Source organism: Momordica charantia (genome assembly GCF_013281855.1).
Source record: "Momordica charantia cultivar OHB3-1 chromosome 8 unlocalized genomic scaffold, Mcharantia_2.0 BLBB01000008.1, whole genome shotgun sequence".
In the NCBI taxonomy this organism is placed as follows: domain Eukaryota; kingdom Viridiplantae; phylum Streptophyta; class Magnoliopsida; order Cucurbitales; family Cucurbitaceae; genus Momordica; species Momordica charantia.
In genome coordinates this window covers 28,906,476-29,050,654 of record NW_028275166.1, presented here as the reverse complement: position 1 = coordinate 29,050,654, position 144,179 = coordinate 28,906,476, and the positions used below count along the sequence as shown (strand labels likewise).

The window sequence follows — 144,179 nt, the reverse complement described above, 5'->3', positions numbered from 1 at the left end:
TAACAAAAACTTTTAAAAATTAACATTTAGCCTATAATTTTTTGGGAAGAGAGATATCTAATATGTAAAAAACATACCATAGAAGGAGGTTTATAAAAAGCTCTCCAATTGAGAAAAATGATAGCTATATTGTAATTACAAAAAAGGGAGATTTTAATGTCTATATAGAAGTAGTAATTTTTGATATCCTCCCAAAGGAATTTCAAAGCCATGACTTGCTAGCAAAAGTGCTATTGTTTCTTCCCAACTAAACATGCAGATTGAACCGATCGCATTACTCCATAAGACATTGTACCTCCTTGAGAGCTTTCTGTAGAGACTTTTTTGGATGAAATTGTTATTGTGACAAGGAAAGACAAGTTAAAAGCATCCAAGTGGAGGACCTATATGACCTCCGTGGATTTGCAATGGAGAAACAAATGATCTAGAGTTTCACCTTGGCCGTATTGCATTGAACACTCCAGTCGGGACTAATGCAAGATGTTGAACGACTTTGGAGCTTTTTTCGGTGTATTGAGGGCAACATTTAGCTTATAAATTAGATTTGTATAACTTAAGATTGTAAAGTTATGATCCAATTCATGTTTGATATGTATGAGTTTATTTATATAAACCGAGATTTGTTGGAAAGGTTAGAAAAACCAAGTTATTTATCAAATTTCCAAAGTTTACAATGGAAGAAGCTAGCGTTTATGCAAGTTTAAGCTAGGGTTTCGGGAAAGAGGATTAAATATGGGTTAAACCAATAAACTTAAAAGGAACTAATACACATACTCAAACCTTATTTAAAGTTATTTAACCTTATTTAAAGTTATTTATTATTATTTTTGAATACCCAGGAGTCGGTGGCCCTTAGTATAACATGTGGAGTTAGGGATCGAACTCACAACCTCTTGATTGGAGATATATGTCAATTATCGTTGAACTATACTCGCTTTGACATCAATTTGACCGACTTAAATAATTATATATATTATAACCAATATAAACTTAGTTTAGCGATAATTAACATCTATTTCTAACCAGTTCATGAGTTTGAATTCGTCTCCTTTGTGTAAAAAAGAAAAGAAAAAAATATATGATAATTCTTTTTAAGAAAAACAATGTTATATCGCATTTATTAGTTAGATTTTTATTTAAGATCTTCGAAAATGAAAAAAACAAAACGATAGAGGATGAGAAAAAAGAAAAAAAAGGAAAAAAAGAATATAAAATCTCTCTCGAGTGTGAGAGCTCACATAATATAATATACTTGATCTCTGTTGCTAATTTGAATTTCTCTTTTATCTGAAAAATTCGAACGGTGTGCTTATCTAAAAAAATTTAAATTACTGAAAAGATATCTATTGACCTTATGTTATCCATTCCATAAATGTGTAAAAGAGTCGTAATCGAGTCATTCTACAAAACTCTATTTTTTACTATGCTTCACATAAATCTCGTATGATTTAAGTGTGTGGCTAACACTGTACTAATGTGTAATTCTGATAAAAGATCTAATAAAGATTTATAACAGACATGAACTATTCCTCTTATTATCAATTAGTTTTGAGATGAAACCGATAAATATTGATATGATATCAGAGTCCAAATCCAACAACTTTATCCCATGTTTTATAAATATAATTGAATTCTCAGTGAACCGTCGATGAACCACTTTTTATTTTTAATGTATCAATCAGTTTGTCATTTAGTTTACACAAAAAATATTTAAAAAACCCCAATTAGATAGTTCACCTAAGATTCCCACTCAATTAATTAAACTTAATTACCTTTTTTAATTATTATTTTTTCTTAATGGTATCTTTTTTTTTTGAAAAAAATTTCATTGTAGGGCTCACATGTACGTAGCCAAGTATATTTTTTCCCCTTTTTACTTATATATATATACACATAAACTTAATCACAATGACTCCCACTTTTTACAAGTTCTTCATTTAACTTATCTTTCTCTCTCCTCTTCTTCTTCTTCCCCTAAAACTCTCTTCCTAATCCATATTTCCATAGCTCGAGACAAAGATGCAGGACTATAATCGATGTATCGTCGAGAATTCGGTACTAAAAATTAGTCTGGAGTTCGAGCCATGGCTTGAAATCAAACGAAGAAGAAGGTGACACATGTATGTGTAATTACTACTATGGCGAGGATAATAATCCTCATGGCAAGTCTAACGCTTGGCTAAAACGTTTATATATATACATCTACATATCTTTTTTTCTCTTCTTCTTCCTTTTCTCTCCTTTTGTTTCTTTTTCATGTGTATCCATATATCCCTTGTTAATTATCCTTTTTTTTTTCAAGATGTTGAAGGCAATATTTATGGAATATGGGGAATTTTACTTTTGTAAGTCTTTCAAATTTTGAGCAATATTTCTTCTAGTTAATTAGCTAAACCAATAATTCTTCCTTTTTTCTATATATCTTTCTTCTTTTTAAGAGAATTCATATGAGGCTGTGTGTATAATTTTCTGTTTGGCTTCTGAGAAAATCTAACCCTCATTAGTCTTTGTCAAATTTGTTGGAAAAAACATACATTAATAAAGCAATAGTTTCTCTTTTCAAATTTTCTGTTTCAATATCATCTTTAAATTTGCAGTGGAAGCTATTATTTCTTTTTTTGTTTTTTTTTTAAATTATTTATTTGTAATTGCCTTTTGTTATGTAATATACTTCTAAAACAACGTTTCAAAAAGCTTAATCATGTTTCAAAAATTTAAAATGTAAATTTGCAGATTTAGCGAAAGATTTCGAATTGTTTTTAGAAATGTCAAGACTAAAATAAAGAAGTTAAGAATAAATAAGTCAATGTAAAAAAAAAACGAACAAAATCATTATATGAAATGAATCATTATTTATTTAGGACTTGTTTGGTAACGTTCCGTTTCTTTAAAGAAAGAAAAATGAATTGCATGGTCCCAAGATCCATGAATTCAAGTATTATAAAACAATATTTTTATTCATGTTTTCGAGTAAATTAGGAGTGAGAACAAGAAAGAAGAAACTTGTTTTAGTCGTTTACAATGTTTATATATAATTTTCGGAATGTTTCCAAAAGTAGAGAAACAATAAACCTGTTTATTGCAAAGTGATTCCATTTCTTAAGGAAGTTAGAACTAAAAACAAAAAACGAAAGAGGCCTTCGTTGCATTTAAGTTATAACCAGTATTAGAATACTGACATATTAAGAAAGAGACAAAATTCAGTAAAAATGAAATAAAATTGATTTTCTTCTCGATAACAATGTATATAATAAACCCTTGTTTTACTTAAATTTTAGGTTAGATACAATTTTAGTCCCTACAATTTGTGATTGGTTTAAATCTCCAAAAACATCCATGCTATTTTCTAATGAATTGACATTCAATATATATAAGGTAGGTGCCGAAGCGAGCATAGTTCAGTAGTGATTGACATATATCTCCAACTAAGAAGTTGTGAGTTCAATTCCCCACTCCACGTGTTGTACTAAAATAAATAATAATAATATATATATATATATATATATATATATATATATATATAGGACGTAGGTGTGAAAATTAAGTTGGTTAATTGTAATAGATTTCATATTAGAGTTCAAAGTAAATTTAACTCACCGGTCTCTCTTTAGTTTTAACCTAATTCAAACCCTAATTATTAATTTTTTATTATAATCAACCATGAGGTCTTGTGTTGCCAATTCAAGTTCGTTAGAGGATGACGTTGTGGAAAAAATATGGAGCTTTGTGGTATCACCTACCATGAGATCTTGTGTTAAGTCCTACGCTAGTCATTGTGTTACTAAGCCCAGACAATGAGCCATGGTTATAAAGATCTACTAGCGTAAGTCGGACGAGAGATAGATTCAAGGAAAACCGAATTTCTACTAGTTAAAAAAAAAAAAAAATCCCACCTTAAGACATGTCGTCGAACTCCGAAAAGAAATCGAACAAAAAATAGCCTTGTTTTCAACCACACTAGAAGAACCCAAGCTAACCGTAAATCTTTTTAAGTTTTTTTAGAAAATGAAACTAATTAATCAACGAGAGTATTACTCACTCTTTCAACTTTAAATCTCATTGAAAAGATCAATGGGATTAAATGGAAAAAATGGAAAATTTTACTTACCAAACATAGCACAAAATAATTATAAATAGTAATTAGGTTTTAGTGTCTTATACTTTATTGAATTTTAAATATTAAATCCAAATTACTCTTTATCTATCTGGTTGAAAATTTGTATTGACTAGCTCCGGTATTACATGTTTGAAATTTGATAATTCTGTAGTTTGATCTTTTAAATGTCTTGTTAGTTTGACTTTTATAGGATTTGTTGGTTGATTTGTGAATAATTTTATGATTTTTGTTTTGAGAAAACATATTTAATTATACAACTTACTCAAATTTAGGGTTTAATTATAAAATTGAGAAATTTATGGAAACAAAGGGGCTAACTAAGTCAACTAACAGGTTAAAAGTGAAAATTTTCCAAAATAAGATTTGTAAATTTGTTATTTTTTAGAAGTAAAGTACAAAGTTACTCGGTGCTAGAATTTATATAGATCAGATCTTTACCTAAAATAAATACGTATTTTCAAATGTAGTAGAAATGTTAAAATGTTACACCAAGAAAAAAGGTATAATCGAAATAAAATTCAAACTTAAATATGAGGTAAAATAAATTCAGATAAGCATTCGCTTATGTATATGTGGAAAAAATTTGTGGTAGAGGAAAATATCTGAAAATATCTGAAAATATCTTAAATTTATGTCATAGAGGAAAATATCTCTTATAATATGTCTCTCCCTACTTTTCTTCATTCCCAATTCTTCAAAGTTTTTCTAATTTTTTTTTCTTTTTCAATAATACTAATTAATATAATGCTGGAAGGAAATATATATATATCTCCCCCATACTAATAAAATTTTGGCTAAATTATACAAAATTCATCAACCATTCAACCAATGTAATTAGTATTAATTTATTTCCTAACACGCATTAAAAGTTTCAATTTTATCCTAAACCTTTTAATATGTTTTTTTAAACAAAAATTATTTGCATCATTAGAATGCCAAATGGAATAATAGATTGAGAAATACAATGAAACTTTTAAAACATATCAAAGATAGAAATCTTATTTTCTTTTAATATTCGCAAGAATTAAGGTCTAGTTATGGGGACATCCAGGTAGAATTAATATTAATTATGCACAAAATAGGAGTAAAATTGAAATCAACTAAATTATACAAATTAGAGTGCTCCTAAGACATGTATTTGGTTTCCATTTTTCCATAATATTTTGAAAAATTTCAATTCTACACTCAACTTTTTGTGTTCGACTAAAAATTTGAATGAAAATTGATAATAGAAGGCTTTTAAAGAACAAATTAAAGGATGTAGGTTATAAACTAAACTTTTGAAATATTAAAAGTAAAATTGAAGCCAGGGGACATTTTGTATAGTTCAACATAAACTTTGATGCATAAGTTATATTGAAACGAAGAAAACATTGAATATTTGTATGACTAAATTAAAAAGAGAAATACAAAATAAAACTCAAGAATTTACATGCAATAAGTTACCAAATATTAGTTAAAGCGAGAATAGCTTAAAGGTAATTGATATAGATGTCTAACCAATAGGTTGTAAGTTCAATCTCCCACTTGTACTAAAAAAAAGTTACGAAATATTAAATGGGAGAAAAACCAAAAGTAAATATTTCCATATGCGCAATAATTATCCAAAATAAATAAATAAATAAATATAAATATATATATATTCGTAATACGAGGGATATATATATATTAGTGGATTGTACTTTAGATGATCAATTAAGCTATGTTTACCGTTTAGGTTCGAAAATATATTTTATATATAATTTATAATAAATAATAATTTGGCAAAGAACTAAAAGTTAATATTTTATTTAATATATCGATATAAGTAGTGAAATCAATATATATAAAAAAAATTTAATAAATCCGGTACACAAAAAATTGAGCATTTAACGATGAATAATTATATATTGTTCCTCAAAATCTACTTTAGTGATGTAGCATTCAAACATCACTAAAAGAGACTACTACACACATTTTAAAAAACGTTGCTCGTACTAAACGAGCCGTTGAAAGTTTAGGTTTTAAACCTAAAAAGAACACACCCTTCCTCTTATCTCAAATATCTTTCAAATATCTCTGTCGTCCCTCCTTCTATTGTATTCATATGTTCTTACTTGCCATTTTTCAATCAACCAAGAAAATACTCAAAATCGATTCACAAAATTGGCCATACCTAATCATGAAAATACCTATATTTAGCCACAAATTTAGGCCATTAGAAGATAAAAAACTCAAGCTAAAAGCAACAAAATTCCAAAACCTACTAAAATCATCAAACAACACTATAAAAAATAATATCAATGAATTAACATGCCCACAAAAATATCATCATCGAACTCATATAGTGGACTTTAAATATTAGAATTCAATCTTTAAAAAGAAAATTATTCGGATAAGTTTAGGTTGAATTTAATATTTTAAAGTTAAAATTGATACCTATATGAATCATTTCAACCATTCAAATCAGATTGATTCTTTTCAATTTCTATTTTATTTAATGGAGCAAATATTCCCAAAAAAAAAAAAGAAGAAAGAAATAAAAAACTTGGATTAGTAGTTAATTATTGAACAAGAACCAGTGAGAAAATGGTCAAACACTAAAAGCCAGTCTTTCTTCTATATGGATACATACTAATTGTAGCTTCCAAGAAAATAAAAAATGCAATATGTATTTTTTTTCTATTATTATTATTTTGCCTCGTTGAGAAAGCCAATAGTTCTTGTGTCCAAAAAAAAAAAAAAAAAGAGCCAACGGTTCTTGTTCTTTGATCTGTGCATTTCTGTTTGTTAATGTGATGAAATTTAAAAAAGTTTTAAACTTTTTTTTTTTTCATTTTCAAAACATAATTAATACATCATAGGATAAGGATGATGATTCGATGATTCGATAAAGTATTTTGCTTTCAAAAATTGCTTTTTCTTTTTACTATTTTGTATCACTTGTCACCATGTGTGTCTCATTGCGGTGGGAAAAGACTTCCAACTTCAAAAGAAATAATATTAAATAATATTAAAAAAAAAAAAGAGATGTGAGCCAACTCATTACCATTTTTCTATTGGTTTGTGACTCGTCAAGGAGTGATAGTGAGCGTTATAATAATTACAAATCACACTTATATTGCTTCTATTTTATTTTTTTAAATACATTTTTTTTATTACTGAGATCTAGAGTAGTATTTATTTGGTCTTTGAAGTTTCAAAAAGAATGCTCTTGATCATTGAAGTTTAGTTTGTAGTTGTGTCTATTTGGTCTCTAAAATTTCAAAATGAACACTTTTGGTCTCTCAGATTTGAGAAATGATTCTAAATGGTCTATGAGAGCTTTTTCTCGTTGTTAGTTGACTGACGTTAAAATGACATGACGATTAAATTGTTGATTTGACAAATTATATTAATTTAATTTATATTTGTGGGTTCTATTTTTCTCATTCTATCTATCATTCTGGACTATTTAGAGCTATTTTTCAAACCTCCGGGGACAAAAAGTATCCATCTTGAAATTTGAGGGACCAAATAAATCCATACTCCAAACTTCAAGGACCAACCATATTCATTTTGAAGTGAAAATTCAAGGACGAAATAGAGACGTACTTTGAAGTTCAGGGACAAAAAATGTATTTTTCTATATTTCTTTTATAATTATTTTAAATTTTGATTTAAACATCTCTATAATTTTGTAAATGTGTGAATAACAATACGTTTTCTTTTCTAATTAGAACAATAATTTTTTCAAGATTTAGTACACATGACACAACTTACTATAAAAAAATTTTAAACCATATTTTTGAAGATGTGTATGCTTCACAAATTTTATCGGGTGCGTTTTTGTAATTATTCTTTAGCCATGCAAGAAAGAAGATTTCGGTATCTAGAAGCCAAAATACTATAAAGAGTTAGAATATAAAAAAGAAATAAATCAAAAGAGAGATTTTTATTTTTATTTTTATTTGAATTTGGGTTACTTGTCATATCATTGAAGGTGGGTAACGGTTATATTCTTCTGGTTTTATTTTTCCCTTTGGTATATATTTATATAAAATTGGCAGATTTGAACCCCAACTTTTTATTTGTTCTAAATTTACCCTTCAAATGGTTGTGGGTTTCAAATGGAGGCTGCCTTTTAAGTGGTTTATTGGTTCATTTTAGGTTGGTCCTACCACGTAACTTTCACTTTACCAACCCTAAAACTTGATGGGTGCACTTGCGATAGGTAGGGCTGAACATTCGGTTAAGTCGGTTTTTGGTCGACGCCAAAAATAATCGATACGATCTGTTTTAAATTTGGAAACCAGTACTAAACCAACGATTTACTTGTAAGAATTGGTGTCGATCAAATTGACTGTCGATTCAGTCGATCGATTTATTGAAAAACCGACCATGCTATTTTTTTGGTGCTATTTTTTTTAATTTATTCCCATCTTTTTTATTATTTCTATTCAATTTTTCTTGTATATATTGTTTTTCATTATTTTTTACATAAGACCATGTAATGAGAGTGGAGGATTTCACACCTAATGTTTAAAAACATAAAAATAAAACTAAAAAAATAATTTAATAGGTATATTATTATTGGTCGATCGGTCGGAATTTGGGGGTGCATGACCACCGACTAACCGACTTTTAGACCAACAGGCCAAAGAACCAACTGACCAATTAATGTCAATTCGGTCGGATCCATTTTTTGGATCCGACCGAAAAGCCTACGATATATGCGTAATGTGTGTCTGATTTCCAATAAAATTATTGATACAACTTTGTAAAAGTACAAGAATCTAAATTGTACATGTGAACAGATGCGATTAAAGATATCATATTCCATGAGTTTATATAAAATTGCACCGCAAGAAAACATGTATATTACAACCAATAATTTGCAACTTTTTTACAAACTATTGGAAGCTTGTTTTATAGAATTGTTGTGGTTTTATGGAAACATTTTGATAAACATCTATAATTGTATCTTTCTCTTTCCTTTTTAGAAATATGATTACATCTATTACTATGGTTAACTTGCAACATTTTTGTTAGATGAGTTGTAAAATTGTTGCAAGAGTACAATTGTAGCCGTTATACCAACATGAACATAATTCAACGATAATTGATACATGTAATATTTTTCTCAAGGTTGGAGATTCAACCCTCATATTCCCACATTATTGTACTAAAAAAGAAAAAAGAATTGTAGTCGTTATACTATAGTATTGTTGTAGCAGCAGAGTGTATTGCAGTTTCAAAGACTAGAGAATATTTATTTTTTCTTTATACATTTTGTTAAAAGAAAGATTAACATATTATCATGTTGATTCAGTTTTAATTTTGAGTGAATTATGAAATTCTACCCATGTATATATTTAACTAGGTGAGAATAGTGTAAATAGTTTTTTCAATATTCCTACTATCTTAGAACACGACTGAATATGAACTGGGAACATAATTTCACAAAGACAGAGTTTACTTATTCCCGGTACAACAGTATACATTTAAGAAATTATCTTAAATGTTGGTTCGAGAATTGAACAATATAATAGGATTTCACTCTTTTCTTATTGGTTAAAGAGGAACTTGGTTTGTAATTGGATTGTAAACAGTAGTTCATTAAAGGGGATCACGGTACTTAATTAGAAAGAAGATGTAATTCCTGCATGTTACGAGAGGAGGAAGTAAAAACTAGTTCCTAAGAATGGTTTCATTTGAGGAGCAACAAATATCCTTTGTCTAGTGCTCTAATTTCTAGGTTCAACATGTGAAAATGCATATTTTGATGCTAATCACTAACGAAAAGAATTCATTTAAGTGGCGTTTGTTTCGTGGAGAATCTGCCATGAGATGGACATCTAGATTCTCGTGTTTGTTTGATAGGAATGTTGGATACCTGGACATTCTTAGATGTCTGAGCATCCTAGGATGTCTATACGGGAGGCATGTGAGTAATCTTAGATGTCCTCATGTAACGGGTTTTTAAGATTCCCGTGTTAAGAGCATCTTCTTTTGACAACTTTGTTCCTCATCATTTTTGTTCAATAATATTTTTTCATCACTGAGCGAGAACGGTAAGGGGCGCACAAACCAATAATATTTATTTCTCTTTTATTTTAAAATAAATGTATGCACTAATTCATTGATAAATGTCTAAATACAATTTTATTTATATGCGACATTTAGATATAAAATAAACATTAGTCAATGGTATAATATCTTAATTTATTTTTAATTCAAATCTAGAGTGCAATCTTTCGTTTATTTTACTCTTTCAATAGTCACCAAATATAAACTAAAATTGACATAAAATATAATATTAAATTAATAGAAGTAAAATTTTTATATGAATTCAAATAATATTAAATTTAATAATAACATTACATAAATTTACAATATTCCCACGAATAAATCTTGTAAAATAAACGTGGTTACGGACATCTAAAATTCTAGGCATATGAAGATGTCGGACATCTACATTCTCAAAAACCAAACGGCCCCTAAGAATAATATTTAAGCACTTACTAGTTGTAAAGTATTTCTTGACTTACTACCGTTAAAAATTGATAACTATTTTTTTTTTGAAAAAATAAAAATGTCTGTCTTCTCCCTTTTTTTTTATGCATTCATCTATTTTAGTTGTCAATTTTTTAATGGTGGTCGGTAGGAAATACCTTGCGACACGTTCATAAGCACTAAAATATTATTCTTAATTTAAAGCCAATAGGAGCTATTATTGAGAAAGCACAAACAATGTATTGCCAATATGAATTCTTTTACTTTATTACATGTGAGGATGAGAGATGTCAATTTGTAGATTGGGTGATAGACAAAGATGGTTAAGAGATGGAAGGCAGAGTGTAAGGGTGGGCATGATGGCTTATATGTTAGTAAACTTTGTGATTTGTGAACATTTTATTGAATATGAATAGAAATAATTATTTGTTTATTTTTTTGGTAAAATATTTTATTTGAAAAATATAAAGTTGTTAGAAGTCATTAGGAATAATATATAGTCGACAAACAAGAAAATTATATTCCAGAAGTAACATAAGAAATATAGTTTAATTTATAATAGGTAAATTAAGGTTGCTGAGTGTCTCAGACTAGTAAACACGAGCACTATTGAACTTCACGAGCTGAGTTAATTTGAAGCAAGATATGAAGAGAAAGAAACCTGAAAATACTTGTGAGGACAAAACTAAATAATGTTATAGTGGTTATGTAACACATTTCAATGCTTAAGTTAGAGCTAAGCATAACAAAGTTGAGATGGGTTCTTAGTGTACCTCAATGTTGAATATTGAGACAATCCTATTTATACAGAGGGGATAAATTGTGACTTCGTCGCATTCACAAACTAGCTTGTCACTTGTGCCGTTGCTAGCCACCTAGCCTGTCAGTCGACAATAACTTCTGTCAGAATACATGCCTCTCACTCACTTGATAAGTTATCCCTTCTAGACCGGGTTTTCTAGACTGCAATATATCGAGACGAGTTGTATCACACTAAGATAAGTTTGCTCATCTAATATTTAAGTATGACCTACCTATCTCCTGTGGATATCCCTGCGAGGTAGGTTTTACAGGTTACAACACACCAGAATAAGTTGTCTTAAGAGCCATTCGATAATGTTCCTATTTATTTTCTCATTCTTAATAAAGAAAAATAGAATTGCATGACCCCAACACTCATAGATTCAATAATGATAAGCAAGATTTTTATTTATGTTGGAATAAATTGGAAATGAGAACAGGGAAATAAGAAACTTGATTTTGTTGTTTTCAAAATTTACATACAATTTTGAGAATGTTTATAAAAAAAAGAGAAGCAATAAACATAAAAAGTTGTCAAATGCTTAAGTTTTTTAATAACTTGGAAATGAGAACATTACCAAACGGGCACTAAGGCTCGTTTGGTAACGTTCTCGTTTCTTATTTCCAATTTTCTTAAGAAATCTAAGCATTTTACAACAAACTTTGTTTATTGTTTTTTTTTTTTTGGGAGTATTTTTAGAAATTTTAGAAACAACCAAAACAAGTTTATTCTTTCTCGTTCCAATTTCCAATTTGTTCCAAAACATAAATAAAAAAAGTTGTTTTATCGTACTTGAATTCTTGGAGGTTGGAACCATACATTACATTTTTCTTCATTAAAAATAAATAAACAGAACAAGAAATAGGGAAGTTATGAAACGGATCCTTAGTAAACAAATAGGTAAATGTGCTCATCTCATTCTTTTTCGAGATATGTGGGAGGTAGGTCTCGTTAATTGGTCTGACTCACCTACTTCAAGGAGGAGAGAATTTCTAATACCACGGGAGTACCATACTCCATTCTCTTTACAAAATAAATAGAAGAAATGGATTCCACATCTTTTTTTTATACATTGTTGATATGACACGTAGTAAATGAAAGGAAATATGATACTCTCATAGTATTAGAAATTTTCTCCCTCAACCAGGTATGTATTGTTTGTTGGTTTTCTATATGACCTTAGCATAGGCGCCACTGCAAAGTGGGAGGATTTTAGCCAATAACAATATGCAATGAATTTGCATAATATTTGATTACTTTCTTCTATGTAAATTTTTGTTAAAAGAGAACCTATTACAGAAAAATCATACCCAATTCTATATTAATCATAAAGGAAATTATTAACGCTTATTTATGAAATCGTGTCTTTCAAATTACGTAATGTGGGAATGACTCAAATAATATAATCTATTTAATAATTCCATAAGGACATGATTAAATGAGAAGTTAACATGTCACAGAAAATAGGGTTCACACTTTCGCACAATAAGAAAGAAAATAGATGAAAAGTTCTCTAAACGCTAATTCAAGATTTTAATAACAAGATCTCACCCACTCACTAGCTTGAAAAAAAATTTATAAAAGCAAATTATAAAACAAACTATTCTTTAGAAGTAAAAATAACTTTCAATCTAGCTAATTACAAACAACTAGTAAATGGTTTACTTTCATGTACGAAATTATCATGAACTTAAACAAGTTCGGAATCAATTTAAAAAAAAATGCAAACCAAATATGAAATGAGTGCATGATCGTGATTTAACCATCCATGTTTGATCAAATTTTTGACCAATGACCTTTTTTTTCTTCTTTTTCTTTTTTTTTTCTTTTAAGTACAACAAATAAGAGTGGAGATTCAAACTTATAATCTTTTGATCAAAGATATATATCAATTTGATCAGAAACATATATCAATTGCTACTTAGTTAATCTCTTTTTGACTGTGTTGTTCATGTTGTGTGATAAATATAGATAATTCATACATTAAAGAAATAAATATTTGAGTAAAATTCAACTATGGGTAAAAGAGTGACCATAAGCTAAGAACCACCAAATAAATTGTGGGCATGGTGCAGAAAATTTACATAAATTCAAATAAAATGTAACAAATTTAGAGAATTGTTTTGGACAACAGAGGCTTATCAAACACTAAATGAATTAAATTAGCAAATTACTTAAACTACCAAAAAAAAAAAAAGAACCATTCTGAAAGTAGAATGTTCTCTCACTGGTCAAAAAAAAAAAAAAGGGAAAAAGGAGACCTCAAAATAGTTTGAGTATTGTACAATGAATGATTGGGAGGTGGAAGTTAGTACAAGAAAAATTTGCCTATTTTACAGCACTGATTTTCTACTTTACCAAATCAATCATCAACACAAGAAACATAAACTCCTGCTGCCTCTTCCACCATCTCTGCTATCTAGACCTCTCAAGAATGATCTAATTGCAAGGTGTTCAGAAGCATATGTCATAAAAGATACCAAAATTAGCCCTCCTACAACCATCAACCCTAACCTGTCAAAGCAGAATAAAGAAAGGTACATGAGACAACATTCGAGTGTTGACGGGACAATGGCACGAGAAATATTATTGTTTTATATTTTCGTAAAGTAAAGATCTAGAAACAGCATCGATATCTATTAGAAGAGATCAACACTATTTTAGAAGTAAATATAGAAGTTGTGGACAAGAAAGGATAGTACAATCAACGTATCGACGTGCCATGTGACACCAGGTATACATTAGACACAAAACTAAAAGTTTAGGATCCTATTAGAATAAGTGCACAAGTGCAGGACAAAAGTTTAGGGACCTATTGAAAACTCTTTGAGGTGGACAATTGTTCATGTATCTCATGTTTCTTAACAGTCTTACCCAAGTTTCTCCTGCATTATGGGAAAAACGAAAATATCTATGATACGAAAGGCAAACTTTATGAGTTAAATTTTCAAAGATCAGCTGATTCTGAAAATTGTTACCGTTGGTGAAAATAGAGAACACAAGTAAATTACCTCAAAAACAGAGCAGTAATACCCAAAATACAAGGCAAAGTTGGAGCAACAACAGCTAAGAACGCCATTCCTAGACCATAAAACCACGTCGTAACATCACAGCTGGATGCCTGCCACTGATGATCTAATAAAGAAGAGAAACTGTCAAAACTTAGTAACAACGTCTCGACAACATCCGGTCAGTTGCAAACTATCAACTATGGAAAGCAAACCTTTTGCAGAATAATCAAAAGACTCAGAATCAGTGAAGGATCCAGCTTGTGTTGCCATTGATTTTCCCCACTTGTAAATAAAATGGATATATCCCCCAAATAATAGAATGAAAATTGTGAATATCCACTCATACATCAACAGCAAGCCAGTCCATGGCATTACTTGCCTTGGCACGATTGCAAATGAAAGTGCAAGGGCGATTACGGCAGCGATAAAACAGATGAAGATGGAAATTCCACCCAAATAAACAGGTACCTTAGACTGCACACCATCACAGGAACTCATTAACAAAAGAAGACAAACTTCAACAAAAATGTAAAATGCTATAAATACTATTACTATATTAGAGGGCAAAGAGAGGAAACTCACCAAGTGGTTCAAATTAACAGTATTTAATGTAGAAAGACTGGTATAGTTAATTGTTCCAACAGACTTTATTTTGTAATAAAGATGCCTGGCTTGATCGCAAAACAAGCTTCTACATGATGTATTAGAGTACCACCGTATCTGTGTAAAAATAAGATCATTTATATCCAAAATATGACTAATCCTAGTAATAATAGTTTGAGGATAATTTACCCTATTGTTTACCTGGAGACAAGATCTATAATAACAGAAGAATAATGCAACAAGAGGGAGGAGGACAAGAATTTTGACAATAAGATCATCATTAGGACTTCTACCCCCACCAGTTCCTGGGAGGGAGTCTTCTAGCTTTTCCCGGACATTCTACAACATCAGGGAAAAAGAAAGGAAGAAAGAAAAAAAATAAGGTTACCAGTAGCACAAAATATTTCACTCCTAGATAAGACGAAAATGCATAATAAAATACAATTATATGAATAGTAAAACTTGGGTGACCAAAATCACCCATTATTAATACGGGAAATAGAATTTTGAAGTGTAAGCTCGCAAATGAGCGATGTGTGCTACACGTACACACAAGCAAGAAACTAATAGAAGAAACTAGCAATAAAATTTGAGCGGAATACCTGCCAGACATCAACAGGTTTTAAGAGCCAAGATGTCCACCAGTCCCAAGGTTTGAGGGGGCCTAGCGTATAATGGATAACACGAAGCTCGCTCTCGTCTACCATCCACTGCAAAAATGTGCATAATGCTCAAATAATATTGCAGGAACTGACAGAGAAATTGAAGGAAAAATAGAATAATGACCGTTACTTCAATCTTGAGTTTTTCTTCCAACCTTAAATATAAATTTTAAGAGTTCACTTTTTTTTTTACAGATTGGATCAATCCACTATTCTTAAATACACGTCATGTAAAAATTTTATGAGGGAATTAACTCAAGAGTTTAGGCTTGAAGGTGTTTTCCAACCAAAAAAATGAAAGAAAGAAAAAAAAGCTTCATTAACAATTTATTCAGTAGGGCAACACTCTCTTCATCAATAATTAGCTGAAAGCAAGAATAAAAGGAATAAATTATTTCAAGTTCCAACAGAAAGTATTAGCAGACTCGTAATACTAAAAAAAAAATTAGGTAATGTATTACGAAAAAACCTGTTAGCTACAACTCCAAACTAGTATAAAATAAAATCACAACAATTTCCTTACGATTTTTTCTTTCTTTTAGAAATAAAAATATGATATTTGGAACAGAAAAAATTTAAAGTTTTATTCTATCTCCATCAATAACCATGGGCATCCAGGCCATACACAAAGGAAGGAGAGACCACTCTCTCGGTGAATTTGTTTAGTTTTTATTTTTTGAGGACTAAAATGAAAATGAAGAAACAGGGTAAATAGAAAATTCTACAATCACCAAAGCTCAGACTTACCTGGGAGCCATAATATAAAACTCCCAATAAACTATGTAAATCCCCCTCCTCATGGTTACTTGTTGAATGGATTACTCCTTGAATTAGTTTCCCGCGTAGCCAAGATTAGCCTATTGAAGAGGGAGCTCCATTTGAATTTTCCATCTGATTTCCTTCCTTTTTCTGTGATAAACCGCTGGACGTTTAACCTCTTTAATGCATTGAATGTTGGGAATAACTCATTGAATTCTAAGTTGGGAAGTGAAACATCAACCCATTTGATAGCTGGAGAAGTACTATCCAGCCTGTCTTCAGTTAATTTGTCTCCTGAAATTACTATTATCGAGCTTCGAAGGACATATTTTTGATTTCTGAAGAGGCATGCATTACCAATAATACTTTTCTTCATTAATTTTGACAGCTTCAACTTTTTATGAAACTTCAAAAAAGAACCATTACTTCCTTCCACATTTTGGAGTCTGTCATACCGCCATGCAACCATCCCGGAAAACCTACCAGCTCTATCGCTGCCGGACAAAGGTCCAGTTGGGTCATTAATCACACTCTAGCTGCGGAGCAGTGGTTCATCCACTAGACTTCAATTCTTGTCCTTTTAGAACTCAAGGATATAGTTGTACAGCCTATAGAACAGATCCTGTTCAAGTAAGGTCGTTACTTACACATCATCGCGCTCTTTTTCAAACTTTTAATCTTCAGCAAAACTAATATTTTTTTCCTTTAATTCTACTAATTCAAATGCCCTTGTCTTCCCCAATTGGGAAATATCAACAGGATTCTTTATTCCCAAAGAATTGCCTAGGAACCTTAGAACGTTGAAGCAATTCCGCCCATGGTAGTTAGCAAAGGATTAACAACCACCAAAGCCAAAAAATTGTGAATTTTGATTTCAATCACCTGGAATGAAACTATAAGAAATTTTCTTAACTTCTACATAAGCTTCAAAACAAGTCTTTGAAGCACCTTGAACTAAGACACCCTAGCTTCAAAAATCTCCTTCTTCCAAAGAGCCAAAGGTATTTCCTGTTAACCTCGTTGACCAAAGTAAGGAACAAAATCTATTTTCCATGCATTTTTTCTTTTAACCCTTCAAATTTTAGAAGAAAGGCCGTCACTTTAACCCAACCATTCAATCATATTCTTGTTGATCCTTGCATTGGAACAAAGCTTCATCCATGTGGAAGAGATTAAGCATGTCTTTATTTGAGAATTCACTCCTTAAAACTTCTGCGACCCCAAACCAATCATCATGGAAAGTATGCCTAGTAACCACCATGGTGTGATCCCAATCTATTTCAACAAAACCCACTTCTTAGGCCATTGTTAGTAATAAAACCCTGGCCTTATTAACCATTTGAGAAAAGAATAATCCTCAACTCCTTCCTAAAGGGAACAATGTTCTGAGAACCCTAGCAACTTCTTTCCTTCCAACACGAACTCTCAATTTCCTTTGAAAGTCACGGATCATATCCCAAAAGACTATCTGCCCTCGCTTATATTCACGAACAAGCACCACGTTGCTTTTTCTCAAATCCCCATATGAAAAGGTAGAAATCTCAACTAACCAACCATAATGATTTACAATTTCTTCCATACATATATCACCCTTTTCAAGCCTATTATCCTTTAAAATGTTGAATTCCAGATGAAACTGAAGAACCTCAACAAGAGACATTTCAAGCCATTGTAACCAATCCCATTACAAACTAATATATAAAGAAAAGAACCACCTCTTTTCTCCCAATTTGAAACCAAAACCCAAGAACTGCCTTCACCACGAAATTGTAAACAACATGAGGAACCTGTTAAATAAGGGTGACCAAAATTCTTATAGCCTGACCGCCAAACTACTAACCTTGTTGTGGGTGTGGGCTGATAAAATTTATACCAAATGAACTACAAAAGTGACAGTCCATAAAACACCAAAAAGCTTTTTCTTTTTTGGGAGCTCTATTGTTTTGCTCAAGTGATACAAGCCCAAAGAAAGCTCTCATGTGTTGAATCCAAAGCAAAGCATCCTTCTTACTCTTTTTAACGGGTGGTCTTCAAAAGCTAGGGGGTGCTTCCCTGATCCACAAATCTTTCCAAAACTGGTAATAGATTAATTTCAATCAAAATTTAATTCCTTTTGAGAATAGGTCTTCAATCTACAAAACGGATTTCTCAGGAAGGATATCTTCCTCGACCAAGTCTTTATTTAGAAGACAACGGATCTTGAGGGAGATAATTACAAGGTTACTAAGATAACTATCTCCTAGCATCAATAATTTGAGTGTTCTAGAGCTCTCAAAAACTCAAAAGCAACAACTTACCTCTCATCTCTAATTCGTTCTGGAAGTCCCTTCGGAATTTTGGCATAGGATTATCTCTAGTAAGATGGTTTGATGATTAGTTCCATATTTCCAAATGTACAGAGGTGATCATTGAGGCTTTTCCTCCAAAGTTGGTGATGGGTCCAATACTAGATTACAGTAGAATCCTTGACTCGATAATTGTATCCACAATGAAGCCAAGTCTTGACTCTTATCTTTGATTGAGACTAAAGGTAGCCTTCCTCTACTGGAAAAAATGAAAAAAAGGTTGGAAAAGAGACTACTGAACTACAGAAAGTTGTTAAGTAATGGGGCTTGTTAGTCAGCTAGGCCTTAGGCGTTAGGTTAGTTAGTTGTATATGAGTTAGTCAGAGCTTGTTATAAAGATAGGTACAGGGTAACAAGGAGTCGCCAAGGGTGTTCCACTGAGCTTGACCCAAGGGGAGGCTTCTGGGTTCCTTGAACTACCTGGAGAACTATTTGTCTATATCTATTCTTTGTTATTCAATATAATCTAGTGTATCGAAAACCTGATTCCTAAGAAAAGCTTGTTGGAGTTTACTAAACCTGATTCCAAATTCTCATAACCTCAATTTATGCATCACATTATTTAGCTGAAAGGAATATGAGAATTTGATAAAGGATTTATAGAGCTCAACACAGTTTACTACAGCTGTGTATTTATAGTTTCTAGTAATGTAGATAAGGACCTTCCTCACTATTCTCATCTCTTGATAAATACCAAAAGGAGGGGATAGTGATCATGTAATCTCCTTTGGCTTTCAAATTTTTTCATCACTAAATAATATGAGGTTGTATTACTTACCGCCCATATATTTTAAAGTCAAGTAAGTGACTTCGATAAGTATTTCCCAAATAAATTAACCACGTGGATCTAAAAAAAATTCTTAAATAACATTGCAAAAGCATCTCAATCAAATACACTGGAAGGAAATAGTGAAGCAACATTTCAGAGATGAGAATTCATACATATATGCTCAATCAAGTAAAAGATCCACTTAAACTGTCAGTAGAAGTACCTTGTTAGCAAGCATGTAGAGACCAACATCTGCATTATAAAGAGTAGAGAGTCGCTCCATTTTAGGAGCTGGTCTGGAACGTCGCACTTCAGGTGGTAAGTTTGGCTCAAAAACGTGTGCATTAGGAAAATTTGAATAATATGAGTTCAAAAAGCCTTGATCCCCTGTTAAATTAAAATGGAGGTATACATCAAAATTCGAGAATTCTACCTATCCTAATATCTAACCATAAATTTAAAAGTTCCATTGAGAATCTTCTAGAATGTGCAACAGAATGTCAAATTTGATAAGTACACATAATAGGAAGCCTAAAGTACAATTAAGATTAAAGAAGAGGATCAACTACCTCCAGTGTAAGAGGGCAAAGTATTAACTTTGCTCATCATGTCATTGAAAATAGTTTCAGACGGTTCCACAACCATAACGCCAGAATTTAGCCTCTCCGAATGCTTCAAGTTAGCACAAAATTTACTACATTCAAAAAGATCTTCTATGTTTTTCAACACAATTGTATCTGCGTCAAGATATACCACTGCACAATAGTGTAATAGCAATTAAACAAAGAGATGCTAAACACTGCTTTAGAAAGGTAGTATACACACACAAAGTATAAGCTCGCAAAGTTTACCTTTCCTATAGTTAGTCATGTTAAATATTTTCAGTTTTGTATAGACACCCCAAAATCTCGATGGATGAATTTGATTAGGATTTGCCAATAAACTAATCTTCTCCACTATCCACCCATCAGCCTGCACAATTTTGTTTTTTCAGCAGCAGAACATTTTAGAACAGAAAAATAATTGTGTAATATAGAATATAAAAACCCACATACATACATAATTACATGATTCATGAACTCCAAAAAAAAAATCACAACAAATGGGATCATGGATTCATTTTGCACATCAGAAAAACTAAGGACACATTCTAATTTGCCACAGTTTCTGTTGTCCCTTTTTCTTAAAATCCATGAGTGTTTAAGCTAACTTCCACGCAATTCGACTCATTTGGACAACCGTCGGATCTCTACCACATTTGGAAGTTAAAAAACTAGTAACACTTTTATATCCTTGGTGGGTAGATGGCCGCCGTGGGGTTTCCATTATCAAACCAGTTGTAATTGCATATACTCCAATCATCAATTTAGCTGAGATTCTCTGCCAGTGGGGAAAAAGGCGCAAAATAACTCCTTTTTCTCCCTTCTAAACACTATTAGTAACGCCAATTAAATAAATATCCGCATATTTACAGACTAAATCAACATTATAGGATGGAATTCGAAGCAGCCAACAAATTGAACTTCAAGTCTGATAATTTCTATGTACTTTAGTTTCACCCTAAACAAGAAGAAAATGCAGAAAACAGACAGAAAGTACACAACAATAAGTTGTTCTAATAGCTCAATTTTGCAGGAAACCTAGAGCGAACAAAGACCTGACCTCTAATAGCTGCTTAGCATACTCAGAAACGCCATCTGAAATCAAGGCCACCATGTCCTTCTTGGACCCAGTGTGGCGAATCGATTTCCCAAGAACTCGAACCCCCAAAAGAAATTCGTCGCCATACAAAAGCGTAACATAAGCATCGTCGGAGGACTGTGATCCAGATGAAGAAGCTGAGACTTGAGGTCGAATCGAAAGCAGAGCGATCAACACGAAAATCAAAGCAAACAATTTCCTCATAATTTAAAAATTAATCCCCAAATTTCGTCGGAAAACTGGGAATTTTTGGAGAAAGAGAAAAGGGAAATCCCGTCTAAGATTTGCTTTGAGTATGATCGAAACGATTCGGCAATTGTCTGCATGTCGTCGTTTTGACACTTTTTGCAGACATCGAATTTGAAAATTATGGAGAGCAAATCTCCTGTGGTTGATTCCACCGAAGTTTTGCCGTATCCACATGGGAATTTTTTTTTTTCTTTTTCCTTCTTTCTTTCTTTTAGACAAGAAATAACAAACATGTTTTTATTTCCAAATTTTGAGAAGGTTTCTAAACAATAAAAAACAAAAAACATAAATAGATCTCGACTGCTTAGGTTTCTTAATAAAATTGGAAACGAGAAACAAGAAACGGGAATGTTACTAAACGGGTCTTTATTTTTTATTGTAACCAAAATTTTTATACAATTTTAATAATAGTTTGAAAAAATGAGAAACAAGAAACATATAAATAGTTGCCAAATATTTAGATTTTTTAATAAAATTGGAGACGTGAAACAATAACGTTAGGACTCCTGAAGTCCAAGTCTTAGGATCGCTAGAAAATTAATGGATAAAATGGTACAATGTGAAGGTTCCCTAACGATAGTTGAATGTAAATTTAAAAATCTTCATGCTCCTAACAGGAGCTATAGATTTGAGATCTTTGTAGTTTATCTCTCATAAATTCAATAGTGTAAAACTAAAGGTCGGAGAACTTTTTCCTCACTTTCTATTATACCAATATTAGAATTTTTAGCAAACATAAGCATATACAATAGTGAAGGCATGCTTCTTACTTTGGGCGGGAATTACTCCCTACTTAATTTGTGTAAATTTAAAAAGTACATAAAATATTTAAGATTTTATAATTTACCTATAATTTATCCTGCTAAATCTTTAAAATAAAACAATAAAAAGTTGTAAGGTAAAAATTTGACCATTTTCGTATAAGAAAATTAAATAAAAAGTTGATCCTTTCCTTGAGAACTCATTGGTTCACATATCAAGTCGAGTGTTATTTTTGTGGACATGAGCACTCTGTTTTTTTTTATTTGCTTTTTTTTTTTTTTGAAAATTAAGTTGGTTAACGTTACTTTTCACACATATTTCTTTGTTTTTCTATCTATTTTTTTTAAAAACCTTTTGAAAATCTAAACCAAAATTTGAAAACCAAAAAAGTAGTTTTAAAAAAATTGTTTTTAGTTTTCAAAATTAGCTAAGAATTCAAATGTATTTTTAGGAAAGGTGAAAATATACCAAAGAAATTGTATGACGTGATATTGATATTTCGTTAGTTCAATTCAATATGGCATGATTGTTGTTCGAATTTGCAAGCATACGAATCGTCACAAGTAATATAATAGCGAGTAGAGGTCTCCACAGGGAACAAATGTTTAGTAATTACCAACTTCTTGAAAGTTTAATAGAAATGTCATAAGTAAGAAATAAATTCTAAGACTAATTCAATAAAAGAAGAAACCAACACAACTATCAAGAAACAAAAGTAAATTCAAGGAGATTAGACTCTAGAGTATGACTTCACAAATATCACCCTTTAACTATCCCTACAATTTTAATGAACTTTTCTAAAGCAAGATTGTTGCCGGATTCTATCCTATTGATTGGATATTCTTTCTCAAGCAATAACGGTTTTCTTAAAAAATCATGGAGTATTTATATCTCAGTGACTACTCCGATAATTCAAATAATTAAGTATGTGGAACCAAAAAAAAGCCACAAAAATTAAAAAAAAAATCTCTATCGCTTGCTTTAATTAGGGAGAACTATTCAAGTATAGTCAATAATCTTGTTTCTCAACCTCGATTTATGACAAATAATTAATGTAAGAATTAGCTACATCCAAACAATACGTTCAAAGCAAAAAAGTTGTCACAACCAGCCATAGAAATTTAGAAAAGAAATTAACTGAAAATGGAAGAGTAAAGTTAGATAAACGACTACATCAATACTGTAGAAACAACTATTTAATTCATACTTGAATCCAAAAAGAAAATCTGAATCAATAACATTAAGGGGAAGCAAAAAAGAAAAAAAAATGAAGGATATGGGTGTCGCATATGTTATCTTGGGAATCAAGATCCATGGAATGTCTGGTAAATTAGTATTTTCCCGTCACATTGTTATTGGAAAGATTCAAGAAATTTGAAATAAAACTTGTAAAGACATCTTCGGATGTCTCAAATGGAGCACTTTGGTATAATAGGAAGTTTTTAATTTATGTTATGAATTGTACCACACTTGATATAGCATATATAATAAGTATATTGAGTCGATATATAAATAATCCAAATTCAAATCAAGTGCTTTTAAGAGTTTTGGAAAATTTAGAATATACTCACAATTATGGTCCGCTATACTTGAAAGATATAGTGATGCAAGTTGGAAAACCACTATGAAAAATTCAAAGTCAACAAGTGGATATATCTTTTTACTATATCCTGAAAATCTTCAATTTTTTAAAGGTATTATATTTATGTTAGGGATATCTTTTAGACTTTATATATAATATTTAAAATTTTATCTATAAATTTAAATGTTTTAATGAATTGATGGATGATTTCTATCATTTTTCATAAAAGTATCAACTAGATATTTTATAAATATTTGCATAAAATTGAGATGCCAACATTTTTTTATCAATATTATATTTAAATTTTAAAAAAATATAATTTAAAAGTCACAATTGCTTAATAAAGTCACTTTATCTTAAATACATATTTCATGTAATTTCAAATCCATAATTGTTTAATAAAGTCAATTTATCTTAGGTTTAATTACATATTAAATGTAATTTTCAAATCATAAAAAGTCACTTATCATCTCCACGTTTCGTAAAGATTTTAGACTTTAACTTAATTTTTGTATTTGCATTATTAAAATTGAATTCTTAAATAAATTTCAAAATGAAAATAATTTTTAGAAAGCTATTTTTTTATTTTAAAAAAATTGCCTAGGCTTTTTTTCTTCTTCTCTAGATTACGAAGGATTCTTAAATTTCTTAAAAAAAAAAAGACTACAAAATAAAGTGGTTGGGAATAAATAGTTAGCTTTGATAACTATTTTATTTTTAATTTTTAAAATTAAATTTTATTATTGACTTGCTCAAAATCTAAACTAAACTAAATTTTAACTATCATAGATTGGTTCATCGATCCAAATGATCAAGGTAAATAAAAAAGATCTATAGAGAATGAGTTGACAATCAAATATAGTAGGACTAGATAGATGTTTCATGAGATTAGTCGAGGTTCGCTTAAACTGACATGGACACTCACAGATATAAAAAAACATCCTAGTTAAATTTTGAAAATAAAAAGTATTTTTCATAAGACTTATTTTTATTTTTGAGATTTGTTTAAAAAAGTGAAAGAACACCAAATAAATGGTGAGTAAACTAGCATAATTTTCAAAAATAGAAAACTAAAAATGGAATGATTATTGAAGTCTTAGTTTTTCTTTTTAAAATTTTGATAATAATTTTTATTGGAAAACTGATTTTGGGTGAAATCGAAAATGGAATGTAGCCATAATGTAGTTAAATGAAGGGAATGTGGAAAGTAAGTATAGAAAAATCTAAAACTCCAAAGACTTTAATATGAAAGCCTTGACTTTCCATTTCAACGAATTAATTTTAGAATCTTGATTAAAGATTTTGCCTTATAATTAAAACAAAAAATTAATTTTCAAAGTTTAAAATTTAAAAACGTTTTTGTAACTGTATTCCAATTTCTTTTTTTTTTTTTTAATCCTCAACTTTTAGGATGATAGATACGGGATACTCTATTCACTAAGCTATATATGCTTCAGATTAACCCTATATTCTAACTCCGTTGTTTATTTGACGAAAATTACTTATTTAAAAGGTGCGTTTTAAGTTTCTTAATTCATATTCAGTATGTTAAAATGATTTGTTTCAATTCTAGCCTAATTAATTTTCTATTTTCTATTTTTTTTTTGTCATTTTAAACAATATCAATCAATTAGTTTATATATAAATGGTGAAATAAGGAGATTTTTTCAATAACGTGTTAACCTCTTCATTTTATCCTCTATAATTGGATTTTTTTGTGTTAGTTTTGAACAAATTTTTATTTGAAAGTATGATGATATGAAATGAATATGATTAGATCGTTATTGTTTCATATATAACATTTGCTAATTTTTTGTATAATGTTGGTTGCCTATCTATTCATTAATAAGGTGATAAGTTAGAACTTCTAAATGCAAATTATAGATGAAAAAAAAGAATTTGAATGTAATGTCCAAATAATAATTAGTAAAAAAATTTACAATATGCATTGCTATATATATATGTATATATATATCATCTAATTACAATTTTTAAACTAATTGAAATAATTACAAAAGAATTTTTGAATCATTATCTATTATGAGTACATAAAAAAACAATTAATGTAAAATAAAGATGGGTATATATATATATTTTAAATTATATATATTTTGGTTTTATTTTAAAATTATTGTAATTTGTTGACTGCCTTAATCTCTTATTTGCTAAGCCCAGTCAGCTTTAAAATGAGTCATGTTTTTTATCCCGCTCATTTTTGATATATCCCTGTCAAGGGTGATGTCAGTACTATTCCCACTATCGGTCCAGCTCAATGGTCTGGATTAGTTGGTTAGAAAAAGAAGACTCTAGAATTTTGTAGACTTCTTCTTCTTCACGCATTCTTCCTAAAATATAGCAGGAAGTTACAGCTTGAGGGATAGAGCAAGGTTGAGTGAGAAATCTTGCTGGGGAGTGTGCTATTATGTATGGGTAAGGCATACTGAGGCTGAGAGAAGAATATTGAAGAGCTTTCACCGTGTTTTCTGTGGTGGTAAAGCTGAGGGTGAGTTCCCTGATGTTTTCTCTGTAATTGATTCTGATTTAGTGAAGTGACTAAAGTGGATGTAGATTAATTTTATGATCGAACCACTATAAATCGCCGTGTTCTTCTTTCTCTCTTTTATCTCTTATTTTTACTTCGTTGTTGGCTGTCATTGTGAATTGGCTCTTCTGATATATTGGTTTATCGATTTGCTAGGTGCGATAACCTGTACTTGAAGCATTGAGTATAACCATTACATTGAATGACAAGAGTATTATATATTTTTTGTTTTGTTTAAAATTTCACAAATTTGTCTTATTTTTTTCTCTCAAATCAAATTGAACTATTTGTGTAAAATTTTCAACTTGCAGCTATATTTAAAAATTAGGGGAAAAAAAATACTTTTGGTCCTTGTGAATGAGAATTAGATTAGATATCCATCTAATCCTTGAAGTTTTAAAAGATAAATTTTTTGTCGTTGATAAATGGTTTTTGAACTTATTTAACTGTTTTTTAGTACTTTTTTTATCCGTGAATAATGTCCGAAACTCATTTAAGTAGTTGACTAACATTAATATGACGTGACGGTTAAGTTTCTGACTATATTATTTAATAAATAGGAAATATTAGAGTGTAGTGGCACCAAACCCTAGTTCACATTAAATCATTTACATCATTCTATGGCCAATTTATGTTGTATAAAATCTACATTTTCTCTTCTTTTACTTACATATCCATTATTTTTGCACTCAAAACATGAAGTCTAATTTCAAGTCATTATTGTTATTGTTGGTGGTCTGTGTTATGTTAAACTTAGAATCTCAACACTGGGTTTTTGGAGAACCTCAAGTTCCTTGTTATTTCATATTTGGCGACTCTTTGGTAGATAATGGAAATAACAATCGTCTTCCAACTACAACAAAGGCAAATTATAAGCCTTATGGTATCGACTTTCCCCATGGCACCACCGGAAGATTTTCCAATGGTCGAAACATTGCTGATTTCATTGGTCGGTGTTCTTTCCTTTACCTTTAATTCTATGATATCAGCCAACATAAGCGTAGCTCAATAATAATTAACATTTGTGAGGTTATGAATTCGAATTCTCACACCCTTACTTGTGGTACTAAAAAAAAGAAATCTATAATATTATTTTTTTTTAAGTACAACAAATGGGGCGAAAGATTTAAACTCATGATCTTCTGGACATGTGTTAATTATCGCTGAACTAAGTTCATGTTGGTTGGGATAATTTTATTCATCTCTTATAATTTCATTTCTATTTCTTGTTTGGACTCCATACATTTTCAATAATTATTTTACAACACATCCCTATCTTATCTATTAAGTTAAAAGAGTCATTGTAGAAAATGAATGGGGATGCGGAAAACCAATGTTAGGCTATGTGTAATGAAGAATTGAGAAAAAGCTAAGCAAGAAGGGAGGTGGAGAGGGAACTTGAGAGGGAGAGAATATTGAGATTTTTTTTTAAATATTACTAATTTTGAAATTTATTTATTCTAACTTCCAAATTTATTAAAAAAAAAAACAGTGCTTAAAAAATTCATTATGGTCCGACGATCTACCTACGCGACGTCAGGTCGTCTCTCCCATGTTGCATTCTTTAAAAAGAAAGGGAAAAGAAATCTTTTGTCGTCTTTTCAATATAGATGATTAACTATATATCCATATTTTCAATCGAGATGACCTAGATTTCAATACCTAACCTTTTTTGTTTTCTTTTTAGCAAATAGTATGTTATATTGCAATTTTCTTTTTCATTTTAAATAAATTTAAATGTAAATAAATGTTACTTTTAAATTTAACATTTCCCTTCTCTTCTAAAATAAAATAATTAATATTAATAAGTTATAACTTTTTTTTAAATTACGTTTAACGTACTGAGTATATTGTAACCAAATATATATACATATATACATACGTATGTATGTAATATATATAGGTATATACATATGTACGTATCTATATATATAGATGTATATATATATACCTACATACATACTTACATATATACGTACGTATGTATATATGTATGTGTGTATACGTATTGTTTGGGGAAGAGAATACCCTGAACACGTGGAGGACCCCTATTGGTGCTCCAAGATGACTCATGAGTCATGCCCAGCTCGGACCGCCGAGATCACCACCACTAGCGTTGACAGATGCTAAGTATGAGGGCCGAGGTGAACCTGGCCAAGGTCCGATCTACCGGGAAGCTCGGTGGGGGCCGATGTGAGCTACTGTCAGCGGCGTGATTATCTGGTGTAACCGTCGGTCCCGAGATTACCGGGTGTAACCGTCGGTCCCGAGATTACCGGGTGTAACCGCCGCGAGATTAGCGGGACTATCACCCATAAGTAGAGGACCTCACTCCACGATCAGGTACGATGATTCTTGGACCTCGAACTAAACTGGGAATCCGACCTATACTGACTTGATCGTCGGAGTGCTCACCTTTTTGTGCAGGTTCGCCCAAGCGTTCAGATCGGTCCGGAGACCGAGTTCGAGCTGTAATCAGAAATACACTGTTGTTCATATCCTTGCATTAACATTTGGCGCCGTCTGTGGGGATCGCGACAATCTAAGTCATCACAATTCTGTCAAACCAACACGCGAGCGAAAATGGTTCAACCAGCAAACTCGACCAATACGGCAGATCGAAGGACTCTTGCTACCAGCGATGCCCAACAGCGGGAGGTCAGAGCAGCAGTGGTAGAAGGGCAAGGTCACGACGGCCTAGCAACAGAACCCCTCAGCAGGTCGGCACGAATCACCGCGCTTGTTCTACCACCTGCGCACCCAAGGACATCCAAGGCCACCCGTGGCCGAGGTGGGACCTCTAAGAAGGGCGCCCGGGGTCCAGCCCCGGCTCCAACAAGTGAGAACTTTGACGCACTCCAGAGAGAAATGGAGGCAATGCGCACACAAATGCGGTCCATGGAGGAAATGTATAACGAAATGATACTAGCTGCAGGCGCAGGGTCCCGATCTGAAAATTGAGTGACGCGCATTGACGTACGCGAGCAAAGGGGTTCCCACCTCGGCCCAATCGAGGAGGAACGTCCCGAATACAACGAGAGCGAGGGACACACTCGCCAGAGGGGAGACCTCCGTGAGCATCTCAACAGAAAGAGAGGCTCATCTCTCCGAAAAGGACAGTCACCATCCCACTCACACAGGAGCTCCAACCAGCAGGCTGAATCCTCTCACAACCCAGCAACTCCCGCAGGGGTGATCACAAGGGAGGAGTTCGACCAGCTGAGGGGCAAGCTCGATGCTCAAGTTGAGGCCTTAAAGGCCAAGTGTGAGCAGAAAGAAGGTCCACTGAACGATGGCGACCTGGGAGAATCGCCATTCACCTCGGAAGTTTTGGAAGCGCCGATCCCTCCGAAGTTCAAAGCTCCTACTGTGAAACCTTATGATGGGTCGAAGGACCCTAAGGATTATGTTGAGGTCTTTGAGGGCCTCATGGATTTACAAGCGGCATCAGACGCAATCAAATGCCGCGCCTTTCAGATCGCGCTTACTGGCAGCGCGCGTTTGTGGTATCGGAGACTGCCAGCCAGGTCGATCTCGACCTACGCTCAGCTGAGAAGGGAGTTCCTTGCCCAGATCTCTTCTCGGCACTATGACAAAAAGACAGCGACCCATCTCGCCACCATCAGGCAAAAGGAAGGTGAGACGCTGCGGGAATATGTCACCAGGTTCCAGGAGGAACAATTGAAGGTCGCACACTGCTCTGATGACTCGGCCATGTGCTACTTTCTCACCGGTCTAGCCGACGAAGCCCTCACGGTGAAACTTGGAGAGGAGGCCCCGGCCACCTTCGCCGAAGTGCTGCAGAAGGCGAAGAAAGTCATCGATGGACAGGAGCTCCTCCGAACCAAAACCGGCCGACCAGAACGAAGGATCGGTCGGGGCGGAAGCGGAAAAGATGAAAAGGCGGGTCCCAAGTCCAAGGACAAGGGATCTTTCTCCAGTGGCCGAGCTGAGTTTCGAAGGGCGGTGAACGGACCCACCAGGAGCCGACCTTACGAACGCTTCACCCCGACCACGATTCCAATTTCCGAGATCCTAACGAACATTGAGGAGTCTGGAATGGAAAAACTACTCAAACGTCCTGAGAAGCTTCGGGGAGCCTCGGAGAGGCGCAGCAAGGACAAGTATTGCCGCTTCCATCGGGAGCACGGCCACAACACGTCAGACTGCTGGGAGTTGAAGCGCCAAATTGAGGATCTAATTCAAGATGGCTACTTCAAGAAATTTGTGGGAAAGCCCAGGACCAGCTTGGCAGAGAAAAAGGAAGAGCGGAAGCGTTCGAGGACGCCGCCCCGACGCACTGACCGACCTGCGGTCATCAATACCATTTTCGGAGGGCCAAGCGGGGGTCAGTCCGGACATAAAAGAAAGGAGTTAGCTCGTGCAGCCAGGCGCGAGGTGTGCATCATCAGGGAGCAGAGGCCGACCTGCCCAATCACCTTTGACAGTGCAGACTTGGAGGAGGTCCACCTGCCCCACAATGATGCACTTGTGATCGCTCCCTTGATTGATCATGTGGTGGTCAGAAGGGTGCTGGTAGACGGAGGCGCATCTGCTAACATCCTGTCCTTACCGACCTACCTCGCCCTGGGATGGACGAAGTCGCAATTGAAGAAAAGCCCGACACCGCTGGTTGGGTTCTCTGGAGAATCGGTCATCCCAGAGGGTTGCATCGACTTGCCGGTCACACTTGGGCAGGACCAAACTCAGGTCACCCAAATGACCGAGTTCGTGGTGATTGACGGTAGATTGGCCTATAACGCCATCTTTGGGAGACCCATCATCCACTCATTTCGGGCCATTCCCTCGACACTTCATCAATTTTTGAAGTATTCCACCCCCAATGGCGTGGGCACGGTCCGAGGAGAACAGACCGCTTCGAGGGAGTGCTATGCCTCCGCACTCAAAAGCTCATCGGTCTGCGCCCTCGAAACTCTCGCCAGTAGGGATGGGACGCTCGAGTTCGAGGCCGGCCTGCCGAGGAGGGAGTTTGCTGCACCCACTGAGGAGCTCGAGCTTGTTCCTCTACTTAGTCCCGAGAAACAGGTAAGCATAGGAACTAAGCTGGGGGCCACCTACAGAGAGGAGCTAATCCACTTCCTCAGATCCAACTCGGACGTCTTTGCGTGGTCCCATGAGGACATGTCTGGCATTGACCCGAAGATTATGACGCATCGCCTCAGCATAGATCCATCATTCCGACCTGTAAAACAAAAAAGAAGACCTATAAACAAGGAGAGGAGTGATGTAATTGTTGAGGAAGTTAGCAAACTTTTGAAAGCTGAATACATAAGAGAAATTTCGTATCCCGAGTGGCTCTCCAGTGTTGTATTAGTTAAAAAATCTAACGAAAAGTAGAGAATGTGCGTAGACTTTACGAACTTAAATAAGGCATGCCCGAAAGATTGCTTCCCACTGCCGAGGATTGATCAGCTCGTGGACGCCACAGCCGGGCACGAACTGCTCACCTTCATGGATGCCTACTCTGGGTACAACCAAATCAAGATGCATGTCCCAGATCAAGATCATACCGCATTCATAACAGACCAAGGTCTGTACTGTTACAAGGTCATGCCCTTCGGTTTAAAGAACGCAGGAGCGACTTACCAGAGAATGGTGAACAAAATGTTCGCCAAGCAGATCGGCCGAAATATGGAAGTGTATGTGGACGACATGCTCGTCAAGAGCAAGCGGTCTAAGTCGCATCTTTCCGATCTGACCGAAGCCTTCGAGGTTCTAAGGACATATCAAATGAAGCTCAACCCAGCTAAATGTGCCTTTGGAGTCTCTTCGGGAAAATTCCTTGGCTTCATGGTGAACCACCGGGGGATCGAGGCCAACCCCGAAAAGATTAAAGCCGTGCTCGTGATGGAGGCACCCAAAACGCTGAAACAGCTTCAGTGCCTCAATGGCAGGATTGCAGCCCTGAACCGGTTTGTTTCAAGATCGACAGATAAGTGCCTCCCTTTCTTCAAAGTCCTACGAAAGAAAGGGCCGTTTGAATGGACAGCAGAGTGCGAACAAGCATTTCAGCAATTGAAGAGCTACCTCTGTTCGGCACCTTTGCTCGCCAAGCCCCTGCCAGGGGACAAGCTCCAGTTGTACTTAGCAGTGTCTGACAGTGCTGTCAGCTCGGCCCTAATCAGGCAAGAGGAAGCGCGACAAAACCCGGTCTATTACACAAGCAAGGCTATGACCGAAGCCGAGACCAGATACCCTCAGATGGAAAAGTTGGCTCTCGCTTTAGTCACCTCGGCCCGACGGCTTAGACCATACTTCCAAGCCCATATTGTGGTGGTGCTCACAAACTTGCCCCTAAAAAACATCTTCCATAAGCCAGAAGCTTCTGGACGCCTGATGAAGTGGGCAATGGAGCTAAGTGAGTACGACATCCAGTTCGAACCCAGAGCTACGTTGAAAGGACAAGCAGTGGCAGACTTCATAGCCGAGCTCACACCACCTTCCGAGCTGGGCGAGTCCGACCTACCGTGGACAATCTATGTCGACGGATCCTCCAATGAGAAGGGGTGCGGGGCCGGGGTCTTCTTGCTCGAACCAGGAGGCGAGCGATTTGAGTATGCCTTGAGGTTCGGCTTTCGGACTTCCAGTAACGAGGCTGAGTATGAAGCATTTATTGCCGGTCTACGAATCGCCAGAGCATTTGGGGCCTCTTGTGTTAAGATCTTCAGCAACTCCCAACTGGTTGTGAGCGAGATCACGGAAGAGTACCAAGCCAGGGAATCCCGAATGGAGAAGTATTTGGGCAAGGTCAGATCGTACCTCGCCCAATTTCGAACTTACGAGGTAAGCCGGGTTCCCCGAGCAGAAAATTCTAATGCCGACGCCTTGGCCAAGTTAGCATGAGCGTACGAGACCGACCTGGCCAGGTCGGTCCTCATCGAGATCTTAGATAATCCCTCGATCTCGGAGCCAGATCTGATGGAGATCGACGCTCCAGAGCCCTCATGGATGGACCCGATTGTGGACTTCATTAGGGGCAATTCACCACAAGACCCCAAGGAGCGCAGAAAGTTGGCAAGACAAGCAGCTCGGTTCGTGGTCCGAGGTGGAGCGTTGTACCGACGCAGCTTTTCCCTGCCTCTATTGAGATGCCTAACCCCTGAAGAGGGCCTATACGTCCTCAGAGAAATCCACGAAGGAGTGTGCGGCAATCACTCAGGCGCCCGGTCGCTGTCAGCCAAGGTGATCCGACAAGGATACTATTGGCCGGTTCAGGGTGTCAAAGGAGGCTTGAGTAAGCTCGGGGACCGGTTGGATTGATACTGCACAAAGACAAAGTCCGAGTTAGACCTGAATGACAGGAAAGAAAATCACAAAAAGTAAGTACTACTCCATACCTAGGTTCCCCAACCTAGTGGGAACGTCAAAGAAGAAACGACCTGACTCATCCTTTGCAAGCCATTCCCCAGAGGCTAGAACCACTACCTCACCCATCCCTTGATGGAGGTCGACCCCTTAACTATACCTCCTGCGCCTTTCCTTGCGCACATATAGTACCGACCGGGCTTCTTAACTATCCTTTTCGCTTCGAAGCACGCGAGGAGCTGGTCTACGTCCAGCAGCTCGGCCTCTTCGTTGTCCCGAGCTCGTAACCAAAAAATGATGGCCAAAGCAAAAATGACACCCCACCCATTGGGGGCCACTTGAGCCGGAGCCAGCCCAGTTCGGAAAAGAAACTCTTGGACGAAAGGGTGAAGGGGAAGTCTGAGGCCATACTCAAACATGTTGAAGTAGAGAGTGACCCATCCCTCTGGAGGATTGTCAGCTCTCTCCCCCTCCTCCGGAATCCTAAGGGGGATGTTTTCAGGGATAGCGAACCCCCTACGGAGGGATCCGAGGTAGTGCTCGGGTATCCTAGAAGGGTATTCCAAACCCTGACCCGAAGTGGAAGCATCACTATCCTCCCCGTCATCGGAGAACCTAAAGTTTTCTATCTCCTCTAGCTCGGACTCTAACCTACGAGCTAAATCCTCATCAGATCCTAAGTCGCTACTAAAAGAGGACGACATGGAAACTATGATTCGAAAGGGAGTGAGAGGGAAGAGACCGACCTACCAAGGGTTCGAGCTGCCTTTCAGATCGAACTCCAAGAATTCAGGAAGCGTAAGGTATGACCTGAAGGACTGGGGGTATTTATAGCTCGTCGGAAAAATTTCCCCACCGTACACGTGTAATCAACGAGCGGCTAGGATCCTCCCGAAAATCCGAAGCGTCGGAATATTTGAATATTCCGACGATAAATCCACCGCAACGGTTATGTTTTCCCACGAATAGGAAGTCGCCACGCGTCCAAAGCAAGTCGAATGAACTTCTCTGCCAGGTCGAGATCGGACCAGACAGAGAGGGGGCCAATGTTTGGGGAAGAGAATACCCTGGACACGTGGAGGACCCCTATTGGTGCTCCAAGATGACTCATGAGTCATGCCCAGCTCGGACCGTCGAGATCACCACCACTAGCGTTGACAGATGCTAAGTATGAGGGCCGAGGTGAACCTGGCCAAGGTCCGATCTACCGGGAAGCTCGGTGGGGGCCGATGTGAGCTACTGTCAGCGGCGTGATTATCGGGTGTAACCGTCGGTCCCGAGATTACCGGGTGTAACCGACGGTCCCGAGATTACCGGGTGTAACCGCCGCGAGATTAGCGGGACTACCACCCATAAGTAGAGGACCTCACTCCACGATCAGGTACGATGATTCTTGGATCTCGAACTAAATTGGGAATCCGACCTATACTGACTTGATCGTCGGAGTACTCACCTTTTTGTGCAGGTCCGCCCAAGCGTTCAGATCGGTCCGGAGACCAAGTTCGAGCTGTAATCAGAAATACACTGTTGTGCATATCCTTGCATTAACACGTATGTATGTATATATATATGTAGGTATGTATGTACGTACGTATATATGTATATATATATGTATGTTTGTACGTACGTACTACGTACGTATGTAGGTATGTATGTACGGTGGGGATTAAAAACCTAAGACTTATATGTTGGATATATAGTTATATTAGTCACTCTACCAAACTAAAAATATTGTTCAAAATAGGTATAAGTGGTCTATACAAGAGACAACATAGGAGTTTTTGTTTTCCTTTTTTTTTTAAATTGTTTTGTTTAAATATAATATGGCTGCATTATCACGATATATAATGTCACGTAGATAGATAGTCTTTTTAAGAGACCACCTTTTGCCGTGAAGTGGACTAAGTTGGCTCTGTGCCAGAAGAACTTTTGTAGAATTATTTTTTGAATAAGTTCGAAAGCTAGAATATTTTAGAAAAATAAGTTTTAAATTAGTAAACTTTTTTTTTTCTTTTGTAAATTTGAGAATATTAGGAAGAGGAAAATAAGAAAGAAAAATCGTGCCATTTTTAAATTTTTTTTAGTACAACATGTGAGGGAGGATGGAACTTACAATCTATTGATTGGAGATATATATCAATTATCGATGACCTATGCTTGCATTAGTCCCTTTCAAATTATTTAGTAAATCATACTAATGGGTCTCTAATTAATTCAAAACTTCTTTTTTTTTTAATTTTTTAATTTTAATTTTAATTTAAATATGTTTAGTGTCCTTCAAAATCTAACATAGTGATAAGTGCCAAGGTTGCTCGAGTTTATAAAGCTAGAGGTCGTTCTAGGATCCTTGCAAATTACTCTCACAAAAACAACTAACTTATCGAATGATTCCAACCAAGAGTAAGGTTAGAAGATGAATCACTCTAAGATCGGACTTAGAATCTACGATGGTCACTCCTAGATCCTAAGACGACTCACTCCAGAATTAGCTTGATCGAGACTAATCCAATGAATCGGTTTAACATCAAACCTAAAGAAAGATTTGAAAAAAGCAACACCAAATGTGTTAAGGAACAAAAGTTCTTGAGTTTCAATATGTTAAATCTTCCAAAACAAGGTGATTACAAGCCTTTAAATAGGCCAAATGGTCGTTCAACAAAGGAATACCAAAAGTCTTTCGAAATCCTACTTAATGCAAATTGAAGAAAATAAGACATGCAAATTAAAACTTGATTGCACATCAATCTAGACGACTAAATGCGGACCAGAAAACGTAGAATTGCTTTAAATTGTCTTGGAAATCACATGTAGGAGGCGCTTCAATGAGATTTGACAAGCTTTGACATCACAAACTCCTAAGGGGTACAATCTGCCAAGGCACCTGTTCACAATTCTCCATACTTTTTTTGTTCTCCATGCCATCTCTCAAAATAGACAACTTTTCCCGTGCCATCTTTTGCTCCATTATCTTCTTGACTATTTTGAAGTAACATTATGAACAAATTTGAGCTCAAAACTCTTTGTTGGTTCTTGTACATTAACAAGTTTTTGAAGGTGCGGTGTGAAAGCCTCTTGAATCTTCTTGCCTTGCTTCTTGTAATTGCTCCTTTGGTACATGTAATATATGTCACAAATCGATTCGTATATCACAGAGCATATTTTAAGAATTTATGAATAATTTTATTAACTTAAATGATGGTAATTGATATAATTTTTATAATTTTAGCTATAACATAGGCATTAATTAAAATACACTAATGGCTAATTTAGATATTGCTTATCCATAATCATAAAAATCACTGATTAAATTATATATTAACTTTTTAAATATTTTATCCTAAAACATACTATAATCATTGATTTATATAGTAATTTATATTCTACTTTGTTCTAATATACAAATGATTGATGATTAACGAAAACCTATTTCATTTTCCAGCTGAACTTTTGGATTTTCCGAATTACATCCCACCATTTAAGGATACAATTAGAGGTTCAAACATTCTCCAAGGTGTAAATTATGCATCTGGAGCAGCTGGAATTCGCTTTGAAACTGGACGAGCACAGGTAATTAATTCAAAATAAAACTTGCAAATACCGATATACGAGTTTTTGCTTACTTCCCGTTGTGTATAGTGTAAGGTTTTAAATGTCGATGTCGAAAGAAATGTCAAGATCTCAATTTCATAGAACTGTCGAAGAAATATCGATAAAATGTCGATGTCGATAGACATTTATGAAAAAATGATAAAAATAAAAAATTCGTAAAAATATTGAAATTAACAGATAAGCATTTTTCATTTCTAAATAAGTTTAAAATAATTAATATTAATATAATGTCTATATTAGTGAGATTTCGTTGATATTTTTCATATTTTGTCGATTTTTTGTTATATTATAGAAATGTCGATTTGCTCCTCATGTCGATGTCGAACCAATAGATACATAGAAATGTCGATGAATATTTAATACCATGGTATAATGCTGTCTCAACAAAAAAAAAGAAAGAAAGAAAGAAAGAAAACTATGGTATAGTTTTACAAATTATGTCTTGTTTTAGCCCCTAAACTTGCATAAAAAATATTTTAGTTCTTGACGCTAAGTTTCCTTAAATCAATTAAGAAAAACTTGTCAACTTGAGCCTAACTTAATTGGTTGAAGGATGTGTTTCCAACCAAATGATTGTGTTCAAATCTCGACCTCCACATGTTGCGTATTAAAAAGAAAGAAAAAAAAAAAGAAAAACTCAACATGTGTGACTTGTTTTATTCATCCACTTATTGAGTATATACGTACCAAATATTATGATAGTTTACATTTACAAGAAAATAAACTATTTATAAAGTAACAATTTGATATTATTAGTATTGAAGTTTAATCATAATCAATCATTAAAATAAACCGCCTATATCATTTTAGTGAAAGAATTAATTTATATAATTTAATACTAACAATCACTTAATATAGTCTGCCTTTCTTTTTTATTGATTTTAAAAGACTACCTTTTTTTGTGGTTGCAGGGCAAAGTAATAAGCTTGGACCAACAATTGAAGAACCATGATTATACAATTTCACAGATTAATGGCTTATTGAGAAACAACAGTGCAACTTCAGCATATCTCAAAAGTTGCTTATATATGGTTGTGATTGGTAACAACGATTACCTTAATAATTATTTTCTGCCATTTCCCTACAGTACAACTAGCATCCGATTTACTCCACAGGAGTATGCCATTGCCTTGAACAGACAACTCTCCTCCCAATTGAAGGTATACCCTACAAATATTTGATTCGTCGTTATTTAATTACTGGTCAAATGAGAACTTGTCCATAGAATTTTTTTTCCTTAAGTAGAGTTAGAGATAAATGTCAATTACCGCTAAGCTAAGCTCATGTTGTTTGTCCGTAGTAATTAATTAATACAGTTAAAAGCGTACATGGTTGATGATCATATTAGCCCTTTGATAACATTGTCTCTCCTCTTAAAACTTAAAAGCTAGTTTATGAACTATTACGAAAAAAAAGTTTAAAATACTATTTCGGTCCATGTATTTTTGTGTTTGGTTCATTTTTGTCATTGCACTTTTAAAAAGTGACTAATTTGATTTCTATTTGTAAAATTTTAACACATATTTTATACGCAACACAGAAACCCTTTAATACAATTTTATGGTTACATTTCAAGAAATGTAGTGAGTAGCCTGTTACGCTAAAATTATTATCGAAAATAAGATAAAAATGAAAATAAATGGACCATAAAATAGTCACTTTTTAAAAGGATATGGACAAAAATAAGCATTTTTTTTAAAATACAAGGATAAAAATGAACAAAGGTGATGAAAGTAGTATAGGGACCAGAAAAAAATTTTGAAAGTAGAATAACAACCAAAATAAAGCCAAGCTCTTATTATATGGACCAAAATAGTATAGACAAATTAATTTGAAATCTTATATATATATATTTTGTTGCATTTTTCTTTTTTAGTACAACATGTGGAAAGATGATTCAAACTTTCAATCTCGTTGTTGGATACATGTGTCTTAACCCACTGAGTTGGGAAGATGATTTAAACTCTCAATCTCGTGGTTTGATACATGTGCCTTAACCTGCCGAGCTATGTTTTGGTTGACATATTTTTTTATTGCATTTAAAAATTATCAAAAATTTCATTTGATATTATTGGAGAATATATCATTGTAGAGTCTATATGGGCAAGGAGCTAGAAAAATAGCCATTTTTGGAGGTGGTCTCCTAGGGTGCACTCCATATGCAATTGCAAGATTCAACACCCAAGGATCTCCATGTGTTGGCAAAATCAACAATGCTGTTCAACTTTACAATGTTGGCCTCAAGTCTCAAGTTGAAGATCTCAATAATAACCTTACTGATGCCAAGTTTATCTTTGTTGATACATACAAAATTTCCATGATTGATACTTCAAATCAAGGTAACATGTTATATCTTTCAAAATTTCATTCATGCCCTTTTTGTTTCTTTGGTATGTTTAAGTTATGCTGCACGTTTTTAGTGATGAGGACTATTGACGAACATTTTCAACTTGGTCTCGATTAAAAATGTTATGTAGAAAGAGATTAATGTAAGAATGAAATGAATAAGATCATATGTTATTTGGTTTGTTTTCTAAAAAGGTCTTTTTGGGGGTGTGTGTTTAAAAAAAATCGATTTAAGAGAAAAGAAAGCTTAGAAAAAAATATTTTTGGATGACCATTTTCTTAATGTTATTGCTTTCTCATAGTTGATTTCCATCAAAGATCTAAATTTTAGAATAGTTGAGGTGCTTCAAGGGGGTAAAAAAAGTAGTAGTATTTCTATGGAATTTAATTTAGGTCAACATTTCAACATTTCTATCTACATTTTTGTGTTCGTATGGGGTCGACATTGGTCATAACGGGTAAATCGACATTTTCCTAGTATTGAAAAAAAAAATCAAGAAAATATCATTAATATAGACACAATTCTAAATAAATCAATATTTGTTAGTTTGAATACTTTTATGAACTTTTTATTTGTATAACCTTTCCAAAAATATAAGAAATTGAGACATCGAAACTTCCATCAACATCAACATTTAAAACCTTGATATTCTCAAATTCTCCCCTATTGAGATTTTCATCCATTTAAACTAGTTGATTGGAATGTGCTTCTTTGTATCTAATACTTTTTTGGTCAATGAATAATTATTCACTAAAAATACAAACTTGCAGGTGGAATAATTTTTGATGCTCCTTGTTGTGAAGTTCCCCCTTATGGATCACAATGTGCTCCTTTTGGAAGAGTATGTGCCAATAGGACCAACTACATATTTTGGGATGGAGTTCATCCAACTGAGGTTGGCCAGGAGTCATTAGCAAGTAGGGCGTATAATGCCCAATCTCCAAACGACACATACCCTTTTGATATTAGTCATCTTGCTCAGTTGCCTTTGGAATGAAAATGGATGAGCAAGCACTTGAATCTGAAACTGATAAGACTCGGATCTCGTCTATTTAAAAATTGTATTCCTAAGACACAAATAAGGCTTACGTAAAAGTTTTACTTCAATTTCTTTTATAACATGGGAATTCTATGATGTTTAGGGAAATATTCCCATTGTAATATCAAATAAGACATCTAATAGGGATGCCTATGATAATGTGTTGAATGTGTGTTTGATGTCTAATTAAAAGATAAGTTTTCAAAATTTTATTGTGAAAATCTCACTACCGGTATGGTACTATGTCGAATGCACTCCGATCCTTAAGTTAGAACTCAAGTTTGGAAGCAAACAAGTGTAGAGAGAAAATAGTAAGAGGTAGTAATCTTGAGAGTAGTGAGAGTCTTTTTGAGAGTGTGTACCGAATCATCGCAAGGAGTTGTGTAGGGAAAAGATGGCTTACCTTGATTAGGGTTGTCATTCTCCATATATATGGAGAGCAGGCAAGTCCAGTGGAGCAGATTCACAGCCCATCGAGGGTATGGGGGCCTCTCCTGACATTCTGTGTCATTTTCCTACCATTGCAGAGTGGTGCAGTAGCATTAAGATACGCTCCTTACACTGTGACAGACGCTTGTCGAGTGAGTTTGTTGGTACCTCTGTACCATGCACTCCTCTTCCCTTTTCGATACGCTCGATGTCCCTTTTTTGATCAACACGACATTGTCCTTCTGTTCTATCCACTTTGCGGGTGGAGAAGGGTCCGATGACCTTTCGTGAGGTATCTACACATAGCACCTGGTGGCTTCTCCTCAATATAATTGAATTGGGAGGAAACTAAAGATCAAATTTACATAATAAGGATAGCCAAATTAAATAATATTTGTTGGCTTTACTTTGTTTTTACTTTAACAAAACTTTTTAGTGGTAGGACAATGTCACTCACCGACCAATATGCAAGACATGCCTTTCTCTCTTTGTTTCTTTTTTTTTTTTTTCAAGAAAAACATTTGATTCAAGTACATTAAAATCAAACAAAACAACCAAAATTTTCTTTTTCCCCACACAAAAGAAAAGAAAAAAAAATTGATACCAAGTTTGTAAAAAAAAAAAAAAACAAAGAAATGGAAAGGAAAGATGGAGAGATCAACACAAATCCATGTTATCTTCCTTCCATATAGTTGTCCACATATATTGAATTTGTATTAAGATACAAACCCAAGAGAGAGAATAACCTAATCTATCAAGTTCTCCAAGTCGACCACTTTTTTATATCTAATGTAATAGGTTTTTTTAATAGTATAATAAATGTAGAAGTGGAAATTTAAACCTTTGACCTCAAGAAAAAAAATATGATGTAACCACTAAATTATTTTTATGTTGGCTATCAATTTTGATAATTTAAAATTTATACTTTAGTGTAAATCATATTTGTTACATTGGTTTGCTTTCATTTATCGTCGTTTGGTTAGCAGTAGTCGAATATAACTGTACATGAAAAATGAAACTTCAGTAAGGATTATAATTGATAATAAAAAACGAACCATTAATAGAATCCTAATGAGATATTTGTCAATTTAAGCATAACTAAATTAGTTAAAGTATATATTTGGATAAAAAGGTTGGATGTTAAAAAAACTACTATATAAAAAGAAAATTGAAACCAATTGATCTTGCAATTGCAGGTATTTTATCTTTTCTTTTTGATCTTTAATTGTTTTCGGACCATACATCCTTTCTACAAATATGATTATCACAAACAAAATGGAACCATGAGTTGAAAACAGTTAAATGAAAACATTCTTTGTACCGATCTAAGCATAAGCAGAAGGTCATGAGTTTGAATCTCCACCTCCACATATTGTACTAAAAAAAGAAAAAAAAATGACAAAGTTTTATTTCTTTTATTAACAACCTGCGGGGGTGGAGGTCGAACTTACACTCTCTTGATTTGAAGTTATATTTCAATTACCACTAATCTAGATTCATTTTGACACCAAATTTTTTTTAGTAAAGATAGAGAATAAGTATCTAAGGAATAAAATATAAATACTAACTTGGTGGTTATTATCAATACATCTTGAGGAGTTGACAATGATGTTTTTTAAAATTAAACAAATTCCTCTTTTTTTTAAATATTAATTAGCTATATCTTTTAAGTTGAGTAATAAGTTATTGTCTAGATAAAGGTTGAATACTTTTCTCCAAATTTGGCAAAACCAACATATATGGATAAAATTTAAACAGTAAAAATTCATTAACATATATTTTCTATGTATAGAATCCATCAACTCAACCTATACAAATATAGATTGTAAATAAAGCCCATCTTATCATCAAAGTTTTCCTATATAAATACACAAATTAATAAACCAAACATATAATTTGAAGATACAAAGATGTTTAAGCTTCAATGCCTTATACTTCCTCTAATTGCAGCCTTGGCTTGCTTATCTTTTTGTATGGAAGCGAATGTCTCCTACGATTCAAATGCTTAATGGTGAACGGCGCATTATTTTCTCAGGTTCAATTCATTATCCATGCATTACTGTACACATGTGGCCGATCTTATTCAAAAAGCTAAAGATGGTGGACTTGATGCAATCGAGACAACAGTTTTTGGGATCGTCATGAGCCTCAGCAACAAAATTATGATTTTTATGGAAATCATGATTTTATCAAATTCTTCAAGCTTGTCCGAGATGCTGGACTTTATGTTGTTATGAGGATTGATCCTTAGTGTGTGTGCGAGTGGAACTATGGAGGCTTCCAAATGTGGTTGCACAATATACCGGGAATCAAACTACGAACCGACAATGAAGCCTACAAGAATGAAATGCAAACTTTTACGACAAAAATAGTGAATATGTGTAAACAAGCCAACCTCTTTGCATCACAAGGAGGACCAGTAATATTAGCTCAAATCGAGAATGATTATGGAAATGTGATGGTACCTTATTGGAAATGCAGGAAAAACATATATCAATTAGTGTGCTCAAATGACCGAATCTCTCACTATTGGCGTTCCATGGATCATGTGCCAATAGAGTGATGCTCCACAACCGATGACAAATACATGTAATGGATTCTACTGTGATAATTTTACTCCTAACAATCCTAAGAGCCCAAAAATGTTTACTGAAATTTGGGTGGGATGGTTCGAGAAATGGGGTGATAAAGACCCCTATAGAACTGCAGAATATGTAGCATTTTCTGTGGCACAATTTTGGTGGCGTGTTTTAACAACTATTGCATGTATCATGGAGGCACCAACTTTGGGAGAACATCAGAAGGTCCATTCATTACTACATCTTATGATTACAATGCGCCACTTGACGAATATGGAAACTTGAATAAACCCAAATGGGGGCATTTCAAACAACTCCGTGCATCGATCAAATTCGGAGAGAAAGTTTTCACTAATGCCACCCGATCAGACGAAACATATAGTAGCTCGGTTACTTTAACAAAATTCTCTAACCAAGCAACGAGAGAAAGGTTTTGCTTCTTGAGCAATATAGATCGCAGCAATGATGCCACCATAGATTTGCAGGTAGATGGAAAATATTATGTGTCAACTTAGATTTGCAGGTAGATGGAAAATATTATGTGTCAACTTAGTCTGTGAGCATTCTTGATGGTTGCAACAATGAGGCTTACAACACTGCAAAGGTTAATTCTCAAACGTCTATATTTAAGGAGCAAAATGAGAAGGAAAATGCACAACTCTCGTGGACTTGGGCTCCAGAACCCTTGAGAGACACTCTACAAGGGAAGGGTACATTTAAGGCAAATCTTCTTTTGGAACAAAAAAAGAACCACTATTGATGTGAGCTACTACTTGTGGTATATGACTAATGTGGCGACCCATGCAACATCTTCCCTCCAAAATGTATCATTGCAAGTGAATACAAAGGGTCATGTGCTTCATGCTAAGTTTACGTAAATAGAAGGTACATCGGGTCACAATGGAGAAGTGATGGCAAAGTTTTGTGTTTGAGAAACTCATTCTATTGAAATTGGGAACCAACGTCATAACCCTTTTGAGTGCTACTGTTGGACTGAAGAACTACGACACATTTTATGATACATTGTCAACCGGAATTGAAGGAGGTCCCATTTATCTAATTGGAGACGAAAATGTCACAACGGATTTGTCATCAAATTTATGGTCTTATAAGGTTGGATTAAATGGAGGAATGAAGAAACTTTACAACCCTATGTTCACACCCAAAGAACAAAATGGAGCGCATTAAGTCAAAGATCTATTGGAAGGCGGATGACATGGTACAAAACTAGCTTTAAGACCCCTTCAGGAGCTGACCCGATAGTGTTGGACATGCAAGGAATGGGGAAAGGCCAAGCTTGGGTAAATGGGGTAAGCATAGGCCAATTTTGGACATGCCAATTTTTGTCATTATTTTTTGAAAATTATCTAAAAGAAATCTAACATGGTATATACTTTGTTCGTTTACCTGATGATAAAAATGACTACATGGATAAGGCATTTGAAGCCACATGTGGTAGATTAGTTATCATGCTTGAAATTAGATTCAAACTTACATTAAATAATTAATAAAAAAAAACTAACGACTAAATAATTCATGTCCAAAGTTTAACGACCAAAATATAATAATTTAGAAGTTGAGTGATTAAAAAAGAAATTTATAAATTTAGGGACCAATATAAATTTGAAAATTCATGAATCAAAATAAAGAAGATTTTTAAGTTTATCAATACAATATTCTTTCTAGGTAGAGTTTATGGAATGAATCCTTGCAGGTTGTTTAAGCCCAAAATTTATGGAAAATTTTGAGATATGTCTCTTTTACTCTCTTGTAAAATCCTCTAAAAAAATTATATGCCCATTTTGTTTTATATGAATTCTCTAAATAATTATATAAGAATCCAAATAAAGAAATAAACGACTCAAATCAAGAAAAATGGGGTCTGAATTTTCTCTCAGACCTCATTCGAAGACTTCGGCTATTCTGAGGCTTCGTTTAATGTTCCTTTTAAGCTTATAAAGGCTTTATTTGATGTAGTTTGTGGATAGAGTCAGGTAGTTTTACCTCAATTTTTGTTTGATAAAAAAATGACCAAGTTTGCGAGCTTCGACTCAGATGGAAGATGATCTCATCTTGCTGAGCAGGAGACCTACAAAACAGAAGGCACTCCAACGCCTGAACTAGAAAGTAGCGAGGGTATATTTGAGAGAGAAAACAGTATTCGCGTACTTGGGATAGAAGAGGAGGCCTCAATTTATAGGCAGGCTCTCCGACAGGGCTCTAACGGCTCTTTAAGGTAATTGTGAAACTCAGCATATTGTTGTGAATGGTGTGGGAACAAGACCGAAAGAAGACAAGGTCGGCTCGGTTACCTAGAACGTCGACTCGGTAATAATTGTTAAGACCGAGGCAATGAATAATCTTGATCTTATGAACTCAATGTCACATGTAGTTTTCTTCAAATCAAGATGTGCCACGCATTAGGTGAAAACTCACTTCCAACCATTTTAAACCCTATAACTCAATTTCTATTTTCGAAACATTATTTAGAGAGAGATAACGAATTTCATAACATCACAAACTCAGACATCAGTTTTCCTTCATCGTCTCATCGTTCAATTATTTAATTTCAAACACCACTAAATAAGTAAAGATTATTTATTTCAGAAACCAAAATGGAAACTTGTAAATCATTGGTGTTGATGTCGATTTTGTAAATTATTTCAAACTCAAAGCCCGCTCACATAAATGTAGCATCGATGCGGTGCTTTGCTGAATGCACTCCAATGCTTAAGTTAGAACTCCAACGAAGAATGGATGGGTATGATGCAAAAGTAGTAATTTTCTCTAAGTGTTTGCTATAGCTAGTCAAACCATGTGGGTGTGTATTCTTGTAACTGATGGCAAAGGAACAAGCATAAATTCTATGTCAGTTCAGCAAAAGTTGTATTATGTACTGTTTATGGTGGATTTTTATTTCAGCTTTTGGGTATAAAAATCGCAAATTAAACGGCCCCTACAAATTCAAAGTAACCATCCCATGATCAAGCAAACAAAACACATGCAAGTAGTCTTGGTAGTTTTCCAAAGGCATCATGTGATGAAGATAGAGAATCTATTGATATTGCAATCTTTATTGTATCCCATTTTTTGTATGTAAAACTTGAACTCCATTGGTTTAAATTTCCTAAAGGAATCAATTCCAATTTTGTTTGGCTCTTACAAATGTACTTTATGCCAATTTTATTAGTGAGAATATACATTGTGTAAATGCTCTCTAGAAATGGAATTAAATAAAATAGTGGTTTTGCGTAGTTTCATGATCTTATAACAATTTTCACTCTTTTTTCTTTTTTAAATTTTCTATCTTTTCAAATTAGTGCTCTTACTAATAATTTTTAGAAGATATTTTTGACATCTAATATTTTAAATTTTGAAATTTATCTAGGATTTAAAAGAATACGGTTGAGATTGAGATATAAATGTGTTTGATATCAATTTCTTGTTTCTTCTCGACTAAAATTTAAATTAAAAAAGTAAAACTTTTATATGAAAATTAATTATTTAGATTAAATATTAAATATTTTATGTTATACCATAAGGGATTGAGTTCGAATTCTTATCTATATATATGTTTTTTATGTTATATTTTTTAATATTTATTATGAATTTAAAAAACGTTTTAAATTATGTTTTGAAAAAGAAAATAGGACATAAAAATTAATTAAAAAAGACAAAAAAAAATTATTTTGTTGTTTCTAAAATTTGCAGGCAATGTAGAAATTGTTTCTTAAAAATAAGAAAAAAAACAAGAGTGAAGTTCAAATGATATTTAAAAATTGAAAATAAGAAACAAATCGAAAACATGGAGAGCGCTTAAATACGAGGGACTGATACAAATCAGATGGATAAAAAAAGTGAGTGAAAGAGGCTTATGTCAGATAAGTTTCAAGTGGTTGGAGTAGCAAGAAAAATTAATAAAATTTTTTAAAAAATGGAAATTTCTTTCTCATGTAATTTTTTTTTTGGGAATTTTTAAACTACTTGAAGATACATCCATCTTATTTTTCTATTTAATTCCACGTCATTATAGCTTCAATATTTTTAACCAATTCGAGCATAATTAAATAGATAAAGTATAAACTACTTTCTTTAGTTTTAAAAGTTAGATTTTGATCCCAATTTTCCACGTATAGTTGAACTAATTAGGAAAAACGGTGTTTTTTTTTTAAGTTAAGGGATTTAAATGTAATAAATGGATTCAATAAAGATGAAAATTGAAATAAGTAGAAATTATTGAAACAATTCTTGAACGGACAACATTTTCTATTCTTCAAATTATTCTCTATATCCCAAGTCGTTGAGTTTCACAGGTGACCTCTCAATTACCTGTCTTTCTTAGTACAACAATTTAAGGATACGAGGATCGAATATTAGACCTTGAGGAAAGAAGTACATGCCAGCAATTATCGCCGAGTTAGGTTCATATTGGCACTTCCCAATTATCCTTAATGTATCCCATAGATATATATATAACATTTAATAACTTCTTTTGATGTAACATTAATAGCTTACTAAATAATAATTCAATATCATTGAAAAATTATATTATAGTACATGTTAGATACTAAGTCTTGTTAAGGATTCTACATTGATAAGATAAAGGACCCAACAATAACGGTTTATAATATAAGTGGACTACTCCTCTCATTGCCAATTGGTTTTGAGATGAAACCCTATGAATATTAATGTAGTATCATAGCCCAACCAACTCAAACAAACATCCGATCCAAAAATTGAATCTGACAAAGATGGGTGAGTCAAAAGATCCCTGATCAAATTTAGAAATGTGAGTTAACAACATAACGTTTTTTTTAGTTCAACAATTGTAAGGTGAGGATCAAATCATCGATCTTAGATATGACAATATATGTATTTTATCCACTGAAATATACTTAAATTGACACCTTTGTGTTATAAGTTAGATGTCATCCCTTTAGCCAATTTTTGTTTCTCAAATTCACTTAGAATTAAAAAAAAAAAACGTTTTTTGAAAACAAAAAACAAAATGTGTATCAAAATCAACTCATACGTATTATTAATTAAAAAATAGAAAATAAGTTCCAATAATTAAAAATGAGTTAACAACATAAGTTATAATTTATTTTTTTTAGTTCAACGATTATGAGGTGGAGATCCAATCATCAATTTTAGAGATAATATTATCTTATCTATTTGAACTACACTCGAATTGATAATTTTTTTTATAAGTTAAAAGTAAGCAAATGTATATCTATGATCTAATATTCTATTTTTCCATTTTTCTTTTCTGAATTCTTTTACAATCAGTGATACCAGGAGTCAGCTAAATACTCCGGAGTTTCACTGAACTACACCCACCACATCCAACAACACATGCTCCCTCCCAAACGGTGTCGTTTCAACAAAATGCACCCAATTCACACAGCCGTTAGAGCCGAAGGGGGGCCATGATCCTCTGCGGGACTCCCATCCGTAGGCTCAATCCTCGTCATCATAAACGACGCCGGTTTTACAGACGGATCCTCCTCGTCATTGTACACGTACGCAAACCCCCCATGACGTGTCAAATCCATCCCCGCCATCTCATCATCCCTCGACACCCTCAGCAACTTCGCCTTATGCAGCCCGTAGAACAGTGGCCCCATCGTCGCCGTCACCCACCCCACCACCGCCGCTATCTCCACCACCTGCGCCGCCAACAGCTGCCCTCCCCCACCCATCAGCAACCCGTACGCGCGGCCCGGCGCGTACACCTCCGCCACGTACGCCTCGCTTGCAAACAGCCCCGTGAATACCAACCCCCACGCGCCGCACCCCCCGTGCAGCTGCGCCGCCTCCAACGGGTCGTCGTAGCTGAACCTCTCGGCTAGCTTGTTGCACCCGATCAGCACCCACGCCGCCACGAACCCGCAGATCACCGCCGCCCACGGCTCCACCACCGCGCACCCCGACGTCACCGCCGCAAACCCGCCGAGCAGACCGTTGCACACGTCGGTTACGTTCCAGTGGCCGACGAGTAAACGCTTGCTGAATAGCGTGGTTAAGGCGGCGGTGCATCCGGCTAATGTCGTCGTCACCGCCGTCCTCCCGACGGCGCTCCACTGCCCGTAATATGGGCGGCCGTCGTTGTAGGATCTCGAGATTGTTAGAAACGAACCCGGGTTGAACCCGTACCAACCGAACCATAGTAAAAACGAACCCAACACCACTAGGGATGCGCTGTGGCCACGTAGTGCTACGGACCGGCCGGACCGGTCGAACCGCCCGATTCGTGGGCCTTCTATTAGCGCCCCCCAGAGCCCGGCTATGCCGCCCACCATGTGGACCACTCCGGAGCCGGCAAAGTCTATGGCACCGGATCCGAAGAGACGGTTGTCGGGTCGGGTCGGGCTGGCCCACCCATCGGCGGACCAGAACCAGTGGGAAACTATTGGGTAGACGAAGCCGGTTAAGACAGTGGAGTAAATTAGATAAGCTACGAATCGGGTCCGCTCGGCGATTGAGCCGCTTGTGATTCCTGTTAAAGAAATTCAATATAACATTAAAGTATCACACCTTTTAAGGTTTAGAGGACATGAATAAAATATTAAAGATTTAATGTCATTTTTCCTCCAAAATTCACTCTAAAATTTTAAAAAATATATTTTAATCTTTAAACTTTAAATTTGTGTGGTTCCTAGAGATGAATATCTTTAAATGAGGTGATGAATACATTACCGTTCAAATTGATGAATTGGATAAATGACCATATATGAATATCTCAATAGGGACTTACCAGCAGCAGCAATAGCAAAGGCCCACTGGAAGAGGAAGAAGCTGTAGTCGGTGGAGGGGTTGGGGAAGGCGGAGAGGCCGAAGAGGTGGCGGCCGACGAAGGGGTTGGAGGGGGCACCGAAGGCGAAGGCGAAGCCGAAGAGGTAGTAGGAGAGGCCACCGGCGGCAGCGTCGAGGACGTTGGTGAGCATGATGTTCATGGTGTTTTTGGCGCGGACGGAGCCGGCGCAGAGCATGGCGAAGCCGAGCTGCATGGCGAAGACGAGGTACGCCGAGAACAACAGGTAGGTGTTATCGAGGGCGTAGGTCGTGGTGCTGAAGCTACTGGCTATGCTGTTGAATCTGGAGCACAGGAAGTACGCCACGGCGCTGGAATTCGCAGCCCCGGCGCCTGTGGACCGGAGCAGCCCTGCCAAATCGGATGCTTCGCAGGAAAGCGTGGCCATGCTCACGCCTCGCAAATTTGAAGAGAGAGAGAGAGAAATCGTGTGGGGTGAGGACAGTGTTTTTGAGTTGAAGCTTTATATAGAAATCTCAATCTCACATGGGCATCAAGATTTTTTTTTTCTTTTTTCTTTTCACTCTCTATATTATAATTATATATATATATATATTAAAATAAAATTTGGTATATAATGTTGCGCCTACCGCTATTAAATATTTGGCCAAGAGAAATGCAAAAATAGAAAATTGTTTAAAACAATAATGAGGTTTTGATGTTTTAATGTATATCGTGGCCGACTGGGAGCTGAATATTTTCCTTTAAATAATGTATTACATGATTTCTAATTTTTTTCGTTTTTGTTATAAAAAAGTTGTATGATTCAATAATTGTTGTTTTATTGACATATTTGGATACTTGATAACCTCCAAGTAGCGATGATGTGTCCAAGTATATTAATAAAATAATAATTTAATGATACGTCAGATTTTTCTAATAGGTGGCTGAAAATGACTCATTTAGAATTTTAATACATTAAGAATAAAATTGTGAATCTTAAAAAATTAATGCCTAAATTGAGAATTACTTAGTAGGGATCATTTTATAGAGTTAGTCTAAAATTTAAGTAATGTCTTGATAATCATACTACATTGTGTAAAATTTAACTTTCAGAATCATAATCAAATTTGATTAGATATTAAAAATAAGATAATTAAATGGAGAATAGAAAAAAAATGAAGGGAACAAAAACTTTGTAGCTGAATACAACGGTTTCTTTCCTCCCCACATCGATAGGAGTAGAAAACGGGAATTAATTCTAACTCCCACATGATAAAAAATAATAAGAGGTCAATCATTGACATAAACTCAATTAAATTCATTAGCAACCAAACACTTTTTTTACTATGTGTGGCCTCGAACACTTTGCTATATATATGTGACCTCAAACACTTGTATATTATAAATAAAGTAAATAAATTAAAGACGTATCTAGATAATTAAGCGTTCATTAAAATAGATTATAAAAAAAAATGACACCAACGTTAGAATAATCTTTTGTGTTAAGTTCAACGACTATAACAAAAATGTTAAAAAATTTAGATATTAAAATAGATTAAGTATATATAAAACTTTAGAGCTAAAAGCAATTTTTCTTTTAAGTTTGAAAATTAAAATAAAACAATTATAAAAATTCATATGCTAAAATAGAATTTACATATAATAGAAAATTATAACAAATAAATATTTAACTAAACTATTTCATCACATCACATCAAAAAATAACAGAAATAATGTTATATAAACATCATCATATTAATTTATTTATTAAAATGTAATTCTCTAAAGAAAATTGAAATAAAAAAAATGAGTGGTCCTAGAAAGGAAAGTTGGGAAGCATACAAAGCATAGGTTGAAATTCAATTATTGGATGGAAGGTAAGGGAGAAAAGAGTAACAAAAAAAGAAAACAAAAAAGAAAAACAATTACAAGTGGAGAGAATCATTGAAATTGCTTGAGGTCACAACTGGCTAATAGAGAACCTCACAATTTTGGATACCATTTTAGTGAGCCTGAATTCATCCAATTTTCCGATCTATACTTAGCTCAACTAGTTTACAATGTCGATCAAAAAATTATAATCCTCATCCTCACGTTGTTTAATTAAAAAAATATATATTGTAGTTCTAATAGTTTAAATTTATTGGGTAAATGTTTAATTGTCCAAATATATAGTTTCAAATATATAAATTTAGGTCTATAACATTTTTTTATAACTCGATACCTGTGTAAAACTGGGGCACCCGTGCCCATCCCAAGTTTTACCTAGAGACATCAAAGATTTTTGGTTTAAGCTTACCCAAATGTTCAAACACAAGACCTCATGATACGTGATTTACAACAAACCTCCGTACTCTTACCAATTGGAACAATTTTTTGGAAGAGAAAAAGTTGTCTATAATTGGTTTGTCCATTATAAATTATAACATAAGCAATTAAGGGTTGGGCTAGTAACGTTTACGTTTCTTGTTTGTCGTTTCCAATTTTATTAAGAAATCTAAACTTTTGACAAACCATTTATATTTATTATTTCTCATTTTTAGAAACAATTTCAAAATTATATAGAAATTTTGGAAACAACAAAAACAAGTTTCTTGTTTCTTATTCCCATTTTAAATCTTTTCCAACATAAATTGTGTTGTAAAAATTGAAATTTTTTTTTTAAGGTTTTTTACATATCATGTATTCAAGTTTTTTTTTTTAATATAATTTCTTTCTATACTTACAACCTTTATATTAAATTTGTGTTGTAAAAAAAAATGTCTGACGTTTTTTAAAATATAATTTTTATAGAACTGCCAATTTTTTTCCTTTTGATAATTAATTGTTTTCAACATAAAATGGCCTAATTTCGCATTGGTTTTTTTTTTTTTTGGGTGAGTAGAATTAGCATTATTATTAAATTTTCCTTTTCGGTTTCAAATATGTGGACGATTTTGTTACTATGTTTTGGACCGTTAAAATAAATTTGGACAAATTTGCCCTCTATCCACTTTTAAATTATTATTATTTCGCAAAGCTACAAGATGGAATCTCGTAGAGACAATTTTTTTTTTGATATACGTGTGTGTCTGGATCAGCATGCACATGATCCACGCACCAAATCTTGTAGAGATAATTTAGATCACTGAAATAAAAACACGTGCAATAACGCAGGGTCCATGAAAATAAATAAGCCTAAATATGTTAGGATAAATTTAAATCGTAATAAATTTTTGAGGTAACTAAATTTTGCCTTTTAAACCAAACACTACCAATTTTTTTAAAAACCACTTTTAGTTTTAGTTATATGTAAGCACTTTAGAATGCCAAACACACATTAAATCTATCTTTATTTTCCTGAGTTATCAAAGGGGAAGATCACCTATCTATAATAGAAAATTGGGTTAGGAGGGTTCTATAAGGTTTCTTGCTATTATTTTTTTAAAATATTACTTGGTCAAGTGCGATCGAGGTTTTAATCTATGATTATTTCTTTGAGAAAATAGAGATATTGGACTTACAAAGCTAATTTATTTGACATTATTTGTAAGAAATCGCATTACAAGGCAGTGCCAAATGTTTAAGTCAAATTCTAATAGTTTTGAAAGCATGTGAGAACTTACAGAGCTCAGCGTAGAACTGTTCAGAGAAAAGAAAAGACTTTAATGCTAAAGTCAGTTATAGTCCGAACTATTGCTCTCAAAACAAGGAATTAGAAAATGAATATCTGCGTACAGAGCGAGTCTCTATATTTATAAGCGGAGACTGGTGCGCCCCACTTACCTGTCACTTTCTACGACCCCGTAAAATCTTGGCCGACAATTAACAAGCAGTAATAAATATTTCTAAATGCATTGACCCAACCTTTAATAAGGTTCGAGCACTCAGTCTTTACATAACTTGGTCTGACCTTTGTTAGGGCCCAAATTAACATTGAGTTCCGAGGTGTTATTGGTCAGAAAGAGGAGAAGAGGAACAACGGCTATGTTCTTCTTTCTCCTCCGCTTTTGCCACGTGTAGGTCGTGTCAGTGCCTCCAACCATTTTTATCTTTAATTTTTTTGTCTATCTTTTTTTATCAATAGGTGAACACCAAATATTGTCACGCCACTGTAGATAATAGAATATATGTTTTACATATTTATTTCTAAAAAAATATTTTTGAATGCTGTTATGTACATCGTTTAAATTCTGAAAGCAATATTTTCATGTTTTTAGTATTTCTATATTTTAAATTTAAAAGTTTAAAATGCGAAAATAAAAAGTTTGATAAATATACTATTTCATATTATATATTTTTTTAGATCGTATATGTTATTTAACTATACTTTAAATAATTTATGTAGGATGGTTGACCAAATAGTGTATTACTAACTGACATCATGAACAAAATTTTGTTATTTTTTTTCCATCACTAATACATTAGGCACCATTTAATAATAGTTTCATTTTACATTTTTATTTTAAAAAAGTATACCTACCTCCTCTAAATTTCTTTAGTATTGTAAGTTCTTTATTATTTTCCAAAGTAAAATTTAACTTTAGACAAATTTCAAAAACAAAATTATATTTGAGGTCCGTTTGAGAATTTTTTTTTCGTGTTTGAAATTATAACTTATAAACATTAAAAATTTTGTTATTTACTGCTTTCTATCTGCTTTTATTTTCTAAATTTGACTAAAAATTCATATGTATGTTTAAAAAAAAAGGTGAAAACACACCGAAGAATTACGAGGAAGCAGAAATAATTTTTCAAAATAGAAAACTAAAAAAGAAATGTTTATCGAACGCACCGCTATAGTTTCTAAAAATGTAGCTTAGATTTTGAAAACAATTTTAAAAAGTAGATAAATATGGATACTAAAATTTTTAAAAACAAAAAACCAAAAACAAATTGGTTGGAAATGCCTCAAAAGCATCCTACAAGTGAAGCCATCAGAGCTTAAAAAAGGATGTGCAATTGGCCTTTCTAGTTTATAATATATATGAAAGCAAAAGTCAGAAACACAAGTTGGCCTCTCACTAAAGGATTAAGCTACTTCAAAAAATTTCTACCATTAATATTGTTTCTTTAGTGTAAGCAAGAAAAGGATTTGACAATCATAATCTATAATATTGCAAAAAGGGAAGAGAAATGTACTCAAGACATCATCCGATTGTGACACAAATCTTTATATTCTTTTTTACCAAACTTCTTAAATATGTCAATTAGGTAATAGTGACCTATGCAAAAATGTCAAGAATCGATACCGACTGTTGCTTCTACTAGCATTTTAAATTTGTTTAAAGTTTTTTTTTTTTTTTTTTTTTGGAAAAAACAAATTTAACCATACCGTATGGTTTGCTGTTTCTTAATTTTGTTTGCTGTGTTCTTTCTTACCATTTTATAATGAAAACCAAAATTGCCCTTCTTATAATTTTGTTAGCTAAGGCAATATTTTGTTCATGATCCATTTTTATTTTTATGTTTTCAAAAACAATAAATACAGTGAAAAAATGTTTGATATATTTCTTTTTTATAAATGACATTTTCATTTCTCGCTTTCACGTTCTCTCTACCCAACGGCCTTCATTTGTCAATTGTATAAATAAATGAAATAAATCTTTGAGACAGGGAGCTTAAAATTTATTATGCATTTTTTAATTCGTTGTTTTCTACTATTATTTTCTTTTAGAGTAAGCCAGAAAAGGATCTGGCAATTTCATAATCTCTACAACGAAAGGTGAGAAATATGGCTTCATCATCAGATTGTGACACAATCCTTATATTAAACAGGAGCAGTAGTAAGGCATCCACATTCAACCTTTCTACTTGATTTCAAGATATGATAGATTGATTTTAAGAATCTCATGAAATAAGATTGCCATCGAAGAATATATAGAAGTCGAAAGCAGACTTCCAATCATCTGGACCTGATGTCGAAGCAACATTAGTAAACTCATGGAGAGAGATTACTTGGTTTGGACGAAGGTAAACCATGATCGAACATTAGGTTGTGGGTCCTTTTTCTTTCGCAATATACATAACTCTTGAAATAAAAAAATTATTTCAATGTGAGTTCCAATAATAACATGGCACTGTAACCCTACCTCACTCTCTCAATTCTGTCCCTCCCTCTTGTTGCAACATGACCCATCGACAACAAAAGACATCCACAACAGCAGCAACGACCAAATAGATTCACCAGCGAGGCAATGGTGAGATGGATTTTGATTATGAAGTGGGTTTCATGGAGGTTAGTTTTGATGAAGAAGATGCAATCCGAGGGCAGGGAGAGCAGCAAAGGCGGTGCTGCTCGACGTTGTGGTGGGGAAGAGAGAAGCATAGAGGAAGATCTGACGTAATTTTTGTAGATTTTCGTGAAAAAGAAGATATGAAGAAATCTGAACAAGTGAATTTTGATTTTTGAGGTGGGGTTTCATGGATGAATAGACATTTTTTTCTTTCTTTTTTTTATTTGATATTTGTACGCTTTAGATTAGATTCAAGGTCCATGAGTGTTACTTTGGCCACACAATGACACAAGTATGAAGGGGAGAGAGACAGGCCACAAAAAGAAGGAAAGAAAAAAGAGCATCAACCCGACCTGATTTGACAGCAAAACGACTCGAGTCCAAGCCGGTTCGGTTTCCTCCAAAAACCAACCCAACCCGAATTAATTACACCCTTACTGCTAACACGTCTTTAGGAATGAAATAATCACGAATACACGTTGAAAACACATTTCACAACCCATTCATCTAACATTATTTCTTTCTTCTAATTTCCTTCCAAAAACTCAAATTTCCACAAAAGTCTATAATGAAATCAGTATCCCTCATTATATCAGAAAAAATTCATAAGAAATCTGAATCCTCCCTCATTCTATACACGTTACAACACAGGCATTGCGTATTTGAGCTAATTACATGAGCATAAAATTCACACCCAGAGGAGAAAAATGGGTGTCGTTGGCCTTTCGCGTATCGGATAAGAAAAACTTCCATAAACAGCAAGTGCTGTATAAATTCTGGTCCACAATTCCTGTTTAATGGTAGAGAAGGAAAAAATCCATCCACAAATCAATCAGCCACTTGCAGATTCAGCCTCACTGTCTTCACTATCATCGCTGTATTTACAAGTAGTTCATCATTAGCTAAAGCAGCCATGGAATGGAACACCTCCAATCACAAGCAATAAAAAAATAATAATAATTCAGTCTAGAAAACACGTTTTATCTAAAGACCAATTTGATAACCCACTTTTCCAAACCAAATTTTAGAAACTAAAAGAACGTAATTTTAAAAAACCTGTTTGTTTTTTATTAAAGATTTGACCAAGATTTCAAAAGTGTTTAAAAGCTTTGACTAAGATGTCCAAACAATGGCAGAAACGCCTTGCTTTAACCAGTACTATTATACATGTAACAACCACATGAAAACAAAGGTATATATTCCAAGGGAAATACTAGACCATTTAAATAGGAGACAAATTCTAGGTATTGGTGACCTCAAGATGTGATGAGTTATTAGATTTGGATAGAATGGGAAAAGGTAAATCAGTTTACGACATACTTGTAAACCAACTTCACGAAAGCTAACTCAATTATTTAATATATCTGTTTAGTTCGACAACAATTTAGATCACATGCACGACAGCTTCAAAATTTATGATTCCATGACCGTTCATGAACGTATGGCGGGTAGCAATTGGGATTTGAGGAAGTAAGAATATATGGGTCATTTTATGATAACATTGAAGGACGAGAAAACGAAGCAGGCAAGAAAAGAACCCAACGATATGAAAAAGCTAAAACAAATAAGAACAAAAAAACTCCTTGCCAATAGAACTATGTACATCTATAGCTCCTAATACTTATTCAAATAAAATAACATTAAAAATAAACATAATCAGTTCAGGCTCTCTGAACTTTTAAATTGAATTTAACAAGATATAAAAACTATATAGAAGTTAATATTATTGATAAGACATACCTATGCTCTGGTAACTTTGATAATCGTCTAGCTTCAAGACCTGTGATAAATTTTTGTGCCGCTTGAACATTTTCACTACCTAAAAAACATTAAAAAAATAAATATCAAACCTACTCCTATTGAAGTTATTGTTTCAACTGACTTTAACAATACATAGTTGAAGATCGAGACATTGATGATCTATCAAGGGATCAAAGAATTTCATCATACAAAGGGAATTAAAAACAACAAAACACAGACAAATACCCTTTGTCAGCTGGAAGCAATGCAAAGCACATCTTTCTGCAGCTAGCCTTACAGGAGTACTTCCGTCTTTCAAACACTCTGCGAGTGCTGGACCAATAAGCGAAGCATGAGTCACGGTAAATGAAGGACTTTCCTGCAATCCACCACATTTGTAATGCCCACAATGTATTAGACTACGGCTCAAAATGAAGAGTAACATTTTTTACTGAAGAGGAATCAACAACAAATCACTTACTTTTGCAACTGCTTTGATAGCAGATAGAGCCTTCCTTCTTACTTCACTGGAATCATCTTGCAGTGCTGACACCAGGGATGTAAGGATATCAAGATTTGCAGCGTTCGATGTCGGACTTCTCTGAATTTGGTAAATCACAAGCCTGCCTAATGCTTTAGTAGAAGTTTCACGGATTGGGAACTGTATGAACAGAAGATCGTTAGCTAACCAAAATTACAACCAAATATAGACAATGACAGAATAGAAGTACCTTCTCATCTTTCAACGTGCTTTTAAGACAACCCAAAATAGAGGAGAACATAGTAAACTGACAAACGACAGAAGGTTTGTGCCTAAGCATGGATGAAACAGTCAGCACCGACCCGTGCCTAGAATGCCAGCTAGAAGAGGCCATGGTTATGAGTTCCTCTAGCAGGTCGGTCAGCTCATTGTCCTCTAAGTACTGCAACACCAACAATATAAAAGTCACACCAAAAACAATAGTAGTCAAGTGCACATCATAAACTGCCTAGTAGACGACGGTAAGATCTGAAATCAAGCACATGGGACATTTATCAAAGCCACCGAACAGAGGTAATAAAGGCCTATCAGTCTCTTATGAATTTGCAAAAACATGTATATCACGCCCATCTTGCATGCCCAAAAACAATAAAAATTTTCAGACGTTGGTGCAACAAGTTTTAACAGGCAGTAAACAACTAATGCCTAGGTTACAGTTTGGATATAAGAGAAGAGGGATGGAAGCAAAGATGATGTGAATACTGAGCGGAAAAGCCATAAGTAACAACAATTGCAACAAAAGAAATATGACTCATGATGGGTGTGGGACACTCAAGTTAGTTACAAATAATGAAATGCACATGCTGACTAGCCGGACTTTCAAATTTCAATGTATATATATAAAGTAGATCAGTATGTATTTTTTTTTTTTTTCAAATATCAGTGAATGTCCAGGCCAGCTTGCACACACCTCAACTGATCTCACAAGATAGCCACCTAATCCTACTACATTTGGTTGCCAAAGAAACTCTTAGGATATTAAATCCTAAGTAGGTGGCCATCAAGGTTTGAACCCATTCCCTCTAAGCCTTTTACTATTTACATTGGCCCTTCCTTATCACTAGACCAACCTATGATGGCTTCGATATGTTACCAAACAATCAATCACAAGAAAGTTTTAAAGAAAAAAAAGGCACGTTTATGACCAACAAGTGGATTCAAATCTTATTAGAACGAAGGTAGAAGTTCGATTGGGTGTATTGAAAATGCATAAAAAATGTACAGTTCAGCGAGATGACTGAAAGTCAACAATTTAAGTATAATAAAATTCATCTAGAAGACAATGTACCCAAAAACTGGAAAGGGAAAAAACAACAAATGATATGCCTAGAAGCTGCACAATACCTGAGACATAATACCCAAAATACTTGCAGCTGATATGCGAACTTGGTCATCTTCGTGACGAATCAAATCCTTCAAAAAGATATAAACACGAGTTCTCACTACACTACTTACAGCCTTCCCAGCATGTTTCAAGACACCTTTTAAGGCAGTCAAGATTGCCTCACGGACACCACCATCAGAAGCCTGAACAGTAAAAATTAGTGACAAAGACAAATTTTAAGACTCACTAGTAGAAATATTCATAGATAATAAGAGTCACCTGTAAACTAGAAAGCAAGTCACCAACTAAAGGATCAATTCTCGTACTAAGAGCACTTAGTTTTCCAAGAGCAAATGCAGCACTGGATCGAACAGTCCTGAACACAGATCATCCTATAACTATAAGTAAAATAAAATAGAGACTTGTATAGAAAGGATTAATCCCACAACTACTAGTATACATTTCCAATATCAGCCATAATCTCCAATGTCAACAGCTACTAAAAGACGGTGGAAAAAGTAGTGAAAGCTGTACAGCCATTTGCAAAGTTTGCTATCAACTCTTCAAGGTACATAAATCATAAATGTATAGTCAAGGACGCTCTAGCTTCATATGGTAAAGGCTCTAAAGATAATGAATGATGATCAATAAAAGTAAGCTCACCAACCTCGTATTATCTTGCAGACACTTGACAAACGTGGTTTGTAGTTGAGGAAGAAAAGGTTTTAAAGACATTCCACCTTTTTTTATTATAATGCTCAAAGTAGATAGAATGGCACTCTTCACCTGCCATGGAAAGCGATCGCCTATAATTCGGATAAGAGGCCTGAGGATATAGAAAAACATGATGGCCAAAGTCAGAATTCACTTAACACATAATGAAAAGGAAAAGGGACTGTGAAAGAATCTGTAAAATAAAAAAGAAATTATTTGATCATTTCTGTTAAGATTTTGGAGACTAATTGCAAAATAAAGAGTTTTACTAAGGGGTAAAAACTTGAGACTAGAGGTCTTTTAATTTAGACCGCAATTCAGTCTCGAGTCTCCAACAATCAGAATAATAATTATTTTGTCGATTGGATTAAGATACCATTAAACTACAAGAAAGATTACATTCACAAGTACATTGGACAGAGACATTAATGATCGGTATTGTTTCATCATTTCCAAGAAAGAAAAAGAACGGAGGTCTTCATAAGTTTCGTCTATTGGCTCGGACAAAGTAACATAAAAAACTGACTATTCAATTTCTCCTATTAAACTTATTTTACAAAAGCAATAGAAAGTTCGGTTATCAAAATCACTACAAATGTAAAAACAAAGTGTACTTTTAAGACTAATTTTTCAATTTAATTGGAAACTAAACTACAACTTTCATGATCATACGTTTGCATAGTTAATTCCACAAACTTATTTTGAATTTATTACCATGAGATGATAATAGTAATATTCCCTTATTCTAAATTTAATTTAGTCTATCACTGATAGGTTGATAGACATGAATGAGGGATAAGGATCAAAAGAGAATTACATAAAAATGTCTCAATAGGCACACGAAAAAATTTAAAAGAATTGCCATAACTGAAAAATGATAATTTTGTTGGTAATATTTACAAATACGTCAATGTGCATTGCCACCCACAGAAATTTCACTAATCAAATATCATCCTCCTACATAAATATTGTTTTAGTAAAAGAATTGCCAAAAAGGTAAAATTTGAAAATGTAGACATCAATTTGACTATTAACATGTCACTATGTTAATGTAAATTAAATTTCAAATGCAATTACCCAGTAATTTGGATGACAAACTCCTTGAGTGCTTGTTCACTAGTCACTTCAATCAGCTCACCGAGGCCCAAAGCTGCCTGCTCTCTTATTTCAGCAGATCCACTAATTAAACCCTATACATTAAACATGTAAAACAATTGATCAAAGAACTTCCAGCATAAGACATAGGTCTCTGTGTATAGCCAATTGTGAAAAAAGAGAAGCACGGGAGTAGGCAAAAGGAAAGGGAGAAAAAATGTTGCACCAAATGAAACTCTAATATTGGATGTGTCAAAAAAGTTCCATCAAATCTTTGAAAAGTAACTAAAAGAACATACAGGAAACATGAATGAGATTTTTTCCTCGTTCAGTTTAAATCCTAGGAGCATTAACTCAAAAACAAAAAGAAAAAAAAACCAAAAAAAAAAGAGGAAAGAAGAAGTTTGAGATGGTCAGAACTTATAAAGCTAAAAAAAAGATAAAAAAAAAATAAAATCAGTCGCTAGAGGAGCTCTGAGGAAGAAAATGATAATCCATGCTTGCTTCAAATACACAGTTGACTGCAAGTATCTTCATCATTCAGATTAGGACGTTGAAATCATGAAAATTTTCTCTGAACTATCAAGAATTTGAGGGGAATTTTGCACACTGAAAGATCGTGATCACAATTAAGAGTCACATTTGGAATTGAATTTTTCAGTGATGAAATGAAAAATTACACCAATGTACAAATGACTTACAAAAGAAAAAATCTAAGTTATTCTTTTTGGCTCAACACATTTGTTATTTTACAAGCTAGCAGTTGACAAAAAGATGAAAAACAGTGAGAATATAGTCGATGTCAATGCAATAAAAGGGTGTCCAAGTCTTTCCCTTTAAGAAGCCCCAAATAACAGTCCACTCCTGACAAACATGGATCAAAAGGCAATTTTTTTTTTTTTTGGACAAGAAACAATGAAATTGAAGGTATGAAATTACAAAAAGAGGGCGAAACCACATCCAGGGGAGTTACAAAATAAGTCTCCAATTGGATAGAAGGGTCGAGAAACTATAATGATGGAAGAGGGGGAGCATTTACACCATGATATGACAAGGCAAATGAATTATGTAATTGACCTACTCAAACAGATAAAGTAAAGAGGTGCAATACGGGCAGATCTAAGCCAAAAATGGCAATCGCTATCACAAGCATAAAGCACGTTGACGAATGACCACCAACTCATACAGAGCATATAGCAAAGTGAACTTGAATACCTGGAGAAATATTGGAAGCAAAGGCTGGAGAGCTTTAGGGAGACACAACCCAGGTAGTAGTATTGCTCCTCCCTGCAAACCCAGTAAATGAAACAATTATAATAAAAAATCAGTGACAAATGATACGAACTTGTATGAAATAGCAAAATGAACTTCAAATTTGATAGTCACAAGCAAGAGCACCTTTCTTTTCCTCCGCTCTTTATCTCTTGATGTAGATACAGCATCACGTACAAGTTTAATATATGAAGGAAGTATCTCCTTGGGGATAGAACTGATAACCCTCGATAAGGCTTCCCATGCGACCTGTCAAAAAGGAAAGTATTAAACATAATCTCACAACATTAAGATGGACGGAAAAAAAAAAGTAAATAAACAAATACCACACATACCACAACCGTTGCTGAATCTGAATCACTCAGCAAGACAATCAGGGTTGATATCAAGTTTGGAGCTTCATCAACCAAATACAATTTGCTATTTTTGAAGAAGTATCCTATCAAATATGAAGAACTTCTTCTAATAGAGGCCTGAAACAAAATTCAACAAATAATGTCAGAAAACAGAGATACATACAGAGAGAGAACAAGGCACATAACAAATGTTCATCACTTATTAAAAAGGTACCTGACTATCACCGACACCTTTAAGAAGCTCAGAAATAAGAAATTCAGCACCATCTTCATCTATAACCAGTACCACTGTTTCTGCAGCTTCCTTTGCCAATTTCTGGACTTCCTGATTTAAAATCAACAAAAAGAATTTAGAATAAGTGCATGTAAATGATTACTTTAAAGAATCAGGTTTAGACGTACTATAAACTTAAATTTTATGTATAAATATAGCTTACTTCGTCATCGCCACCCATTGCTGAGAGCAAAGCAGGAAGGACAATACCAAGGTGGATATTTAAACTTGGGCCGGCAACCTCTGCTAAGGCTCCGAGAGCATGTGCATTAAAGGCACTATAAATTGGTAATTAATTTAACATTTAGTCTACACGCAGTCGAGCAAAACATCACCAGAATGAACACTGCACTAGCAAAAGAGGGACATACGAGAGAGGAGTATGGACCAGCTTTGGCAATATATGTGGCAGAACAGCTGTAGTTCTCACACTATAAGAGACAAACATTAGTTTTTCATTAAATGGAAAACAACCATGACGGCATTCAGAATGTGAGAATTTCATGTGGTAGCTTCGAATCTAAAATTGCCTAGTTTGCAGCTGTCTATATGATCGTGATAAATAAAAGTGTCAAGTAAAGTGAGTACTTAATATTGGACAAACTGTCTCAGTAGTGACTGGACGAAAAAATAAGTTCTGCAACTTCCAATAATAAAATAAAGATTTACTGCAATTAAGCCCATTGCATCTTCCAGTCTACAATTTTATTAAACATGCGAGAAATAGTCCAAAGGGTCAGGCGTCAGCGACCAGTGAGGAGTAGGCAGAAGAAAGTGTCCTTGAGAGATAGTTCAATGATATATTAACACAAAATAAAATCTTTCCGTAAATCTTTGCATAAAGGGTCATCATTCATATAAACTTGATTCCAAATATTTATTTCCATTTATTTCCTACCTTCTGGAATACAATTGGACCAATGGTTTTCTTATGATATATCTCTTCTTTTGATAATCGAATTCTAGTTTACAATTAAAAATGGCACATTAAAGCTAGATTAACTCTAGCGAAATCTGTTCTATCTGATAACCAAGTGACCATCTATCATCTCTTCTTGGTTTCTTGAGGGAAGATGCTCCCCATGATGGTAGTTATCATATGTTGACACTTCCACAAAGGACTTAGGTGAAAAAAGAAAAATATTACAACCCTCCTTTTGAAATGACTCTCAAGATGTTTTCAAAGGTAAAGATGATTTTTGGAAGCAGATCATATCTAACAAAAAAGACACCTATTACAGCATCTCTAATATGTCACCTGCAACACATCCCAAAGCCTTCCTGCATATTCAATCTCAACATGAGGCACGTTACTGGAGATGGATCTAATACCACATTTTGCCTGCACAATTGGAGTGATGACATTTGCCTATCAGATGAAGTCCTGAGAATCTTCTCATAACGCAATTAAAAAGGCTCGTGATCCTATAAATGTCTGCTGGAAATTTACTCTTCTGAACAGAGAGCTGGATGACTGGTTAGAAAATTTGGGTCCTTGAAGATTTCGTTTCGCCCAGAGTCCAGAGTGGAGATCCAAGAATCAAGATCCTTCAACAACAACTCAAGAAGGTTGAGAATTAAGTATCTCTTCAATCGGCTTACCGAAAGTGAGTCAATTCATCTCTTGGATTTTCTACAAAGGTATGGAAATCTTTCCTAAAATATAAATTCTTTTTGTCGTCCTTTAGCCTAGGAGAGTCTTAAGCAGAAACGAAACGTCCAAGGAATAAACCCCAATATCTACCTAAATCTCGGCTGGTCAGGTCTTTGTAAAAACAGTGATGAAACTGTCCCTTAGGCATTCAAAATTTCATCATCAAACATTACTCACTTGATGCATCGTTCTGTCTCTCGATTAATCATATGTTCTGCAGTACAATGCTTGCCACATTTTACTGAGAGCTCAATAGAAGAGTCTTCAACTTTGAAGAGTGAACCACTACTAAAATCTAAGGTTCTATTGTTCATGTGCCTCTTCTTCGTGTCTTTAAGTATTCCGTTTTGATTATTAATTATCATTCATACAAACCAACTGCTTTGGACATCCCTTTTCCAATTTCTTTCATATCAATAACACTGTCTCTTATCACAAGTATTTGAAAGTAGTTTACTAATTTTCTACCAAAATGGGATGTATACTAAAATTGCTTTCTATCTGCATGAAACACATGAATATGTAAATAAGAAAATGTGAAAAGAAAAAAAAAAGTTAGGCTGCCACCTTAAGATTTGTTTGAGACCATCAAGGGCAGTGTCCGATGTATCCTCATCCTCCAAAGCATGCAGGAGAGTAGGAATGATTTCGTCAATTGCTTGCATTCCAGCATTCTATACATGATGTTCAAAATCATTAATATCGAGAAATCAACATTTCAGATCTGAACTTTGTAAGAAATATATAACCTACCTTGTAAAGAGTGCTGAATGCTAAGCCTGCTGACTCCCGAACCTCAGGCATGCTGATTAAAGATACAAAGACTTGAATATTCCATAAATTATCATGAAAGAATTTGAGATTAGACAGAAAGTACGAACCTATCACAAAGGGCCGTTCGTATGGTAGGGATAAGATCATCCATGAAACTCAATAACTGACTTTTGCCAGCACTTGTCATCACTTCACTTAGCCCAATGCATACACCCTGTCAAATTCATAATTCAATTAAATAAAACAACCACTCTTTTTTCTTTACTTTTTTTCAAAACAGAGAGAGAGAGGCATGCCAAATGATCAATTAGAAAGTCATTTGAATGGCATAATGGCCTGAAGCAACAAAAAGTAAAATAATAATCTAATATGCAGAGGTATATAGAAAGAAACAATAACATTTGTCCAACAGTTTTACATGCAACCAAAATCTATTGGCCACTGAAAAATCTTACCTTATTCCATTCCACATGATAACCATATTTTTATATTATTTAGCCACTTCTAGAGCAGTATCAAGAAAAGGAAAAGTGTATAAATACTAAACCATTAGATGGAACTTCGAGCATGTCCTATCTATAATAATGAAATAGTAAAGTTCTCACTTGTCTTCTGCTAGCATTGGGATCTTTGAGCCCTTGAGATAGTATGGGGATGATCAAAGGAAGTACCCTTTCACCAAGCTTTCTCACAAGCTCACCCAATGCTCGTCCAGCAACCTAAACGAGAACCAGATTAAAATATAGTTTTCTAACAGTATAATGGAAATTATATGAAGTACAAGAGTAATTACTTGTCGCCTCTCTGAAGACAATGAAGCAAGAGAAGTTATAAGAGTATTCATTAAAACTGGCATTATTTCCTTGAGAGTCTTTGGAGTGTTTGCGACTATGGTTTTCCAAACATGCAGGGCAGCCTGAAGGTATGGAATTTGCAAGTATCATTACCATATAATGTCAGGAATAATTTATATATACATACACACACAGTCCAGTATTACCTGACGAACTGAAATGCTGACATCAGTTCTAACCATATATAGGGCAGAAAGTATTTCATCACGCTTTTCTCGACCAAGAACCTCAATAATAGCACGTCCTTGGGCCTCAGTGCTGGCACCTTCATCATCACTACCACCCTCAAGCAATGCTTTGCCAGAAGTTCCAGCAACCTGAGAAGCAGAAATTGTGATACTACACACACCCTTCACAAATTAACAAGTACCGACACGGATTATAAATTACCTTAAATAAAAGATCACCCAACAGTTCCACTGAACTCTGTCGAATACGCCAGCTGTCATTGAAAATACCATCTTCCACAGCAGGGAGAAGCAGAGGTAAAGAACTGAAAATAATAAAAACAATTACAGTAAATTGTAAATATTATTAGTAACTTATTCTGCTCTTCTATTTCTCAGAGAGAGAGAGAGGGAGAGAGAGAGAGTAACCAATGAAGCAGAGCATATTGGCAAAATATTAAGACTACTACATATAATCACTCAAACAAATAATTAAGACTTTCATGGGAGAATGAAATGTTCGTTACTTCCAATTCCCTTTACGGAGAAGAAAACAGCAAACAACAGATCCTTTAACTATCTGTTCATCAAACTAATGTTTTAAAATGCCAAAGGCAGCCTCGAGGCTTTTCCTCTTGAAGAGGCGAGGAGTAAGCCTCAAGGCGGCATGAGGTGTAAGCCTTCAATTTTAATTTAAACAATTATACAAATCTAAAGTTTCTAGGATCAAGTATTGCTATATTGCCACTTAAATAAAAATCCTAAAGGAACATCCTCAATATCACTACTAATATCACTCTATTATCACTATTTTTTTATATAAGAAACTTCACTTTTCATTAGGATAAACTACTATTATCACTAATAGGATTGACTTATTCTATAAAATTTGTCTCCAATGTTTTCAAACTCTTTGTAGTAAAAGTAGTAATAGATTGAATTAGATTGAATTGTTACCCCTCCTACAATGCATTCCATACGCAAATAAACCTTTATATTTTGTAAGAATTGGACAAATTAATAATATTATTCTAATCATTACACGAGGCGTAGTTAAAATTGTATGGATGCAACGGTGACTTACTTTAGATACTGCTTTAATGTATACAAAATTTTAGGTTAAATTACCAAATTGGTACCAGTTATAAAATCATTACACGAGGCATAGAGACTTTAAGCCTCAGTGTGTCTGCAAAGAGGCATCAGCCTCTTATGGTTCAAAAAAGAGGCGAGACTTAAAGGCGTAAGCCTCAAAAAAGTGCCTTCTAAAACATTGCATCAAACCAAGTCACTGAGATAAAAATAACATATAGCATTTTCAGATTGATATAAAGGCTTTAAAATTCTAATAGTAATTACGTTGTCGCATAATGCTCAACCAGAACATGCCCAGCACCTAATGCCGCATCCCGCACAGATTCATTCTCATCAGCAAGACCTATATTGATGTTATAAAAAACAATAAATACAAAATAACCAATGCCTCAGCAAATCGTATTTCTTAAATACGCCATAGCTAAATAATGCTTTGTGATACTTACCATCCAGAATAGCAGGCAACACCTGCTGAAGATAGTTCTGGAACTGGACACCTAGTGACCTTGGCAAGTACTGTGACCAATTTGGAAGTTAAAAATTTAAATACAGCATAATAAAACAAATCTTGACAATGGAAGAAGCATAGACATGGATTTAGGACAAGACAAGCCAACAAGTTATTTTCCAAAAGAGTATGAAATGAACAAGGGGCATGTCATTCTTTTGAAAGCAGTGACTTCGGTATCTCTCTCAATACTGACGCAGCTCTTTTGCAGTTTCAGCTATGTGCATGTCTCTTTGGGAAATTTGGAGAAAAATAAACCTCAGAATATTAGAAAATCCAAAAAGAGAATAAATGGAGGTGCAGGATTTGGTTCATTTTGTGAGATCCAAATGATTAATTTTAATTCCTTCCTCTTCTTTTTGAAATTAAAATTTGTTTTTGATAGAAATCAATTTGAGCGTTTGTAAGTTCCATTTGTTTCCTTCCCCTTCTGAACTTTTCACTATTCCAATAAAAAGTAAAGATTCTCTATCAAAAATAAATAAATAATAACGTTTAAAAAAAAAAGAGATATATTTGGTGAAGAAAAAGAACACTCTAATTAAACTATCTAAGACTTGTCCAATTGGTGACAAAATTTAGACTGTCCAATCGGTGTCAAAATTTAGACTGTCCAATCCATGCTTGACACGAATATAAACTTGAACAGCGTCACGAAATTACCTTGAAAAGTGTTAAATATCCATCACGTACAGATGCTTTCTGATGAGAACAGTTTCTAATAATATCAGGAAGCACACGATCAAAGTATTCAATTCCAAGGGCAGCTAGAACCTACATTCAATTCAACAACAAACAACGAACAACTGAAAACACAAATTATCAAATAAAATAATAATAATAATAGTAGTAGTAGAATAAGAAATAATAATGGAAGTAGTATTAATAACAATGAATAATTAATATTGATCAAGCTCCTTTCCTTTATGCTAAATCTTGAGGCCTTTTTCTAACAAGAAATAACTTTTCATCGATATATGAGAAGGAGAAAAAGTTCAAGGATACAAACCCCCAGAAAAAAAGAACTGACGAAAACAGAAAATAGGCTCAACGAGGAGCATTACAATCTCATTTCTAAATGAAATATTCAATAATCTTCAAAGTGATTTTTACTTTTCCATAAGATAAAACTGTCAGAAGCACACAAAGTTAGAACCTATCAAAGTTTATTTTCATTAAAATTATCAATATCTTTCAACTTCTTGGCTCATTACTACAGTAATTCATCCAATAACGAACTATAAACATGATAATCAAATCAAGGTAGATTCTTTGCCAGTTTAAAGTTCTTTGCAGAAGGTTTAAAAATCAGCGTTGAAGAAAGAAAACAATCTTCTTGGTATACTAAATTGACCTAATCTTTAATCATCTGCAGAAACAAAAAGATCTATAGTGTAAAAGAAAAAAGCTATAAAACCTTTCAAAACATGAAGCTTAAATGTATAAGCTGGTATAAAAAGGAAAGAAAAAGGAAAAGCAAGCATCTAGAACCCGAAGATCTTTCAATAGAAAAATCTCTAGTGCAATTTCAAAAACTAGTTTAAGTATTCACAATAAAGAATTGAAAAATGCATCATTAAGTAATCATCCAAATTAGGAATAACTGAAATCCGCAGCTAACCAATAGATACATGAAAAATTAAGATGATAATCTTAAGAACTCTAACCTCACTCAATCCTTGGGCAGCACCAGAGCGCTCAACATTACTATTTTCAGATTTAAGCGTATCAAACAACCATGGTACAAGATCCGGGAAATTTTCCTCTCCCATTCCCCTGATAAGGGATCCAATTGCCCGAGCTGCAACTGATCGAACTTCTGGAATTGGATCGACTAGGACCTGTTCTTGCCATTAAATTCACAATTAAAAAAAATGACTAAAAATTCAAGTATAAAGTAAATGGGAATGACTACCTTTTTCACTTCAGGAAGCAGCAGCCCAGTATAAGGAATCATATCCTTCGGTTCTGTGACTAAGGAACACATATTTCCTGCAATTTGTGCGGCTTTCTTTTTGGTTTCAGCACTCCTCTCCCTTAGCCCTCTGTGCACTATGGGCACCAACAATGCAAGGGAAGGGGCATCAATAGAATTGATAAAAGTTGTCTGCAATAAGTCAATGAAGATTTAGCGGAGGAAAACAGGCAAATAAGTTCACCAACGATAACTGCCGATTACACCTAAATCTTGTCTTCGATCAATCTTACTTGCAGAAGAATGTCGAGAGAATATTTAGTATAGTCGTTCGGATCAGTAAGACCCATTAGAAGCGTAGGGACAAGTGCAGATATTTCTGGATTCTTTATGACACTTCCAACCTAAAAGAGGCAAATAACGAAGGAACTAATTAGAAAATTAAAAAGATATATGGTTTTAAACAGCTCAAAATATTACTTGTTGAAGGGCTGTTTGTGCTGCTGACTGGACTTTAGGATGCGTATCCGTCAGAACCTGCAATATTTTTAGGGGGGGAAAATGAAGATCAAATGGTTACATAAAACTAGAATTAAAACTCACAATGCAGAGCACATACCTCTGTTAACTTCGGTACTATCTTAGGAAGACATTGAGATAACTGTTGAGGAGCACAATATGCCATAGCACCAAGCAACTGTACACTGCTTTGTTTTGTTCTCCATGCTTTATCTTCAAGACCCTGCCCAGATAGAGAACAAAACAGAACATAGGTACAGACAAAAAGTGATTAGAAAAGTACACCAATATATAAGAGGCAAGAAAGACACAAATTAAACAACTAAAAAGACAGTAAAAATAACAGAAACCCTATGCTCATCCATAGATCAGTTCCCAATATAGTAATCGAGTTTAAAAAGGTAAATTGAGGAAATTTTGCAATATGTAGGGTTAATATGTCTGCATTGAGATTATTCAATGATTGGAGTGCAGGGTGAATGTTGTATCTGGGCTTGCCAGTCAGTGGAAATCGGAAGAAATCAGATATTTGGGAACCCAATATGTAAAAAGTTGGAAGCAAAGTAAGCAACTTGAGGAAGCTCTGTTTAACCAACGGGGAGAAGGTACACAAGCAAGTTTTGAACAATTTTTTGATCTGGGTTGTTGGGACAAGGTGTTGAAACCGTTGGAAAAAGGAGGCTTGGGTTTGGGAATCCTAAAAGGAAAAATGATGCATTGTTATTTTTAAAATAAAAACAGAATTTTCATTGATAAAATGAAAAATTACAAAGATAAATACAACCATCCAAACATCAAACAGTCCAAAAGGACCATAAATGATCAATAAACCAAAAAGAAACCCTTAAGCTTACAATAATATCAACCAAGAATTCTAATAAAGCAACCCTTAAGCTTACAATAATATCAACCAAGAATTCTAATAAAGCAACAACGTAAGCTCCAAAAACAAGGAACTGAGCCATAAAATGCAAAAAATCTTTAAAAAAAAAAACCTATCTTCATCTCTTTAACTCCACTTCTCATACATAAAGCCATAAACCAGAAAAGAGTGAAAGAAAATAAAACTCGAGGCTACCACTACCAATGAGAATGACGTGAATGTACCATAGTTGACACCAAACCTCCATGCTAACTCTTTGATTCAGCTAAAAACTTTAGAGGAAGTGTGCTTTCATGCTTTAAATGCTAATGTTTGTGTTCTTTGTAAGAAAGCCGAATATGATATGAATCATGTGTTCTTTTATAACAATAGAAAGATTTGGTCAGCTCATGTACAAGACTACGGGTTATCATGGACATTTGAATTTAGTGCATCAAGTAATTTGATCTCATTGTTGGAAGGCCACCAGTTTGGAAAGTCATGTTAAGCTTTTGTGGGTTAATTCAACTAAAGCACTGATTTGGGGGTGTTTAAGAAGAAATTCCACAATTTTCAATGATAAAAGCATATATGGGAAGAAAGAATCGATTTCATCAGATTATTTTCAGAATCTTAGTATGGTTTCACCGATGCATTTCGAAGTTTTTCTTCTTCTGACATATTATATTAGTTGGAATTATTTGTTTGTAATCATAACTGCATGGGTGTGATTGCATGGGATGATTTGTTTGTTCCCCATGCTATTCTCCGTTTAGCACTGTCCATCTCATCCACAGATCTGTTCTGTTCCCAATCCAGTAATGTTGGTAGAAATAGTTCTAATAATTCTTCATGACATGGAAATCATGACAGTGCATCTGTCACATTCTTCTCAGCTCCGATTTGATACCGTATTATAAAACTGTACTCGAGCACAAACCTACTGTTGCATTTATCAGTCCAGAAAACAGACTATTTTCAAATAATGAGTATGCGTCCCAGTAGGTATATGGTGTGCCATTTCTGAACATGACCAACACAGTGACCATGAGTTCTCATGCATAAACTGCATCAAGAAAACATGGCCGAAGCCTGAAAACTTGATCAAATGAACTGATTTTCTTCTGGTTTTGCATCAAAACAGAATCAGAAACCCGCTGTCAAAACGTTTTCTCCACGATGAATGTTTTATCTAACCTGGATATTAACAACGCTGGTATCTGTCATTTCTGATTAGGGTTCGAAAAGATTGCTCACCTTCCCCTTCAACCAAAATTTTCCTTCAAATTATTTTTAACCAGTCGTGCAGTCATGCACTAGCCACAAACTAAATCCATTAGTCATGGTGCCAATGGAAATAGTAAAGGGCTTAAATGAAATGGGTTTAAATTATGGTGGCCACCTACCTAAGGGGCTAATAAAACAATATGAGAAAATACACAAATAGGCCCTTAATACTCAAAAGAGCTACAAACATATCTACTAAGGCATCCACAATTAAAATAAATAAATAAATAAATAAAGAATAATAAAATAAATAAAATATCAGGATTGAATAAAAAAAATGCTGTATAAAGTAAACAGAATGGCTATTCGTTTGACTTAAATAAAGACTTGTCAGAATATCATAGGTCATATAACTAGAAGGGCTACGAAAAAAATAATTATCACCTTTAAAAGAGACGGCAATACAAGCTTCACACCCTGAGCAGTAAGTTGAGACATCATTGCTCGGGCAGCACATTCAGCAGCTTCACGGACTGCAACAACTTGATCAGAGAAAGATACTAAAAGCAATGGCAACATCTGGATCACATACCTGGGAAATTACAGATCTGTTACACGAAGGGAAAAAAAAAACAGATGAAGAAAATAAAAGTCTGGGATATCTACTCACGGTTCAAATATTCTTCCAAGTGTTTCACAAAGACATTCAAATGCTAGTAGTGCTCCTTCACGGCATTTAGCTGAATTCCTGTGGTTCACAGACTCACTTAAATCCAACAGAACCCACACAAATCATTAAAGGAAACTATGTAGCCCCTCTTTTGCATAATTATCTTTATTGTTCGAAACAATATGGTGATAGAATAAAACAATCATTGTACAATGAGTCGAGATTGCAAATTTTAGAAATAAAGTGGTAAATACAAGAACTGATGAAAAGTCATGAAGAGTGAATCAAGGTTAGACATACTATCATGGCTGGATAAAAGAATAGGACATCAATCAACTAATTGATTAATAGTCCAAGAAGCACCATGCCTATTAAGCAAATCGATGCTTCATCTTATGAGACAATTGGAGAAAAGATATTTGAATTATATTTCAAATTTGTGAAGTGCATTGAGAAAGTTGATGTTGCTCAAGTTGTTAGCAATAGTGCTTAAACATATATGTCTAAGGCATATCTATGTCCAAATCTATTGAAGACTGACATACATACAACGTAATATTATTGTAGGAATGTCTGTGTCAAAGGCCATAGTTCTTCGAATGGAATAAAATATGACTTATAGGCCATTCCAGAATCTTAAATCTTAATAATTTGGCACTTCATTTTCTTCTATATAGGCTAGATGGGAATTTTTAATTGGGATTAAATCTAAGAGGATGCCATCATCTCTATTTTGGCAATTGTCCTTATTTCAAATAAAGATTGTTTACAGCCTCTGGGTAATACACATCATTATACTGATAAACTTACATTATTAAGCCTCATGTTTACTGATAAGAAATTGAAATGATAAGGAATCAAAATGATAATAAATAGGAAACCAATATTTTATTCCTTTGATACTATCTACTATAAATTGTCTTTAACTGAATCTAGAAACCTATCGACGTTTTTAAAATTATGGTATGTTTGGAAGTAACTAGAAAAATATGGTAGGTTTTAAAAATATTTAGAAGTTTGCTAATCTAGCTAAGAAAATAGGGAAATCATATCTTTTTTTTTTATAACCGAGAGTCGGAGCTCTGCTCCCCTATACCCGGAGGCACCCGCACCGCCCCAAGGTTCAAACCCACCCAAGAGACATCAAGAGATTAGGAATTGAGACCTGTAAGTCGTTATGACCAAAAGACCTTAAGCCCTTGCCAACGGGGCCACCCCTTGGGGTAATTTACAAGGGAGTGAGGTAGGGAAAATGGGAGGATGATGTGACAATTGTTATCCTACTGGTTGGAATCTACAATTATTGAAGCATGAAGTCTTGAATTCTTGACTTCTTACCGATACATGAAGGATTTGGAACCATCATTGGATCGATGGTCAATAAGGGTCGGGGAATGGGTTCAACCCATGGTGGTCAATAAGGGTCGGACAGTTGTCCTGTGAGATTAGTCTAGGTGCGCACAAACAAACTGACCGAGACACTCATGGAAAAAAAAGGAACATGAAGGATAAACAAGGGAAATGGTTGCACTTTGGAGAAGATGAAAGGATGTAAGGGTTTTTAAGTCACTTATCAAAAAGACATTGTTTTGCTTAGTAACATTTAAAAAATTTAAAGAAAAAAACCAAAGTCCTCTTTTTTAATAACAATGTTCTATTTAAATAAATTAAACTAAAAACCATGACAAATTAAAATAAACTAGTTAAGAAGTAAAATATAAATTTGTAATTTTATAAGAAAATAAATCACATGCACTAAAGAAAAAAAAAAAGTAGACTTAAAGCTATTATTTCAGAATTATAGGTAGAACCGTTCAATTTAATCAGAGGATTTTCAAAGACAATTTCCTATCTTGGAGTAAAAGTCGTGGGTCCCACCAATAGATGGGTGAGATAGAGTAAAAGTTGAAAAATAATGAATGAAAAGGTTGTAGGCCCATAGAATAAGGAATGGAAATGGGAAGTACTGAGTTTTTTTTAGAGAGGAATAGAATTAATCATTTTCAAGGGGAGTGACTGCTAAATTAGTAATTAGTCCCACCAGTAGATTCCTTTTTCACCATTCTAGTTCCCAGTAAGTAAACTGGCTTTTATGGCCATCTACTCTTACAACTACTTGTTTGTGAATTCCATTTCGAATAAAAATTATTTTATAAAATATTAAATGTTGTTATTTGCATAGATAGGCAAAAATGCACCCGCATGAAACCTAGGTAATGCTGTATTTAATATAATTATATAGAGGCAGCAATATGACTAAGCAAGCATTGAACATGTCAGATTATCATTAATCCAAAAGCTTAGGCTATTTAATTTATGCACATCCTGGATTAAATTGAACAAACCTGTCTAAAAGAGCATCCCGTAGTACAGAAACTATTCCATACTTCTTCAGGCTTGTGATTCCAAATCCCTTAACAACTCCAGCAAGACCAAATGCAGCTCCTCGACGTTCCCCATACTTCTCACTCTTCATCAGCTGATCCAAAAGCCTGGAAACAAGAGCCGGGGCATCATCCTAATGAAACAGAAGGTTCCAGATTAGAAAATGAAAACAATGACGTAAAAGCACAAAATTTGTAAGGATCTACACAAATGAAGAAGAAGATTGAAGGAATCAAGTGAAAATTTACGTTGTCAAACTTTACCAACCCAAACCTGAAAGCTCTTTCGTAAAAGTAGCATAATAGCAGAAAAAGAAAATTAAAACAATCACCAGCGACAAAACAAGGTCAATAAATCTAAGTATTTATCAAAATATAAACTTAAACCAGGAACTTGAGAGGTAGAATCCAAAGGTTCCATGTTCTACATGCAGTTGGTAGGTAAAGATTAATATTTCTTAGTTTTTGGATTTCAAAGGTTTGTGAGGAACCCTAGTTAAATGTTCCGTGAGGCAGCCTACTCCCAGTAGGTATTCCCTTGTCTTTAATAAATTCATTTTACTCCAACTTCATGTCTTTTACTAAAGATATAATAGAATCCATTTCTCTGGCAAATAAGTCTCTCCAAAGAACAAGATTCGAACTTTTCTTACCGAAGGTAGATACTATCATACTAGATAGCCAAGTTTTATGTAGTATTCACTATTTTGTTCACAGGAAAAGGAAAAGGCAAGCTTAGAGCATTATTTTACAAGAAATTTATAACAGAAAAACTACAAAAGCGTGGATAAACACATTTATAGGATGAATGTATACACCCAGTTTCAAATGAATAAAACATTTTTTATCTTTCCTGACAGATCCCCAATGAGATCCAAAAATGCTTAATGGCATTCCAGAATAAGTAATTAAGCATGTAGTTGTAGGTAATTTAATTCAAAATCATTAGATGTGTGAAACATACCAATGAAGGTTTCACAAGGGACAGCCCCATTAACAAGGGCTTAGGATCTCATGGACTTGCCGGCTAAGAGGTCTCAAGTTCGAAGCTTCAGATGAGCTTAATATCAAAAATCTTTGACATCTCCAAGGTACGGGCCTTAGGGTGGGCGTGAGTGCCCCGGACATAGGGGAACAAAACTCCGACTCCCAGTAATAAAAAAAAATTTAAGGTAAACATCTCAACCTGAGACCTTACAAAATATTGTCTCAACTATGATACAGTTGAGAAGATCTTCAGAGAACAAACTGCTAGATAAATTTCGAGGAAACACGAATTTATAGCTAATGCTACAAGCAGAAGTGCCACCAGGAGTTTATTTGATGAACATGACATTATATTAATACATTCTCACGACTAAGTCCTATTGAAAAGGCATAGCAATCCAAAAGTTAACAAACATCTCCATTGGACGTACAAAATAAAGAACGAGGGTTTTTATTTTGTGAAGATGAGAAATAAGTATTCATAATAAGAATTTCTCATTTGTAAGAATATCAATGAGAAATTCTAAATAAGAAACTCCATCTCATTTTAATTGAGTAAACACATAAGTCCTTGATAGATGAATTTCCCTGGATACCTCTCCCAAATCAATAATTAAAAACAAGAAAGATTGTGCAAACTAACATTGCCTTGCTGTCCACTAGCGTTTTCTAAAAGAGGCTAAACAGCTTTGGAGGAAGTTCATTTTGGCAAAGTATGATGAAACCCCCACAGCAATCTAGCCATCCAACCACTTCCGCTCATACGGAGGCCCATGGTGTGCTATCCTATCCCAAACACACATTATTAAGGCAAATGTCTACAGCCAGATTGGAGGAAATAGCCAACTAAGCCTCAACATTAGCCACCAGCCTCCCCAGACTTTCGTCCAAAGCCACATCTTCCTGTGACTACACCTTCCGCATAACTCTTAAGGATGATGAGTTGGAGGATTGGCTGCAGTTAACACAAGTACTAAACTGGTTTGTCCCTCCCCCTACTGACGACAGAATCTCTCAAAGATCTACAACACAAAATCCATTTTGTATGATTTCTATCGAGAATAGCCAGCCATCAACACTGTACACAGCTTTGGGCATGGGAAGTATCCTAAGAAAATCAAGCCATTCTGCTGGGAGCTAACTCACTCTGCAACACACATGACAGGGTCCAAAGACATCTACCACACATTGCCCTATCCCCCAACTGCTGTCTTCTTTGCTACTCAGCTCCCGAAAATCAAGGTCACCTCTTCATCACAAGTGACTTCGCATCCAAATTTTGGGAAAGGATCCAACGGCTTTCGGTTGGAAAACTTCATCCAAATCTTCTCTTTTTCCTCAACATTCTCATGGCTGGTCACCCTTTCAAAAACGAGAAAGCAATCCTTTGGGTCCAAATAATTAGGGCTTACCTGTGGGGATTACAGATGGAAAGGAACAATAGGGTTTTTAACGACTCCTTTCTCCCTTTTGAGATTTTTTTTATAGAGTTATTGTACTTAGCTCTTAAAAGGTGCAAATGTTTCTACTCCCCCTTAGTTATAATCTAAGCGACCTCATAGCAAATTGGAAAGCATTTTTATATTTCATATCATCAATGAAATACATGTTTCTTACCCAAATAATTAAAAACAAGAAGGCAGACCTCCAAAATCAGCCCACGACTTTAGAAACATCTGGTTTAACATCTTTAGAGCAAAAGTAGTAGAAAATCAAATATATGATACTTGAAATGAAGCCTATACGGACAAATAGTGACTAACCTGCTTTGATTGCATTAATGGAGACAAACAAGTAGATACAGCACGTTGAACTGCTTCTGATGGAGTATTCAATACATCCAACAATTTATCCACAACAGCATGAATTTTGGGATCATTCTGTTCAATCATTCAAATATAAAGCTGGGAAAGGAATAAAGGAGGGATCAATATCAGCAAATTGAAATATTAGAAAAATAATACCTTTGCCAAATGTTTTGCCAATGCTCCTGTGAAAATAACAACACCCTCACGAACCAAATCATACTTCTCTTCATCTGATGCCTACAGAATTTGGAAACAATTTCGCATATCATATAGAAATTTCCTGCACACTGGGTTCCTTAACATTAACAAGTTTTTGGTAGGTAGTCATCAAAATTAGAGGAGAAATCGTAAGGAAAATAATCTCTAACTTTCAAGAAATAACCTTTTTGTTTAAGTAGTTCTCAAAGATAGGAAACAGCAAGGAAACGCTATCTCTCCCATGCTTATCGATAATCATGATACCAGCATTAATCATTCTTCCCCGAACATCAGTATTAGGGTCAGCCTGCAGAAATAATTTGTGAATCAGAAATGTCAAAGTATACTTTATTTATTCATGTCCAAGTTTATCATTGAAACAATTCATTTAGATTCTTGTTCAACAATTCATTTAGATTCAAAACAACCAATTTATATCTTCTATAATATAGGATACGTTACAGCATTTCAAATTTCAGGAGTGCAAAAATAATAGTACAATGGGAAGTAAATTACATATACAAACAGAATCTAAAACACAGATGCATTAGCTTTCACATTTCAATGAATAAATACAAAATTTAGTCCTTAAAAAACATTTCCGTGTCCTAGAGAACTATTAAATGTAAGCCTAGGAAGAAATTTTCCAATCTCCATTTTTCATTACAGAGCTTCAAGTTATCAGACTATATCCAAGCTGTAACGGGTGTTTGAATAATATTATTTTTCTATCTATTTTTCACAAAAAGATAAACCTACACTTATACATTTAATTTTAATATCAAGGTTGTTAACTCGTGAATTGGAACGTGTATCGAAATTAAAATGTAGTCTATCATTTTTTTAACCAGAAATAAACTTTTCAATAATATATATGAAAAGAAATATAGATATCAAAAGATACAAATTTCCAAAGGAATGAGAAAGATAGGATGCAAGAAAATATAGAAGACATAAAAGAAGATAAACAGCTAAAGCTCTAAAAAGGCATTCCAAGAAGAAGAAATTGTAGTAAGAAAGTAGTGCGTGAACAACGCTGAGAGCGAACACCACTGGGAAGCTTTAGATTTTGGGACCAGAAGAAGCTGATTTAAAATTTAGTGTATCGTGTATTGTAAGTTTTTAGTTTTAATTAATATTTAAATAAAAATTTTATATATATATAAGTAGTACTACTTTTGCTAACAGAAATTGAAAACTAATTTAGCCTTCCTTATAAATGAAAATATTAAATAATATTTTAATAATTTTAGATTTGAAAATCTCATATACTATTCCTTCAAAATTGAAAATGTCGAAATACTATCTTTTTAAAATTTCCAAAACCCTCTCACCTTCCCAGCCCATTAATAATCCAACTTCTCCCAATAAATAAAAATCAATTTTTAGCCTATTCCAAAGCACCGCCTCTTCTTCTTCCAAGCCGACCAGCCCTAAATTTTGTCCTAAAACCTAATTTAAAATAACCCCACGAAAAACTAATTTTTATCTTCTTCTTTCCTCTCAAACACTGCTGCCTCTTCTTCTTCATCTTCTTCTGCCTTCCCCGTAGGCCATCCTCCTTCTCTTATTCTTCTTTGTTTTCCCTTAGGTTTCTATACTGTTCATGTTTGTAAAAGTAATACTCCTCTTTTTGTTCTTGAATCAGACCAATCTGATTCGTTTTGTTTCTTACAATTCAACATATGAAACGAACTATACATATAATTTCCTATCTTATATAGTATTTCATCAGTTCAAATTAACTCATAGTCCACCATCTGCTTGCTTGTACTGTACCAAAAACTTAAATAAAATCTTGTCATTCTAAAAAAGCAGAGAGTAATTTTTTGTGCTAAATACATAAAAATCATACCAAGGCTCGTGAAATAAGGAATGTCATGACAACAGGAAGATCTTTTGTTCGCAATACATCTGCAGCAGAATACAGTGCTAATGCTATCCCTTGACGTCCAAGCCAAGAAGCATCCATAGCACTCCCTCCAGAGCTGGTATCATGGATGTACAAAGAGAATAATGTAGAAAGAGATTCCTGAAATAACCACTACAAATAAGAAAAAATAAATTTCTGAAATTGACTATCAACTGAGTTCTAAGTTGATGCATAACCTGTATTGTATCAGGGTATTCATCCAAAATAGCAGCAAGTGCTTCTGATGCAGCCAATCGGACATTATAATTAACGTTGGAAAGTGCTTTGAAAAGCCCAGAATAATCCGTTCCAAAGTCATATCCATAGCGATCCCAAATATCCTCTGCAATTTCAGCCACAGACTGCGGATAAACATCAAGAAGATGAGAGAGTGTGGCAAGGAATCAAAGGGTGAGAAGTTTTCAGAAACTACAAAACAGAGAACTAGGGTAAAAATGGACGAGGTAGTCCTTCAAAAATATATATTGCATTATACAGTAGTACATCTTTTATGGATATTTTAACAGCGTTTTGGACCTGTTAATGCAAGTCCAAAAGAAGTTAAGAAACATCATTTCTTTTTCTAACGTACGTTCAGCCTAGGATTTATGTTCTTACTCCTTACTTAAAATGTACAGCCTCCAATTTAAGCTTCTTATATACAAGATATCACCTAATTTATATAGACTGGAAACAGAGCCATAAATCATTAGTTATATATATGATTGTCCATGTTATGGGAGATATTCAGTAACATATATTGTTTCTAAAAACCATAATATTTCTTCAAGCTATCATAAATTTTCTTTCTTTACAAAGAAACTAACTTTCTTTGATAGACAAATATACAAGAAAACAAACTCCCCATAAGAGTGAAAAAAAACAACTAAAAAATAAAGAAAAGATCTCGTTTAATTACAAGGGCCAAAAGATAAATAAAACATTTTAAGGACACCAAAAAAAAAAAATCTAGCAACTCTGATAAGAACAACTTGAAAAGCCAATGAGCCAAAGCAACGAAAACCACAACTGCTGAACCCCAAAAACTGCTCCAAGCTACAGCCCAAGGGAGAAATATGAGAGCTCCCTACCTCTCCGAAAACTTTACCAAGAAACTAGCCAAAAATATACCTCTCTCTCTTTACAGCCAACATAGACATCATAATACCCAAAAAGCCTCACCATAACTACTCGGGCGAACCACTATCCCACCATCTTCGACAATCACTCAATTACCACGCACTCTCTGTTTCGTGAAATACACAGGCTTAATAAGGGACCTATCAAGAAACTATCTAGAGATGTGCATACTTTGATTTGTCGGTAGTAAACCTCTTCCAGAATGACAATACAAAATGGCCCAAAAACACAAGCCAGCCACTACCAAACAAAGAAGCCGCAAAAAAAATAATTACAACAAAAAGATGCAACGAAAATCACAAAAGAGTAAGAAGCAAGACACCAAATAAAAAAGTTAAAATGGACAAGATTCTGGACATCCTCCCAAAGCACTTTCTACACCCTCAAAGACTCTTATTCCTTCCAAGCAAAGTGTACCGAAAGAGTGCCAAAAGAATCATAAAATCCCAAACACCCATAACTCCTACTGATGTATAAACATAATCATTAAAATGCACAGAACTTGCAAGTATGAAATTAGACAAACACATTCGAAACAAGTTAAAAGTTTACCAAGAAGTTTCAAAGCTTTCACTAAAGTGGGACAAGCTTAAATAAACCTCAAATTATGGACATAAAAAACGATGCATATTCAGGAGGAAAGATTAAATAACCTTTTCTGGATCATGTAAAGCCATCCAGATACTTGTCGCAACTTCTACATTTTCAGGAAGAGACCGACTAGCAACAGCCGGGATGCATTTAACAGCTTTCAGACAAGCAACTCTTACGTGAACATCTTTTGCATAGACTCCATGTAGAGCCTGAAGAATAACTATTAATGACACGTAATATCACCAACGCATTTCTTTAAAATTTAAGAAGGTAAGGAAGTACATACAGATGCAATTTCATCAGGTTGAAGACCAAGACACAACTCATTTAGTGCAGGTCCAATGGATGCTTGGAAAGCTGGAACAACACCAAGAACATGAAAAAGAACCTGCGAAACAGAGAGTTGTTGTTAAAGACAAAAGAAAGGAAGTTTTACCCATAACCTATATGATTATATCTGCTATGGAATATTACTGATAGCATCCGCAGCCTAGGAAGAGGTAGTAGGGGATCCATGTGCAAGTAAAGAACACGAAGAATATCGTCATGGAGTCCTGTCTTCTTGGAGGATAATAGAATTTTCTCCATGATCTGAAATATAGCAACAGGAAAGAACATTTGTATAGTCTAGTCATTGTAGAATGAGAGAGCTCAATGACAAGTAATATCCATACCGGGAAAATGAAGGTAAATGTGTCTATAGGAAGAGATCCATATTTACAAGCAACCGATAAAGCAGTTACTATTCGTTCGAGAATACCCAAGGATGGTCTTCCATTCGTTTCTGCTTCACCAACTAATGGGATCAAATCCAGAAGAAGATGATCACCATCAGTCACGATCATGCGTAAAGCAGTGGCAATGTCAAGGGCAGAATTACAGAGTGGTGGAGCAAGACATCGGGAAAGTTTAACCAAGGTTTCATAAGCCACGTCATTTACTATTGGTGACCTTAACAAGGGATCAACAAATTTCACCTGATACAAGAAAAGAAATCCAGTTGAGAGCAGAACAACCAAAACTATAGCCAGCATCAATTGCAATATTGCTTATATGATCTTTATAAGCAATGAAATCACCCTAAAGATGCAGAAGATCAACTCAAAAAAAGAAGAAAGAAAAATCAAATGAAAACCTAACATTCAATAAGGCAAGTGAAAGCACAAAATAAAAAAAAAAAAAGGCTACAAAAACAATGATGGCCGACCAACAAAAGAGTCTGCCATAGAAACAAGAAAATTACATGAAATATCCCCCCCAAGACTTCTTTACATTCAAGGAAACCCTCCCATTTTTCACCAACCAATTAGAACATAAAAATATCATGAAAACCAGCTTGTAATAACAATCTCCCTCCATTGCAAAATGGCAAGATCACTATGGCTTCCTACACTATAACACAACAAATGCACCTTGATTAGAGGAAAAGGTAACTGAAAAGATAAACCTAACATTTTTTACTCCCACACGCATTTAAGTTGTGTTTGGCTGGTGCTCCGGAAACAAGAGATTTAATGAAAAAAATAGTTGTATTCCTTGTTTTCATTGTTTTCGGAAGTGTTTGGTAGTATATTTGAAATTTAAATCTCAATTTAAAAAATTGTTCATCGTGTGTTTAGCAGTATATTTTTAAACTAATGGTAATTACCAACTAAATATTCAAATCACAATCTAAAATAATATTAATTAATTTATTAACATTTTGTTAAAACTATTGTAGAATTATTTTTTTACAATATTATATCATTTATAATATATTATATTTTATATGTTTTCATTTTAACAAAAATGAAATGAGTTTATAACATGCAATAATATATTTATCAAAGGTTTTATCTTTTTAATATAATTATGCATTTTAAAGTTTCAAATTCAAAATCTAAAAACACTGAAAACTTTAAAATGTTGTTTCCAAAATCTCTACTATTTGGATCACAGAATTTAAAAACAGAATTAAAAAACAAATTGACCAAAGGAGAATGAATCGTCACTAGTTGTTGTTTGGGTCAGAGCATGTATATCTCGTATCACAGGCATTCACTGAATCAATGAATTAGTGAATCTAAAAACAACGAATAGAATCTGGATTGCATACAAAATAGTACTTTGATTTCTTAAGCAGCGCATAAATAAAAGTTTTATTTTTAGTTGTAAATCAAATCTTTTTTTTTAACAAGAAGTTCATTGAATAGCAAATACTCTGAACAAGACAACTTAATGACCTCCTGACTATCCCAATGAAAGCAAATAAGAACTCATCATGGTCTAAGGTTTTTGACTATTTTATTATAATATTTGTAAGTGCATGGGCCAGCTTGTGCGCATCATGACTAATCTCACAAGACAATTGTCTTACCCACTACTTTTGATAGTCAATAAAACTCGTGGGATATTAAATATGTGATAGGTGGCCACCACAGTTTGAACTTATTCCCACAAAGCCTTTTTAATATTTCCATTGGCTCTAATGACCACTAGGCCAAACCATGATGACTAATCTCACTAGACAATTGTCTTACGCACTACTTTTGATAGCCAAGAAAACTCATGGGATGTTAAATCTTTGATAGATGACCGCCATGGTTCAAACTTATTCCCTCAAAGACCTTTAATATTTTCTTTGGCTCCAACGTGACCACTGGGCCATGCCATTATGACTACCCATATTTAATCAAAAAAGCAAATCATACCTCTTTCCTAGTCTCAATTTACAATTCACATCAATGTGGTACCTCTAGTTTAAAATCTACCACCCAGAGTCTTCCGCTCCATATTTACTAACCATAACTTTGTGCCTGAATTTATTCATTTATTGGACTCTCCATATTTACTAACCATAACTTTGTGCCTGAATTTATTCATTCATTTGTGGATCTCCAAAATCCACTGTCAACAGCACTTCACTCCTCTTACATAACTACCTAGCACTATGCCAACTTTCTTAATGTCACTACGTTATTCTCACCCCATAAATGTACCTTGCTTTTCTTTCGAATTCCAAAATCACTTTCCTTCAAGTTGAGAATGTCTTAGAGGTCAGACTTGATGTTTGTTTAAACCCTGTTAGGATGATACTTTGAAACTTCTCAACCTCATAATGAAAAATTCATTTCCGTTTAAAACAAAAACAAAACAAACCCACATTCCTTGGGATCAGGAAAAGAACATAAAATAAGTGAGTATACTTGAACGTATACTGGAAATTACTTTTGAAATTAGAAAATAAACAGTGCTCATAGAATTTTATATGTCCAACCCTCTTATGCTAATAGTAACCAAATAACTGTTGATGAATAACGATCAAAAAAAAATTAAAAAAATAAACAACCAAAATATTATGTTAAAGTTAAATTGATCATTGAAATGTTTTCTTAGAGTAGGTAAATATAAAAGTAGGGAGAGGTACAAACCATCGATGAAAGCTGACTATGTGCAAATATAGTATTAGAAATGGCCAACTCTCCAAGAGCCCTGAGCATCAATGATAAATTTTTCTGTATTTTCCCAACCTTTTCCCGTGTAAATGCCTCCTCCCTAAGCAGCAATTCACGCGCTTCTTCTTTTGCTGTCTTACCTTTATCCAGGTGGAGAGGGGAAAAACATACATGAAGGTCAACTACTAATTAGAAGTAAAACAGAAATAAATTGAATGGAAAAGACAAAGCACCAAAGTGACATGCCAGCTTTTTTTGCAAACTTTCCAGCATCCTTCTTGCCCATGCCAGAAGCTTCTCTACTAGCTGGTTCTCTTCTAATCGAATTATTAGAACTTGAATTACTCTGATAGAAATAATAGACATGAGTTAGTAGACATTAATTTCAGGTGATAACATCTACCAAAAAATCTATACATAAATGTGCGGGAGTAGGAAATAAACCTACCTTGTATTCTTTCGTGTTATTTGAAGAAATAGACTCTGCCACATAAACACCTTGCTCACCAGACAACATGCCTTCAGGAGTATGAAAAATCTGAAATAATAGGAAAAAATAAAATAGAGACCAGAACATGCCATGTCAAGAATCAAAATAATAGTTCATAACGTGGCAAAGAATATTCTTCTAACAACTTATAGCATAGAAAATAACGGAGGATCTGAGATTACACCTTACAAAGTAAGAGCCAAAAACACCCCTTATGGGTTAGCGGCATAAAATCTATTTTGTCAGAGTTATGATTCAACGGAATCAAAGGATCTTTGAAGACAAAAGTCAAATTTTGCTAGAAACTTGGACAAAGTCAAATTCAAGGCTTCTCAATCTGTTTATTATCTAAATCATTCGAGGATTATCCTCCTAGTTCCATTTGCATGAATTAGAATGTTTTTTTTTTGGGTTGAACAAGATGTGAACTTTGATTGATTAATGAAAAAGAACATAATGCAAAGATACAAGCTCCCAAAAAAGTGGAGGAGAAATAAAACAAAGGAAAAAAAAGTACAAAAACAAATTATGGCTTGGTGCTCATAACATACTTCAACAACTCAGTTAATATTAAGAAAGAAAGGATTCCTAACATACTTCATAGCAGACTTCTAAGTATGCAAAATCCCAAAAACGAATGAATTCTGGTGAATTGATCAATATATTTGAAAGCTTTTCATTTTTTCTTTTTTAGGTACAGCATTTGGGGACACTGAAGTGGGATGACAAGGTAAGTATGCTCTGTTCTCTCTCCTCTCCTCTCTCCCTATTCCTCCCTTCCTCCCATCCGCTTCTTCCTCGGTAAAGGTTTAAGTACAGCCTATCTTTAGTTTGATTTATCACCTTTTCACGAGTTTTGTTCTTCACTACTTGGAATGGAAGTTAGTAGTTGTTGTATCGATCGGTTCTCTTTCTGCATCTGGTTTGATAACGACGTGTTCAAGTTGGAAGATGTGAATCGTAAGGTTATCATGTCTCTTCATCCCTCTCAATTCCTCTAGTTCGAGAATCACATGGTGGAAGTGAATCGTGTACCCATCTTCGAATCCATGTACTTCCAACTTAAGAGTCGACCTCGGACAATGCCGCATACAGAAGTTTTGATCAAATGGCCGCTGGTTCCTAGAGTGGGTGTTATGGCCTTCTACTGGTGGTCATAGGAACGTGGTTATTCCGACTGGATCCAAAAGGGACGGCTGGAACGTGTTTTGGAAATTGATGAAAACATTTTCAATAAGAATAACAGAATCTCAAGCATTAACGGTGGCAAGAAAAAAGCATCCTTCTAATGTTAAGCTTCCAGTTGCAGTTGAAGCTCCGAAAGCACAGCAGGAAAGAAAGGATCCTTCATCTCAGGCTTGGCCACCAAGAAAAGAGAAGACCTATGCTGATGTGGTGCGGGGAAATGCGGAAGATTCGTTGAAGCTTCCACGAGAGGATCACAGAAGTAGCGAATTTCCAAAGAGACCTACCACCAAATCACAAGATTATTGGGTCACAAAAGAAACAGAGGTGCTGGAATTGGATTGGAATCATCTAATGGTGGTCTCCAAAGGATGTGCTCACGATGACTGGACTGAAATCTCGAAGGCTTTGAAAGACAAATTTTCCATCGATTGTTTGATTAATTCATTCATGGTTGACAAGGGTCTTTTGAAGTTTGCAGGTGATCGATTACTTAAGTCATCTGAACTGTCTGACAAATGGAGAAGGATTGGAAAATTCCATTTGAAGCTTGAAAAATGGAATCCCCATCTGCATATCAAAAAAAGAATTCATACTTGGATATGGAAGTTGGTAAACAATTCATGACTTACCTCTTTACTATTGGTCCAGATCAATATTTGAGGCCATTGGTAGCCATTTTGGTGGGTTGTTGGAAATCTCTACCAAAACCCTTAATATGCTAGATGCCTGACAAGCCTATATTAAAGTTAAACCTAATTACAGTGGTTTAATTCCAGCTACTGTGTCAATCTCCGATGAAAAGTACGGCTCTTTCGAGATCAAGGTTTCTGCACGTCGGACCCCTAAATCAAGAGCTTCGGGTGACTCTGTTTTAGACCTTGATTCACTTTCAAACTCTTTGGATGTCAAACGTTTCCGAACGCTTTTGGAAGATGAACGGTCCGAATTTTCAAAGCTAGATATGGAAGCTATAAGGCCGCAAGAGAGAGATGAAGTTTCAAAAGCAATCCCGCTGGAATATGAGGAGGCAGATCATCCTCTTAGTTCTCCTTTGCCAGCTGGAGTATTAAATATTGAGAAAGAGAAAATGAAGGCTGAGGAAGTCACGGTGCCCGAAACGTTTTCATCTCTCGATTTGAGAGAGAGAGAGAACAACATACACCTTTTAGAAAATTCTCTTCTCGATATAGCGTCGATTGAAATCCCAGGTGAAAGATCAGTGCAAGGCGAGGTGGCAAAAGAGGCTCAAACTGCTCCAATTTCAGAATCTCTAGAATCTCAAAAGGCAACAAAAGCGGAAAATCGAGATCTTAAGGAATTATCTAAAAATCGCACCAATGACGTGAGAAGAAAAACCGTGGGTGGCTAAGGTTAACTCATAAGCTAACAAATTTAGGGTCATATTTTCAAATGGCCACCCAACCTCCGCTTCGACACCCATCATTTTCCACCTTCTTCCCTCTCCTATTCATTTAGGGTTTCACTGAGATGTTTTAATTCATGCTCCCTCAACTAATTTCCTCCCATATTTCGTTCCTTGTTGCTCAATTTTTTTTCTTTTGTAACTGGGAGTCAAAGCTTTACTCCACTATACCCAGAGGCACCTGCACCTGCCCCTGCCCCAAGGCCCGGACCCAAGAGACATCAAGGACTTTTGGTATTAAGCTCACCCTTGTCGCTTAATTTTTTCTTTTCCCTTTTTTATAAGAAACAACAAGCTTCATTCAAAAGAGGCAACAAAGGAGCAACATCCTAAGGGCAGGGATCGAGAAAGCCCTCCACTACAAAGCTAATACATTACAACTTTCAAATCACATGAGAGTAAGGCTATATTGTAATTACAAAAGAATCTCCGGTTAATAAGTAACCATGAGGACATTGTGATTTGTACATTTTTACAAAAAATATCAAAAGGGATTTGTTGTTGAAAGCTCTTTGGTTCATTTCCTTCCAAATACTCCATATAAGTGCTCGACTAGCACAACATACACCTTGTACGATCTCTAGTAGCTAATCATCTATCAATCGAGGCGTGCAACCAGATAAGCCACTCCATCATCAAAAAGGACCACCCCCTTGCTGCAAAGGTGCAGTGCAGGAAGAGATGATCAATTGACTCCCCATCCCTAAAGACAGGGTGAGCAGCCCGAAGGGGATATCATCCAATTCTGTAACTTTTTCTATAGCTTTTCATGAGTGTTGATACTTCTATATGCCACACTCCATAAAAAAATTTTCACCTTTTTTGGACCATTAAACTTCCAAATCTTAGATAGAAAGGGAGCTTTGAGCTTTGGGGTAACTTCGGATAGCTTAAGAAAATTGGATTTTGTAGTAAAACGTTTCTCACCTTCTAAAGCCCATTCCACCTTGTCTTCTCCACTTTCTCACCGAAAAGAGTTCAAGAGTTCCACCATATGAACCCAGTTTTGCATTTCTCAGTGCAGAATTCCCCTTCTAAACCCCAAGTTCCAGTCCCCTTGCTCCGTGTTCCAGCATTCTACCACAGTGAAGTCTTTTTTATTGGAAATATTGAACACATCTGGAAATTTGGATTCCAAAGGGTTGTTGCCAAGCCATGTATCCTTCCAGATTTTTATTTTGCTCCCATGTTTTGCTTCGAAGGATATGAATCTCAAGAAGGAAGGTCTCCTAATTATTGCTCCCATTTTAGCCATGTATCCTTGCCGCTTAATTATGACACCACTTTTTATTCTCTTACACTAGTTGTAAAGTAATGCTGGCCCCGTACCTAATTCCTTCTTCCAACTCTATCATTTTTTCTTCTTCTCTAGCTCCCTTCGAGGGTCATCTTTATTTGAGGTTCTTCTTCTTGAGAGGTTATCTTGGTAGTATGGATCTTCCTTTTGATGACACTCCTTTGAATGTATCTAAAGAATTCATAGACTCCACTCTCAAATACATCTCTAGTCTCTCTCAATCTCAGTTGGATGGTTATCTAGCCTTTATCAATTCCAAGCTTTTCAAACTTCCCAATGACCTGGCTTTGATGTTAGAAAAATCCTCTAGAAGAAGGTTCAAGATAGAAGCAGCACGAACTCGGGAACTAGCTAAAGTTCGGGCCAAGTTCTCCCAGGAACTCAAGGATCTATTTCCAGGAGATAATGTTGTCGATTCCAAAGCTAAAGACTCTTCTCCTTGAGCCCTCACATCTTGGTGGATAGTTTTTTTATAGACAGCTTGATCTTATTGTTGGCTTTTATCATTCTTAAGGCTCTTTGTTGAGCCTATTCTATGTTTTCATCTTTTCTATTTTTCTTTCAATTGGGAGTTTGTATTCTTGAACTTTTTCCCTTTTTCATATATAAATTAAAAGTTTTTTCTTGTAAAAAAGATGTATAAATAAAAATAAAAAGTATAGCCTATTATTACTTTTGCTACTACTGCTTTAAAACATTGAAGATATAAGTTAAATGGCGATACTTTTGTGGTAAAGATAATTATTTATATACCTTTATAATCTTTTTTTTTCCTTTTTTTTAACAAGATACAAACTTTTCATTGATAATATGAAACCTTTATAATTTTTATTTAAGGAAGTGAAAACATAATTATATATATACCTTTATAATCTTTATTCAAGGAAGTGAAAACATAATTATGTATATACCTTTATAATCTTTATTCAAGGAAGTGAAAACGATGGAGATGATGAAATTTTTCAGTAAAATTTATATAATAATCATTATGTTTAATAATCTTTTTAATGACAAAAAATTAATGTAGTACGCACTAACAAACGGACGCCAATCCAAGATAATAAAACTTTATGATAATCACAAAACACGTTTAGTAACAAAAGCTCATAAAGAGGCATTAAATTTAACAACCTCTCACACCTCCCACAAAATGGTTTATTATGTTAAAAAATGCATGGCTCTATAAAACCAATACTTTTCTATGTAGTGAGGCTTACGCCTTGCCTTAATCAAAATTAAAAAATATATATATAAAAAAAATAAAATTGACAAAAAAAACACACCCACACTTGAGGCCACCGCGGGCCTTATATAACATTGCACCCCACCCACCCCCCAACAAGGCAAGATTTAACATGTCAGAGAATTGAAACTACCATTTATGCTTTCTCTTTAGAGAAATTAATAGGAAGTAACACCAAAAAGGTAATTGAGCCAAGTATATACCTGAATGTCATTTTCTGAAAGCATATTGTGTGAATGACGATCTGACATGTTCTCGAAGTGCTGTCACGGTGAACACATTCCAGTTAACACTAAACAATTGTTATATGATCAAGTCAGACACTTGAAGAATAATAGCATCAATAATAATAAACCTTTTCAAATTCTGTGTAAACTTCTGTTGGAGCAATAGTCATTAACGTGGACAATGAATAAATTGCTGCATCTCGTCTATCAATTGCAATGTTCATCAACCCCTGTGGTCCAAGGATACCCTGGAAAAAATATTTATACTTCAAATTCCTAAGAAAGAGAAATTCAAAAAGATGCTGATAAATAAACAAAGATAAATTAAAAAAGATGCTGATAAGTAAACAATTTTCTACTCATGCTGACACTTAAAATCCATTTTAAGAGAAAAACAAATTAAAAAAAAGACATAAAATGCATACAACTTTATAAATCTGACGAACACAATGTACTATAAAACAGGCCTTATTAGGTTAAATTAGCTTTTATTATATAAGGCTTAATAATTAGCCGCTAGGCAGGAATTAATGGTTTTCATGCTAATTAGTTATATTGTAAGAAACGGACTTATTTGATCCTCCACTGTAATTTTACATTTCATCAATGAAAATTTCTGTTTCCATTTAAAAACAATGAGTTTCCTGCTAATTATTAATATTCCATACTGTGGTAACAAAAAATCCTCAAAAATTTGACATGTCCAGCACGTTATTCCAAAAAAACAATAATGATTTGAGGGGATGCATCCCAAAAATCAACGTTGCAAAAGATTACTTATTATTCAAGTGGATGCATCGAGAAAGGGTACTGGTGCAATACTCTACCAGAATGCCAAATTGCAATGAAAAATCAAGTCCATTTAGGCAAGTATACAGTCACATATGAAAAGATGTATGTACTAGGTTAAGCTTTGAATTAAAACCACATGCAGACACTACTTAAATAGTAGAGTACTTTGTACATTGACCACAAATCTTCAGGTTACCTAAACTCCCAAAAGAACATCAATGAGATGCGAGTTTTTTATATCTCTTATGGATATCCATTTGACTTTCTAAGAAAACACAAAGTGGGAGCATCAACAGAGTAGCAAATGTGTTAAGGAGACATACTACCTCATTGATCACAGTTCAAAGAAAAATAACAGGCTTTCTGATTCTTGAAAGCAAGATAAAGACTCCATTGATATATGCAAGAAACACCCACAACATAAAAGAGTTCATATTTGTTTTATCTAACAAATGGCTCCCTATTTGAGGGAAAAAAAAATATGTGCATCCCCAGATCTTCATTAAGGCATTAGATTTCCATTTCGATTGATTTCATTCCTATTTTAAACGGAGGAAACAACATCAATAGGTTTCTAATTCCCATTTCATAAAACTCTAGTAAACAACACAAAGAAATAACTTTTCCATTGTTTCAAAAAAATTAAAAAAAGAAGAAATAAATTTTCCATTTCAATTTATTTCTTTACGATTTTTGTGAGTAAATGGGGCTTAGTGTATTGGCAAAATTAAAAGAAATACAGAAGAGTTGGACATGTCTAAGGCGTCCAAATTTTAAAATAAAGAAGGAAAGGAGACAATGGTTATCAGAAGGTAAAAATGTTGAAAATAATTGCTCATTGGCTTCTTTTATTAATTGAAGCTAACATTAGTCTTGGTGTATTACTAATTCCAGCACCTGAAAAGAGCCAGATTAGCAGATTTGCAAAAAATAACTACACTAGTGTACGAGCCCTCCCACCAAAAATATCCCAATCGAACTTGTTTTTCTCCAACAATTAAATTAATAACCAAGCCTTAAGTCCTTTATTTTCTGTCTTCTAGTTTATGCTTACATATGTTTCTTCTGGCCAATGCCTCGTTTATTTTTCTTTGAATTTCTATATCTTGTGTCTCACATACCTTGCATTTTGCATATTATAAAATTCAAAACAATAAAGTATGGGAAGCATCTTGCATATTATAAAATTCAAATAAAAAAAAATCACTTACTTTAGACAAACTCTCTATATCAGTAGAAACAGTGCCAATGATGCTTAATCCATGAGCCTGAAAGCATTTACTGACCCGCTGAAGCGCAAATGAAAAACATGCGTGTTAGAATAGTACCAAATAATTTTATGGAAGAAGACAACCAGCAGTGCACACCAACATCTATTTAAAAAAAATCTTTTAAAAGAACTCTTTGGATAAGAACCATGGATTGGAAAGTAATTACAAAAAGGAGAGAGGGAGACTAGAGTCCTTGTTTCCAATCCCTAACTCTTTTTTTTTTTTTTTTGTAAATGAAACAATTTCATTCATTGTTTCCAATCCCCAACTCTTGAGGCTAAGGAGATAAAACATGCCAGGGAAAAGAATAAAAATCAAAAAAGGAGAGGAGGGACTACCACGGTCTATACCGAGAAAATGCCAAAAATTCTACAATAAGCACACGCTCAATATTTCCTTTCATTCAGTATGGATTCCCTACTAACCAATTGGAGAAGTTTTCTGTAACTACTTTGGTTTTTTGCGGATTTCTCCCTTTTGTAATTTCAATCATCAATGAAATTGGTTCTTATCCCAAAAAAAAAATTGTTTTGGTTGATTTGGTGAAAAATTACAAACAAGAAAGCTTCAAAATAGAAATTTGTACAATTACGCACATAAGATTAAGTCAGAGCAGTCTTTTGCCCTTCCCAGTATCTAAAATAACCAAAATGAAGAAAGTTACAAAGAATAGATCCTTGATACACAAAGAAGTTATGGAAAGGCACTTCAATTAATATTTAATTACCGAAGGGGTAAAATTAGAAATTCAGATGAGCACAGCTGAGAAGTTTTTTATTTCCAAAAGGAAACAAACGAATTAGTTAACAAGAAGAATTAGATGTACAAAAAATGGGTATTATACCCTGCAACCCAAGAAGATTAAAAAAAAGACTCAATTGACAAAACTCTTTATGAGAGCACCAAATAGAAGAAAAAGTCTAACTAGATCTTGAAAACCATTATGAGAAGAGGCTTCCCCCTGAAAATAGGTCCCAGAAATAAGCTGGTAAAAAGCAGTTGAACTGCTCTTGGGGAAAACCCAGCATATATAAAAGTTCTGAAAAGGTTGTACCGACAAAGCAAAAAGGAAAAGAAAAAAGAGGTGCATACTGTCCTCCACCTCCTGTTTAGACATAACACACCAGTTACAGGACAGCAAGGTTATCAGCATTCTTTTGTGCAATCTGTTGCATGTGTTGACCTACTCAAGAGCGAAAATTCAAAGAAACACTTTCACCTATTTTAAGTTGAACTGCTCTTGGGGAAGACCCAGCATAACTTAAGAGTTCTGAAAAGGTCATACTGACACAGCAAAAAGGAAAGGAAAAAAGAGGTGCATACTGCCCTCCGCCTCCTTTTTACATATAACGCACCAGTTACAGGACAGCAAAATTATCAGCATTATTTTTTGACATCTGTTGCATGTGTTAACTTACTCAAGGGCAAAAGTTCAAAGTAATACTTTCACCTATTTTGGCATTCTAGTTTCTCAAATGATGCCAACATCATAAGAATGGCTAAGGGGATCATTCTTGGCATTGACTGAACCCAAAGATCTCATAGAGAAGACACCGGCACATTCAAGGGACGACGTTTTAAAACCATCCCGGTCACCAAGAGTGAAGTTCACAAGAAGATTTGATAGGGAAGTCGATTAATCTATTTCTAGATCAGGTCATTGTTGGCACCTCTTGCTTCAACATTTGAGAATGCAGTGGGTTGTCTACATTGACTCCAAAGTCCAATATTAACATTGCTCAACTCCTCGATGGCCTAGGATCTCTTTTTTTTTTTTTTGACATGAAACAAAGCTTTTCTTTGTTTCATTGAAGAGATGAAAAGATACAATAGTTCCTGCACTGTCCTTTGGCTCAAAAGGGCTGGTCCTTTATTTCTGACATTTTGGGTATCTCCTTTTGTTTGCCTCTTAAGATCGATGATTGGATTTTAGAATGTTTAGGTGGCAGTATTCTCAAAGGCAAGGCTCAAATTATTTGGAATTGTGCAGCTCGAACTTTATTATAGGGACTTAGTAGAGAGTGTAATAGTAGGTTTTTCTAAGGAAAAGAGACTTATGAGGATTCTTTTTGTAATAGTGTACAGCATCTTGGTGGATTATAAACCACAATAAATTATTTTGTAACTGTAGCTTCAACTAGATTGTAAATGATTGAAAAGCAGTTATTGTTTAGTTCTTCGGGGGGAGGGTGGAACCCCGGCCCTTAGGTTGTTCCCCGTTTTTGTTTTTATCCAAAAAAGATATTCGAATATTCCCTATTAGATTCATTAGACTAGCCCATTCAATGCTTCTCTAAAATCCGTAAATCCCAACCATCTGAAGCTTCAGACAAGCATTCATTAACAAGATTCCCTTTAAAATTAGCAACATAGTCTTGGGAAGGACGTTTTAAGGGTAAAATCACCAATCCATAGATCTTCCCAAAAACGGATTTTGTCTCCCTTTCCAAGCTTCAGCTTATACCATTTGTCTACTTGAGCACAAGCAATTGCAATCGATCTCCAGGGGGCTTTAAAGGGCAACTTGGCTTTTACATTAGGAATCTATGCATCACTGCCTAGGTTTGTATTTATTGGCAATCAACTTCCTCCAAAGAGCATTTGGCTGGTATAAATCTCCATCCCCACTTGGCCAGGAGACTCAAATTCTTTCCTTTGAGATTTCCAACTCCCAAACCTCCTTTGTTTTTTTGTTTTTTTTTGATAAGAAACTGCACTTTTCATTAAGACAATAAAGGGACTCCTTTTGTATTTCTATTTATGTCAACGAAATTGTATCTTATCTAAAAAAAATAAAAGCACATATAACCAAGCTTCTCCAAGACCCATCATAACACATGTGAGGGAGAAAATAGCACAAGAAAAGCTAAAAAAAATCTAGTTTACAACATGATAGTTAGAACCAAACTTTTCAATCAACATATATAGTTGAAGACGTAAGTATAAACTATATTGTAGTATAAATGTTAAACAAAGAATTAAAATTACCTTCCAAATATTATCTCGTTTTGCAGTGCCAACTAGGCTTGGATGATGTGAGCATAGCATTATTAAGGAAGAATCTCTGGAAGCAGTGGAAGCAGTAGTTGTAGCTGCTCTTGAAATCACAAATAATGACTTAACAAGAACCTCGGTAGATGGAAGGTATGGAACTTGAGAGTCCAATGAATATTCTGTGTCACTGCAGACAAACATATTGCATCCCCTCAGACAAATTTAGGAACAAAGTATGTAAACTGCAACACTAGATTTGATGATAATGGAACATATTAACACAGAACATTTAAGCCAGTAATTATAACAGATGAGCAGAAATATATCAACTATCTATGAGTGCACCAATCATAAAGAACTCATAAAACTGTAAATAATAGACGTACCTTATCTTTGAGAAATGGAGCTTCTCTCCTACTATAGAAAGAAAATTTGCAAATTCAAGTAAAAGAGCTTTACTCAATTCTGGTGCACCAGAAATCAGCTTTCCAATAGCACTGCAAGCTATTCTTCGAACATCCCAACTCGGATGGCACGAAAAAAACAGCAATGGCTGCAAGGCATTTTTTTTATTGTTTTGATAAGAAACAAAAATTGTATTAAAATGAAGAAAGGTACAGCCAGGGGGAAGAGATAACCTCCTCCCCAAACTTACAACACTGGAAGACTATAATGCTAATATATTTTGTGAAAAAAGTCACCTGCGAGAGTGATTTGACTGAAAAGTTGTCCAACACTCTACAATAAAAGCACAAAACAGCTGGTGAAAATCAATATGTTCTCCAATCAATTAAAAGAGAATTGTTGATGATAGCGGTAGGTAGATTATATATAACCTTCGCGAGTGTTCAACAAGAAGCACCTCAAGAAGATCAAGACATGCAATGCAATCTTCAATTGCCAGCTTCGATATCTGAGGCACATCAAAAGAAAAAAATAGCCCTTAAATAATAAATTATCTCTTGATAATAAACTTACAGAGACATTTAAATGGGTAGCAAAAAGTGGTTCTGAATCTACCGTAGAAACTGGTACAATTGAAGGTTCATTTTGAGATACCAAAGACCAGATCTTTTCCTTAGCAACAGTCTCCTCTGAGAACATAGGGTATAATATGAGAAGAAACTTAATCAGAGAAGATTGCAAAGAATGAACCTCTTAAAATCTAAACAGGCGCGCACATATAAAATTGTAAATTTAGAAATAAGCCCTACAAGGACATCAGAGACTGTTTGGATAAGGAAAAAAAAAACCCTTTGCAACTAAAATATATATACAACAGGAGAAGGAAAAGATAAGACAATCACCAAAGAGCAAAGGAGAAAACAAAAAGACCTCAACCAGCATCAATAAAAAAATTAAAAATAAGAAACAGGAATAATTACAAAAAGCCCACAAAGAGAATTCCATCCAGAAAGCAGAAAACAAGTTGAATGTAGAATTCCATCCAGAAAGCAGAAAACAAGTTGAATGTAGAATTCCATCCAGAAAGCATAAAACAAGTTGAATGGAGGGCTACATGAACATATCTACTCTTAGCATAAAAATTTCTCAGATTCCCTTCTAACCAAAGTCCTCAACTGAGCGAAGATCACATAACACCGTAAAACATTAGCATTACATGTGAACACATAACCATTAAGAAGTTGAATGAAGATATCCTGAAAGTTATAGCTGGAAAAGCTTCTTCTAATCCCTTTTATGGGCTTATTTTATAATTTCATCAATCAATGAAATGTTTCTTTCACTAAAAAGATATCCTGAAAGGTAAACAGATGCCAACAATAGTACACATCAAAAACCCCGAACACCTGATAACCAATATAAAATGAAATCTAACAAGTAACAGAGGTGTTTTAAATTATTCTGGCAAACTTGATAATTCAAATCTCATAGAGAATAGAAAACCTGATTAATTGTGATAAACACCTGCTTTAATTTCGACAGCCATGATCTTTCCAACTAAAAGCAAAGCATATATTCCATCCAAACGTTGCACTGCTTTTGTAAAACCAGTTTTCACAAGTTGGATAAGAGGCACCAACAAACCCGATATCTGCAATATATTTTTTACAAGAGACAAAAGTTACAGGAGTTCCATATGAGAAAACTCATTAATAAATGAAGAGAAGGAAGAAAATCCACGGAATTCAACTTTCTAACCTGTCCACCCACATCAGAATTTTTAGAGATAACATGTAGACACCGAAGGTGTCCCCTCCTCAATGTTTCTTTCTCCTTGAGACCAGATGCAAAAAGTGAAAGAAGCTCTGGTTGAATGGAATCAGAAGACCGTGCAGCCCAAGCAGCTATAGCGGACAAAATTGAATGTTTTACCTCTTCATTTCCTGTATTTAGCGCAATAAATAATTAGCATCTACGGAAATAAAAAAAGGAAAATGAAAATGTTCAACAATGAAAACTCAAGTTGGGAATTCACAAAGTAGTTGAGATAACCCAAGAGAAAGTAAGCAACTCCAGCCATTAAAAAGAAATCATCAAGAACAAAAATCGATTGACATGGTAATGATCGTTACCTTCATCCCTATAACATGACAAGAGAAAGCTGCACGACAACTGGGAAAGACTGTGAATTCTTTTTCCTTCTGGAGCATGAGCCAACTCCTGCACCATGTTGAACATACCAATCCGCTGGTAAGGGAATGCAAGTCTTCCTTCTGAGCCTGAAAAAATGGAAACCATAGGCCATAAAAAGTTAGGCAGTAGAATAACCACCGTTATCTTAAATACAGAACCTGAAAACCGTCACCTGTTAACAAGCATCAATTAACATTTCAGTCACATGTGATGTATATAATACCAAACGAAGCATCAAAGCACCAATCACTTTTTTCTTGTATGAGAAATAAGTGTACTAATTAACAAGCAAAATACATAAATAACATAAGGACTAAAAGCTCAACCAATTGAGAAAAATAAAATCAATAAAAAACACAAGGCCAAACCTCCGATAACAGCCTTAACATTATTGAACATGGCTTCCAGAGTATCAGGATTACTTGATTTCTGGCTCAAACATCTTACAATAGCCAAAGCTCCAGTCCTCCTGTTTTCATCTGTGTGACGAGCCTGTGGTGATACCACTGAAAGAATTTCTATTGCATACTTACTTAAATCAAGGGTAACAGATTGTAAACAAAATGCAACTGAATCCAACACAATCTCAGGGTTGCGTTTAAGCATTTTGACAGAAGATGGAACCACAATACTCTGTAGATCATCATGTAACATATGTCCAAAAAGCGGACGAAATGCTGCACTAAGATCCTTGGTAGGCTTTTCCCTGGCATTTAAAACTGACTTGACGAAGAGATCAAGGAATGTAGGCTGCACAAAACGGACACAATAAAAGATAGCCAAGTCAGAACATAAAATGATCGCACATAAGAAAATCTCCAACATTCTGGAGAGTCAAAAATATTAACTACCGACCTTGAATTTCTCAAATAAGGGAGGTAGAGTATTTGAAAACTCCAATAACAGACACAATAACTCAGGAGTATCTTTGTATGGTATTCGTGCATCATTGAGTTCGTCAATGTACATTCTACAGATGTCTGCTGACTGGAAAAGTAGAATAGATTTGCTAAAATAATCAAATTTGAGTTAATGACATGTAGCCTCTAATTATTTATGAAAAGGTTACAAAAATTAAACCTGAGATAATAAATGGAAAAATGTTTGCTTGCAAGCCCTTCGCTCTCGGAAAGACCCCGCCATAAGAATGTGAATTACATTTGCCTGGGCTGATGCTAATCTAGAAAAAGCATTTTTTGAAATGGTGGAGAACTGACTATAAATAAGAAGAAGAGATGACCACTTGAGAAGTCTATAGCATCCTACACGTGTGTGAAATTTCGACTGCTTTTCCATGGACTGCACAAGGACTGCTGCAAAACTTTTCATGAATGTTAACTCATTTAAAGCTTTTGTAATTACATTATCCACAGCTTCCCTTGATCCACGATCATCATAAATAAATAATGTAGAAAATATCACGTCAACCAACTGCAAAGCAAATTCCTTGTATGCCTCTGCATGATTAAAAATGTCCAATATCTCATATCAGCCTAAGCGTGAGAGGTTTCTATAAGAAATGAATTAGAACAAAATCCTGAGTACAAATCAAAACTAGAGTAACTGATAATAGAAAATCGTCTGGGAAAAACAAAGCTGGTATGGTACCAATTCTATAAATAATGTCCATATAATTCAGAAAGCAAAAACGTAAGAAGATAAGGAGACTATTCCTCCCAGCAGATAGTCATTTTGGTTTAGCAGGCTTTGTTGAAGTTTTTAGCCTCCATTCTTTTAGCTTTTTTTATATTTCTTTGATCTCGTCTATTACCTTGTATCTTGGTTCCTTTGTTTGGTTGTTTTTCTTCCTTTTTTTCCTTCCCTTGGGAACTTGTATCCTTGAACTTTTTTCTTCCTTTTCATATTATGATATCATTAATGAAAAGTTTGTTTCTTGTTAAAAAAAAAACAAAGAGATTATTCAAGTATGTTTGTGCAAGCCTTGAAAAGCGTACACATAAAAAGGCCTTAGTAACTTAACCTTAACCTGGCCACAAGCTAGGAAGCACGAACACTCCATTTTAGGTGGAGTGTCCGTATCGGACGCTGATACATCCGGACACACTTTGGACACGTGTCCCCAACGATAACGTGTTACTTCCTATTAATTTCTCTAAAGAGAAAGCATAAATGGTAGTTTTAAATTATCTAAAAATAAATTCATATGCATATATTATCTAAAAATAAAAATAAAACACAATAACGTGTCCCCAACGTGTCCGTCAGTGTTTTCGAGGCGCACCCGGGCGCTCGCCTCAGTTGAGAGGCGAGGCGATTTCGCCCAGGTGCGCCTTCGTCGAGGCGCTCGCCTCGACGCGCCTTGGCGTGCCTCTTGCCTGAGGCAAGGCGATCGCTAAAGCGAGGCGATCTGCCCTTTTTTTTATGTGTTTTTTTAACACCCTTCTTCTCCCTCGTGAAAAAAATCCACAAGCCCTAACCCTTCTATCTCTGCCTCTCCTCTCGACATTCATCTTCACTTCCACCACCCTCAATCTCCGGCTACCCGCTCCCATCTCCGACCATCGCCGTAGCCACTATTGTCGACCGTCGCTGCCGTCTCCTATCGCAGCCGCCGCCTCCTCCGTCTGTTGCTGCCGCGACTCATTCGTCGGGTTTTTTTTATTTTTTTTGTTCTTCTATCTCCTTTGTTCCTTTTCTTTTCCTCTCTTTCATTGAATCATTTCACACCCATTCTTTCTAAATCTTCCCCATGGTGTCTCTTTCCTTTACTTTCTTTTATTTGTTTATTTTTTATCTTCCAAATTTTAATTTGGTTATAAATTTGGTTATAGAATTTGGTTGTTTTATGTATCTTGTTGACATTTACCATGACACTATTTTGGTATTGATTTTTTAAAGGTTTACTATATAAATTTATGCACTATATATATAATTTTTATTTATTTATTAAGGTGCGCCTCGCTTCACTCGGGCATCGCCTTTGTATCGCCTCTCGCCTCAAGACGACCGAAAGGCTTATCGCCTTGCGGTGCGCCTTGCGACTCGAAAACACTGGTGTCCGTGTCTTATATTTTTAGAAATTGGCGTATCACCGTGTCCGTGTTGTGTGTCCGTGTCCGTGTTGTGTGTCCGTGTCCGTGTCTGTGCTTCTTAGGCCACAAGTAGATAGACAATCTTCTAATTCCATCTAAATATCTTTCCACGAGAGCCATTCCAACCTTTCTCCAAGGGTGAGTGGAAGGTGGGAGGAAAAGGAGGAGAAAGCAGCCTACCAGGTCATGCCATCCTTGTGAGGTTTCTCGTCGGGGAGGGAGAAGAAGACGGAGGAGAGGTAGGAGCGGGGAGGGGAAAGATGGAGAAGATAAAGAAATGAAGAATACGATTCATGGTAGTGAAAAAGATGAAAAAGAATATGGTGAAAAATGGAGAAGATGATGTGTAAGAGGGAGAAGATGGTAAGACATTCAACTTTATTTTTCTTTGAAAAAAGAGCTGATACGACTAGTCTTGGGAGCTGGTACAAGGACAAAGGAGTAAAGGAAATAGAAATAAAAGAAGTTCTAAATATTAAAATAAAAAATAAAAAAAAAACAAATACCTCAAATAAAGTGACTCACAAAATAAAAACTAACATACAATAATATACTCGATTCGAATTCGGTTTAATGTTCGGTTCTTTATTTCCAAACCGAAACTGAACTGACCCGTTCGGTTCTAGAAATATAATAAACTGAACCTAATTCAATTAACCCGCCAGACACTGATAGTCAATCTTTGCTTGTCTCTTGGAGCTAAGACTTCTCCAAATTTAGCTTCTCAAGCTGATATAGGTTTCATGGCTTCTGTTTGTTTAAAAAATTGTATTAATCACTATTGGAGGCCCAGTAGTAGACACTCAATCTCAAATAACTACGGGATTAGCAATGAGGTGAAGGCTGATATCAGAAAAAAACTATTGTCCACTTGAGAGAACCAAAGAAGCACGAACACGGACACGACACGACACGACACGACAAGGACACAGTGATACGCAATTTCTAAAAATATAGGACACGGACACGTTGGGGACATGTTATTTTTTTTTTTTTTTAGATAATGTATGCATATGAATTGATTATAGTTATACTTTTGCATAAATTAACCACACAACAAATAAAATTGTACTTAACATTACAAAATCCATTATCCAACCTACATTACACTTCAAATTTAAAAAGAAGTAAAATCGATCTTTCACACAAGAAAAAACTAAAACTTTAATCATCTCATCTCAAACTTACACAATGTCTTCATCTTGATCACCACTAGGTCCACTACGAGAGGATGGTAGGGTTTAAGTGACTTGGTGTGGTAGGCAGAAGGAAAGCAAACAAAATGAAGAAGAGAACAATTTAGGGTTTTGTCTTTTTTTAAGTTTTTTTTTTCAATTTTTTTATTCAAAAAAATTTGGGCCCAGGCCTGTTGGGTCGTGTCCTGTGTCCCACCCCAAGTGTCCGGACGTGTCCCCGCATGTCCGGGGCATGTCCGTAATTAAAAAAAAAAAGGACATGCTACGTGGCATGTCAGACACGTATCCGAAGCGTGTCCGGACGTATCGGTGTCCGATACGCGTCCGTGCTTCCTAGGAGAGAACCCAATTATAAGATAGCAGCAATTTTGGCCGTCGTCATTTCAAAAATCGCTCGCATTGATTATCCTAGGGAATGGAAAAGAAGACAAGGTAATAAAGGCTCTTATAGCTGGTTGAATGAAGCTCTCCAAGGTTGGCACCTTCAAGGAAAGGCAAAAATCCTTTGGAACTGCACGACTAGAGCCCTCCTTTAGAATATTTGGTCGGAGAGAAACTACAAAATTTTTGAAGATAAGTTTTCCTCTTATGATATTTTTTATAATATTGTTTAGCTACACACTTCTCGACGGTGTCATAGGCATAGAAAATTATTTTGTAATTATAGCCTTTCAATGATCATTCAAGATTGGATAGCTATTCTTAAGTAGTTTTTTGGGAGGGGATCTCTCTTCCCCCGCCCTTAGGCTGTTTTTGTTCTCCGCTTTTGTCTAATACAGGTCCTCATTCTTTCTATAACTCTCCTAAACACCACCACTCTCCTACACACAACCACCCACCAGTCACAGCACCCACCCAATATTGCTACCACCTCTTAACTTCTTTCTGACTCCTAAAATTTTCTTTCCACTAGAAATTGGAACCAAAATTCAAGACTTCTTTAAATAATCAGCATTCTCTTCCCCATTCTCCTTGACGCGCTTACACTCATTCACAACTTCTAAAGAAGGATCCTCTTTTTAACACAAGGCATTTGCACCCAATGTGAAGTGAAACATTATCTGTCTTTGTGGCAAACGCAATCTTTATCATGGAAAATACTTCTCCATTCATATTAGAAGTACCTTTTTCACACCCCTTTTTCAATTCTTTCCAAACAATATCAAAATTGTACCACTCATCACTACTAATACTTACATAAGAACTAACCAAGAAACCAAAAACATTCTCACCCTTATTCTTCACCTTGTAGACTTATTTACCAAATTTCTGGAAATCTTGAATAAGTGTTGGAGATTTCACACCCTTTTTTCTGTTCTTCTTTGAGTACACTACAAAGAACTAACTAAGAAACCAAAAACATTCTCACCTCTATTCTCCACCTTGTAGACTTATTTACCAAATTTCTGGAAATCTTAAATAAGTGTTGGAGATTTCACACCCTTTTTTGTGTTCTTCTTTGAGTAGACTACAATATTGCCTTCAATTAGGCTACTTGAACGACCATTTCGAAATTTTCACTGATCTAGAAAACAACAGCCAGACCCCATATTAATGTTCTTCTTTGGGAAGATCAAAAATTCTTTTTCCTTATTAACTAGACCTAACAATTCATTTAAAATTTTTTCCACCACCCTTTCAACTTTCTATGGTCCGAACTCCCAAATTTCCTTCATCCACACTTGAATTTAAAGAACTCATTTACTTACTATTTCAAATCAAAACATCCACCCTTCTAACTGCTCCAATAATATTCGGACCATGAATGAGTTCTCAGACCGCCTTATTTATTAATTTCTTCTAAGTTTCAAGCATCTCTCCATTTTCTTTATGAATGTTCAGATTATCGTCATTAAATTTCTTCTTGAAATTGAAACTAACCTTTCCAACCTGTCTTATTTAATTTTGACTAAAATTATAGCTTCACTGATTCAATCACTATTGTAATTTCTTTCTTTTGCACAACTCGATCTAATAATAGTCTTTACAACAACCTCTTTAAAATTCAATTTATTTTAATGCAGTCGATGCAACTTTCACCTTCTTCATAGATTCATCTTCTTCTACTAATTTTCCAAACTCGAATGTCCATTGCATGAATCGTTGAAGTGCATTCAATCTAATTTCTAAGCAAAGAATTGCCTATTACCTACACCATAAAACTACCAAGAAATGGAACTTTAAGCTCAGTATATTATCAGGTGGAATGCACTATGATGAACTACAGAACGCAAACCTTGAGACATTTAAAATAAGAGACCCTTTCCATTAGTAAGGCAAATATCCAAGCTCCTCTTAGTCCAGCTTTGGAGTTCTATTTTCCAATTTACTAGTGAAGCTTGTTATTTATCCAAACGTTCTAGTTCAGATACAGAACGAGTCAAACCAATCCACAAATCTTTATAATCTAGGAATAGAAGAGCTGTCACTACGAGTGAATTTTTATCCTCCCTCAATAATTTACACAAAACTAACAGTAGATGGTGGACTATGGTCCAATTGTAAGTAAACATAAACCCAACAGACCAAAGTTAAAATCACACGAAAAAGAAAATTACAGGAAATTTATCCCATCATGTACGCTAAAACAAAAGGCAATACAGAAGGCGTTAAACCCATAATCAAGATTCAACAAAATGCTGGCAATCATTGATTTACATTCGAGTATCAAATATTCCAAAAGAAAAGAGAAAACAAACAATAAGTTGGAAATGCTAACCCGAATTCTCGAATATTGCAGGGATTTGGCATCGGAAGATCTGGATCCGTTTCTTGGTGGATGGAGTGGACACCAACCCAGAAATTGAGTTGAGAAGGTCCAATGAATCCGCCATTGGTAGAAACGAAAATCTTCCAATTGGGAATTCGAGGCCTCAAATACGTAAGTTGGAAATGGGGAGACGAAGGGTCTGACGCTGCATATAAGAAGAGAAGAGCTCTGCAGAGGGTTTCAACCTTAGTTTTAGGGTTTTAGGAACTACAAGATGAATGAACGGACACTTTAAATACGAAATGATAATTTATTTAACTTTTAATTTCTAAATCAAACCCAGCATAAGTGGAAGTGTTTTTTTCACTATTCTTCTCTTTTTTCTAATACTTTTCGAATTAGTTGCATGTTCTTAATTGTGTAATGTAGTTAAAAGAGTTCTTCTAAATTTGAGAGGATACTTTAAAAAATATATTTTTATAGTATTTATAATAAACCTCTGAACTCTAAACATAAATTATACGTTTTTATATTGTTGAGCTACATGTTGTCATATTAATATTTGTTATCTAAAACGGTAAAGAAATGGCAATTTTAAAATACACTTACTATAATATTCGTAAATTAAACTTAAGTTAAAATGTTAAATCAGATGTTTGGTCTTTGGAACTATACAAATTATATCTATTAAATTCTTATATTTTAGAAAATGTTCTAATAAGTTTTGTTGGACAACATAAAACGATCTTTCATGCGGGAGGAGGGGTCGATGGGATCCAAAGTATAACACTCATGTATCAAAGTCGATGAATCATACCTCATTTGGGTTCCGGTCGTAGTAAAGTCGAACCGAGGTGTACGATGAAATCGCTCATTATCCACCACTGTAGATCTCATGTTGGAATTCATGTAGTCTAGTCATGTTAAGTGGCTAACGAATGGGATCGACCTATCCATGATTATAAATATAAAGATAGTCTCCATATTGCAGGTATGCAAATCTGATGGGTCGTCTTCAAACAAATATCTCGAACTCATATTGACTTGAGTGTCAAAGATCTTTTCTTTCTCTGTGTAGACTCTCTTTATAGATTCTCTTTGCACTTCTCTAAGTCGGTTCGTATTCTCCGAGTCGTCAGAATTCAACATGAACACGTCTCTTAACTTTTCAGATCGTGTCTGCCTAATGTGTGAACTTTTAAAATCACTTAACATAAGGTTATTGAACTATTCAATTTTTTTGTCAAATGAATTTTTTAAATTCTCAAGTTGAGTATGTTTAACAAATATATGTCATTGTAAAGTTAACGATCTAGACTTATTAACTACGAGATACAAAATTAAAAGTTCGTGTTGATGCGTGGATTTCGGTCCTCCGGTTCTCCTCCTTGCACCTACCAAACTTGTTGATCCGGGACTAGTATCTGCAAAACCAGATGAGCTAAACCGGTGCGACTCTAGTCACACGGGCTCCGATGCTTAAGTTAGCAGGAGGATAATGTGAAATGTAGCTAGTTTTTAGATGCCCTTACCTCTAAGGCTGGATCGCTACTTATAGTCGCCAGGTTGTTCCAGAACATTCCATAGGTAGCTAACCCTAATTTCGTTGGCGGGCCTGGGCGAAACCGTGGATCGAAGACGAAGGGCCGCTGGAAGGCCGTGGGCCGTGCCACGGGTCGGGACCGAGCCCCGGGTCGGGACCGAGCCCATCGCAGCCCAGTGGCTTCCTTCCGATCTTCACCTGTACCTCAACTTTCGGTTTCCATTGCATAACAGTTGCCCCTGCTCTCAATGTGATGCTTTCGATCTCATTGGGAGTATAGCTTTTGTAGTGATCTATCTTGTCATATGGGTCCGAGTCGAATGAATTGTCGAATCATTGCGGGGCTCATGGCACCCTTGTCGCAGTGAGTGATCTTATCTTCACGAGACACGAGAAAGTGAAAGTATATGTCAATTTTCCTTTTCCTTGCAAGACCCGATGCAGCCTGTCATGCAACTGTCACATCTACAGTAGACCCATGCTTTGAGATCTCGAGGTGTTGGGCGCCGAGCCGAGATGTCACAAGTGTGTTGGGTACCGTGCCAAGTAGTCACAAGGGTGTTGGGCACCGAGCCGAGTAGTCACAAGAGTGTTGGGCCTTGTGCCGAGCACCCTTTGGCCCGCTGGGTAAAGACCTCTGGACCGAGAACTGTGCTATGAGTTGAGGGCTATTCAAACCCCTCCATCCTCATCAATTCTTGCCAACCTCCCAACAAGGTATTCATTTCTCTGCCCTGTTCTTTGTCGTATTTTCTTTTTATATGGCCGGCCTTGATTTCGAGTGGACTTCCTCGGATGATGGGTCATCATCGCATCCTTCGTCAGAGTCCCAGTCTTATCGTCCATTTTGGATGGATAACTCCACTCTTACGGCCAAGGACCTGCGCTTGCGTTCGAAATATCGTATCTCGGATTCGGTTAGCCTTCGTCTTCCAAACCCGGGAGAGAGTATTGACGGTTCTTATCCCGGTGAAGTAGTATTTTATGCTGCGATGTTCCAATTTGGAGTTCGTCTACCATTGCCTCTTTTCCTTCAAAACTTTTTAGCTTTTAATCAAATAGCTCCTTCCCAAATCGTCCCAAACGGGTGGTCTACTTTGATTAGCTGCTTTATTTTGTGGTCGCACCTCGGGGGCGAGCAGCCTCTAACCGCCGCGGATTTTATGTCGCTTTATTATCTCAAACACAGCCCCGAGGATAACTTTCATTTTTATGTTAGTTCCTGGAACCAAATTCTGGTTATGGGTCCCTCCTCAGTGAAGCATTGGAAGAATGAATGGTTCTTTGTTGGCGGTGACTGGCTGGCCCATGATGAGAGATGGTTGTATTTTCCTGTCCCGACGGAGTGTAGGGAGTTGGGTAAGTAGCTTCCGAACTCCGCCGGGACTTTCGCAAACGTCAATTCTGATATTCCTTTTTGTTGGCAGTTTCCTGCAACTGTGAGCTCACCGCCGAGGCAACCACTTTCTATCACACCATTATCCAGCTACCGGATATCGATCGTTGGGGCCCAGATTTGGTTACGGAGCAAAACCTAGTGGATTTTGGCTTGGCCCTTCCGCGTAACCCTCCAGGTCCTTGTCGAAATCCTCCCTTCACTTCGCATGAACGTCGCTTTTTACCTTTATCTTTGTTTGTAGACATGTCGAGACGGAGTGCTTCCTTGTATGAAAGAAAGCGTCGCCGGAATACCCGGGGTTTGGGGGCCAGTTTCAGTCGGGCTTCGGATATCGAGGTAACTGATTTGACCGAGGAGGGACTCCCTTCACAACACGCTCGATCTTCCATGCCTCTGACAGCCCCGAGGCGCTCTGCTCGACTTCATGGGACAGCTACCCCGTCCTCCCCTCGAGGTCACCCAGGAAGCTCCTCTCAAGTCTCAATTTTCCCTTTCTCTGGCCCATATAATTCTGATGCTGACGGGACAGCTTACCTGGAAAGAGCATTTAGTCTCTGGCAAGGCCTCGGCGACTCATCAAGTGGGTCAGACTTTGGTCTGTCAAATCCTCAGCACAGCATCAACACCTGCCTTAGCGATCTCCATCAGGTGAGTGCTTGGTAACCTCCAGTACTTGTCATAGCATTCTCCCCTAACGTTAAATCTTATCCTTGGCAGACTTTCAACCGTCTGGTGGTATTCTCGGGTCGAATTGCTGACGAAATTAACCACCTCCGCTGCCACTATGCCCCTCGGGAGGAGCTGGAACAGACAATTTCTTCCTTCAACCAGGCCACCAGCCTTCTGAAGGGTACCCAACGCGAGTTGGAAGCAGAGAAGAGAAAATCTCGAGACGAGCTAGCTAACCTGCAGAGGAGACTTGACGAGGCCAACGCTCGACTCTCTAATTCTGAGTTCTTGGCCAGGGAATTCAAGAAAACTCAGGAGTATGTTGACTTGCAAAACTCTGCAATGGAGTGCGGTGTTTCCTGGTCTCTCCGTCAGGTTTCTACTCAACACCCTGACATTGACTTTTCCTTCCTCCCGGAGCGTTTTAGGGCCGAGCGTGACGCTCCTGACGACATGGATGACGACGACGACAAGTAATAGGGTAGCTTGAGCGAGTAGTTCTTACGGTTGACTTTTATGTGCTTTGTCACTATGTTGCTTGTATTCTTTTCTTTGGAATCATCAATTAACCCTCTTACCAGTCACTTACTGACTTACGGCTCTAACCCTGATGGAGTTTTGTTGCTTTCTTTTCGTAGGTTTCTAACTCGTTGGTCATAGCCAATGGTTTTACACCCGCTGTTGTTTTTGTATTTTTACTTCATCTCATGTTTTAACCGTGCTAGGCCAATTGACCCGCTTCTGGTTTGGCCGTGTTGAGATTGTTTAATTGTTCTTTCCAAACATGTCGATTAAAGTAGATTCATGCTTCGTCGCACATGATCGGCGTCGAGTGATGGTCGGACCCGAGCAGTGGTCGGTCCACGAGCCGTGTTTAGTCGAAAATAAGACCTATTAATAAACATAGGCTATCTCGTAAAACCGTCGACTAATGTAGATTTGTGCCCGTTCGCACTTGGTCGACGCCAACAGTGGTCGGACCCAAGCAGTGGTTGGCCCCGAGCCCTGCTCGGCCTGCTCTGTATAGCTGGTTTTACCGTCACCGTGTAGGATTGGATTTACCAAGCTTACGTCGTTGAGTAGCCGTAGTCGGTACCTGTTGCCCCCTACTCTCAATTGTATTGTCGATATCATTTGAGAGTACGCTTGTAGACGAGACAAAGTATTTTATCAAAAAGTCTCTTGGTATCTCGTTTTGGATTTAAGAGATACAGTTGACAGAGAATCAAATAAATGGGTACTTTATTGAACACAAGGAATTATAATTAGAAATCTTGTTAAAAGTAGAAAACGACCATATTTGAAGGAAGAAATAAAAGGTCAACAGCCCCCCTTAGTAGAAGTTCTGTCGTTGTCCCTCATTGAGGTATAGTAGCATTCCCGTGACACTCGTTGTTCTCCTTTAATTTCTCCTACCCCACCCGGTGTTGGGAACTTCATGGATTGGTGATATGTGGATGGTATTGCTCTGAGCATATGCATCGTCGGTCTTCCCAGTATTGCGTTGTAGGAGGATGTGTAGTTAACGACCAAACAGTCCACCATCTTAGTGACACTCTTCGGCCCACTTCCGAATGTTACTGGAAACTCTATCCTCCCTTCGGGGATGACCCGTTCTCCCCCAAATCCTACCAGTGGTGCCGGACTACTCTTGAGCACCTTTTCTCCTAGATCCATAGCTTTATAGGCTGTCCAGGAGAGGATATCCGCCAAGCTGCCCCCATCCACCAAGACTCGATGTACTTTAACATTTGCTATCTTCAACGTGATAACAAGTGCATCGTTATGAAGGTGAAGGAGGTGAGTTGCTTCGTCTTCCGAAAATTCAATTGTCACCGTCCGGTTTGTAGTATACGCGTGCTAGACCTCATTTTGCTCGCGACCCGTCCTAGCTTCACGCACATCTGCTTTCCTTTTTCTCCCGGATTCTCTTTCTATGGGGCCCCCCATTATAGTTCGAATCTCTCTTGCGGGAGACTTGTCGCTTTCGCCGTTCTGGGTCGCTTTAGGTTCCTCTACATACTCCTTGAGGTAGCCCCTTCGGATTAGTCCTTCCACCTCTTCCTTGAGATCAAAACAATCCTGAGTTGCATGGCCGTGATACCTGTGGAAAAGACAATACCTGCTTTTGCTGCGCTTAGCTGACGGGGCCTTCATCCTCTCCGGCCATTTAAGCAACCTTTGGTCTTTGATCTCCATCAGCACTTGCTCGATTGGAACGGTGGTGGGGTATACTTTTCAAATTTTCGGGGTGGATCTTTCTGGCTACTCCGATCCCTCTTCTCCCATCTCGACCCCTGCGGTTTATCTCCCGACCCCTCCCTCTTTGGGTCGGTTCGCTTTCCGTTAGGTTCCCTTTTTGAGTAAAAGAACTCACCAGCGCTCATGTACCTCTGAGCTCGGCTCAGCGCCTCCGAGAAGGTGTTCGGTGTTCTCTTTCCGAACGAGAATGACAAATGTTCATCCCTGACGCCGGACATGAAGGCCAGCTATCTCTGTAAGGCCTTCTACCTGCAGCTTCTCCTCGTTGAACCGGGCTACATAGTCGCGTAGACTCTCTGTCGTCCTCTGCTTAATGGTTAAGAGATAAGCCACGGGTCGGCTCCGACACCGCCCCCCTACAAACTGGGTCACGAATGCTCTGGCCAAGCTCTTGAAACTCGAGATTGACCCTCGTTTTAATTCTCGAAACCATATTCTGGCCGACCCGTTTAAAGTAGTCGAGAATACCCGGCACCTGACCGCTTCCGACACTCCGTAGATATCCATCCATTCCCGATAAGCTCTAGATGGTCCACTGGGTCGGTCGTCCCGTCGAATTGCTTCACCGTGGGTAGCTTGAATTTTGGAGGGACCTTTTCTCTCATGATTTCCTCCGTGAACGGTGAGTCGGCTTGATCCAGTAGTTCTTTGAGGTCGAATCCCTTCTCCTTGTGGCTATGTCGCTTCTCCGAGGACTCTGGCCGATCTGCCGGTTTGCCTTTGTCGAGACTTATCGGTTCAGAGTTTCTGTCATCATGGTCGCTCTTTCCCCCATTTGGTGCCGGGGATTTATGTTGCTTTTTCGTCTTTCGAGGGTCGAAAATTCGGGTTCGTCGCCTGGTATTTCCACCTATCCGCAACTTGCTCTCTGCACTGTTCGTTGACTCCTCGGTATCGCTTTCCGCTGGGCCCTTCCCCTTTTTCGGGTCTCTGACAAGGGGCACTTCGTCGGACTCCTGTCCTTGAATTGTCGAAGGACTTGGGTCATGCGTTGAAGCATGCCCTCTACCTTGTCTTCCAAGACCGCGAACTGCTTTTAGAATGGCTCAGGGGTCGTTAATGCCTGCACCTCGGGCAACCCCTCCTGACGCTCTTGGTTTGGCTGGCTGGTCCCATCCTCGGGTCCTCCAACCTGGGGGTCGCCCAAGTTCAGCCTCCTCTTGGAAGAGCAGTCATCATCAGAGCGTCGTGGACTCCTCTCTGGTGTCATGTTGCTCAACTGGATGCTTTAAGTCGTTCCCACAGACGGCGGCAATTGTTGATGCGTGGATTTCGGTCCTCCGGTTCTCCTCCTCGCACCTACCAAACTTGTTGATCCGGGACTAGTACCTGCAAAACCAGATGAGCTAAACCGGTGCGACTCTAGTCACACGGGCTCCGATGCTTAAGTTAGCAAGAGGATAATGTGAAATGTAGCTAGTTTTTAGATGTCATTACCTCTAAGGCTGAATCGCTACTTATAGTCGTCAGGTTGTTCCAGAACATTCCATAGGTAGCTAACCCTAATTTCGTTGGCGGGCCTGGGCGAAACTGTGGATCGAAGACGAAGGGCCGTTGGAGGGCCGTGGGCCGTGCCACGGGTCGGGACCGAGCCCATCGTAGCCCAGTGGCTTCCTTCCGATCTTCACCTGTACCTCGACTTTCGGTTTCCATTGCATAACAGTTCGTGAGCTATTTAAAAAGAAAAAGTATAAGAACTAAATAGCTACATCAAAGTGCAGAGATCTTTATAATTTTTTTTTTAAATAAATGAACAAAATAGCCACAACTCTACAAGTTAGGACCAAACTTACAACTTAAATGAAAATATAAATCATATATGTTATGGTTATCAAGTGGAGAGCTGTGAAGGAAGGAGGGCCAAATCCACCTCTTAGTTTGTGAAGATTAAAAAACCTTTTTCTTTTTAAGTTAGGATTTTAAAGTTTTATATACTTTGCCTCATCAAAGACTTATTAATTGAACAAAATGTTAAGGGTTCATTTGGTAACATTCCTGTTTCTTGTTTCTTGTTTTTAATTTTCTTTAAAAAAATCTAAAAGCATCTTGCAACTAACTATATTTCTTGTTTCTTATTTTTTGGGAACATTTACAAAATTGTATAAAATTTTTGGAAACAACCAAAATAAGTTTCTTTTTTCTGGTTCACATTTCTCATTGCTCCAAAACATAAATAAGAATAGTATAATATCATACTTGAGTTCATGGATATCGCGATCATATAATTCATTTTTCTTTATTAAAAATAAAGAAATAGAAACAAGAAACAAGAACGTTACCAAACGGGACCTAAATGTATTGGGGGTAATTGAAAAATGCATTCTTTTAATATTTTCATGTGAATAAGCATAGGTTATCAGTAAAGCATCTACCTATTCTTTTGATCAAATCTCAAAAGAAGTACTTGAAACCAAAAGCAAAAATCTGAGGACTTATGTTCAAAGTGGACAATATTATATAATTGTGGAAGGTGAAAAGGGTCTATTATTCATATCAAAAACTTTTCGGAAAAAAATGTCGATTAATTAATGATTCAAAATCAAAGTTGTTAATGAAATAAAATCATCTCTAAATTTTACATTTCATTGTGAACATCAAGAACAAAGAATGACAATGGTTACTCCAAGCATCTCTAACAATGGTATGCAATATTTCCCTCTTTGGACATAACATCCTCGCTTTTGGTTTCACCTAAAATGCCTCGTACTAATAAAGATAATTGTCCTATCACTTGTATATGGTGGATCACCTTCTTCTTAGTTAATGTGAAACTTTGTTTGCACTCCTTATAACTCCAACAAGAGAACCCCTAACTGTCAATACCTAAAACCCCAAATCAATTCAGAATCAATCCCAAAGGAAGGGTTAGGGAAGGATTACATTAGTGATCAAAGACCATAGATAAGGAGAATTGATTCCCTGTTCAAGACTATGAACGCTCCATAAAATCAAGGTTAATCATAAATCTACTTGAACGTTGAAGCATGCAACTCTAAATCAAGAATTGCAAATGGGATGAACTCTCTGTCTCAAGCCAAGATTGCAAGAAAAATATTCATTTTGTGAAATAAATGTTTTTTTTCACATGATTAAAGCGCTAATCTTAAATCTATAGTATATATAAAAGGGGTTGTAGGGAGAAACTTTTTCTCCCTATTTTGCTTTTCTAATTTCAACATTCCCATAAATATTTTGAGGGCAATTTTGTCCTTCAAATATAAATTTTTCTCTAATTTTCTCTTTCTAATAAACTCCTCGTATAAAGAGTTAGAATATGGAGAGTTTTGTCTCTTTATTTCTATGTTAAAAAGTTATAACTTATTTTGAATTATAATTAATAAGGAATTTCAAAAGTTTCGTAATTTTCTACAACTATATATAGAGTTTTTTCTTGCTCTTTCCTCCAACTTTTTCTTCATCAAAACTTGAGTTTCTTTTCTTTTTCGGTGTGTTAATTTTCTCCTTTAGTCAATGTCTTGTGTTTTCTTATATTTAGTTAGATTGTTTGATCGAATATTCAACTTTTTTAGTTATTTTTTTTCCAAACGATTCAATCAACTGGGAAAAGGAAAGGGAAAATGAGTGATAAGATTGAGTTACCTTGGACGGATCCACTTTGGGATGACACTTGATAACCGCGATGACTCTCTCAATGACCTCCTCCTTCGTAAGGTGATCATCGTGTGATGAAAATAGCTGGAGCAATCCATCGGAATATGGCTGCAGTTGGCATTCCCGACGAGCTAGGGCAAGAAATTGGACCGGAACTCGAACATGGCAAAGAACGGGTGTCCTGAACGCATCTCTATCTCTCACTATTTTTTTTTTTTGTCATTTTATTTTTCAATGACTCAAATCAGAAATTGAAACAAAGTTTTATTTACTTTTATGTATCGTTATGTTTAGGGAAAAAAAGATGAAAAATCCATAAATACGTGTTTTTTATAGAAAGTTTTTTTAAGTAATTGAAGAATAATACTTTTAGTCACATTAACCCGCATTAGTGGGTGATGAGAATTATTGAGACGTTGTTTTATGAGATAAACATTGAAAATACAAAAAAACTTGGTGAGGTAAACCTTTAGAGTTAAAAAAAACCAAATTAGATTATAAATTTTATATTTTTAAACATTGAAATAAAAACTACGAAATTTCCCATGCACTGCACGTGTTTCTAGTGGAATATAAAAGACTATACTACTCCTAACTGAGGCGCGGCATAAGTAATTAAAAGAAATATCTAAAAATAAGAACTCTTTTTAAGGCCACATCATTGGCCAAAACATAAACATCTAAAATACGAAAATAACAAAATTGTAATAATAAATTTTTTTAACACAAAGTTCTGCCATCTCTTTCTTGTATCCTCATTTAGCACCATGTATAGAATTTCTTTCTGTCTTTACCCCTTGATCTTCGTTAGTTCAGCTCACTCTTGTTTAGATATGAGAGTCGTCAAGGCTAGTTGTAGTTGTTTAGCCCTCTAATAAGTGATAGGTCGTGGAGACAAAGGGCGTAGAACATCTTGGTTTATATGAGTTGAGAGAACATCATTGTAATCTTCTATGTTCACAGTCGAACTTGCAGTTGTAGAAGACTGGACGCAGTTTCAAGTTTGGGGCAAACCAATGAAACTCTAACGTTCAGAATAAGAATTTATATCCCTATATAATCGTCATGGGTGGCTCATTATATTGGTCTAAAGGAGCTAGGGTTAATTAAGAGGGAATGTATTCAAATCCATGATGGCCACCTACCTTAGGAATTAGTAATTCCTATGTGTTTTCCGGTGGTTGTCCATTAGTCGAAGTACGCATAAGCTGGCCCGGACACCCATGTATATATATATAAAAAAAAAAAAGAATTTATATCCCTATCTTGTGTATTTGTCCATCTTTTTGTAACAACCTTTTTAGTTTGTCTGTATTGACATAATTAACAATGCTTGGTATAGAGAAGCCATTGGTTTGGTCAAAACTAAAGGCACAAGCCATCCAAATCCAAGTTGTTTATTTGACTTCCCAAACCTATTTAGTTTCACCTAATTTCCTCAAATACCTGAACCATATTAATGGATCCCAAGTTTGGGGTACCCAATTTAAGGGCTTGTCCCACAACTTTGAGTTTAAAATAGCTTTCTCAATCAAACTAAAACTAAAAAAATTGTACATTGGTTCTTTTTACAACCAACTCAAGATTAATTCCTTAATAATTATGAAGGTGGCATTGTTGATGGTTTATTGTGTTTTAACAATAAGTTTCAGTTTTGAAATTGATTGGGTGGATGGAAGTGGAAGTGGATCCCCATTAGTGTCATGTTATTTCGTTTTTGGAGATTCTTTGGTTGACAATGGAAACAATAACAACAACAGGGGAGTTGCTCGAGCTGATTACAGGCCCTATGGAATTGACTTTTCCAAGCAAATGATGCCCACCGGAAGGTTCTCCAATGGCCGAAATATCGCAGATTTCATCGGTTCGCCTTTACTCTTTCTCTCGTTGCAACAACCTTTTTAATTTTCCTCGTTTGGTAACGTTTTCATTTCTTGTTTCTTGTTTTTTATTTTCTTATGAAATCTAAGATTTTTGCAATTAACGAACTATGAACTTGTTTCGTAACGTTTTCGTTTCTCGTTTCCAATTTTTTTAGAAATCTAAGTATTTTACAACTAATCATGTTCTTTAGAAACAACCAAGTTTCTTCTTTTTTGTTCTCATTTCCCAATTTGTTCCACGACATAAATAAAAATGTTGTTTTATCATATCTTGTTGGAGTTATGCAAATCATTTTTCTTTATTAAAAATGAAGGAACAAGAAACACGTTAAGTCCTACGTTTCTTGTTTCTGCGGAGAAATTTTGGAAACAACAAAAACAAGTTTCTTCATGTTCTCATTTCCAATTTGTTCCAAAACATAAAAAAGATTGTTTTATCATACTTGAATTCATGGATGTTGGAGTTTTGCCATTAATTTTTCTTTATAAAAAACAAAGAAACAGAAACGTTTGAACGAACGAAATAGTTATCAAACATTTATGTTTCTAAAATCTTCCAGTCTTTTTTTCTTTTTAGTACAACAACATGGCCACATGGGATGGCGATTTGAACCGACGATCATTTAATCGGAGATATAATGTTTTAACCAATTGAGCAATCATCCTAAGTAGTCTAAGGGGGAATAAGATGAATAATAATGATTTTTCCTTTTTCAGGTGAATTTTTGGGTTTTGAGAATTACATCCCACCATTTAAGAATACAACAGGTTGGGACATTCTCAAAGGCGTAAATTATGCATCTGGAGCTGCAGGAATTCGCAAGGAAAGTGGAAGAACACAGGTAATTAACTTACAATAATATAACTTTTCTACACATTAACAATTAATAAAGTAGGAGCTTTTTACCCTATATCTTGTGTAGTTCTCATGCTTCTAGTGTACTATTATTCATTGAAAAGGCTAAAATTGAGTTATTGAGGTCCGTTTGATAACCATTTTACTTTTTAAAATTAAGCTTAAATTACAACCACTTCTTCCATCTAGGCATTTCTTTATCTTGTTATCAACTTTTTAATATATATCGTCTAACATAAATTTTATATATATACCTGATCACACATCTTTTGTTCATTTACATGTTTATGATGAAATTTGCATGCACTTGCAGGGCGAAAGAACAAGCTTCGATGAACAATTGATACAGCATAATCATACCATTTCAAGAATCCATAACATATTGGGAAACAACAACAGCGCTACCATGGCACATCTTGAAAGATGCTTGTATGTGGTTAATATTGGAGGCAATGATTATCTTAACAATTATTTTATGCCACTTTCCTACAATACAAGTCTCCAATTTTCTCCACAACAATATGCCATTGCTCTAAACAAACAATTCTCCCACCAATTGAAGGTTAGGCCTTGTTGACTCATGTCTAACTTATCTACTAGGGAAGCATTTTCAAAAGTTAGCTATGTTTAATTAATATTTGTTTCTTGGTGATTTTAGATAACTAAAAGTATTTCTTTTTTTATGAACTCTATAGTGTTGGGTTATAAATGAAAAAAGCATATTTTACAAAAATAGGTTTGCTTTAAAAATCATTTCTAGACGAACACTCGACACTTTGTCATTTAAGCACTTGATCAATCAGAGATGATTGCATTTTGTTGTGCTTTAAATTAAAATGTTGAGTTTGTAAGAGAAATGCAAACACAGTCTCACATTGGTTAAGCAAGGGAACGATTCATGGTGTATAGATGAGGACAATTATCTTTATTGGTATGAGACTTTAATCAGAATACCTCATAATTAAACCAAAAGCAAAATTGTGAGGGTTTATGCCCAAAGTGGATAATATCATATAATCGTGAAGATACTTGGACGTATTTGGGGTATCGTTGTAAAAGACATGTCAAACTAAACTCACCCTAAAAGACAAATAAATAATTAGTAAACAAGTTTAACTTCTAAAACAAAACCGCTATCAAACAGAGTTTAAAATATTGCTATCTAAAAATGTGAAAATGGTTGCATAATATAGTCACATGTTGGTTTTTATAATTTTCGAATATATTGCAGACTCTGTATGGGCAGGGAGCTAGAAAGTTAGCCATTTTTGGAGCGGCATTGGCAGGATGTAGTCCATATGCAAGGGCTACCTTCGACCACAAAGACTCTCCATGTGTTGATCACATCAACAATGCCATTCAACTTTTTAATATTGGCCTCAAGTCGAGTATTAACGATCTTAATACCGACTTCACCGATGCCAAATTTATCTTCATCGACGTCTACAACATTGCGAGACACGATACTCCAAACCAAGGTAACATGTCTTATAATACTAATATGTGGGGTAGAATTCGAACCTTCAACCTTTTAATTAAAGAGTATGCTTTTAACACTTGAGCTATGGTCAAACTGTTTGTTTGTTTGTTTTTTTCCTTCTAAAGACTTGTTTTGTATATGAAAAAAATAGTTTAATGTTTTTAGAAAAATTTTGCTGGTAAAATAATATATATTTGGAAAGCTGTTTTTTTTAATGACCTTTTTTTCCCTAAGGAGAGATCCAACTTTTAGAATAAATAATTTTTTTTTGTAAGATTATTAATAGAGTTTACTCTAAATACATTAAGAGTGTATAATAATTGTCAACTCAAGTATAGTTTAATTGGTTAAGACATTATAATTAAAATTTCAAAAGATGGTTGTTCAAATTTCCACTCACACATCATTTAACCCTAAAAAAAAATTGTGTTAACAAATAATAAAATGCTTCTACTTTTAAAAATTGAAAATCATGGATCTGATCGATAACCATTTTATTTTTGGTTTTCAATTTTTGAAAATTAAGCTTACAACCACTATTTCTATTTGTGTGTTCCTTTTGTCTTATTATCAAAGGTAAGAAACATATTAAAGAAATAGCGAGAAAACAAGCATATATAGTTCTTTTAAAACGGAGAACTAAAAATGAAATCATTATTGAACCGACTTATATATTTTCTTCTTTTTGAAGCAATGTATTTTTCTTTTGAGTAATGAATATTATTCACTAAAAAATATAAATTTACAGGCAAAGTGAATACAATTACTCCTTGTTGTGAAGTTGGAGCTGATGGGCTGCAATGTGTTCCTCTTGGAAAAGTATGCAGCAATAGGAGTGAATATTTATTTTGGGATGGAGTTCATCCAACTGAGATTAGAATGAAGAATTTAGCGAGCAGAGCCTTTAATGCCCAACATTCTAATGATACTTACCCCTTTGATATTAATCATCTTGTTCAATTCCAGCCAACTTCTACTCTATAATAACACGGACCATATGCAAGTTTTGATTTAAGCTTCTTCGTAGGCTTATTAAACTTAGGCATTCCTAAGGTGTTAGGGCAGTGGAAAGAGGCCTGAATGTTGACACGCAAGATTCACTCATAGTCAGATATATTATATTAATATTCATGAGATTCCATCTCAAAACTAATTGACAATGAGAGAAGTAGTCCATGTCTATAATAAACGCTTGTTAGATCCCTTATCTTATCAATGTGAGATCTTTAACATATCAAATTATATATATATATATATATATATATAATACTTTTCCAATCAGATATATCAAACGAGGTATACCATTGTTTGGGCTCCGTATTTAGTAAAAGTATGTTGAACTTTGGCTTTCTTCTGCGTAGGCTGTGTTTCAAATTTTACTACTATTAATTTTTTCTTTTGCTACTTTTGCCCCTACATTTATCTTATTTTTGTGCGTAGTTCCATAATTAATTTTTTTTAGAAAAAGAGTTGTCTAGTAGTTCAACAATATGGTAGGAGAGTTGAACGTCTATATAATGTTTAACTAATTAACCTATGCTCAAGTTGACTAATAAGGTAGAATTTGTGTTCAAATGTATTTGTTTCTTTTTTTTAATACAACATTAGGGAGATGATTTGAACTCACAACCTTTTCGTTGGAGGTATATGCCAATTACCGTCGAATTATGCTCACTTTGACACTATCATTGAATTATTATACTTAGTTTTAGAAAAACTTACGTTTATGTATTTATGACTTACAACATTGAATTCTAATAATTTTCACAATTTCTATTTTTCTTGTCGAATATATTAATAAATTCCATTTCTCATTTAAGAATTTTTCTCTATGTTGTTTGTGATCTTTTTAAATGTAAAAAATTATCAAAAAAATATCCCAAAAAAATCTATATATACAACTCCTTTACATGTTTTTTTTCTTTCTTTCTATTTCTATTTTGGAGAGCGTGGAGATTTGAAACTCCAACTTTTATATCCTTGGCCTATTTTCTGAGTTAAAAACCTTATAAAAACTATTCATCTCCCAAACTAAGCATCAAAAGTCCAGTCTTGTAAACTTTATAATTTAAAAGGGAAGAGAAATTATGGGTGGAATTACTAAACACACACTCATAGAGAGAGGGGAAATAGATTGAAATTGGAAGTATTTATACAAGCATTTAACTCAAAAATACACAAATCACATTAAAAAGCTTAAGCAACTTCTTCAACCTCATCAAGTGCATAGTTGTTTGTTGATACACTTGCATAATTTACTTTGTTAAATCTAACCACAACTGGATATCGAGTGTTCGGGTCCTGCAAAATATTGTTTACACCTTAGACATTAGTACATACATTTTTTCCAAATTATTTTACAAAATAATTACCAATACCACCAAATTTGTTCCAACATAAACAATTTAAATGTTAGAGAGCTCATCTTGTGTTTAAATTTCTTTACGTCAACTTAAGAGTCAAATTAAACATCATACGCAAATATCAACTTAAACTTTTGAGTTGATGGTGGTTTATTCATCCTTAACTTGTTATTAGCGTGGAAGGTCTAACAGCAGTAGATAATCTACTGTTGTTTGATTCTATGAATCAAATTTTACTCGATACTAAAAACAGTAAAAATAATGATAGCGACTTGGTTTTGCGTGTGTGAAATCTCACTAATTGAAAGAATGAAAAAAAAAAAAAGAATTCATAAATGAATAAATTATCAAGTGTCTAACCTGATCAACTGTTACAACAGACCCAACATCTTTGTACCAGTAGGACTCTTTCCTTAGAATCTTCACCTGTTCAAATAAATGATAAGATTTCAAAGAGAATCAAACATCAACAATAACTTAACTTAATAAAAGGGCACAAAATAAATTACTCCTTCATTTGAGCTAATCATTTATTATTATTTTTATTTTTTTTTGGAAAAATTCAATTTCTACCAGTATCAATTTTCCTGTCAATTTCATCAACTCTAAACTTAGATAAATATCGTAACTTGCCATCTCTATTCAATTTTAACTAGATCTACGATTCATACCTTGGCACCTCTCTTGGGGCCAATTGGGGCAGGCTTAGGCTTAGCCTCCTCAACCGGGGCATCGGCGGTGGCGGCGGCAGCAGGCGGCGGGGGAGCGGCTTCATCGGCGGCGGCACGGATAACCAATCTTCTAGAAATGGGGTTGGGATTCTTGGGGAAGAAGGCCACAGAAGTTAACCTAGAAGAAGATGATATGGTGGCTGAAGAAGGGATCACAACTCCAGAAGCAATGCATGAAAGATTAGTGGCAGCCATGGCTAAAATCTCAGCTCCCCTTTTTTGCTCTCTAAAACCAAAACCAGCGCTTTAAGTTTTGGAGTTGGGGTTTGAATAATAAGATAAACCAAGGGAATAATCATAACCACACATTGAGGGAGGGGGAATCAATTGTTTTATGGGTAATAATTCTTTTGTGGAATTATCTCAGCCTATGGAAAAATTGGATGTTGGGTTTTGGGCCAATGGGATGCTGCCATGTAGGCACTATATCCATACTCTTGAGGATAGCCTCATCCTTATTCTCTCTCTCCTCTTCTCTCTCCCTCTTTCATTTTCTCTCTACTTTCTTGTAGTGAATGAGATTTTTAGGTAAAAGTCCAATTTCAATGCCTTTCTTTCTTTCTTCTTGGTTTATGTTTGTTTTTTTTTTTTGGATAATTTAGTTGGATATCCTTTTAAGTTTCTTTTAGAATTAGATATATTTTTTTTAATGTTGCAACTTTAAATTATTGGGTTAGCAAATTGAAAGAGCAATTCCAACTTCTAACTTTTTGGTCGAGGATATATCCCTCAACAAATTGAACTAGGTATAATTGTTTGACATAATATACATAAATAATAAACAATAATAATAAAAAAGAACCATTTTCTGTACAATGCTACTGCCTACTAGAGAAATGACTTGTAACTTGTAAGTAGACCCAAAGTCATTGATCTGAACTGGTGTTTTACACATTGCATTTCCAGGCCCATTGGCCCAATTTTACTCTCCATAGCCCATAGTGAAAAAGTTCCTTTCTTGGGCCTTGGTGTTCCTTTTGAATTTTTTTACATATATACCCTTTTTGTTTTTGTTGCCTAAGACATCAAAAGTGACCATACCATCCTAATGACTTTCAATAATAATCTTACTATAAAACATAAAAATATTTAATATTCAGCCAATGACCAAAATAGCCTTCAAGTTTCATCCATATTTCAATGTTCAAATCAATTCAAATTCACTAATCCGAGCATAGTTGAGTAGATAAGACACACATATTACCATTTCAAAGGACAATAGTTCGATATCTTACCCTTGCAATGGTTGAAAAAAAATCAACTCAAATATTATTCACTAATGATTACAATTTTTCAAATTACAGTTCTAAGTGATATGTGTACATATCAACAAATTTTCAAACTTATTATTATTATTATTCTGAAATTTGGTTGAAAATTGAAATTTATTTTTAAGAAAAAGGAAAAAAGAGACTAAAGAAAATAAATATAAAATATAAAATGGTTACCAAAACTTTAATTTATTATAAAAAATTATATATTATATTATATTTGGTTGAAGCAATTTTATAGATATAACATATCTTATAGATTTGGTAGACATGAAATCTTCTTCAAATTTTGGTGCTAAAAGGAAAATAAAGATGCATAACTTTCCTCATATAGTTGACCACTACTCCAAAGAAGTAGACTACTATTTTAATAATTTAGACTTTTTAGATATGTAATTATTTTTCTACAGGGATATAATAAATGTATATTTATTGGCCTTATAAAAGTTAGGGGTGAACATGAATTTTGGTTTCGGCTTTTCTGATCCCAGTTATAAATAGTTTAAGCTTATAAATTTAGTTAAATTGTTAAAACGAGCGTAGCTTAACGATAATTGACATCTACTGTTGTACTAAAAAAAACTCTAATTAAATTGATCTTTTGTTGTATTCTTTTGTTTGGGAGTAAGGAGAAGAGTGTGAGTGGTATAAGATTTTGAAGGAGCATTTTTGTAATTGAAGTCGGAAATTTCTCGAGAAAGTAGGAGGGCAATTGGGGTGGCAAAATGATGGGATGACATGACATACTAAAGTTGTAAAGTATTAAATGTAAAGTTGAAAAGGTACTCCTTAATGTTGTGTACATGTAAAGTTATAAAACAACTTCTCGACACATGTTAAGGACTACCTTTTTAATTCAACATTTAATATTTTACCACTTGTCATTCCACTAGTGTCACGTTAAAATTAAACTTGACGAAACGTATATGTCAAAGTGTTAAAATTAAACTCGACCAATGTTTTAAGTGTTTAGAAATAAACTCGTCGTTTTCTAAGTATAAGAAAATTTTAACATGACGCTTGCCTCTTGTCGAGCTTTAAGCCAACTTTATCTTTTTATGGTTTGTATAAAGCGTCAAGTGTGGTAGAGCTTGACATTTCTGTCAAGTAAGATTTTTTTTTTTGTTTTTTTTGTGTGTTTGATACTGATTAATAGTATAAGTTTTTTTTCTTATTTTATTATTTTTTTCATCCGTGAGTATCTAGGTCGTGAGTATCTAGGTCAGTTTGCTCGCACCTAGCTCACAGGGACAACTGTGTCATCCTACTATATTTGATTGCCAAAAAAATACATAGAAAATTAATTACTAGGCAGGTGACTAATCATAGAGTTTAAACTCATTTTCATTAAATCCTTAATTTTGATGAATTATCTTCACTCCCTTTGGATCAATGAACCATCTATTATGGTCAGTTAGTAGTACAAAGTTGCACCCCATGAAACACTTTATGATTTCATGTATGCGGAATAAATATAATATAGCTACATGCAATGATCCCAACTAATAGTAGTGGTATCCACGAGTCAGTAGTGTAGGATTGCACCAATCGAGATTGATTGGAGGGTAATTCCCACTATTTTTTTTCATGAAATTACGAGCTAAAAAGGTCGGATCACTACAACAAATCTGACCTTCAATGACAGTAAAAATTATGGAGGAAACAATAATGTACGGGAGAAAAACTATGCTAATTTTTTTTAATTATGTTTTCATAGAGAGAACATAATTTTTGGTGTGCTCAGCATAGAAACTAAATAATAGAATCAAAATTAAACTAAACATCATATCAGCATATCTAACCTAATTTTAGTCAAACCATATTCTTCTACTTTGAACCCAAAATAATCCTTACATCCACCTAAAATAAATGCAAAAAAAGAAAAAAGAGTTATAATGACTCAAAATATAATTAATTATGAGGAATTGAACAAAGGAAATCAACTACTTAGTATTGCTGTCATCAACTTGCAATAAAGAGAGGCATAATGGACCTAAATGTAAATTAAATTTGAGTTCAGATTTAATTTTGACCCACTTTTTATAACTAATCATTTGAAAAAGAATAATTAATTGTTCTTTTCTTTGAAATAAATTCAGCTTAATTACTTCATTTTCAAATTGCTACTAAGATTTAGTAAATAATTTTCTTATAGCTAATTTGAAAATTTATTAATGAACAACAATTTAATTTTTAAATTAAGCTTTAAATGCAAAATTTCGAAACATATGTATGGGGTGTTACATAAGTGGTGAGCCCTAGATTTTTTAATTTATCAATTATCTCTATAATTGTGCTTCAGCTATACAAAACAAACAATATGCTTTGTTCTAGATTACTCCTTGAAGGGAGACTTCTTGATGGTCTTTTGATGGAAATGTAGAGCTATCCATTATTTTAAGTAAATATCGATAAAATATTGATAAAATAACCTAGATGTCGATAGATATTTCTGGAAACATTAGAAAAACAAAAATTCATAACAAATATTTAAATGATCAAATAAATATTTCACCATTTTTAAATAAGTAAAAAGTGATTAATATTAATATTGTCCATATTAATTATCTTTTGTTGATATTTTTTCTTATATTTTCTCAATTTTTTTGGGATATACTATGAAAATGTTGATTCACTCCTCATGTTGGTGTCAAACTCATGGATAAATGAAAATGTTAACCGAGAACAATCTTCATTATTGTTTTTAGACTTTTTGGTAGAGCAAATAAAAAAAAATCATACGAGCTTAGTTTTAAAGTAAATAATATTATGCAAATATGGATCTACGGTAGAATCATTGTTCAAATAAATGTATTATCAATATTCGAGGAGTTTCATCTAAAAAAACAACTGACAATGAGAGGAGTAGCCAATATCTATTATGAACCCTTATTATGTCTCTTATCTTTTTAATGTAGGATCCTTAGCATGTAACACATAATAGCTCCAGGAAAAAGAGAATTATCTTTGGAGTAATTACATGTGATTTAGCACCTAAAGTAAGTTATAATGATCATAATCTATTCCTTATGAAAAAATATCGTTGGGTACAAAATGTAGGCCTAAGGTAACAAAAAAAAAACACTATTCCTTATGATATTGTCCATTTTATGCACGACTCCTTGTAACTTTACTTTTGGTTTTATAGAAAAACGCTTCATACCATAATGAAAATAATTGTCTTTATTTATATACCATGGTCACCCCATTCTCAACTCGACTATAGATCCAATACATCTCGATAAAATAAAATAAAATAAAAAAAGAAAGAATTAGAATACCAATCATAGGATACTATATTTTGTTCAATATTCGGAGGCAGCTACCGGTGATGATCTTTTGTAGTAGTTTTCATTTATATTTCTTTTGAATTCTAAATTTTGAGTTGAATTCTATTAAGCTCTTGTTGTCGGCTTTATAATGTTATCTATTTTGGTTATTGTAATTAAAGCTACGAAATGATATTTTTTCCTCTTTCTTTTATTATGCAGCTGGAAATTTATGATGAATTGACTCTTCTCAAAATGTTGTTGAGCAATATAAAGTAGTGTTATCTCCCTAGTTTGTTAATACTTATAAGGTTATAATATTAAATTAATTAATATACTTTCAATATTTATTCATTCTATTTTTGTACTTTCAATTATTATCTATTTTAGTCATCGTACTGTCGAATAGTTCGTTTGTGATTGTTTTGGTTTCTTCATTTTATTTTTATCTCATTTTTATGATCATAATTTCAACATGACACTATACACTCTATATAACTCATTAAATCGACCAATTACAAACATGGGAAATAAAAAGGCAATATTTGTTGTGGGGTAATACATATTGTTCCCATAGCATAGTACTGATTCAGTTGAGAAAATAAAGAGCCGGAAAATGTAGGAGTGGAGTAATTATTTGAAATGGTGGGGCATTATTGGGAAATTGATTAATTATGGGGTCAATTTCAATGGGGTGAGGTATTTGGCATTAAACTGTTAGTTGGGTTCATTCATCCAAACTGCCCTTAACAGCTTTTGATTGTGAGATGTGGAGTTGTTGAAATTATTACCTCACACAAAAAGTACCATTTTTTTTCCTTTATTAAATTTGGAGTTCTCAAATCCGAAGAGAAATAATACATATTTTAACTTATTGAACTAGATTCAGATTGACAGTAAGACATATGTCAATAGTAACATATTAAATTTCCATACATATTTTCATATATATGTCCATACGACAGTGAATTGAAATTTCTATTATGTTCGTAAAAATCGATGAAATATATAAAACAAGATACCAACAAAATGTCATATTAATAATAAGAATTTTTAACTTTCTTCAGAAAGGATGAAACACATATTTATTAATTTAACTATTTATTTATATACATATATAATTTTATTAATATTTCCATCTATGTTTCCATTGGTGATGATAATGATTTGTTTTTGGCTTTTTTTTTGTCTTGCTTCTAATCTTTGTTTTGTTTTGTTTTTTTTTTCCTCTCATTCTTTTTACTATGAAGTAAATTATATATATAAAAAAAAACTTAAAATTTTGAAATCTTCTTCTGTTGGTTTTTAAAAATTGACTCAAAATTTGAACACCTTTTTTCTTTTAAGGAGATTAGAAAATTAAAGAAGAATTATGAGCAAAAAAATCTAGTTCTTAGAAACAACCAAAAAAAACAACAAAAAGTTGGATTTTGAACATGCCATTACACTTTAGTTTTCATCTTTTGAGAAATAACTTTGTTTATTAATATTTTTCTTCATTTTGTTTTCCATTTTGAAGTAACCAACTTTTAAAAACAAAAGGATTTTTTAGAACTATTTTTCTAGCTTTTAAAATTTAGTTAGATTTTAAAAATATTTTTAGAAAATAAATAAATAAACAAAAAAATTAAGTAACAAATTTATTTAAAAAAACGATAATTTAATAAAAAAAATAGTTATCTACATTCTAAGATGCTTAAAACTTTTAGTATTTGTAAATTTAAAAATAATTATAAAAACATTCCCTCCAAGTGTACTTTCACAAGTATTTTTCTCGAGGCTCTATATGAGTACATAGAAATTTTTATTATTTTAATTCTCATTGCAATTCCTCAGATTTGAGATAAAAGTGTCTTTTTGGAGTGAGCTTGGAGTCGTTTAAAAGTATAAAATTTACATTAATTAAATACTTCTTTGAATTTTAAAGTAATTGAGTAATTTTGGAAATTCCTTTTTACTATGATTCGAAAAGTGATTTTAATTGGTTTAAATGTAATTCCCCTCTTTCAAAAGTCATAACAAACCCACCTTTATTGTTATAAAATGAAGTAAAAGACTTGTTGAGGAGTTGATTCTTGTGCTTTTAATTTTACATTTTCTTTTTAAATTGAGTTTGTTAATCCCATAGTTCTAAATATTCATCGACACGTTGACATTTTCATTAACATGTCCACGGTTTTATGGGTTCGACATCGACATGAGGGGAAATCAACGTTTTCGTCATAGTACAAAAAAATCGACAAAATATGAAAAAAATGAAAAAAAATATCACTAATATATACATAATATTAATATTAATTATTTTTAACTTATTTAGAAATAAAAAATATTTATTTGTTAATTTAAATATTTTTTACGATTTTTTAATTTATGTAACTTTTATAGAAATATTGATCGATATCGACATTTTATCGATATTTCCATGAAATTGAGACCTCGACATTTCATCGACATTGATATTTAAAACCTTGGTTTATCCCATGGTCTAAATATACATGACACGGCGACATTTCCATCAACATGTCCACGTTTTTATGAGTTCAACATCGACATCAGGGGTAAATCGATATTTCCATCATAGTAAAAAAAATCGACAAAATATGAAAAATATCAACAAAATATCACTAATATATACATAATATTAATATTAATTATTTTTAACTTATTTAGAAATAAAAAAATATTTATTTGTTAATTTAAATATTTTTTACGATTTTTTAATTTCTATAAAAGTATCGACATTTTATCGATGTTTCCATGAAATTGAGACCTCGACATCAATATTTAAAACCTTGGTTCATCCTAATGATATCTTTGTTTAGTTTTTCACATTTCAAAAAAGTTAAAATTTATTATTATTATTATTATTATTATTATTTTACCTTGTTCATCTTTTAACCAAATTTCATAAAGGATTATTTGAAAAAGGAATTACAAGAATAAGAAAATTGTTCTCGTATAAGCATGATAATTAAAAAGAAAGAAGATATCCAAAGCAAAAACAAAGTAGATATCTTAGTTTTTAAAATTTGAGCATAATTTCAAAACATTTTCAAAAGTAAGCTTGTCAAACTTGAATCTGACTCAACGATTAATATTTCTTATAAATAAATATGGTTTTTAAGATTACACGATGATAAGGTTCGAATTTGATTAAAAAAAATGAGAAAGCAAGGCAGAATCACAATATATATGAATATATAGGTAAAATGTAGTTGAGTGACAATTAAATTCATTTATGATATTCACATGGCATTGAAAATCTTGCTTGTTTATTTGTTGCCCTCATATTTAATACAATGCCAACTTGAGTGAAAGTTTCTAAGAGATTGAAGAAAGTTGATGATCTAACTTCTTCATTAGCATTACAAGAAATCATAAAAACATTATTGCTCTTTCCTCATTTATTTTTGTTTATTTGTATTCATTTTTTATTTTGATATAATGAGTATTCTCACCAACTGAGATTCTAGGGCAACATAAACCACAAGGAAACACAAAAAGGTGGACAAAAGGCCAAAATTTCTTAGGTTGAAACGGTAAGAAAAGATGTACTAATTAAATCTATTTTTGGTTTGAAAAAAAAAACATCTATATTTACCCATGAAAATAGTATCTGAATTCTCTAGGTTTTGTTAAATGAGGGCTAAAATGGTCCTTAAGATGAATTCTCATGTTTGGGTTGGTAAATGTGTTTAAAACATTTTTAGAAATAGATTATAAAAAAGAATGAAAATATTTGATAAAACAATTTGAAAATTGGGAAACAAAATTTAAACATATAGTCAAGTGATTATTGAGTTTATACCTTCCTTTATATCTCAAATGATTAAGATACCTATTTTCGATCAAAAAGTCGTGAATTTGAATTATTACCCTGTGTACTAAAAAAGTGTAAGTTCATATCCTCAGTGATAATATTTATTTCCTGATCATTGATAATATTTTTTTTTTCTAATATATTCTAGAAACGCGTATGTTTGTGCTAGTTTCAATTCTTATTTCTTCTGGAAATACTAAAACTTGTATGCAAATTTTAGAAAACAAAAAAGGATTGGTTTTAGTAATATATATATATATATATATGAAATAAACTTTATGATTGTAATTTGAAAATTTTTAAATAAGTATCTAAAATTTTATTCCAAATGTGTATCACATTAGAATTTAAATTTTACCCTTATATTTTGTAAGTTTCAAATTCATGGTTCCTAACATATTAACATTTTTCAATCACATTCTTATCATTTAAATAAAAAATATTTTAACACTACATAACCTAATCATTAATGAAATTTAACATATGCTGGTGGTTGACAACAGATCAGCTTCACTAAAATATATTAGTACATTTAAAATCAAATAGAAAAATTCAAAAGATTTTAAACATGAAAGTAAAAATTCTAATATATCTATATCTATATATGTCAAAACGATATACTTAGGCTTTGAAGTTTTTGTTGAAAGACTTTATTGATGCAGAAATTTGGCCTCTTAAGATCTTCCCAAATTCATACTAATTTTTTAGAATCAAGGGATCTGTGTAACCTGCAAAACAAGTAACCCTTGGACCGATATGGCTTTTGCCACACGGGCTCCGATGCTTAAATCAGAATAAGAGAAGTAGAGTATAAGATCTCGGGTGTTCAGAGCCTACCTCTAGGGTTCAGTCCATCTCCGATTTATAACAGTCCCATATGAATCCTAGTAAATCTCAATCTTTAGACCCGTTACGGGCGTAACTGCAAAACGGGGGTACTGCGAAACGTTCGTAATCCTTACAAGACAACAATATGCTACTCCCGGTAGGAATCAGTAATAGTGTTGAAAAATCTTTTTCTTAATAGGACATGAGTTTCCTGTTTTGGCTCCATAATCCTAACAATCTCCCACTTGGAGAAAAAGCGACAATTCTCTGCCTCCCACTGCATCAACAGTGTCCCATCAACTCCTTGACACCCTTTGTCAAGGCACAGTTCTAACTGTTATATCAATGAACTCATCCATACTGCTCGGCCTTATCCAATCTCTGTTTGCGATTATCCCGAGACTGAGCAATCCTACGTGGTCTTGTCCCCCAGAAGCTAGAAATATAGCCACGTGGTCCCACTCGAACTAAGTGTCCCTGTAGCTTCCTTTCTCGAACGAACCCAACGACCTCTAAAGGAAAATTCCCCTAATGACTTAGAGCTCCCATCCAAGTCTGTTGCCTTTCTAGAGACATTCCCCTTGACTTCAGTACCCACTGTAGTCTTCTCCCTCGATGCACTCCCTCGCTTATGCAACTTCATCAGCTCGCTCTTTCGTCTGACAACTGGGGCATGAAACTGACAACCTATTGAACACTTCTCTGAGTTGTTCCACTTATACTCTCCTCTACTTCCCAACTGTTGTACTTGAACTGATGGCAGATTCATTTGATCTGTTCTGGTTGTCAATGCTGCTGATTCTCTAAGGTCTCGCCCTAAACCATCTGCAGCCCTGTGCATCCTCTGTCTCTCAGATCCCCTGGAAACCTCAAACTTTGACACATACACAGCAGATCTCTTGTGGCCAGTTGCCACCACCCTGGATCCCTTTTTGAGCTTCCAGCAACCCCCAACAAACTCACTGCTGTAGCCATCATCATCTAACTTTCCTGCGGATAACAAATTGAATCTAAAGCTAGGAATATACCTAACACCTCGCAACAACAACTCGGACCCTTCGTCTATCTTCAAACAAACATCTCAAATTCCTCTAAATTTTGAGATACTCCTATTCGCCATTCTCATTGAGCCATAATCACCTGCAGTAAAAGATGAGAACCAACGTATGTCTGAAGCAACATGCGCTGATGCTGCAACGTCGACAATCCACTTGTCTACAGATATGTTCCTCTGAACACAAGCTAGAAATTCCTCAATCTGTTTTTCTTCTGTTACAACGTTTGTAGAATTGTTCCCATTCTCACAACCTTCTTTGAACTTTCTACAGAAATGTTTCACGTGTCTCTTTCTGTAGCAGTAATAACACTCTACTTCTCCACTGGAACTCCCACTACCTCTGCTATATCTCTGCTGCTGCTTCCCATTATAATTCATCTTACCTTTCCCTTTGTTTTGAGCAACCAAAGCTGATTCAACCCCGCTTTCTGCCCCTGAAGTAGATGCAGACATTTTTCCTAATTTTCTCCGGGCTTCATCAGATAAGGCGACATCACAAATAGCCGAAAACTTCAAGCTATTTTCCCCTGGTGAATTCGACACCGCGGTCTTCATCGTCTCCCAACTGTCAAGTAAAGATGTCAACAGCCTCACAGCTTTCACCTCCTCTTCAATCTTGACACTCATACCTTCAAACTTGTTCAATATATCGGTGAGCTCATTAATGTGGGAATTCACCGAGGTTCCCTCCTCCATGTGGATATTAAAATACTTCGTCCATAAAAGTAATTTTGTATTGGCAGAAGGTTTTTCATACCTGTCTTGCAAGGCCTTCAACAATTCTTTCGCTATAGTCTCTTTTGCCACCAGACTACAAACATTCATCGATAACGACATTATGATGTTCGCAACAACCTGCTCATCCATCTCACTCCAATCATTGTCCATCATCCCTACTGGTCTCTTTCCCAAAGTCTTGTGTATTTTTTTGTATGTAAGAAGATCTTTTACCTGCATCTTCCAAAAACTGAAATTCTCTCCGGTGAACTTTAAGAACCCCTTCATAGTAATGGTGTGCATGATATTTGTCCCTCATGATGCTGCAACCTTACAACTCTGATACCACTTGTTGGGAAATTGATGACCCTGAATAATTTCTCCTTCCACAGAAATATCTAAACACAACAAAAAATATGCAAATATGAAGTTTGGGTGGCTTGGGGTTTCAAGGATTATCTTGAGGTCTTGGGTTCAAGTCACAAAAAAAACAACTCCACCAAGCAATGACCCATTACATATGTACGGGTATGGAGAGCCATTATCATGTTTTGTTTTGTTTTGTTTTTTTTACATAGTAGTTTTCTAATTGAGTAATTGTGTTAATAAAGTGTATTAGAGTTAAAGGTTGAGTAAATAAAATAAAATAAAATAGCTAATAGGTTTTTCAAGTGAGTAATACACAATTTAGGGATGTCCCAAGGGATAGCTTGGTTGGCTTGGAAATATCTTTGAGGTCTGGGTTCAAGCCACATGGAAGTGTATGTATAGATATGAGGACAGTGCGAGGCCCACGCAAAAGGGTCGCCGATTCCTCGGTAATCGGAAAAAAAACACAATTTAAGGACAAACCAAATTAGGAACCAAATTGAAGCAACTTTTAAAATCAAAATTAAATTGGTATTTTGCCCCAACTATAGGAAACAAATTTATTATTTAACCTATTAAATATCTTAAATCGTCACGTCTCTAAATGTGCAAATCTGTTACATTTCTAAGATAAAGACATGAGAAGGAAAAAAAAATAGAAGATGCAAATCTGGTCAAAAGTATCATTCCATGTATCTACTCTAATGTCTCATTCAAATTAATTAAAAAAATGGATCTGTCTCATCCATAATTTCTCCTTCTTCTGTCATTGGTGACTCCTGTCTTCCCTTTTTCTTCTGAATTAAAGATGATACAGTTACACATATTTAGGTGCTAATTTCCCAAATTGATTTTTGGGTCCAAAAATATATTTGATGTTTCAAAATCTTAATTAATTAGTGATCGAGACAACTTATTACTATTTATTCACTCAATTTGTTAATTTCATTTTCTTAGGTTATATTATATGTTTTTAATGTTACATTTCATTGATTATTTCATTTAATATATAAAAGTGATTCTATGACATTGATGTCATAGAATATGAATAACAAAAACTTCTTTCTTTTTATTTGTGTTTTGAAGACGAAGTTTGACCCTATGGACGAACAACATCACATGTTTAAAGACGTAATCAATTTAGGGCCAATTAGGTTCCGATCGACCGAGTCTTAGCAGTCGGCCGGCCAGCCCGTGCTTGATTTGTGTGCTTCACTGATAAGCTCAATAATAGGCTGACTCCCATTGATCTATTTTCCCGTCTGACTCATGATTGTGCTATCACCAAAGCCCAACCTATTTGAGAGGAAAGATATTCGGTCAACTCTAAGGTTATGATATCTATAAAGTCAAACCTCACCATCAGGTACGCCACAAAAACCTTTCCTATTGCTATACTTCACACTAAACCTCGATTCTAACTTGACTTAAGCATCATGTGGTTAACACCATATCGGTGTGTAACTTTCTATTTTGTAGGTTTATCAAATCTCTTTTTTTCTTAAAGATCGTTGCAAGTTTGGTAAATCCAAAGGATCAAATATCTCCCTCACCAATATTTATAGAAGTAACTAGGCCCAAAGTAGAAGAATATTTTGATATAAAAAAAAATACCTTTTAGGACCAATTGCAAAAGTATTATTGTATTTTGGATGTTTTCAAACTGTCCCAATATATCTCTTTAAAAATCAATTTAATCTGCAATAAAAATAGTCATATTACTATGTAACTAGGTTTACCGATCCATTTGCTATAAAAAAAATAAAAAAAAGAATTTACCGATGCATTAGTAAAGATCTAGAGTTGTTGCTTTGTCTGCTTCTTTTATTTACTTTACGGTAACTCTCTATCATCATTATCCACAACTGATGCACAAATTTGTTATTATTTTTTTATTATCAAGGGTCGGCATCTGTGTTTTGAATTCAAGACTTTAAAGTTATTCCTCGAGTGTCAAATCACTCATACTATCTCGAGGTCTCAAGCAGTACTATCTCTTTGGACCAACTAGTACATAGATTTATTCTTTGATGTCAAAATATTTTAATTTTATATTACCAATATCTTTTCACCAATCACTATAACATTAACTTTCTTAAAATTTTGAGCATCAACCCACACTTCTAAAGTTAATAATTTAATCTAAGTAGAGTTGACTAAATTATTATAGAATAAAGAATATATTGATCAAAACAAACCAAAATATAAGCAATTTTTCGATAACAAAACACTATAAAAATATAAAGAAGGTTGATAACATAAACGAAGTGTTTGTTCCGTGGAAATCCAAGATTCTCGTGAGACGGGCATCTCGATTCCCACGAAACAAACAATTCGTTTATGTTATCAACATTCTTTATATTTTTATAGCATTTTGTTATGACATCTGGATTCCCACGTTTGTTTTGTGATAATGTAAGATACCCGGGTATCTCGAGATGCCCATTTAGAAGGCATTCGAGTCGATTTGGATGCCCTTTTGAAACATGGGTTTCCATGATTCCCATGTCGAGGACATCCAATATTGACATTTTTACCCTTCGTTCATTTTTCATATATTTTCTTTTATCAAAGTTCTTTGGTTTTATTGGTAATTTTATAGTTTAAATAAATTAATATACTCATTGACTAATAAACAATTGATTACATTCATGTATTATATGTACAAATAAAATAAACTTCAATTAAATTATATAATATCTCCATTTAATTTTAACATTTTTTTAACGATGAGCTTACCTTTGATATTTTTCTTCTTAAAAAATATAATTTGATAATATAATAAATGAATTTTACCCCATATAACATTAATTGTATAATTGTATTTTAAAAAAATATTAAAGTTGAAAATGAAATTTATATTCAATACTAATTATTTTAAAAATATATATTATATTAACATGAATTCTCCCTAATAACATACAAAAATTAATACATATACGCAATTAATATAAAAAACCTAAAATATTAAATTTATTATTTATTTATTTATTTATCTTTTGAAACAAAATATTAAATTTATTTTAGGAAAATCTATTATATAAATACAAATTATATTAGATTAATGTATAAATTATATGAATATTCGTAAGAGCGTTTTTGGAACATTATATAAATTTAGAAAATTCCCATTAATAAGTCCTACAAAACAAACGTGGTTATCCAGATATTTCCGGACATCCTTATATATTATCTTACGAAACAAACGTGACTATCTGAAGATGTCGGACATCTAAAATTCCAACATCTGAAGATATCGGGCATCTGTATTCCCAAAAAACAAACATCCCAAAAAGTCTTCCCATTCTACATGACTCTTGTCGTGTAATATCCAATTCAACTAGAGAAATAAGTTGCTTCCATGGAAAATTCCTTAGACTAAGAACTGACTACCTTATCATAAAAATAACAATTTTTAATTCATAAACTATTCTTTTTAATCTTCATTGACAATAATAAGACTTTTATTGAATGCATAAAAGAGGTAGTTTTATATTTTTTGAAGTACGCTGATTTCTCATGGTTTATTTGATATGTTTTTCACTTTTGATATGTTTTTCACTTTTGTTAGGGAACATATTTGAATTCTTAGTCAAATTTTAAAAATAAAAAAAATTTAATATTTTTTTTATTTAGATTTTTAAACTTGCTTAAACTTTGAAAACATTAAAAAAAAGAAGATAACAAAAAAGAGATGAATACATAGGTGTGAAAGTAGTCTTTCTAATATTAATTTTTAAAAAAAGAAACCCACAAATGAAATATTTAAAACGGGTATAAATTATTATTTTACTAACATATCATCTGAAAATACTATTTTGGATTCTACTTAGGTACATGAAACCCAATCCACACACCAAAAGAACCTTACCTTCTCCAACTTAACAAAACAATAATTTAACGATGCATCAACTTTCTATTAACAAATTTTAATTTTAACATATTGAAAGAACTTATCTATAATTTTTAATACATTAAAACTAAAATTGAGAAATTTAAAAGATTACGGACCTAAGAATTTAAAAAAAAATTAGGAAATATATTAGCGATGGTGTGTGTATATATAGAAGCAAACTCTTTTGCATCAGAAAAAGACATTTTTTTTCTTAAAATAAAAAAATATGTTTTAAATATTACTATACACTACATATCTAAGAGATTTTTAAAAGTTTATAGGTTGGAATGGTTGAAATGGGGGTGCCCAAATAATAGAGATCTCCTCAAACCCTAGCTACCCAATTCAATGCATTCACATGTCACTTAAAACTTTTTTTTGTCTCTTTCAAATTGTGTTGCTGGCTCATCAATGGGACAATCCTTTCAAATCCCAAAAAAAAAAAAAAAAGGAAGAAGAAAAAAATCACATCTTTATCTCTTTGGGGACCAAAAGGGAAAAAATTAGGTGTTTTGATTTTGGGAATCCAAAAAGGTGTAATAATAATAGTTTTGAGGAAAGATAGTACTAACAATTGAAGTTGAAACAATTTGAAGCGAGTGTAGTTTAGATTTAATTTGTCAATTGGGATATATCTCAAAAGTGAGTTCTTTATACTTATGTTTTATATGTTAAAATGCTAGTTTTGTTCCGGTACTTTCAGTTTTGATTCATTTTAGTCTTTGTACTTTGAAAATGTTCATTTTAGTTCCTGTACTTTTAAAAAAGACCATTTTAGTCTCTTCATTTATTCTAAATCTACTTTGAACACCACATTACAATCAATATATTTTTTAAAATGTAAACATTACTTTATACTAAATATTTTTCGTTATTTGTAAAATTTGTGTTAAAACTTGCTTCAACCCATATTCCCCAAAAAGTGGATCCTGTGGGGGGTGGGATCACATTCACTTGCTTGCCGCCTGGCCCCACCCTTCCATCCTTTTGAAGACGTAGTCTTCTTATTGAGACTCAAACTTGGCTCTCTCTCGTGGAGAGGGACTAAAATGATCATTTTTTAAAAATACAAAAATCAAAATGAACATTTTTAAAGCACACGACTAAAATGAACCAAAGTCAAAAGTATCGGCCGAAACTCTTTTTTCTCGAAACCAGAGGACGAGCAGCGGTACCAGGGTGATGAGCTTGAGGATCCGGCGTCTCAGGGGACGAAGGAGTCTCGACGAGGTGTCGGGGGGACTTGCTTGTGCGCTTCTAACGAAGATACCTCAATGAGATCCTGAGCATTGTTTGGGAAAGTCAAGAGAGCTTTAAGTGTGTCCGAGGATTTGTCATCCGATCCGGATACACTCCAAATTCGAAAGGATAAGGCACCAGCCCAAGTTGGAAACTAAGTCGACGCGAAGAAGCCAACGAGATCGATGATAGAGTATATATATTTGAATAAGTGAGAGATCAAAGTAAACATTTTCAAAGTGTATGTACAAATGAACCAAACCTAAAAATACAGTAACAAAACAGTATTTTAACTCATCTTTTATTAGTATAAATACATTATTGTAGCATTTCTAGGTTAAATACAATTATGAGATAAGACTTTCCAGTTCTTTTTTTGTTCGCTCGATATTTTAATATATTTTCTTAGAAAACTTTCATTACTCGGGAATTTATTCATAAACAATGCGTGTATACTTGTTTGATCTTTTTTATTTCCGGTAATTTGAATTGTGTAGTGTACGTTTTTGTTTAATTAATTATACTATTAATACAATTTTAATAAAACACTTGTTTTTTTTTAAATTTTAATCTTCCTTTGAATATTTCTTTTTGTTGGTGAAAAAGTACGACCTACCATGGTGAGGTAAAAATAGATCGTGTCGAGTTATGAGAAGGTAAAAATAGATCGTGTCGAGTTATGAGAAGACAATACCAGCTCAAAGATAAACATCGAGCTATTAACCTCATCTATAAGTTAAGGTGAATAGTTAATCCTGGTCACAGTCAACCTTAATGTTGGAGGTAAAAATACGACTTGATACGTGAAAAGTAGAAAAATGTCATTCTAGTGATTCTTTTCTGCTTACCTTGGGTCCTGGCCGACCTATTAAGCTCAACTAGAGCGGTATCAAATAGGTCAACTAAATCAAAGATAGTTTTGAAATAGTTAGGTGCTGAGGTATCGTGTCATGCCCAACAATATCTTTAATCGTATAACAAACTCTTCAAATGGTCGAACAAAAACGTCTCTTTCTCAACTTCTACAAATACCAATTCACTCTTGTACGCAGGTATGCAATTATGATTTCTTGTCCCAAAAGCATAGAACAAATTTTTACTAACTTGAGCGTTGGAGTGTTTGTCTTTTATATATTGACATTCTCCTTACATAATTGACTTTGCAATAGCTAGGCTATTTTGATTTTGTACGTACTGTCCACGTGATCAAATTTCGAAGTCTATTTTGGTTAAACGAATTTTATATATTTTAGTGTGATGATTTTGTTGTGAAATATTTTCTATCAATAGTTGTTTTAGAAGCCATGATATATTGTCTAGGTGTTGGTTTTTTTTTTTTGGTAGAATAATTTTTTTCCTTTCTTCAGAGGAGTCATATATCAATTACTTAAAGTAACATTAATATAAGAATATCTATAGACATGTTAGTAAAAAAAAAACTATAATAAAATTTTTTGGAATTATGGACAATTATTAATATGTATTGATATTTTTATAGTCAATAAGAAGAAACATGAAAAGCAAAAAGAAAGATTTGGTTTTGTAGCAAGGAGGGAGTATCCATGAAGAATAATATCACATATATATCAACAAACTCAAGTATTCATGAAATATCAATAAATATATGATGAAATATCAGTAAAATATTGCAAATATTTGTGTAACTAATGATCCACGATGAAACATCGTTATCCTATTACTATTTTTTTTTAATTCGTAAAAGATGAGTGGAGTAGTGGACATTTGAATCTCTACAATCTCGCATAAGAGATCACTTTATGTGTTAACCAGTTGAACTAGGCTCAAATCGACATTTCATATTTACTATTTCAACCAATAATGTTGCGCGATACCAATCTCATCAACATGTTAAAGTTAGGTCCAAGCCAATTGTCCATCAATTGAATTTCACCATATATATAATCCAATTTATGGAGGGTAGAAGTAATATCACTAGGTCTCTTTATTACTTTGTATTTAAGAGCCTTCTTAAGTTGGTAGGCTAATAAAATACACGAGTAATTAATTTCACACCCAACTAATTTTTTCAACTCCATGATTTCTTTTATCCTGAAATCTATGCATTACATTATTCATATATTCATATAATGTTGTCCAGAATATATATATATATATATATATATATATAATTTAAATAAATTGTTGTCAAACTCATATATTTTTCTTTTAGATCCTATCCAAAACCTTTCATACAAACCTTCTTAAGTTCGAACTCACGACCTCTGGGTTGGAGGTATATGTCAATTATCGTTGAACTATGCTCGTTTTGACGACTCTAATAACACTTATTAAAATAAAATATCTATTTATATATCTTCATATAGAAATATGATATTATCTATCATTTAGAATTAATCCGTATCATTTTATGTTTGGATTTTATTGGAAAATGAATTCATATTAATTAATTACTTACAAAGCTATAATATTCCTTATTTCTAACCATTGTAATATTGGACTTTTCATCCTACTCCTAAAATTTTATACATATATAATCACTTGATGAATTAGTCTCGGTCCTATTTTAGCGTTGTCAAATAAATTGAAAAGATGCCCATTAACAAAGTGCACTCAATTTAGAAGTGATTTAGAAAAATATATATTTGGTTTTTGTTTTCTGTATATTTTTCATTTCTATCTTTAGAAAAGCAAGTATTTTTAGTTTCCTGTTTTTTATTTCTCAAATTTCAAAAGATTCCTAAAATGATATAGGAAGATTCTAAACACAGAGTATACTTTTTTGCCTCATTTCATTTTTGTAATTACTTTTTTTTCTATTTTTTTAAAAAAAGGAAGAAAAAGTTAAAACAATGTTTGCTATGTTCACTGTTCAATATTGTTTGTTCAATAATAAATTTCTACCTACTACACAACAAATTTTCAACTTATAATTCTATTTTTAATTATTAAAGTTGAGTATAATTTTTATTTTCTTGAATCCAATTTTCAAACTTTATTATTATATTTATATTTGTTAAACAATATATAGAGATACTAGAAAGAGAAAGGCTACACATGAAGAGAGTGCAAAGAAGGGAAAAATGAGATTTTAAAGAATAGAACTCTATTAATTAAAAAAAAAATGCTTTCAAGGTAACTGAATAATTTTTCAACCATCGGGACTAAGTAAATTGTGAGGAGATAAGTTCAAACCCTACGATGTGAGCTACCTTAAGAATTGATTCTTATGCATTTTCTAACACCAAATGTAATACGGTCAACTAACATAGTCAACCAAATATTTTGAAAAGATACGAGTCAATTTATTAGGAAGTATGTGAGGAATTAACCTACAAAAAGGAGGCTATATGAAAGCATTTCAAATTAAGCGATATGGTAGAAACATCCTAATTACAAAAAGGGGAAGTCTTGAAGGACCAATTAGATGCTGAACAGCGAATCACGATCAGAGAATAAAATAGCTTTGAGGAACTAAATCAGACTAAATCGAAACTTTTAAAATTCAGTAGAAAGTTAAAATCTGCAATTTTCACATCTGCAATGCATTGCAATATTAGTCTGGTGGTCCAAGAGTAAGTCCCACCCTTTAACAATGGGAGCTTTTAGAAACAGACAATTAATATAACAGCAAAGCAAAATAGTGATTACCAAAGTCCTATAAATGAAGGACCATTCCCACTATTCCCAAAAGCACACATTGCCAGTGGTTTGAGCTGAAGAGAGGGTTTCCCCACATTCTCTCTCTCTCACATTTT

At 34.4% G+C, this 144,179-nt stretch overlaps 8 protein-coding genes, 1 non-coding gene and 1 pseudogene across 11 annotated transcripts in view; 4 read left to right on the top strand and 6 right to left on the bottom strand.

The window, feature by feature from the left end:
• Window positions 1–13,428: 13,428 nt before the first annotated feature.
• Window positions 13,429–21,608, bottom strand: PGSIP6 (plant glycogenin-like starch initiation protein 6). Its single transcript, XM_022288851.2, has 10 exons — window positions 21,205–21,608; window positions 20,394–20,514; window positions 20,112–20,297; window positions 19,766–19,929; window positions 15,610–15,717; window positions 15,209–15,346; window positions 14,987–15,124; window positions 14,617–14,878; window positions 14,405–14,528; window positions 13,429–13,907 (listed from the first exon to the last, which is right to left on the bottom strand). Exons 1-10 carry the CDS (start codon window positions 21,445–21,447, stop codon window positions 13,763–13,765), a joined length of 1,629 nt encoding a protein of 542 aa, XP_022144543.1. The 5' UTR covers window positions 21,448–21,608; the 3' UTR covers window positions 13,429–13,762.
• On the bottom strand, window positions 16,872–17,068 carry LOC148209898 (small nucleolar RNA U3). Its single transcript, XR_015793362.1, has one exon. It is a non-coding gene; the product is annotated as a small nucleolar RNA U3 (small nucleolar RNA).
• Window positions 21,609–26,753: 5,145 nt separating the features above from the next.
• On the top strand, window positions 26,754–40,898 carry LOC111014148 (GDSL esterase/lipase At1g29670). Its single transcript, XM_022288776.2, has 5 exons — window positions 26,754–27,327; window positions 37,144–37,271; window positions 38,225–38,473; window positions 39,406–39,652; window positions 40,431–40,898. Exons 1-5 carry the CDS (start codon window positions 27,075–27,077, stop codon window positions 40,655–40,657), a joined length of 1,104 nt encoding a protein of 367 aa, XP_022144468.2. The 5' UTR covers window positions 26,754–27,074; the 3' UTR covers window positions 40,658–40,898.
• Window positions 40,899–43,038: 2,140 nt separating this feature from the next.
• On the top strand, window positions 43,039–45,089 carry LOC148209897 (beta-galactosidase 7 pseudogene; annotated as a pseudogene).
• Window positions 45,090–48,937: 3,848 nt separating this feature from the next.
• On the bottom strand, window positions 48,938–50,975 carry AMT1;2 (ammonium transporter 1;2). The gene is made up of 2 exons (XM_088128245.1): window positions 50,465–50,975; window positions 48,938–50,206 (listed from the first exon to the last, which is right to left on the bottom strand). The coding sequence occupies exons 1-2, from the start codon at window positions 50,907–50,909 to the stop codon at window positions 49,107–49,109; spliced, it is 1,545 nt and encodes a 514-aa protein (XP_087984371.1). The 5' UTR covers window positions 50,910–50,975; the 3' UTR covers window positions 48,938–49,106.
• A 6,194-nt stretch (window positions 50,976–57,169) lies between these two features.
• Window positions 57,170–107,457, bottom strand: ILA (putative protein kinase regulator ILITHYIA). 3 transcript variants are annotated; one of them, XM_088127170.1, is made up of 60 exons: window positions 107,189–107,454; window positions 101,301–101,677; window positions 101,076–101,207; window positions 100,589–100,970; window positions 100,160–100,306; window positions 99,786–99,970; window positions 99,552–99,678; window positions 98,643–98,716; window positions 98,459–98,535; window positions 98,324–98,360; window positions 98,009–98,175; window positions 97,617–97,809; window positions 94,569–94,646; window positions 92,694–92,813; window positions 92,542–92,601; window positions 87,146–87,235; window positions 86,944–87,043; window positions 86,674–86,837; window positions 83,938–84,240; window positions 83,738–83,854; window positions 83,550–83,651; window positions 83,323–83,472; window positions 81,727–81,891; window positions 81,473–81,661; window positions 79,802–79,924; window positions 79,576–79,656; window positions 79,375–79,491; window positions 76,586–76,758; window positions 74,241–74,318; window positions 74,015–74,162; window positions 71,582–71,704; window positions 71,443–71,499; window positions 71,256–71,366; window positions 70,963–71,154; window positions 70,715–70,888; window positions 69,711–69,821; window positions 68,986–69,055; window positions 68,804–68,882; window positions 67,668–67,770; window positions 67,424–67,594; window positions 67,217–67,339; window positions 67,029–67,142; window positions 66,531–66,637; window positions 66,403–66,454; window positions 66,217–66,323; window positions 64,367–64,426; window positions 64,159–64,273; window positions 63,936–64,046; window positions 63,701–63,838; window positions 63,492–63,614; window positions 63,309–63,380; window positions 62,076–62,188; window positions 60,952–61,110; window positions 60,564–60,660; window positions 60,305–60,487; window positions 59,151–59,342; window positions 58,901–59,080; window positions 58,666–58,798; window positions 58,420–58,498; window positions 57,170–57,554 (listed from the first exon to the last, which is right to left on the bottom strand). In XM_088127170.1, exons 1-60 carry the CDS (start codon window positions 107,301–107,303, stop codon window positions 57,512–57,514), a joined length of 7,863 nt encoding a protein of 2,620 aa, XP_087983296.1. In that variant the 5' UTR covers window positions 107,304–107,454; the 3' UTR covers window positions 57,170–57,511. The 3 variants fall into 3 exon arrangements, with proteins under 3 accessions (XP_087983296.1, XP_022144402.1, XP_087983297.1); XM_022288710.2 differs by having other exon boundaries at window positions 81,473–81,649; window positions 107,189–107,453; XM_088127171.1 differs by lacking the exons at window positions 57,170–57,554; window positions 58,420–58,498; window positions 58,666–58,798; ... (2 more) ...; window positions 60,305–60,487; window positions 60,564–60,660 and adding an exon at window positions 60,730–60,845 and having other exon boundaries at window positions 107,189–107,457.
• Window positions 107,458–112,110: 4,653 nt separating this feature from the next.
• On the bottom strand, window positions 112,111–112,989 carry LOC148209895 (uncharacterized). The gene is made up of 2 exons (XM_088127019.1): window positions 112,657–112,989; window positions 112,111–112,548 (listed from the first exon to the last, which is right to left on the bottom strand). Exons 1-2 carry the CDS (start codon window positions 112,987–112,989, stop codon window positions 112,111–112,113), a joined length of 771 nt encoding a protein of 256 aa, XP_087983145.1.
• A 5,242-nt stretch (window positions 112,990–118,231) lies between these two features.
• Window positions 118,232–122,099, top strand: LOC111014098 (GDSL esterase/lipase At1g29660-like). Its single transcript, XM_022288711.2, has 5 exons — window positions 118,232–118,528; window positions 119,265–119,389; window positions 119,717–119,965; window positions 120,635–120,881; window positions 121,632–122,099. Exons 1-5 carry the CDS (start codon window positions 118,267–118,269, stop codon window positions 121,865–121,867), a joined length of 1,119 nt encoding a protein of 372 aa, XP_022144403.1. The 5' UTR covers window positions 118,232–118,266; the 3' UTR covers window positions 121,868–122,099.
• Window positions 122,100–122,980: 881 nt separating this feature from the next.
• LOC111014100 (photosystem I reaction center subunit IV A, chloroplastic) lies at window positions 122,981–124,293 on the bottom strand. The gene is made up of 3 exons (XM_022288713.2): window positions 123,918–124,293; window positions 123,607–123,672; window positions 122,981–123,184 (listed from the first exon to the last, which is right to left on the bottom strand). Exons 1-3 carry the CDS (start codon window positions 124,170–124,172, stop codon window positions 123,080–123,082), a joined length of 426 nt encoding a protein of 141 aa, XP_022144405.1. The 5' UTR covers window positions 124,173–124,293; the 3' UTR covers window positions 122,981–123,079.
• A 19,811-nt stretch (window positions 124,294–144,104) lies between these two features.
• The window catches only part of LOC111014099 (GDSL esterase/lipase At5g33370), a 4,312-nt gene continuing 4,237 nt past the window's right edge, over window positions 144,105–144,179 (top strand). The window contains exon 1 of the mRNA XM_022288712.2: window positions 144,105–144,179. This exon is cut by the window's right edge and continues 263 nt beyond it. The gene's annotated coding sequence lies outside the window, so the exon portion shown is untranslated.

Bases quoted from the DNA above. Each gene is read 5' to 3' on its own strand.
- LOC148209895 (XM_088127019.1), bottom strand. From the start codon at position 112,989: ATGGAGATCAAAGACCAAAGGTTGCTTAAATGGCCGGAGAGGATGAAG. The intron at 112,549-112,656 runs GTCTAGCACGCG...ATCACGTTGAAG, and splicing joins CGGGTCGCGAGCAAAATGAG to ATAGCAAATGTTAAAGTACA.
- ILA (XM_088127170.1), bottom strand. From the start codon at position 107,303: ATGGCGGATTCATTGGACCTTCTCAACTCAATTTCTGGGTTGGTGTCC. The intron at 69,056-69,710 runs GTAATTTCGTGA...AATTGGTCACAG, and splicing joins GATATTTAACACTTTTCAAG to TACTTGCCAAGGTCACTAGG. The intron at 63,839-63,935 runs GTACCTTTTTAA...ATTTTGTTTCAG, and splicing joins AAGGTGTCGGTGATAGTCAG to GCCTCTATTAGAAGAAGTTC.
- LOC111014100 (XM_022288713.2), bottom strand. From the start codon at position 124,172: ATGGCTGCCACTAATCTTTCATGCATTGCTTCTGGAGTTGTGATCCCT. The intron at 123,673-123,917 runs GTATGAATCGTA...TTATTTGAACAG, and splicing joins GCCCCAAGAGAGGTGCCAAG to GTGAAGATTCTAAGGAAAGA. The intron at 123,185-123,606 runs GTTAGACACTTG...AATATTTTGCAG, and splicing joins CTGTTGTAACAGTTGATCAG to GACCCGAACACTCGATATCC.
- LOC111014148 (XM_022288776.2), top strand. From the start codon at position 27,075: ATGAAGTCTAATTTCAAGTCATTATTGTTATTGTTGGTGGTCTGTGTT. The intron at 37,272-38,224 runs GTAATTAATTCA...TTGTGGTTGCAG, and splicing joins TTGAAACTGGACGAGCACAG to GGCAAAGTAATAAGCTTGGA. The intron at 39,653-40,430 runs GTAACATGTTAT...ACAAACTTGCAG, and splicing joins GATTGATACTTCAAATCAAG to GTGGAATAATTTTTGATGCT.
- LOC111014098 (XM_022288711.2), top strand. From the start codon at position 118,267: ATGAAGGTGGCATTGTTGATGGTTTATTGTGTTTTAACAATAAGTTTC. The intron at 119,390-119,716 runs GTAATTAACTTA...ATGCACTTGCAG, and splicing joins AGGAAAGTGGAAGAACACAG to GGCGAAAGAACAAGCTTCGA. The intron at 119,966-120,634 runs GTTAGGCCTTGT...AATATATTGCAG, and splicing joins AATTCTCCCACCAATTGAAG to ACTCTGTATGGGCAGGGAGC.
- PGSIP6 (XM_022288851.2), bottom strand. From the start codon at position 21,447: ATGAGGAAATTGTTTGCTTTGATTTTCGTGTTGATCGCTCTGCTTTCG. The intron at 15,347-15,609 runs GTATTCCGCTCA...CTGATGTTGTAG, and splicing joins AACCTGTTGATGTCTGGCAG to AATGTCCGGGAAAAGCTAGA. The intron at 14,879-14,986 runs GTGAGTTTCCTC...GATGGTGTGCAG, and splicing joins CTGTTAATTTGAACCACTTG to TCTAAGGTACCTGTTTATTT.